At 43.2% G+C, this 121,896-nt stretch overlaps 2 protein-coding genes across 2 annotated transcripts in view; both read right to left on the minus strand.

The window, feature by feature from the left end:
• The window catches only part of LOC116834824 (cilia- and flagella-associated protein 337-like), a 52,417-nt gene extending 3,585 nt beyond the window's left edge, over window positions 1-48,832 (minus strand). Inside the window, exons 1-18 of the mRNA XM_032797156.1 lie at window positions 48,711-48,832; window positions 46,143-46,410; window positions 45,425-45,571; window positions 44,730-44,852; window positions 43,396-43,567; window positions 41,898-41,944; window positions 40,604-40,741; window positions 38,704-38,892; window positions 35,808-35,999; window positions 33,775-34,035; window positions 29,292-29,456; window positions 27,642-27,791; window positions 27,205-27,389; window positions 25,151-25,290; window positions 21,016-21,161; window positions 16,935-17,152; window positions 8,347-8,531; window positions 631-764 (exon numbers count right to left, since the gene is read on the minus strand). Of these exons, the coding sequence (XP_032653047.1) occupies window positions 631-764; window positions 8,347-8,531; window positions 16,935-17,152; window positions 21,016-21,161; window positions 25,151-25,290; window positions 27,205-27,389; window positions 27,642-27,791; window positions 29,292-29,456; window positions 33,775-34,035; window positions 35,808-35,999; window positions 38,704-38,892; window positions 40,604-40,741; window positions 41,898-41,944; window positions 43,396-43,567; window positions 44,730-44,852; window positions 45,425-45,571; window positions 46,143-46,410; window positions 48,711-48,832 (2,982 nt within the window). The remainder of the gene's footprint in view (window positions 1-630; window positions 765-8,346; window positions 8,532-16,934; window positions 17,153-21,015; window positions 21,162-25,150; window positions 25,291-27,204; window positions 27,390-27,641; window positions 27,792-29,291; window positions 29,457-33,774; window positions 34,036-35,807; window positions 36,000-38,703; window positions 38,893-40,603; window positions 40,742-41,897; window positions 41,945-43,395; window positions 43,568-44,729; window positions 44,853-45,424; window positions 45,572-46,142; window positions 46,411-48,710) is intronic.
• Window positions 48,833-64,815: 15,983 nt separating this feature from the next.
• LOC116834876 (ABC-type organic anion transporter ABCA8-like) lies at window positions 64,816-121,118 on the minus strand. Its single transcript, XM_032797275.2, has 39 exons — window positions 120,988-121,118; window positions 118,319-118,425; window positions 117,055-117,259; window positions 116,260-116,424; window positions 114,770-114,879; window positions 112,027-112,253; window positions 108,656-108,797; window positions 107,375-107,560; window positions 106,799-106,946; window positions 105,858-106,032; window positions 105,381-105,439; window positions 104,595-104,705; window positions 102,386-102,561; window positions 96,321-96,440; window positions 94,722-94,860; window positions 93,778-93,868; window positions 92,731-92,870; window positions 91,641-91,760; window positions 89,198-89,399; window positions 86,472-86,641; window positions 85,184-85,311; window positions 84,413-84,550; window positions 83,185-83,295; window positions 82,553-82,726; window positions 81,754-81,867; window positions 80,419-80,535; window positions 78,803-78,886; window positions 77,861-77,952; window positions 77,596-77,716; window positions 75,814-75,931; window positions 75,006-75,097; window positions 72,484-72,662; window positions 71,327-71,402; window positions 70,111-70,205; window positions 68,944-69,063; window positions 68,412-68,552; window positions 66,399-66,478; window positions 65,879-65,934; window positions 64,816-65,066 (listed from the first exon to the last, which is right to left on the minus strand). The coding sequence occupies exons 2-39, from the start codon at window positions 118,421-118,423 to the stop codon at window positions 64,968-64,970; spliced, it is 4,926 nt and encodes a 1,641-aa protein (XP_032653166.1). The 5' UTR covers window positions 118,424-118,425; window positions 120,988-121,118; the 3' UTR covers window positions 64,816-64,967.
• Between the last annotated feature and the right edge of the window lie 778 nt (window positions 121,119-121,896).

A 121,896-nucleotide genomic window follows, 5' to 3' on the forward strand; every position in this document is an offset into this window, starting at 1 on the left:
ATATGAAGACTGGCTGCCTTTCTGCAAAATATGTGTTAGTCAAATGGAAGTTATTGACCTGGGATATACGGGACATCAAATCAAATGATTAAATGGTCCCTTCTGGCCTTAAAACCTATGAATCACCAACCCTTTGTGCCACCCAAACACCCTGAAAAGTCACATTTTACAATGGTATTAAACACCTGAAGAAGAGGTACTGAAGAATACATAAGAATGGAGCATTTGTTATCAGACCTTGGAGATTATTGTTATCTGCATTTCCTTATTAAATATAGTTCAGCTTTGCTGCCTCACACTGGAATAAAACCCACTGGCTATTACTTTAAGAAACCATCCATTATTATTATTATTATTATTATAATAAAAAAGACAGACAGTTCAACAGTCTGTTTGCTCTTGTGTATGCAATAGATTGGATTGCTCTGCATAATCCGCAAACTGTTCCCCGTGCATGACTTTTTTTGGCTTGCCTATCTGAAGCAATCCCCAATGCTTTATCACTTTGTGTGTCTTTTAATTAATCTGAGCTCATGGCAGATTCTCTTATCTTAAGCTGCAGGGTTTTACCCTTCAGTGGAATGGCAGAGTGTCAAGGTCAGAGATAGACGAAAGATCTCACAGACTCACTTCGTGTTTTCTTTGATTTGAAGTACCGGTGAACGCTTGCGGAGTAGTCAGGCGGCTTTGCACTGCATCCTCGGCAGAAATCTGGCTGGGGGATGTGAATGGATGGACACCATCCGCTCTTGGTAACTGGAACTCTGTAGAGAGAGAATAGGGTCAGCAGGGGGCACTGTATGGTAGAACACGACATGAACAGTATTTCTTAAAGGCATGGGCAGTTCTGTCAGATTCTTCTTAAGTGGAATCCCAGCAAAGCAAGGCAAGGGCCTAAAACTGAGCAGGGACCACACACACCCAGTGCTAAATACCACATGACTCAGGAGAAGAATCACACCTCTTTATTATGTGGATTTCGCTTCCTAACACTGTCATGGCCTGATAAGTATCACCAGACCTTCCTTTTCCCATTGGACTCATTGGCTTCTGGGACACCTGTGTAATTGCCATAGGTGCGAAGACTCTGCATGTGTTAATATTGCTTGAAGCATTTATCAACCTAACTGAAAAAAGAACCAGACTGTCCACCGTGGAGTCACACTCGACCTGGCTTGGGCCTGTTAGTTCTTTGCGTTCGAGCCAAATTGTAGCTTCATTATCAACAGCTGCCCCCTCCCAGCTCCGCATCCTTCCTGGAGTTGAAAAGTTTGCTGGTTTGAAAGCCTTTGTGGGCATTTACAAATGGAAAGGTTTGTTTCTGCAGTCAGGCTGCTGTGTGATGAGACCTCTGTGAGTCTGATCTTTCTGAGGTGATGCTGACCGAACACTCCAGCGTGGTGTTGGATCACTGTGCTGACAGAGGTCAGCAACAATTCCATTTCAGTCTTTGAAAGAGGAGGGTTTTTTTAGCCCCTGTAGTCTGACAATTGCTTTCTGTCTATTTAAATGGCTGTTGCAGCTGGGAAGCATGCTGCTTCATTTCCTGTCCCAAACCATGCAAGGTGCTGTTTGCTGTGAAACAGATACTACCTTTCAACCCAGAGCTCGTTGCACTTCAGTAATGCTTGAAGTGATCCCTGTGCAATTTGTCTGTCAGCTTTCGAAAGGGATAGTTAAGGTCCAGTCCAAAAGAAATGTTTCCATAAATTATGAAAATTCCAGTTTGAATTCCTGCCCCCAACCCGCTCCCAGGGATGCACTTAAAACAACCCCCATCCCCTGTTTACAGCCGGGTAGACCATGGCAAATACAGTTGGCGCAAGTATTTTTGACAAAAATGTCAAAGCCAAATCGTTTCATGGAGATACATTGATTTCGACTACGTTTTTGACAGGAAGGCTTCAGAGGTCCAGGGCTCTCTGGTTCCATCTGACTAAATAGAGGGAGCGAGCAACTGGACTGGACAAACTGGACCCTTTCTATCCACAACCCTATTTCACAAAAACACATTTTAAAACCTTGAAAGTACTCATGAAACTGAATCGGCCTCCTCAAGCCAGCTCTTGTGAGATGGTTAGAAACACAAATGAAAGTCACACCAGTCTGTATTCATTAGACGCTCCCCTCGGCCTGGGCTAATGGCCAACTGCCCAGCCCACAAACCGTGACCCTCAGCTCAAGGGTCTACAGAGCCAGGATCCTGGGTCAGCACATTACAGAAACAGGTCTAGAGGTTTTAAATTTAAACCTGAACTGCCTTAAAGTTCATGAGGGGATTGGAGGGCGGGCGGGGGAGGGGGAGAAAGAATCAGACCCATGTCTAATAAATTGGAAAAGTGCATGAAATTGTTAACATTCCTTCACCTTTAACAATCAACGGTTTATTATAACATAGGGAAGGGCATTTATTTTCCCCAAGCACCCACTATTTTGCCTGGCAGTGCTCCTTTAAGCTTCTGAAGTCCTTTGGGATGAAACGTGCCAAATAAGTGCAAGACATTAATTTGTTTTATTAAAGATGATGATACAAAGACAAATACTTTTGGACTCTGCCAAGCCCCCTTTGGGAGGCCCCAAACTGAAAGAGACTAAACGAGGTATCGAACAGTCACTAAAGTTCAAACATTTGGAATGTGGCAGGGAGAGAGCTGCTCATAAAAAGACCGTCTCTGCATCGACATTCACCTGCCCTTTCCATATAGGGTGAGGTCCCTGTAGGGAGAGAGCTTCTCTTCTCCCCTCCCCTGACTGCTTCTCCACCCCTAGGCCCCCTCACCTTGCCTCATGAGACCTTAGGTCCAATCCTCTGGTGTGGCTTTTTCCCTCCGCCCCACTCTGCTTGCTGGATATGGTTCTAGATCTGTCCCCTTCCTTCCAGGGGATGGGGATTGGTTCGCTTCCTCCCCTCCTTCCTGGCCTGCAGCTTTATGTTCTTGGCTTAAACCCCTTTCTTTTGGAACCCTACTCTACACAGCCTGCCTCCCTCGCTAGGCTTCAGCCCGCTTGTAACGTAGTTTGTAACAGGGCTAAGCATGGATGCAAACCCTGCACCGTTGCACTAGGTAAGGTGACCAGATAGGAAGTGTGAAAAATCAGGATGGGGGTGGGGGGTAATAGGTGCCTATATAAGAAAAAAACCTCAAATATTGGGACTGTCCCTATAAAATCGGGGCTTTAGTCACCCTAGCATTAGGCTGCAAGTGCATTTGAAGGTGGCTCCCAAACACAGGCCTGATCCAAAGCCCACAGATGCCAACGGGAGCCTGTCCACTTCAGTGACTCAGAGTCCTGGTTAACAGCTCCAGGGTAGACAGAGCTTGAGACCCATGAAAGAGACAGGGAGTCCACTGCTGTCACTGGGAGGTCTGCAGCAGCAGGTTTCTAGCATGGGATCCTAGCATGGGTAGCTTTTGCTTTTGTTTCCCTCTACGACCTCTACGGGCTGAGAAGCAGACTAAGAGGCAGACACAGTAAGGTGACTTCAGAGGATGCCCAGGAGGTCAGAGATAATTCATATAGTGGAGCCTGTAAAACACTGGCAGCCTCTGATCAGCCAGGCAAGGCTTGGAAGGTAGGATCTGGAAAGAGAATTATGCAGCCATATCTGTTCGAACGAGGGAATTCGCTATTTCCCCATTTCGTTCCTCGTCTCCAGTACCTATGAGTTTTAAACAATATGCTGGGCCGGGAAAAGGCATACTTCAGCATTGCTGGGGCTCAGCACTGTCTAGACTTCAAAACACAACACTGCACACCCTTCCTTGAACTCCTGCCACTGCCTTTCTCAACATTTCCTACACATGGAAGCTGAGAGCCCTTCGCGTTGCCAAAGTCTCAATCATACTAACGAGCCCCTAGTTCCTGTAGCATCTGGCAATTGGACCTGCTGAACTTACAGCAGGTGTTAGCAAAGTTCATTTCCAAAACCACATCCATCTGAAAAATTCACCTTCACTTCCCATTATGGAATGACAGCATCTCCCTTCAGGCTGACGGAGAGAGAGAGAGAAGCTTGGAGCTTCCTGGAGGGACTGCTTCCTAATAATTATGCTACAGGGGTAAGCTTTCTACTGGCGTATTACTGTCAGGCCAAATTTCTGCCTAAATCCTGTCAGAAAGGAGATACCTCTTGTAGCTTGGAAGCACGTCCTCTTTTCTATAAAACCAGCTATGTCCAGAGACCCGAGGTCACAGCTGCCCTAAATAACCTGCTCTTTCTCGCTTATGTCCTTTCCAACTTCTTATCTGTATCTTAAGGGATCTGTGGTTCTACAAATCTGGTTACCCTTAAATGAGTTTAGATTTCTCATATACTGAGGTGTTTATTTAATATAGTGTAGAGTTTCTCACTCTGTGGGTTTTCATTGCAAAGAATGGGACCTGGCTGTCTCTGAGTGCAGTCCAAGTGAAGAGAGTTTATAAGGAGAAGGCACAGGGTTTGCCTAACCCCACGATCTAAGTAACTCCTTAAAACCTTGTTTCTACCCCAGTCATGCCTCCTCTGCATCCCTCATGATGTGGCTCAGCCTGAACCCTTCAGTGCTGACAGGAGTGAATTTCCAGTTGCCTCTTGTTACCCTTACAGCGTGCATCAGGTCCATGACACATCCAACCCCTGCAGGCTTTGGTTATGTGCTGGCGAATGGGTTTGCCTCACCGCTGTTCTCTACTGGATGGACTGTCAGACCTGCTCCATTATCAGCTCATTTCACCCTCTGGCTATCTTAGGTACTTTATAGCCCTCATAGGATTTCACAGTTATTAATGTCCTTTATCTCACCACACTCTATGAGGCAGGGAAATAATATCCTCAGTTTTAGAAATGGGGAACTGAGGCACATGGTAGATTGAGTGACTTGCCCCATGTGACACACCATGACCCTGCAGCTGAGCCAGGAATTAAACCTATGTCTTTTGAGTCTTAGTCCAGAATGCTAATTGCTATGCCCTTCTTCTATCGAGTGGCATGCCCCTAGGAGTGATAGAACCAAAACTAACCCTAGAGGTCATTTAGCTCATGTAACAGAGGCCTATGTTTTTGGAGCTCAAGGTGTCAATTGCCATGGGATGTCCTGTGATTGTTTTCAGAAGTGACTAGAGATTTTGAGTTTCTCAATTTTTGGGTGCCTAACCTGACATCCCTTAAAGGGGTCTGATTTCCAGAAGGTGGGTGTTCTGTACTTTCTAGAAACCAGGTCCCTTTAAGGCACATGAACCCGGGCAGCTCCAAATGGAGGCAACCAGAATCACCACTCACTTTAGACACTTGAAACCCCAACCCAAAATTTTGACCCAGAGAAAAACACACTCAGCAAAAACAATTTTTCAGGTGTTTGATCACGATGGGGCTGATTCCAGCCCCACAGCTCTGACCCGGCAGCTCTAATCTGATAGGCTAGAAAATTAAAACAAATCAATGAAAAGCTCCACGTTAGGACTCCGACTGTCTGATGTAGATATGACCGTGTGTGATAGATAATGTATTAGCTTGAGCTGTAGCTTTAAAAAAACAAAACCAAATGTCATGCGTGAATATGAAGGGTGCGCTCATCTAATGGCAGGACACCTAACGGTAATTAAAACATTCAGCAAATGGGAACAGATCCGCAAACACTTAAGTGCCCTAAGCCCACCTAATACAAGAACGCGGAAGGTGCACCTGCTAAGCAGAAAGGCAATAATCCTACTGCCTTACATTCCACAGCACCTTCCATCAAAGGATCTGAAACCAGTCTCATTAATTCAGTTTCCTCCACAAGGCGGGTTTTACACATGGGGATGCAGAGGCACAGAGTGTACGTCATGCAGGAAATCTGTGGCAGAACCCAGGAATCCTGGCTCCATGTTTCCTGCTCTAACGCCTACCCAGCATGGCACCTGGTACTTAAGGGCTTGATCTCAAGCATTGGAGTCAAAGGAAAGAGTCTCTAATTGCTCACTGTTCGAGCTGCTTGTGGATTTGGATAGTGAAACACATCCAGATATATAATACTGCAGTGTATTGTGAGCTCTCCAAAGCAGTAAGATGGCAGATTTCTTTGTCTTCCCAGACAGCTGGAACAGATTTTACATTTGACAAAAAAGTCTGATATATGGGCTTTCAAACAGCACTCTGAACAACGCGCTTATGTGTGTTTTAACAAACATGTTCATGAAGGCAGGGTTTGCAGCCAGCCCACTAAGAGTTGGCTGCAAGCTGCTCCTAACTTGGAAGGAAAAGTGCAGAAAATCTGTGTCCAGGCTAAACAAATCTGAGCACATGCACCCATTCAGCCTTGAATCTCGGAAGTCTTTGACTGGCCAGTAGCTCCAGGTGGTCAGAATTTGCAGTCTTGCTGGTTGATTTCTATAGGGCCATTTCAATTCAGACCCCAAATGATGATGTGGGTGCTGTTCTGCACGCTCCTCCCAATTAGATAACCACACAGTTATTACCATCTCCAAACTTCAGAGCAAGGCAAATTGACCCTTTTAGATCCTCACTCAGCAAAACACTTAAGCACTTGCTTCATGCTAAGCATGTTCTTAAGTCCATCTCTATTCTGCACTGAAACATGTGCTTAACTTTAAGAACAGACTTCAGTTCCCCTGACTTCAGTGGGTTTTAAACACCTGCTTACGTGCTTTGCTGAGCTGGCACCTTCATGCATCTGACCTATTATGTAATACTATCCATAGATGTGGGATTTCCTTCCTGAGCTCCATTGTGATCAGGTGGCATGAAGAATGAGATTTAACTTCCCTGATCTGATTATGCATATGGCAATAGTGGTAATCCAATTATCTAGCCTTTTAAAAATGCAGCCACACTATTTGACTCTCTGCTCCAGAAACGCAGAGTTCACAGTGAATATATTTCTGCTTATTTTAGAAGATCTGAAAGTATTTCCATTATGGGCATTTGTTCAGTTTAATGTGTACCGGGGTCACTTTGTGTCCTCCCTCCACTCTTGGGCTAGGAATTTTCTGGGCAGTGCTGATTTTTTTCCTTTGTTTTTAGTTAGCTTCTTTTGTTGGTACCCAAAGACCTTTGGGTGTTCGCACCGCATCATGAGAATATTTTATTATTATTTATCACAGTTATGAATGCAACTCAGTTTACTGCATGGCCCCTAATGATTTACACAATTTCCTGGAACCCATATTGTGCAAAGTGAATGGAAACCTCACAGCTGTGCATTCCTTCAGTGAGAAGTGCAGTCCGGTTCCAGTCTGTTTCTTAGCAATAAGTCAGGCCTGTGCAATCTATGAAACAGCTTGGCAGCCGCGTAAAACTGTCTGACTGTTAGAACAATTTGTTGCTCACTTATTCTGGGTCCTGCCCTGAAGTCCTGACTCCAGTAAACCCATCCCTCCATTTCCAATATTTACCAATTGGCTTCACTGAGTTTTGGCTGTGCGAAGCCTTCAAGATTGGAGCTTTAGGAGCACTTCTGACACTCTGAAAATGACATGTTTTGTTTTTTTTCACTCAGCAATTGCAGAACATTCAGTTCATTTTAAAGAGGAGGCAAACAAGCAGCAGACTGGGATTTGGCTGCAGTAATGAATTCAGCTCTTCCCAGCCTCACTAGGTATACATTTCTCCCTGAAACCTAATTAAAATACTTTAATATCCATCTTTCAGCACCTTTTGTGAAGCTGGATGACAAACAATGAGTCACTCTATTTTATAATTACATAAATGTTAACTTGTTTTAAAAGGAGACACATTTGGGGCCAGATCCTAAACTTTCCCTCTGGCTACTTTGGGCTGTGCACACTGCACAGGAACCTGGTCTAGACGGGCAGCAGGGGATTCCCAAGGTTTACAGCAGCATCTCCCAAAGTGCAGGTTGTGCTGGACTAGCTGGGGGTGGAGAGCCATGAAGGTGTATGGACTGAGCTGGGTAGGTTGTAACAACACATGGCGTGGGTACAAGGGGATCAGTGGATTACATTTTCCTGAAAGGAGAGGGAATTAGACTTCAAAAGTCTGAGATATGCTGGCATGGGGAAAGGGAAGCATAGTGGGAGTGGGGAACAGATGGGAGGAGGCCAAGAGTGGAGTGTACTGTGTTCCAGCTGATCCTCACCTGTGCAATGGCTGTAAGGGCTCAGAACGAACCAGCCTGTCCAAGAGTGGCCCTTAGGCTGTTTTAACTTGCACGGGGAGCTGGTTTCACCCCTGGCTGCCCCCAGGAATGGGGAAGGTGTATTGCAGCCATCTTTGCCCCCTGTTCTGTCAGTTACATAGAGAGCGTGAGGTCTCACTGTCCTCCCAGAAGAGCTGAAGTTAAGGGCTAACTCTTGAGAATATGCTCCTGATTCTTAAGGCGGATCCCACTGTGGGAAAACACTTACCCCGCAGTTGCTCTCTCTCCTCCATTGTGCTTCCCCCACTGATCTCCTGGTTTACCTTCTCTTCTGTCTCTCCCTCCACATTTCTGACAAGCTCCCCTGAACTGAAGAGCTGCCCATCAGTATATGCCGGCTGCTTGGTTGGCATTGGTTTTTTCCTGATTTCTTGTCTCTCACTCCAGGGGTCTCTGATAAAAAAAACAAAAAAAACAAACTTAAAATAAAAAGGTGCTACTGCTAGACTGGGTTAAATATCTGTAACCAAACCTGGGACTGATCATCACAGGCAGCCAGAGAAAATGTGAAACCCAAACCCTAATGGATCAGACTCATCTTACCTACAAAAGGTGTGGGGAGCTCCATTACAGGAGGCATTGGAAACAGGAAGCTACTATTGAGAATAATCTTGGATTGGGAGGCAGCTGGATTACACCACTTTCCCTGATGGCCTTTTCCATCTGTGATTTCTCTGATTTACACCACAGTCACAGATAGTCATATTAACCCTGTTTCTATAAAAGGAAAAGACAATGCTCCAATTGACGTAAGTGGTGCTAGATGCCATAAAGAACATAGAAAGAACTGCCTCATGTGTTAGTCCATATGGTATTAAGATATCTGGCCATACTGGCAACTCAGAGTATGGCAGTGATTCCTAAAGACAGAGCAATGGGGAAAGGGGAAAGGAGAAAGTATCACCCCACCTGCGTTAACATTCTCTTGCCATATCAGCCCAGGTCATTTCACAGCCTGAAAAGTTCACTTTTCATTAAACGCATCGAAACTTGGAAAATTCAGCATAGTTTGACATAAAAATTCATCTTCACTAGAATGAAACGTCACATGTCCAAAACCAGTGAGTTTGCTCAAAGATACTATTGTGCAGAAATCCATGACATTCCCCTCGCTCCCCATCTGGACCAGTTCCGTGAAATCAAAACCGAATGTGAAAATCTCAAATACTGCGCATGTCACTACAAATATTTCACATGGCTGTACATAGCCCTGTGGCCAACATAGGAACACCATAGAAGTAGAAATTCAACAGTTTAAGATTGGAAGAGGTTAAAACCACAACAGAAGACAGTCCCAGGTCAATAATAAATTGAATTTATTGGTTGAATTTTATGGACACTAGTCAGATACCAATGCCTTCGAATAACAATAGCAATGGTTGAGCTGCAGAGTCCAACCTTGACCTAGCAGTAGTTTTAAAACCGGCTTATTAACTGGAATGGCGTGATACTTGGTTTATACCTAAGTTTACCAAATCCCTTCTCTTTATATTGTACTTTGGTTTCAGCTTGTGGCTGCAAAGCCAGTAGAGGTGACTTACTTGCAGTCCCCCACGCCACCCAGTCGCAGCAAGTGGCAAGGCGAGAACCAAACAGACGTGCTTTCCCACAGGAAGTAGGCCAATTCAAGGGGAGCTGAACAAGCTAGACTTTCTGGAGTTTGTTCTGTTGAGAAGATGGTTAACTTCTACTAAGAAAGTCTTTGTGAGAGAATAAGCTTCAACCAGACTGTTCTCTCTATGTAATATTCATGTCTGTCCGAAGCTGTTTACTGCGACTATAGGTAGCAAATAAAATAGACTAAGGTAATGTATGGCCACTCATTTCTCTTCTGAAAAGAAAATTCCTTGGGCCAGATTCCTTACGGTGGCATAAGCAGGCACAGCTCCACTGCAGACCATTGAGTTGAGCCAACTTAATTCAGCCCAGAGTCCAAAGCTTCCTGACAGCCTGGAAGCTATGACAGAATCAGACACTTTATCCATTCCCATGTCCCTGAAAGAATTCAGATTCTCCATCTAATAGTCACACACAGCCAGCTAAATGACTATGCTTGCTGGGAGAGGCAAGCTGGTGTAATGCTTCTGAGCCCAACATGACTCCACTGGTGGTTAGCTTGGTTCCTGGCCAAAGCAATGAAATTGGAAGGAAGTATGTGGCTTCTCTTTGGTAATTTGTGGTTTGACCATCTGCAGGGAGCTTGAGTAGGCGAGCATCTCTCTCTTTCTGCCTACCCCTCTTCCACAGCAGACCAACAGTCCAAGAGCAGTGATAGTCTCTATCGCTATAATAAATGACACTTCTATAGAGCTTGCAAGGCTGCACTGAAACTCTGCATTCAGCTCCGGCACCTCAGTAACAGAAAGATGGAGAGGAAAGAACAGCAGCAAAATGATTGCTGGATTAGCGGGGCTGGTTTATGATGAAAGAGCTTGGCTAGGGGGGATGAGATAATCACCTACAGCAGGGGTAGGCAACCTATGGCACGGGTGCCGAAGGTGGCACACAAGCTGATTTTCAGTGGCACTGTCACTGCTCAGGTCCTGGCCACCGGTCTGGGAGGCTCTGCATTTTAATTTAAATTTTAAATGAAACTTCTTAAACATTTAAAAAACCTGTTTACTTTATATACAACAATAGTTTAATTATATATCATAGACTTATAGAAAAAGACCTTCTAAGAACATTAAAATGTATTACCGGCACGCGAAACTTTAAATTCAAGTGAATAAATGAAGACTTGGCACAGCACTTCTGAAAGGTTGCCGACCTCTGACCTATAGTATCAGAGGTGTGCAAAGGGTGGAGATGAATGGAGGCCATACCTATGGGTCATGGGATGAAGGCAAGAAAAGGAGCATTGACGATATCAGGGGAGCCTTTCTGGCAGTGAGACATTAAATAGTGAAGGAGTCGTTCACTGGATATGACAGAGGCCTCATCACGTGGCAGGCAATTTTAATCTAGGAAATAGCTCTACACCAACGGGAGGTGCACTGGACAAATGAGATGAGTGTTGAATCTCTAATTTCTGTGATTAATGTGGAGATCATCATTAGGGGTTACGATCAGGGAAACCGTTTTTAAATCAGTTTTTCCATTAGATGCCTATTTTTCTAGGGTATCCCATACCTTCCCTCTCATCTGCCCCAACTTTCGCTTTGGCCTGAAACATACTTGTACATGGCCAGAGAGAAATGTTTGCTGAATACAGCTGAGGAGGGTGAGGAGGGAAAAGTACATTCATGTCATTTTTAAGATGCAAGATTACAAAAAGCTAAAAAATAGATGTTTGAGGTTTCTGAAGCCATTTGGCATTCCTGGGTGGGAGTTGATGAGGCTCTGGGTTTTTGTTATTATTTAGACACCCTTACATTTTGCAGGGCTATTTCTCTTCAGTGTGGGTCTGTGTGGGTAGTAAAGCAGAGTAAAGCAGAGAGTATTTTGGGGAAAAAAAACAAAGTTAAAAATGGCCTGGTTATCGAGTTTAGAAAAGTGCTCATTGCATGTGCAACCACTTGTGTATGTTTTTTTTTTTTTTTTAAAGAGCTCAAATTTGCAGTAGATTTTGAGGATGTGGACATGCACAAAACACAATGAAATATATATGGGAAAACAACTGAAGCAGGCTCCTCTTGAGCTGAGATCCTGAAGAATAGATATATTTCATACTTTATTATGCATTTCCTGATTTATGTTATCTTGTATCTAGTACTGTGTGAACACTGGGAGTGTGGGTTTGTACAGGAGTCAGCTAAACCTTCTGGTGGGCTCAGGTTGGATTGTTTCAAGGTTGAGATAAAGGTCCACACAAATGAAGAACTCTCTGCTGAATTCATTGAACGCTCAAACTCAGAGAACAGTGTTGATCCGATACGCTGTGCTCTGATGGTCATCATATAAGTTTTAGTAACTGTTGCACCAAATTCAATTCTTGTGGGTATCTAGTTATACTTCGAACCTCATCTTCAGCGCTGAAAGATTCCCACTAAATCCTGCATGCTCAGAAGAGAATCCTATTCACTAGCATCAAGGGTTAAACAGCTTTTGACCTCTCTGTGTCTGTCTCTATTAGGGGCCAGCATACACCTAATCTGTCCTAGGACAATTGCTGTGGATCTTATTCTTCCTGATTCAGGCTTTGTCTACACTACCACAGGATCGACACTGCTGTGATCGATGCACCGGGGGTCGATTTAGTGGGTTTAGTGAAGATCTGCTAAATCGACGGCAGACTCCAGTACTCCAACAGGAATGAGAGGAATGAGGTAAATTGATGGAAGAGCATCTCCTGTCGACCCAGCATGGTGTAGACACCACAATAAGTCGACCTAAGCTACGTCGGCTCCAGCTACATTATTCACGTAGTTGGAGTAGCGTAACTTAGGTTGACTTACCGCAGTAGTGTAGACATAGCCTCAGTATTGACTCAATGTCAATCCAGTTAGTCAAGAATTATTTCACTTCTTTCTGTTTCTTTCTCCCAGCATTGGACAATTGGACTATCTTCTCAAACAGTAACAGTCAATGGCTCAAGTCGTGGGCTCAGTTACACAGGTGTGTAAATCCAGAGCGACTCTGCTAATTTCAGTAGGATTACTCTGGATTTACACCAGAGTAACTAGTGTTTGGACCACAGTTTTGATGTCACAGACACCACTTAGAGAAAAACAGTCACTCCATCAGATTTTGTAAGAGAAATAAATAACCATGCTTCATTCTCCCAGTAGCACTGCCATGCTGTGTGAGAGTTTCTTGAAGGAGATATTCTTATGGCTGCAGAGGTTTGCACTCAGATGCTGGACAAATCTCTCTTGATCAGAGCTGACAGAGTTATAAGAGATCCACATTCTTTACTTGCCAGGTTCAAGCACTTATTAACTATTAACTCTCAGGTATTCTCCGATCTGAACATCTAAAAACACACAAACATTACAGTTTCCTTTTTCCTGGTCCCAAAGCACATACTGACTTGTCTAGTAAGTGCATCCCATTTGATATTTTCTTTACTCATTACTTCTTTCAAATGGAAGAAAAAGAACTTCTGTTAAAACTCCAGTTAACTCTCTTTGTTCAACTAATGCTTCCTTGTAAAACCTTAATATCGCTAGTTTTTCTCTCGGGTTAATTAATACTTGATTAGTCATCTGGAAAGGTCATGGATGTTTATCAATAATATCAGTGAGATGATTGTCTTCCAAAAATTCTAGTATCTGTAAAATAATTCGGCATTCTTGATAACAGCTAGACACAGATCTTTATTTACTCTTTTGCAGTGAGTGGAAATTAATTTTGTTTGGCTATGAAAGAATTAATCCCAACTCACAGGGTAGGTTTGTCCAAAGCTTCTTTGGTATCATTTTTCCTATCTGACTTTTTCTTTGTGAATATAATGCTTTTTTTCCTGGGTGAAACAGCTGGATTTGTGGAAAGAAACTGGAAAAACTTAGTATAATAGGCCTGACTTTGGTGAAAGTTGTTGATCTGAGTACTCTGCTGTTTTTGTGGACTGAAGGGAAATTGAAAAATCTGGCACTTTACAAAACACTGTTTATAACTTCAGCTATTAAGAAAAGCTGGACTAAAGACATTTACAAATCATCTGATAACCTTTTCAGAGCTTCTGTCTACTTCAAATTAACAGTGTTTATTCTCTTCACTTCTAGTTCTAGCTCAGTGTAATCAGTTGGCAAATCTTCAGTGACTTTAGTTAGGAGCTTGGACTGTTGCTTGCACATGCAAAATTTTCAAAAAAGATTTACTTTTACTACTTCCTTGCTTGTTCCTCCCAGTTGCTGGTTTACTGAACCTACCCTGTGCAAGGACTAGATTTATAGAGCGTCTGCCTCTCCTTTGGAGAAGACTCTGAATGTAGATTATTCCAGGAATCAGCAACAGAAATACTGTAGGGGGCCATAGTTTCTTGGGCAAGGCCGGCAGGGGGCATGTAATTGAAACAAGAATTACTGAGGTGACTCGGTATGGGAGTATGGGAATTCCAGAGAGAAATTTAAATCAAAGCACAAATCGGTAAAGCTTGATAATGATGGCTTTTTCCCCCATCCTTGACTCAGGTACCTTTCAGCCAGCATGAAGCCCATGTCTGTGTCTGTACTGAGCTTCTCTGGCAAACATTTCCCTCTGCAGCTAACACAGCTGCAGCTCCTTTCTTGTAGAGAGCCTTACTGTGTGCATGGCCGCCACAACCATTGGCGTTTTGAATGCAGTGCCATTTTGACTTGCTCAGAGAGCAGACTTGTTAAAAATACCACCTTGCCAGTGCTTCCACTTCAGTTAACGTGAGGGAAATGGCACAGATGTGAGCAATAGTGGGAAATTTCCCTCCCCACAACCCTTTGTGTAGACGACTCTTGAGTATCAGCGGTAGCAGGAGAAGAGTAAAGGGTGTTGGGGAGACTGCTTTCCAGGGGACAAGTGTTGCCAATGCTTATGATTGATTTCATGATTTTTCTTTATTTCCCCCTAAAGCTCCAGCTCCTGGAGTCATACGATTACATCATAATCTCAGCTTTCATTAAAAAACAGTAAGTTTCTAGTCCTTGTGGTTGAGGAGAAAAGGTTGAAAATGCGAACCTTTAAAGGCGCCAGTACAAAAAGGTAAATTGAAAGACCCCCGAATGTATCATTTTAATAATCTCAAGGTTTTTATGTCAAACTCATGATTGGAGAGAGAGGGGAGAGTAAGATTAACTCAGCTGAGTTTAACTGACACTGTGGGATCAAGCTGATGAAAGAGGATTTTCTCTCCTACCCGTTTAGAGCTCTCCTCAGCCGGTCATCACATCTGCACAGCAACCTCTCATTTTCCAGCTTATTTAAATAGGAGATTTTCTGTATTAATCTCCTCATAGCTCTCCCACACCCCACAGGATGCTCTGTGGCTACATTCTAGAACTTTAGTTAGGCATGCTAACACCTTTGATATGTAGGCTAATTAACAAAGTTTGTTAACCTCCCTCCTACCGCACATCCCTAATTATCATCTACCACCCCACATGGGGTATCTTTAAACAATTACAACCCTTTCTCAATAGGGACTCCATCCGTAAAGAAATATTTCATGAACACTTTCTTCTGGTCTTCAAACAATCCCCCAACCTCACCAAACTCATCACCAAAAGCAAGCTCCCCACAGACCCACCAACGCAAAGGGGCAGCAGACTCTGCCAGAACAACAGATGCAAAACCCGCAGCCATAGCTCCACTGCTACAATGATCAACACTCCCCCACAACACACCTTTCCGGATTCCTGGGACCTACACGTGCCTATATGTGGCGTACTCATCCAGTGCAAAAAAAATGCCCCTGTAATAACTATGTGGGTGAACCCAGACAATCACAACGCTCTCGAATGAACTCACACAGAAAAATGATAAAAGACAAAAACATCCTGTCACCTATGGGCCAATGCTTTTCCCAAAATGAGCACTCTCTCTCTGACCTCAGTCCTTGTCCTCAAAGGAAACCTGCACAACACCTTCAAAAGACGAGCTGGGGAGCTTAAATTCAATCTTTGTTAGACGCTAAAAATCATGGTTGTAATAAAGACACTGGGTTTATGGCTTATTCTGACACTTCTTTTGGTCACATGACTGCTGGGTGTTAATGGGCCATGTCACCTTGAAAGATCCTTTAGAATATGTGTTAACCACTTATGCGAAACAATCTGTTTCATCTTGTATTCAGCTCTGACACTGAGTCCTTTCCCAGGACCTGAGGTAGAGCTGAGTGTAGCGTGAAAGCTTGTCTCTTTCACCAACAGAAATTAGTCCAATTAAAAAATATTACCTCACCCACCTTGTCTCTCTAATACCAAAAGTATCCCACATTTGCCAAGCCTACCTTAGCTGTTATGCAAACTTCCTATGTGCATCACAGCTCAAATAGCCTTAACATTAAAATTAAAGCATTTTCATATGCCTTAGCACATGATATATAATTTAATCTTGCACCAGGCCAGCAGTTACAAGTCAACAGTGATGAAGAAGGGAGGAGAGAACTTTATCATTTTGAATCTATGGGTACATCCACACCACCTGCCAGGTCTCATCTAGATGTGATAAATCGATCCCCGAACACTTTGCTGTCGAGTCTGGAACTCCACCAGGGTGAGAGGTGGAAGTAGAGTCTACAGGGGAGCCGCGGCCGTTGATCCGGCGCCGTGAGGATGGGAGGCAAGTCGAACGAAGATACATAGACTTCAGCTACGCTATTCTCATAGCTGAAGTTGCGTATCTTAGCTCGATCCCCCCCAGTGTAAACCAGGTCTATGATACAGGAAGGGTGCTGGGGAGAAGATCCCAAGAGATGTGAAGGATCATCTGGAGCGAAAGAGGATGAGCCCTAATGTCACCCAAGGCACCCACGGGGGTGAGATTACATAAGAACTTACATAGTATAGAAACAAAAAGGCTCTTAGCAACCTGCACCTTCATCCCCCGTAGTTGCCCAAACTCTCCTTCAATCTCTTAATGGGAAGCACCCCATCCAGACCTGCCCAGCTGACAAATCAGCCCCTCTCACAATCGGTATTGTGCCTGTTAGTCAAGGCTAACTGAATTCCCCACACACATGACTTAGCATAGACTCTACAAATCCCAGGGCCAGCCTGGCCATTCAGACTGTCCAGGTCAGTATCGATTTGAATTTCTTGCTAGGTAAACTCTGGTCATGACAATGAGATGCCCTGGGAGCAGAGGAGGGATAATTTTCTCAGAAATTCATCACAAAAGTAGCCTTAGAAACAAATGATCAATTTTGGGCTGGAAACTTACTTGGGGTGGGCAAATGTTGATGGATTTTTCAAGTCCCATCTCTTTTCCTGCCCGAAGGTTCCCACAAATTTCCCATCTGGGGTCCACAGTCTGGCGCTTCTGTCCGAGGAGCCGCTCAGAATGAATGAATCTGAACTGAACATGAAGTGCTCGACACTCACCACAGTGCTGTTATGGGCTCTCCAGCTACACAATAAGGGAGGCTTTTCCAGAGAGCCCTGGAACAATGGACACAAGAGAAAGAGACTCAGGTAGCTGATCACTAATCGCAACCTTAAAAAAATCCCAACAGAGAAAGCAGAATCCATGTCACATGAATGGAACCTAGGCTGTGGGATTGATCCGGGTCAATAAAGCTTCAGGTAAGAAGTGGGGTTATCCATGTGAGTGATGCATTTCGTTGGGGCTGACCAACCTTAGGTAAAGGGGGAGGAGTTGTATAACAGATTTTTTTTCCTGTATTTTATCATCCTAAAACCACCAGCATTAATTCCTGGCTAATTATCCTGAAGAGATTCAGCCTTTGACCTTGTGTCCAATATACTTAGCATGGATTAACGAACCATTTCACACCCAATCTCATCATTTAATTAGAAAAGGAAGACAGGAAAAACTGAATGCTCCCAGCAGCTAATATGAATTTCCAAAGCAGTGACCAGTCCCTGCTTCCAGAAAGAAGCTCCTCATTACCTTTAAAAATGGAGAATAATGAGCCCAATCTTTTGTCCTTACTCAGGCGAGACTGCCTTGGGCTTAATTAGGATGAGTGAGGGAGACAAGGGTGAAGTTAAAAAGCGAACACATGGACAGCCGCACCATTGGGACATGTACACAGTGAACCTGAAGTAACTATGATCTCAGCATGGTAACCCTCCAACTGCCCTTCCCACCTTTCTCCTCTCTGCTATTAGTTGACTTCACGTATGGGATCAGGAATTTGTTCTGTAAAACACCTAGCACATTGTATGTATTGTATGTACTGTATACATCATTGTTAATAACACTGTGTGACTGGCTCCAGGGACTACTCCAGCTGTGGTGTTAGTAAGATGCTTATCGCTCCAAGTAACTTGTTTACTTAGCAAGCTTGATAATTGTATCGCTTGCTTTCTGCATGAGCTGTGTCTATAAGCCCCAGCATTGGAGATTTGTAAGGGAAGCAATCCTGGTGCTCAGCTCTGTTATTAGCTGAGTCAGCAAGAAAGGAGCACGCTAGAGGCTGAGCTGAACTAATGTAATTTTTTTGCATGCAACATGGCCTTTTGTCTCCTATTTTCTCCATAAAAGTTTTTTTCATCATGGAGTCCCTTCAAAGTAATAAACAGTCTTTGCTTTCCTGCCAGAGATATATAGTGAATGTGGGAGACATATTTGAGGGGAATGCCTGAAGGCCATAGTTAAGATGGTGATGCTACAAACTACCATAGCCAAAGTTCATGCTTACAAACTGGAAGTTCAGGGAAACCCCAAGAGTTCCTGTTCAGGAAGAATGGACCAGTGGGTAGAGCAGCGGTCCCCAACCTTTTCTGGGTGGCGGGCGTCGGACGACGATCCACCGAAGATTATGGCCAGTGGATAAGCATCCGCCGAAATGTCGCCGAGAAGCAGCAACGTCAAGAGGCATAGCCGTCAAAGTAGTGTCATCAAGAAGCGTTGCCGCCAAAAATCAGCGGCATTTCGGCAGCAACGCCTCTTGGTGACACTGCTTTTTGGCAGCATTTCAGCGGATGTTTGTCCGCTGGCCAGTACGCGGGCGCACATAGATGCCCTGACGGGCACCATGGTGCCTGCGGGCACTGCATTGGGGACCACTGTGTTAGAGCATTAGCTTGGGAATCTCAGGACCGATTCCCTGCTTCAACAATGTCTTCCTGTGGGAGCCTTGGCAAGTCTCTCTCTGTCTCAATTCCCCCTCTGTAAAATGGTTCTCTGGTAATGGAAGCCATATGGCTTAGATGTTCTGAGCGTTCCCCACCAACCCCTTTGGCCAGTGGAGCCACCCTGATCTCACATATTTCCATACATACATATAGAGAGGCCTCTAATCTGCAGTTCTGTATCAATAGTCAGTAGGACTGACAAGCTAATTGGGGAAAGAACAGCAACCACAGAGCTCTGAGGCCTCAAAATGTGAGGGCTAGTATAGTAATGTGTTCCTTACATTATTCATTGGTGATGAAGGGTTAGAACATGCTGAGAACATCCTGGTGGTTTGGGAACATTTACCACTTGGTGAAATGTTTTAGTAGATTCATAGAGTCCCAGGCCAGAAGGAACCATTGTGATCATCTAGTCTGACCTCCAGTCTAATGGAAGCCAGAGAACTTCCTCACAGTAATTCCCAGAGCAGATCTCGAAGGAAAAACACCTAATCTTGATTTAAACATTATCAGTGATGGAGAATTCACCACCATCCTTGGTAAATTGTGAATGACTCTCACCACTAACAAAGTCATGTGGGTTGAGAACAGTGCTGTAGAAATAGTTCCTACCAGGCTTTCTGGGTGATGGCTAGATGGTCCAGAGGCTCGCTGAGCAGAAGCACTGATAAATGACAGGGGGTAACTATAACTAAATCCTTCCCATGAAGCTCCTGGCAGCAGCTTACTTGACTTCAGAGTCTGGTCTAGTGATTCCAAACCAATGGATAATTCTCAAGCTACTGTAGCTACTATTGGTTGTCACTGAAACTTCTGGAACTTTTCTTCCAGACCTCTGTGAAGTCACCAACTCACTGTCAGGCTTCTCTTATTCAGACACCACAGCACAAAAATGTCTGTGTCCTCACCTGTGGGAGGGGCTTAGCCACATGAAATGGTGGTAGTAGCCAGATGCGCTGGGCAGGTGTGTGCTTGCAAGTGTGCACGTATTAGATCTGAGGGATCTTAAACACAAAGTAGATGACCTCCTGAGGTCCCTTCCAACCCTAATCTTTTATGATCACATTTTCTCAAAAGGAATCTCTGGTAGCTCAGTGAATCACATCTAGTAGTAGGCAGGCTCTTTACGTAAATATTATTATTTATTGTGAATTGACAATGTCTTGTTGGGATGATGAGGCTGTGCAAAACCAGAGGAAAAAGTGTTCCCTGCCCTAAGTATCTGACAACCTTAATCAGACAGAAAATACAGCGCACACCTGTCCGACAGAAGGCTAAACTTCCAGTGATGCGGATATTTTAGCAAATATATTGTAACAATTCCACGAGCACCAAAAACATTTGTCATTCTGTTGCGCACCAAGGCTATTCAGAACTTCGTGGCATCTATGCTAGTGGCAACAGAATATCTGTTTTCCTGGAATTAAAAGCTCGGGTCTTTGCCAGCTGAGGTACAGGTGAATCTCTGCAAACTGTGAGCAGTGTAGTTCCTATGACAAATAGCTGGGAAGTTCTGATCCCATCCAACAGTGCGCGCGTGCTCACACACACACACACGCACACACACACACGCAGACTAGTTTATAAAAACCTAAACTATGCTTATTGAGTTATCACTGAATGACTTGGGCAGAAAACATGAAAACAGAGATTGAACCAAGTCATACAATTTGGATCTGGATCCTGCTGGGGTGCTGGAACAATTTGTATAGTGAGGGTGCTGAGAGCCATTGAACCAAACTGTAAACCCTGTATATAATGGAAGCCACTATAATCTGGGGGTGTGGTGGCACCCCCAGCACCCCTTGTTCCAGCATCTATGGATTCTGCCCCAGTCTAGGGCACTGGGGTTTGTATTCACTCATTTCAGGCCCATTACTAGTTTTGAAGACACATTTGAAGGTCATTTGGCTCACCATGAGAGAATGATAGCTCCAGGTATAAAGGGTGGCATGGAAGAAAGCCCTAAGATGGATAATAGAGACTTTAGAAGTACCTATTCAAGTTTGCCTAATGCCTGTCAGAAACATTAAAAAGATGCCCGATGTTCTCTTGCTTAAGGAAGTGAGCAATGCCCTTGACAAGTGAACTCACTAGGGATAATTAGGAAAGAATTAGCAACACAAATGAACTGGTGAACTGCTTTGTCCCTACATGCCAAGGCCATTTCCTTATACTAAGAATGAAGCGTCAAGATTTACCTGAGTTCTAGGGGACAGCCCGTAATCTGAAATGTCCCAAACCTGAATGAATCCACATGTGTCTCCAGATACAAGAACACTGTTCATCTGATTGGCTGACAATCCAGTCACAGAAACATCCTCTTTTGCTGGGGCATAATAAAAACCTGCAACAACAGGAGAGGATGGAGAGTAACATTTTCAAAAGTGCTGAAGTGACTTAGGAGCTGACATCCCATTTTTAAAAGTGACATCGGCACTTAGGAACCTAAGATCCATTGACTTCAATGAGACTCAAACGTCTACTTAGTCCTTGCCTATGCTGGGGGAGGAGAATAGACCTAATAGCAGGAGAATAGCGTAGCTGAAGTTGACGTATTTAGGTCTACTTACTGCGGCGTCTTCACGGCACTGAGTCAACTGCTGCCACTTCCCCGTTGTCTCCGCTTGCGCCTCTCACAGCGGTGGAGTACCAGAATCGACAGGAGAGTGCTCGGGGATCAATTTATCGTGTCTAGACTAGATGCGATAAATCGACCCCCGATAGATTAATCACTACCCGCCGTATCGGCGGGTAGTGTGAACCTGCCCTTAGATTGTAAACCCCCTGGGTCAGGGAGCATCTTTTGGTTCTGTGTTTGCACAGTACCTGGCACAGTGGGGTCCTGGACCGTGACTTGGGCTCCTGGGCACTAAGGTAATACAAATAAATAATAAGTGCCTAAGGCCCATATCCCCAAAGGTATTTTAGGTACCTAACTCCCATTGAGATCTTAAGTCCTCTGTCATACATGAAAATAGGACATAGGCATTTTTTAAAATCTTACCCTAACCCTTCCAGGAACTCTGTCAGGTCAGGGCATATGCTACCGTATTTTTTTTTTTAAAAGTTCCTCCTCTGTGTTATTAGTATCACTTAAAATGATTAAAACAGCAAGAGTTATTGAAATCTGCTTCCATTATCAGCAACAATGCTGTTGATTTTAATTCTTGAGCTTCATTCAGCTTGAAATGTGAAGCAGACTAGTAAGTTTCACTTACCTTTCTGGTGATTGCTGTTAGCTTCACTTTTTGGGTCTCGTGTACAGGTAAAATGCTACAATGCTTGGCTTGCAAAGACTGCTGGGGAATGTTATATACAATGCTCCCTAACAGTGCCCATTCAATTTCATGGACTGAATTAAAAACCACGGCCACATTTCTACTGATCTTTATTTTTTGTGTGAAAAAAGCCTCCTAAATTTTGGGCCTTAATGGACCTGACTTCCCTTAGCTAAATAAAGAAACAGAGAAGTAACACAGTCCTTAGAGCAGCCTATTACACTGACACTGTGGAAAGTGGCTTCATTAGGTAGCCATTCAGCAGCACTTGACTGAAGAGAGGATGAAAATTCTTTGTTCCCCTTCTAACTCTGTCACATGGCACCTATTTTTAACACAGGAAAAGGCTTCTCTTCTGCACCATTAGAGTTACATTGGCAGCACAAGCCTCCTCACACTGTATCACACCTGTTATATTAAACAGATGCTATATTTAATACCTTATATCTATATAAGCACCTGTTAGCTAGAAGAATACCAACGTGCTTGCATATATAAAATTAGTCATCCACTACTGAAATGCAGCCACTTCTGGGTTGGAATCTGGCAGCCATTCTGTGCCAACAACACTGAGTAACAGTTCTTGTTGTTGTTTCCCCTTAAAGAGAGAAATATTTCCTTCAGTTGAAATGTTGGAGTGTTTTTGGACAGTTATTCATGTTGGCATTTGGCAGAGAGCATGGGACTCACTCCACAATGGCCAAAACAGTGGGATACTCACCTGGGATGTGAGACAAGTGGCTTTGGAGCAGGGACTTGGATTGGTCTCGAACATGCCAGGTGAGCATCCGAACCACTGGGCTATAGATTCTCTCTCTCTTTGTCCCAATGAATATTTAGTTATTTATACAAAGGGGAACAGCTCTAGCAGGAGTTATCTATAGACAGACAGACTCTCTAATGTAGTTGGGACACACATGCGTGGGATGTAGGAGATCCAGGTGAGTGTCTGAACTGCTGGGCTGTTGGCTATTCTGGGGATTCTCTCTCTCATTTTTGTGTGGGAAATATTGAAAGCTCTCAGTTTTGCTCTGATGTGGAACAAAAACAAATTGTGAAACCTCAACGTGTTTCATGGAATGGAAGCTCAGCATCTTGTAAGGTGTCTCATGGATGTACCCCAAAATCAAGGGCTACTTTAGAAAATATTGGCCTGAAGGTGTGTCCACCCAGCAGCTGGGAGGTGCAATTCCCAGGGCAGGTGAACATTACATGCACCAGCTCTGCTTGAGATAGTGCCTAAAAATCACACAGCAGAAGTTGGGTTGAGCCTGAAGATGTACCCAGGAGACTGGGCAGGACTGTCCTTGGGCAGCTAGCCTGAGTGGTTCACTGTGCTTCTGTAGCCACACTCCTGTTAGGTGCTAGATTGAGCAAAGCTAGTTGTGGTGTTTTGATGTGCTTGTAATTATTAGAACTGGGAGCACTGGATGTTGGGAGCCTGAAAGGACAGGAAACAGGAAGGAGGCAGGAAGAGTTGAGGAGGCTGAGTGAGAGTTACAGAGGGTGCAGCAGCAGCTTGGTAAAGAGGATTCCACTGTAAAAATAAAGTCCTGTTGAAGCTTGTTAGTACCTTGCCTGTCTGATACAACACTAGCATGTGTATGTCTACTCGCCCTAGGTATCATGCCTCCTAGAAGTTATGTAGAGGTATCCTTAGTGCCTCTATGCAAAACCTGAGCCTACTGAAATTAACGGGAGTTTAGCCATTGACTTCAATGGGGCCAGGATTTTGCTCTCTGTGTGTCTGTTTGACTCACTGTTACTGGTAGCCAGCACAGATGGAAATTCCTCAGCTGCAGTGGGTTTCATTTTCAGTAACAGTGCCCCATGTACAATTGCTGCTGCCTGGATTGCCATTTCCCATCCATGAACTCTGTGCTCCCTTTGATGCTTAGCTAAAATGATCTTTTCTAGTGAGTGTGGCTGGGCATTGAATAGCACTTCTTGGTCTTTCTGCATGGTAATTTCTTGTACTTTTCCTGGAGTTAGCTTAAGGCTTGCTCTTTGGTTTTCAGTTTGTATTTTTTTTCCCCCCACAGGGATACTGAAGTGGGACAGTGAAAAAAACAAAAAAAACAAAACAAAACCCAACCCTAGTCACTGCGAAAATACATTTCCCAAGAGAAAGGGTTTGAATATCCTGTTTTTTTAAGCTTTTCTCATGTCATGTTTGGAAGCTTTTCTATCCAGCTAGCACTTTGGTTTTTGTAAATAACATACATTTTCCAATTGTTCTTAGTGCCAGTATCTGAAGTTCCAATAACTGGAATATTGGCAGGATAGGGAGGAGAGAGAATAAATAAGCATCAGATACATCCCTGCTGTTAGACCAGGGAAGAGTTTGGCTCTTTTGGGTCAAATCCTTATTCCAATGAAGTTGATGGATGTGCTTTTAATTCCAAAGGGATCATGATTTGGTTCAATAACATCTTATGTCTCTCAGTAGGATTGTGGTTACAGCATATATTGCCAGAATCCTTTTGAGAGTGAATTTCTGGAACAGATCGGTTAAAGATCAGCACACACCAATGAACATGGATCAGTTTAATTACAATCCAGATTTCACAGTCAAATGCCAACTGCAAGGCCTTTAACACTAAGCTGTGTCTACACTAGCACTTTTGTCGGTATAACTTATGTCACTCAGGGATGTGAAAAAACACACCCCTCAGTGACACAAGTGACATCGACAGATGTGCTGGTGTGGACAGCCCTATGTCAGCGGGAGAGAGCTCTCCTCTCAGCACAGAGCGGCTACATGGCAGATCTTACAGCAGAATAGTGTAAACTTGGCCTCAGCTCTGGTCTACACAACAAACTTATGTCAGTATAACTACGTTGCTCCAGGTTGTGGAAAATCGACACCCCTGAGCAATGCAGTTATACTGAGCGAATTCCTGGTGTAGACAGTGCTCTTTTGACAAGAGGACTTCTCTCGCTGATATAACTACTGCCTCTCGGGGAGGTGGAGTACCTACACCGAGGGGAGAAGCTGTAGAAATTAGCATCAGCTTTAGCTGAAGTTACCATGACTTTCACAGGTAAGTCTTACCAAATTCCCGTTGTTCTGCAAGGACACTCCACCAGCGAAGGTTCCCGGCATCAGAACTCACAAGGATTGCACTGTCTTTTGTAACGCCATCCAGGGATCGATGCTGGAGAAAGAGTAGTTTATCCACTGGAGGATGTGACCTAAAATTCAGTGAAGATGATGTTCAGACTATCCCTAACCCAGTATTTTCTTTAAAGTCCACCTGGCAGGTCAGAACACCCAACTTTTTTTAAAAGGGCTGGTTATTCCCACTGGAAAGGAGGGGAAAGGCCTGGAACTATAAATAAGGTTGTATTTGGGAATACTAAGCTTTTCCTGTGGTTGCTTTCTTCACACAGACATAAACCAGAAAGAACCCCACACATTTAATTGTTTTTATTTAACTATTCATGCCAATTTCTATAGAAGAACCCCCAAATAAATAACTGTCTGTATGTATTGGTTGTTAAATAGCCAACAAAACTCAGCATTGTCTTCAAAGCTTGAGCTACAGGCATCAGAGCGTTGGGAGGAAGAAGTCAAAAGTTGATATGAACTAAGGTCCTGGACTTGCAATGAGTGACATGTGGGTGAACTGCTGTGCCCGTGAAGAGCCTGACTGAAGTCAGTGAGACTCTGTTCCATCACAGGGACCTGCACACAGGTAGCTCATGCAGGACTGAGGTCTAGCTAGTGTATATTTCAAAAAAGTTTGCAATTTTTTGTTCAGTGGCAAAATGTCTCCACAGCTGGTGGCTCGTAGTGGGGCGTTTCATATCACGTGACTGATATTCCTAAACCCGGGGGTAGAATTGCATTTGGCTTCTGTTCAAAACCTTTGCAAAGGGTGTAATTCTCCTCAGTGTCCCTGTCAGCCTAGTAATATTTCATTATCCCACACCACAGGAAACACCATGGAAGCAGGCACACATCTTCCCATTGACATCAGGGAGCTTTGGATGAGGCCCTTCGGTAGATTTTTACACTTAGCCAGGGCAGGAATGGAAGATGAAGTCACACTGCTGTAACTGCGTGGAGAGGCAGACCTCATGTGTTTATTGAGGGTCAGATTCTGCATTCCCTGTTGAGGCTGGGTCCTGCTGATCTTAGCACAGTACCAGTCTATATCTGCAGCAAATTGCAACACGTGCCCCCCGCTGGCTCAGCTGCTACACTGAGGATGGAGCTATGGCTTTAGCCATTCTCCACCCCTTCTCAATCAGGTGCTGCTCAGGTGGCAGGAAGTGGGTGCACGAGGTCTGGGTATAGTCAATGGAGGGGTGTAAGAGAAGTTGTTACTCTCATGGATGCACGGTGCCTTTTAACCATACAGTGTAGACCAAACCCATAAAGCCTGGCTTAAATTTAATGGACCCAATCCTGCAAACCATCCACTCTCAAAATTCTTGTCAACATCCATGTCGTGCAGGATTGGGCCCAATTTCCCCTCAGTGGGGCAGATCCTCTGGTGATGTGAACGGTCATAGCTCCATTGAAGTCAGTGGTGCTAAGACACTCTAAGCCTGCTGAGCAGCTGCTCCAAGGGATTTAAATATGCCAGCTGCCCATGTGCATTCCCAGATTTCACCATTCAAACCTGCAGGCCTATGCAGTCATGATAACACTCTTCACAGCTATAGCCGCTTGTCATCTTCAAAGCACCTTGGAAACATTAATAGCGCTTAGGATGGTGCTTACATTTTGTGAGAAACCTTCACAGTTTGCCCAGCATGCTGAGAATATCTCAGGTAGAGAGAGCAATGCAGATTCTTTAGTGTCAAGCACCTGGTTTTTAAATGTTTTAATAAATAATAATAACAACACCACCACCCAAACCCAGCAGCTTAATCGTGATAAGGAAGATAATCAAGCAGCATGTTGCAGGGAAATGAGACACCAACATCTTCAGCAGTAAGGCTCTAATAAAAACGCCCTCTCCTTTTCATGCTGTTTGTTAAAAGAAAAAAAGAAGGTGTAACTTGGAAATGAAGCAACTCTGTAATGCCCAAGCAAAGCACATTACTTCCCCTGGTCTAATGAATAACTCACCATACGTCATTAAAAGAAAATTGTACCTTTCAGGCTGAGTCTGTCTGAGGTATAGATACACACTCTGGGATTCCACATCCCACACGATAATTTCTCCATCGAAACTGGCTGAAGCAAGGAGCCCAAGAGAAGGACAATAGTCCACAGTCAGGATGTCCTCTTTGTGTAGCTGCCCGCCCTTCCAAGAAGGATGTGCAGTAACACGTAGGGCCTACAAACAGTGGAGAACAGAATAAAGATCAGGTTTTACTAATTTGTTTAATAAGACATACTGGGGCAAATTCAGTGTTGATGTAAGCAGATGTGAAATCCTCTGACTTCAATGAGGTTTTTACCCACTTACTCCAATGTCACTTCTATGGGTGTAACAGAAGGAACCATCTTGTTCATTTAGACACAATCAACGAATACCCTGCTTTTTAACAGGTGGCTATTCCCATTCCATTCCTCCTCCTTTACGCACCCCAGGTGCACAGAAATCATAAAGGACGATTTTCTGATTCCATCCCACTGTGAGCAATGTTTGATCCCGCAACGCTACAAGTCCCATGACTTCAGCTTCTTCCACTGCCTCCAGTTGGTGCAAGTGGTGGCCAGTCTGAATATGCCAGACCTGCTCAAAAGAAAATATATTTAGTTTTATCCACTCACAATGTTAGCCTTATCTTGTCCGGCCCCTCAGCTATGGTGTCTGGTGCCAGAAGGGGAAGGAAATGCAGGAAAGATGATAAATGAAGTGTCTGTCTCAGAGAGCAGACAATCTAAAGGTGAGCTGAACCAAAACTAGGGTCTGATCACAACTGAAAACTTCAGAGAAGTTCCTATCTGATTCCAGAGCAGAATATTGCAGCTTGGGCTATACAGGTCTGTCTCATCTTATGCGCATTTAACATGCGCAATTTCAGCTTTACGTGATTGGCAAAAAAAAAAAAAAAAGAGAGAAAAATAGCAATTGAAATACTGTTTTTGTAGTGCAGGTGATTCTGCCCGCCATTCAACTCAATGTAATTGTAACTATATGCGGTTTTCCCTTTACGCGCTAACAGCGGAACGGAACCCCTATGTAAGATGAAACAGACCTGGATGCTAATTGTCACACTCTGTAGAGTCATCGGAGCTTTGCAAAGATTGTTATTAAGGCTTTTAATAGACACAGTGCAAGCAACATGGTACTTTCTGTCTATCCATATTGAAGGCCATTGTAGTGAACTGACAGTATCTGACTGAAAATCCAACTATGTTAGCAAATGGTGAGCCTGTAAAGTGTGTTCTGATGACTCATTGGGGCAGATGGGAGGTAAGGAAGGTAGGAATGGCACTCTAGGGCAGAGGTGGGCAAACTATGGCCCGTGGGACCCTCCTGCCCAGCCCTTCCCCTGCTGTTCCTCCTCCTCCACAGCCTCAGTTCACTGTGCCACCGATGCAACACTCTGGGCAGTTGGGCTGCGAGATCCTGGGGCTGCAGAGTCCGACCTGACCCAGTGCTCTGTGCTGCACCATGGCATGGCTGGCTCCAGCTGGGCAGTATGGTTGCCTGTCCTGGTGCTCTGGGCGGCATGGCTGTAGCACCGCCAGCCACCGGTGCTCCAGGCAGCGTGATAAGGGGGCAGGGAGCAGGGGGGTTGGAGAGAGGGCTGGGGAGTTTGAGGTGGTGGTCAGGGGGCAGGGGGTGTGGATAGGGGTCGGGGCGGTCAGAAGGCAGGGAATGGGGGGTTGAATAGAGGCAGAGGTCCCAGGGGCATGCCTGGCTGTTTGAGGAGGCATAGCCTCCCCTAACCAGCCCTCCATACAATTTTGGAAACCCGATGTGGCACTCAGGCCAAAACGTTTGCCCACCCTTGACCTAGAGAGAGGACCTCAGCTGTGAGCTGAGCAGACCTAGGAGAGGAACCCTGTGAACAGCCAAACCTCAGAGATTTTGTGCTGAGTTGTTTTTGTGAATACAGCCAGACACCAAAAAAGGGGCTACATTTTGATCTGCTACAGCTTGTATGGGCTATGCTTCAGGCAAGGTGGGGGAATCACCCGCTCCCAGCTCTGTATTCTGGAAATGAAGGAAGGGTCAAAGGAATTTTGTCAGAAGAGCAGCTCTATTTTGTTTCAGTGAACAAACCTTTATGGTCCCATTCCTTGCTGCCGTAATGAGCCTGTGCTGGGAGTTGTCAAGGGCCATGCATGTAATCTCTTCCTTCCCATGGGCATTGTTTATAAGGAGGCGTTTGGCCCCCGTCTCCACATCCCACACAGCAACTGTGGCGTCATCACCTCCTGTCACCACCTGTCAGCAGAGAGAGCATGGTTTGAAATGGTCTGGTTTTGAGTTGCTTTACCTTTGGCTAAGAAGGAAAGCCCCGAGGAGCGGTAGGGAGCAGTGTCTCCATTCGGAGCAGGACTGCACCTTCCCTGGATAGTGCAGCCGTCCAACAGTTTGTGCAGAAAAGCCAATTTCCCCACTTCAACCCATCTATAACATAGGCAGTGGCTGATTCAAGGCAGCTATAGACTGATGCATGTAGATCCATTGACTGAATAACTGAAATCACAGCGGATAAACACTTGCGAGGTCAACAGGGGCCGATGTTGGATTGTTCTCTAAAATATATCCTCTCCAGTGCTATGTCCAGTCTTATCTGAAGTGACTTCATGCTGAAGGATGTTGAGAAATTTGAAGAGGGTTTAGAGAAGAGCCATGAGAATGATTGAAGGATTGGAAAACAGGCTTTAGTGAAAGAGTTAAGGAGCTTAGTCTGTTTACTTATCAAAGAAGAAGTTAAAGGGTGACTTGTGCACAGTTTATATACGCACATGGGGAGCAGAGAGACAAGGTGGGTGAGGTGATGTCTTTTATTAGACCAACTTCTGTTGGTGAAAGAGATTCGCTTTGGAGCTAGACAGAGACCTTCTTCAGGTCAGAGCTCTGGGTAGCTCGAAAGCATGTCTCTTTCACCAACAGATGCTGGGCCAATAAAAATATTACCTCACCCACCTTGTCTCTCTAATATCTTTGGATGGACATGGCTACAACAACACCGCAAACTGCATGAAAGACATTTGACGATAGAGGGTTTTTTAGTCTAGCTGACAAAGGTGTAACAAGAACCAATGTCTGGAAGTTGAAGCTAGGCAAATTCAGAGTAGAAATATGGTCCAATTTTTAAACAGTGAGGATAGTTGATCATTGAAACAGCTTCCCATGGGGTGTGGTGCATTCTCCATCACTAGACATTTTAAAATGAAGATTGGATATTATTCTTAAAGATCTGCTGTAGTTCAACTACAACTATTGGACTTGAAGCAGGAATTAATACAGTGAAGTCCTAGGGCCTGTGTTGACTAGACGATCACATGGTCACATGATCACATGGTCCCTTTTAACCTTAAAATCTATGAAACTATGAAAAAAGGAAGGTGCGTCCATCACATCCTTTGAAAGACTACTCCATAGTCTTTATAGATCTCAATGTCAATTCTCCTTTGCTCATTTCCATTTGATTTTGTCTTGCTGTACTGCTGTGGAGCATCCTAAACAATTCTCCTTGCTTGGTGTTTATGTCCTAGACCTAGGCATTCTGTAGGACATAAAAGACCTATTACTGAAGAACAAAAATCAGTAATGAGGAGGTAAAACATGGGACAATGCCGAGTGTGAAAGAGGTAAGCATTCCAAAAACATGCAGAAAAGACTTGTGTTGGCTGGTTCCATCCTGATGTGATTTAGAAAGTTTTCCAAGGGCAGGCATGTGTCAGGCTGCTAGTGAGGAACTAGCACTGCTTGGAATGGGTGTGAAATTTGGAAACCAAAGGGAGCAGAGGACAGAGCTGAACAGGGGCAGCTTTGGGGCTGGGGAATATTAAGAAGTGAATCTTGACAAATTGAAAGAAGTCAGGCTGACCAGCAAAACAAGAGGAAGAAGAAGCAAGGGATTGTGGCAGAGGATGGGTATGGAAGAGAATTTACAGAAGAAGGCACTTGGGCGCCACACAACTATCTGTGTGGTACAATGGCTGACAATTAAACACATACAGTGATGGCAATTTGCTCCTAGCCTCATGCACGACAGTAAAGATGTCAAAGCTGCTTAGCTGCAAATCCCAATGCTGAGCTCAGCTTGGGAGGTGCTGGACATGTCACTGACGTCGTGCTTTCTGGAGCCAATATGATTTCTCTTTGAAACTTTTGATTAAGGCAAAGCTACAAGAAGTGGTTATCGTACTACACTATACGTTAGTTAGCTCTTATTCAGGATTGGTTTAATATTCAAAGACCCTGGCTAAAAAGAGTTTAATATACTTGATTTCCCCATCCTTTCCTGCATTTCCTGGTAGCTGCTCTCCTCCCCTCCGAGCTCCCAAAATATGACACGGAAACAGATTCTGGAGCCAGACAGGACACAACCCAAGCCAAACCACAACATGAACTCAGGGTTCTGTGACGGTGGAGGAGATTTAAAAGGCTCCTGGACTTGTTTTCTGAGTGGGTTAAGGGCTGGAGTTTGTTGTTCTAACCTTGTTCTCCCTGTTTATTGCAGAAGGAATGCATCTCTGAAACAAAGTAACTCTTTTCTTGTGGCTTGACAGCAATTCAGCCCCACACGTTCCAGGGCACACAACCCTTGACTGCTTTTCCAGTTGGTTTGGGAGGCAGTCAAAACAAGCGAGTGACTAATGTGCACGAGCTGCCCTGGATCAAGAGCTCTGCTTTGCCTTATTTGCACTTAGTGATTAATACCAAGGGTTGGACGGACGGGAGACAAGTGCATTAGCCCATCACCTGCCTGCTCTGGTTCGAGGAAACAGATAAAGAAACCGGCGAATGGCGCACAGCTGCTTCAGCCCACCCTTTGCTTCTCCAGCAATAAAATAGAGAGATTTTATTGTAGAACAAGAGCAAGCCCAAGTTCTTGCTTTTTCCTTCCATAGCAACTCACTGGAGAAATTGCTAGAGCTAGAGGAGCTTCGTATTGCTCTTCTGCTGGTCTCAGAGCAAGGAGGAGAAGAATGCGACTCCTTCAATGTGGTTTCATTTTAATTTGAGACCTTGTAGCACATCTCAATCAAGCTCTGAAGAGTCTGGTATCATAAATACACCTTTCCAGAGGGTAATGGGGTGGAGGAGGAATCCCTGCCTGGTGCAGGGATTGGATGCGTTGACCTATATTAAAGCACCTTCCACACCTAATTCCTCTATTGTCTCCGTAAAGCACAGCCCTGCCTTATGGGCGTTTCAGAGCAGCGCCATTCCAGCATGAACGGTCTAGTCCCATCTGTGCACTGGATCTGCTCTGGTGCCTGGTCCCCAGTTCTTCCCACTTTGGGACAATGCCTGTGGCCAGCGGGAGAGGCCCCAGGTTGCCACTAAGCCCTTAGGTAAAAGTTCTAAAGAATTTCTTAGGCATTTAATCTATCCTAAGCTCTCAATTGAGGCTGAGACCCAGTCACTGAGCTTTGCCTGAGCGAAAACCAAATAAGGATTTCAGCATTCAGTCCATAGCGAGCACTTTAAAATCCTGAGATCAGCATGCAGCCTGAGAGGGTGGAGATCTGTGTGGGGATTAATGGAAAGGAATCCTCCCATTAGGCTGGGGAGTGGCCAGAGCTGCTTGTGTAACGTTGACAGACCCCGGTTGTCGGCAGCCAGGATCAAACCGGGGACCTCTGAAGCTTAGTGCATGAGCCTCTACAGTATGAGCTAAAAGCCTTTGCTACAGCTACAGCTAAGGCTGTAGAACAGACTCATTTGATCTCTCTCTCTCTAAGTCGTCTCAGTGTCACTAGATGGGACAGAACACCATACCCAGGAGGTGTGTGAGTTACACACACTCCTCAGCTACTGTTGTAGCAACAGGGCTGCCCGCACCCCTCTGGCCAGTGCATTTGAAAGGGGAAGCTGGGTTCTTTTCTGTCTTGCACACTGTAACTGCAGATCTGAAGTCATTGGCGATGATGCGTGAGGCAATGGATCAGATTTGCAAAAGTACCTGTGTACTTTTTCCCACATCCTTTTGCACCTGCAGACTCTTAACTGACTCCCAGAGACATAAATGCATGTGCAGCACGCACGCACATACACACACACACACACACTTCTCTATGGATGTGCAAATCAGAGTTTGAGTGCTTGCATTAGGATTTGTGCAGCACAAATAGAAAGCGTGAAAAGGTGCATGAGCACATCTAAAAATGTGTCCCAACTGGATTTTCAAATGGCCGGTGGAGCATGTGCCTCTGGTAAGTGGGAAAGCCAGCTTTTTACTCGTAATTTCATAAACTGGACTGGGAAAGTCACATGGAGAGAAGAAATACAGAGGTCCATATTGATGTTTTTACAATCACTTTCCTGGAACTAGTTTCTCTTGCAAATCTAGCATAGAAACTAGAGATGGGTCTGAACCAAACTCCCAGATCCAAACACCCCAAAACTATTCAAAATCTATATCTGATTTTCTCAGTTGCCCCCATTTCTACAATGGGCCAAACAAGTATCTTATGTGCAAACACACAAAGGTTTTTAAACGCTGCTTTCATATCCAAATGTTGTGGTTTAAGTTCAACCTGACCAGAAAGCTCTGATCAATAAATTTATCAGAAGTGCTGACCTGGTGGAAGAAGGTGTTGTACAGAGCACCACATAATGGTGCATCATGGGTAGCCAGCATTTCTTCCTCAGGACTGACATGCTGGAGCTTCAACAATCCAATGTAATCAGCACAGGAGACTAAGAGGAGGTGGGGAGACTGCTGGATGAGCAAGAAGGGAAAAGTCCCCTGTTCTAGTGTTTGTTCTGCCTGGACACATGGGAGCTTGAGTGCCAGTGTCTGCAGACAAACCTGTGAGAAAATATCCCATACTTTCAGGACCTGAGAAAGAGAAAGAGAGAAGCTGGGATTTATTTACATGTTTGCTAGAGGAGGCTACTAGTGGCTCTGCATACTCCCAAATTTTATGGCTCAGGAAGATCTTTTCTATTTACCATGGAGTGACGTGCTCATGCTTTGTGATGTCTTAGCTCATCACCTTATGTACTTCCTTTCACACACCATTTTCTGGCAGAGTTCAGGGCATTGCTGAAGTGAAGCCAGTTACAATATATTGCACAAACTTTGAGACTTTCATCTGAGCTTTTCAAAGTGCTTCATAATCATTAGTACAGCAGGGCGAATAATGGCTTTTGGTTTGCTAGCAATTTCAAAAGTAAAAAGAAATTGTTCCAGGTCGAACTGAAAACTAAAAGTTTTGCAATTTTCAACAAATCAAAATGTAAAAAAAAGAAAAAGAAAAAGATTTTGGGTCAAAAAAAACTTTTTGACATTTTGTTTGTCTTATGACCATTTAAAAATGTTTGGGAATTTTTTTAAAAACAAAATGAAAAAGCATTTTGAAACACAAAAGTATTTTAAACCCAAAACACTAAAACGTTTCATTTTGAAAATGTCAAAGTGAAGCATTTTAATTTTTTTCTGATTTTTTTTTCAAAACAAGCAAGTCCATGAAACCAGCATCATGTCGCAAAATGTTTCAGAGTCACTGAATTTGCATTAAAAAGAAAATTAGGCCAAAAAACGTCTACAGCTCTAATGCTGGATTAATGTTTTTATCCGCATGATGCCTTTAGAAGGGGAGACAAGTATTATATGCTCTGTTTCATAGTCCCATACACTTACCACTAAAAAAGAACTTTCTTGCTAGCACTGATTCTTAGGGAAATGGCAGAATATAATCATATTTACTTTTACCTAGTCCAAGTACCAACCAGCAGGGAAGGCACATGTATTTTTTAAGCACTTATTTGGCTTAAAATTATTAATTGCTATAATTGCTGAGAAATTTATCTCCCTCTTTTAATTGCCTGGAAAACTCTAAAAAAAAAAATTTCTAAATACTGTAATAACCTCTTCAAAAGGAAAGAGGTGATAAAAGAAATGCCTATTGCCTCAAAAACAGCTGCACATTCGTTCCTTCCCAAAGCTACACATAGGCTTTCCATAGGCTTTGTCACTGGCATCAGAATACTGTGAATGCCCATCATGTCTTTCAGCCCAGAATCTCAAATCACTTTACAAAGAACGATTAGTTAATGGAGCCTCACAATGCCCTGATAAGGTAGGTGAGGAATATATGGAAATTGCTTTATCCACCTATGGAGTGAAACCTGGCAGCTTTGTAGCATAGGAAATAAAGAATGGTATACTGGAGCAGTACACTTCAGTATCCAATTAAAACTTCTGGAGGAATTTTGGGAGGCAGAATGAGTTGAAATGCGACAGGAACACTGGTGTCAAAATGCCTGTTCTTATTAAAAGTGTCTTAGAATCTCTCAGGACCACAAAATGGATGGGAGTGCCTTTGTTTTACAACCCACTCAAAGCTGGCCCCTCTGGCAGTGCCATTAACTTTGTGCTGAGTCAGGTGTTTTGAGAGTCATGACTCAGATGGAAGAGCGCCCCCTACTGAATCCTCACACCACCTGCTGCAACACCTCAATACTTTTTGGAGGTCTTCTACCCAAACACTGATCCAGTAACATATCAAACGTCCCTCTGGCATGGTGCATATTGCACAAGAGAAGGAGGAGTGAACATTGCTATTAAAGGAGGGGTGTTGGCTAAAGCCTAGCACAAATCTGACAAACCGAGTCCTTGGAATAGCTGAATATGTGTCCTCGGGGCTCATAGATGGCAACTGCCAGAATGGCAGTACGATGTCCCTGAAAGGTAGTAACTGGCCAGCTCGTGACATATCGGTTCCAGAGCTGCACAGCGTGATCCATCCCTCCGGTAACCAACAGAGTCAGGGATTTGCAGTAGTCGAAGCATTTTACCCCCTAGAAAAAATAGGAAAAAAAAACAAGAAATGTTTTGAAAACGTTTGTACAGTCTGTGCAGAGTGTCTGTGGAATGAGGCTGTGCAGGGCAGAGCCCCAACTAGGAAAAGACTCAGGGCTCATCTACACTTCAAACTCTGCACCGGCTCATCTGTAGTGCTTAGGTGAGGATGCCCTATGCTAATGGGAGAGAGCTCTCCCATTGACGTAGTTAATCCACCTCCCTGAGAGATGGCAGCTATGCCAGCAGGAGAAGTTCTCCCGCCAATACAGAGCTGTCTACATGGGGGCAGGGTGGTGCTGGGTGGTGGTTAGGTCAGTGTAACTATGCTGCTCAGTGGTGTGGATTTTTCACACTCCTGAAGGACATAGTTATAGCAAAGTAATTCTGTAGATCTGGCCTCAGGACAATGTTAAAACACACTAGGGAACCTTTAGTGCACACCAGCAGGGTCTACCAGGACCAATTAACATGCAGCCTGCGAGTGTACTTTAGAAATCACACCCCTGTAGAGCACATCACCACACTTTGTAGACAAGCTGTCAGGAATAGTAGATTTTTTTCCCCTTTCCATATTTCAGCTTTGTGAGTCAGATATCAGACGTTGTTACTTTTGTATCCCGGATTGATAAAGAAAGGGTTCTGAGAATAATTTACGGTCACAAAGACGCTCTTAAATATTATGATTAAAAAAATGCACTTTCCCCCTCGTCTTGCAGAATCTACTCAGACACACAGAGGAAACCTTTGCACTTTGCAATTAGAATTTCTGTCCGGATGGGAGGGCTCCAATTCTTCCTTTCCATGCCTACATTTTTCTGTGATTGTAGACCAGAGAGGGGAAAAGGTCTGTTTTGATTTCAGCGCTGCTAAGTTTTGTTTAACTATCCAATTGCAAAACCACAATGAACTGAAGGGAACTAATTTAGATGCTTCCAAAGATTTGGTTTCAAATTCTATTTTTCCTGAATTTCATTAAGCTTTGTGGAGTCTATTTATGCTCTTGCTTTTATTGTAAAAATAGAATTGTTAGCTAGTAAAATATAATTGCTATTTTTTTTTCATATTGAATTAAAACAGCATAACTCCCATTGAAATCAATGAGAGCAGGTTAGACACCTAAACCCACTTAGGTGCTTTTGAAAATCCAACTAGATGCCTATCTGCATCTTTAGGAAATACCCCACAAAGACTTAGGGTTGACGTATATTAGGTTGACTTATAACCACTGCAGTAATTATCGTGGTGATGCACATCCACACTGCCTTCCTTGCACGTGCTCACCAGCTACGCTTTCACTTACTTAAAAAGGACAGTGTGTGCTGAGTGCCTGATCAGACTCCTGGGCACCTGGCAGGCTGCTCCTCCTGCCTCGCTGCTTCCCATTCCCTGCTGGGAGCAGGGGTAGCTGCCTGGGACTTCTCGCCTCCTCGTTCCCCCCTCTAGGGTGACCAGAGAGCAAGGGTGAAAAATTGGGACAGAGGGTGGGGGGTAATTGGCACCTACATAAGACAAAGCCCCAAATATCGGGACTGTCCTTATAAAATAGGGACATCAGGTCACCCTATTCCCCTCTGGGAGTAAACGCAGAGAGAATACATATCTTTTGCCTAGTGAAAAAGAACAGGAAAAGACTGACAAATTTGCAACCCTGTAGAAAGGAAGGAGGATCCTGTGGTGAGGATACTAGCAAGGGGCTGGAGAGACCCAGATTCAATCCCCTGTTCTGTCATAGACTTCCTGTGTGGCCTTGGGTGGGATCCACAAAGTTGCCTGGCTCCAGTGTGATCCACACAACTCCTGCTGACCCCTGCAGATGTCTAAAGTCACTTGGCACCTATGTTTTTGGGTAAAGGTTTCCTTGGCTCCTGTGTTTCTGCCTCAGAGCATGCACACTGCTGCCCCACTCTAGGCATATAAACGCCGATCTCCTGCCTAAATCCAGATTGATCCATGAACCGAGGCATTTGCTCGCCTATTTCATGGGGCCCAATCCGGTAGGTCACTTCTGAGCATGCTACTGGATTGGGTCCCATTCAAACTCTGGTGGTGTTAGTGGTTTCCCTCTTCTAAGTTTTATCCCAGTGGTTAAAGCACTCACCTAGGATGCGGGAGACCCAGGTTCAATTCCCCCCTCTGCTTGAGGGGGAGAAAGGAATTGAACCAGGATTTCCCACCTCTCTCAGAAACATGCTCCAGCCACTGAGCTACGGGCTATTTTGACACGTGTCTCCTTCAGACTCTCCTGTTGAAGCTGTTCCACTGTGGACAAATAATTAAAGTGAGTGGGCCAGAAAGAGATAGTAGAAATGACTCTGTAGCCTGGTGGGTCAGGCACCAACATGGGCAGTGGGAGACAGAGTCCAGGCCCTCTGCTCCAATCCCGCTTTCCTTGCTACTCCATGTTCCTTTGTGAAACTAGGCCTTAGTCTTTCTGTACCTCAGTTCCCCATCTGCACATTGGAGTTAATAGGCCTGACCTACCTCACAGGGGTGTTGTGAGGATAAATACATTAAAGATTGTGAGGTGCTCAGATACTAGGATAAAGGGGGGGCAGGTAAATACCTGAAAGAGATAAGAAGAGTGATAAACCCTGGTGAGTGTAAAAACAGGAATATAATGTTATGAAGTAGACATGACTGTGTTCCTTTTGCCTGATGCTGGAGTAAAAACATTGGCCAGAGGGCGGGGAGTGGGGCTACCTTCTTGATTTTCCAGGTGTAAACTTTTCTCTTTCTGAGAACATCCATGATCATCACAGAGGTCTGGGGACTGCCAGAGGATGTGATGATGAGTTCTCCCTCTGCTACATACTGGATTTGGGAAACAGCTTCCTCATGCACCTCTGGAATGGTTTGATATTGCAGGAGCTTACTGTGCTCTTTAATTTCCTAGGGGAAAACAAGGGACAGAAATGTCACAAGGGCTGGTTCACCTGCCAATCACCCATCATAATACAAATGGAGGTAGCATGCACACAGAGAGGGAGAAGCACAGAGGGGCTGGAATATGAAGAGATGTGGGGTTCTAGCAGTGAAGTTTGGTGAACCCTGGGCTTAATGCAATGATGTTTATGATGCCATGCCAACCCAGCAGACTATTTTGTCCCCTGGCAGTGTGACTAATGACTTGATGATGGGATTAAAATTGAGCCTGAGATGCACAGTTCAGATGCAGAACCAAATATCCCCCAGCTTAGGGCATTAAGGGGTTGGTTTGGGACAATTCTGAATGGCAACACACAGCTATTACATTCTTGTCCCCCAGACACAAACCCATGATGTTTGCCTCCACTTGAAAACAGTTTCTTTGGAAGAATTTCTCTAGTTCCCTCCACCCCCACTTACCAAGCTCTAAAAATAACCCACTATGTTTCTATTTATAACTGAAAACAGCAGCAAGAAACTCTGCTCACATGCTTGGGAAGCTACTACAGCCTCAAATTCTTTGATATGAACCTAGGGCGGTGAAGGTGTTTTATAGTCTGAATACTGCTTCTTTGTGGACTCTCACAGCCTTGACCTTTTATCTCATCCCAGAGCAGCATCCAAGGCTATTTCCTTTGACTATATGTGAATTTACCTTGGGCAGCTCTCTCATTTCAAAGGGAAACATTTTCTTTTTTCTTTTTTAAAAAGAACTTTCTTATAGCAACTCCTACTCACCTCTGTAGAAATGAATATTTCACAAGCACTGAATTTCCCCATCCTTCCATTATTTGTAGAAGTTGATATCTGAGATTAATGCTGAGCGTTCAGTGGGGCCCAGGGATTTAGAGGGCCCTTGGGAAGCCTGCTTAACTGAGAAGATTCCCTGTTTATCCTCCTCATCCTGCCTACAAACATCCTGCTACAGGATGATTTCTCCATCTGGCTGAGAACAGCTGGACTTGGCTTCTGGCTCAGTTGGGACTTTCCAAGGTTTGTCTTGACCTGAAGTGGTGAAGTTTCTATAGGGTTTGGCCTAGTCATCATCTGAGAGCTGAGCCAATCTGAGAACAATGGTGTGTGTGTGTGTGTGCACGCGCGTGTGTGGGAAGGTCATTAGTAGAGGAGTTAAAAACAACCTGGTAGACTTGAGGGCTGATCGAGGCAGTACCCAGAATTGTGTCGGCTGTGCAGGTTGAGTCCCAATCCCTGTATCACCTGGGATACAGGTCAGTGCTATTCCAGCTTTATCAACTAGTGAAGCCCTGCATTAGAATAATGCTTGGTCCAGTCCTTTATGGACCTAGAGGGAGAGCCTGGGGAGAAGGGGAAGCGTTTGGTACCCCCATAGCAGCTATAAAGCCTATGCTCCATACATGTCACTATCAGCTAACTGCTCTAAACTGGGATTCTTCCAGATAAAGAGAACGGGGCAGCATGAAGTGAAAGTTTGTGACTTCTTGCCTGACATAGCTGGGCTGATAGGGAGAAGATAGTGGCATCTACTGGGCGGGCTGTGGTAGCTAAACCTGACCTAAACTGGACCATCTTTCCTAGCCTAGGTTCTGTTTTCTAGGACCTCTGAAAGGAGGCCAGGAAAAACAGCGACAAAGGAGGGCTGCTTAGCACCATTAGAAGGTTAGCAGCATTCAGGAAGACACCTTTCTGCTCCCACCTGCAGGAAGATCCTTTGCGGCCCCGACTGATCCGTGAAGGGCTTTTCAAAGATGCCCAAATGAGGGTGCAGCAGCCAGAGCAGGTGAACCCCACCGTGATCATCTCCCCAGAGCAGCAAGGAGCGACTCCCTAAGGACTGGAAGGGAAACAAAAACACAGAGGAGGAGGGAGGAGCTGGGATTTGCCTGTAGGGGGTGGGTGGGAAGCTGATAATGTTCCCTTTATGCTCTATCTTTGCATGGTTAACAGCTGATTAAACATACAATGAATGTAATTGTGCTTGAGTCACTGCTGAAAACCCTGCTACATTCCGTTGGCCCAAAGCCAGGGAATCGGCCCATGGCTTGAGTAGGGTGCCGTGTGTGCCTTGGGGATCTCCACAGGGAGCTCTGATACAGCATCCCTTATGCTGCCTGTGCATCCACCTCTTGGATCCATCCCAAACACACCTGTGCCATGCCCCAAACTCACCACATGTGGCCACACAGTGCCCTTCCCCCCAAGAGCTGGGCTCTATGCAATATAGTAGGTTCAAACCTGTGCCCTCTCCCCAAATCCTGACCCTGGACTAGGGTAGCAGCACAACTTAAGGTCACTGTGTCAAGGTCTGGATCTCACACACTGCAGAGAAGCAAGATTTGCCCCATCCAGCACAGACAGCTGATAACAATCAAACGTCCTGACACAGGGTATGAATTGGAACCATCTCTATCTCCTGTACAGGCAGTATTGGTTCTGTTCCCTTTATAAACACATTGATTCTGTTACCCTTCTATACAACATTGTATATCTCTCTACAAACCCCACTGCACCACTGGCTAAGTACATAATTGGTGGAGTGGGGCAGGTTTGCCTTTCCCTGAAACATCAGGTGCCCACCTCTGCTACAAGCAGGAGATTGAATTTGATGGGGAAGGTTCTTATCTGCTCTGCAAATCCTCTGTTCCCAAGTAGATTAGAGCTAGAAAAGCTTCCTAAATAAATCCCAGTTTCCAATCTGAGAGCACCCTTGTTATTCCTTCAAGTAATAATTAACTTTTCCTTCTCAGCCATGAATCCTGACTGGCTTCTTAGTCACTCACAAGAGAATGGTAGCAAACAATCCTTGTGTCCTAAGTCAGGATGGGTTCTTGTGTCTGAAATATAAGACAATCCTAAATTGTGACCTTACCTCAAGAGTTATAGCTTGCACAAATGGGCATAAACACTTTTACTTGTTGGGGATAAACAATAAAGGTTACAGGTAACTTTATGAGCACATATTGGGAACATGAAATGCTGTGCCACTGTACCTTTGCATTATACCAGTAGAACAATGATGTTGGAACATTTTTCAGAGCTGGAGGGATAGAAAGAGAAATGGAGTATTAGAATTATTCATATTTTTTTTTCGATGCCACTTCCTCAATATCTATTTTCCATGTGATACATAGAAAGGGATCCTATTCTCTCAAAGCAGTGGGAGGGGACAGAGGTGCATAGAACTCATCACTGTTAATGGCAGGAAACAGTGTAAATTCCTTGGGTATGCTTGAAAATATTGAGGCCAGAATGATGTCTAGTTGCCACTACCTATATCTATTTTCATGATCTCCTACACACTCTTATAACCATAAACCTAATCAACACTAGAGACAAACATGAACCAAAACTCTGAGCCCAAATACTCACTGAAGTGCTTTGAAATTCAGAAATGGATCTGAATATAGCAGCTTGGCCTATTTCTAATCACTTCTTGCATTCACTTACCTCCAGCAGTTGCTGTACTGTCATTTATTTAAATAAAAAGCAACAGAGTCTTGTGGCACTTTACGGACTAACAGACATATTGAAGCTTAAGCTATCATGGGGGGAATACCCACTTTGTGGGTATTTACATGCATCTGATGAAGTGGGTATTCACTCATGAAAGCTTATGCTCCAATATGTCTGTTAGTCTATAAGATGCCACAGGACTCGTTGTTGCTTTTTACAGACCCAGACTAACATGGCTACCCCTCTGATTTATTTAAATAAGGTTCATTGGGCCTGTTTCTCCACTGCAGGAGGTAATTGCTACCAGATAAGAATGGGAGCACATCACTTCCACTAGCCGCACAAGCTGCAAGACAACGTAGAGTCAGATCCACTATGCATAAAAGGCCCGCTCCTCACATGATGTTAAATTTGAATAGCTCGTTGATCTCATTGAAGCTATGCTAATTAATGCCAAGTGAGGATCTGACCAAAACCACGTTCTGCTGATGTATCTCTCAGGTAATCCCATGGGCCACAAGCTGCTTTCACTAGTGTAAATTCAGTTTGACCTTCCTGCACCCAATGGAGCCAATCTGGATTTATGCCAGTACCACTATGAACAGAATTTTGTCCACTGACTTCAGTAAGGGTGATACTTCCAGCCTTTAATTTAAGCTTTGATACCTATACATCTATAGGAATCCATCCCCTCCACACCTGACCTACTAATGAGTGTTGGGGTCTGGTTCTGAAATTCCAACTCCCCATCTGCTGCACCATTCCCAAACTGCATGGCGTTAGCTACCTGCCTTTGGCCGACTTCTTTAAGCAGCAGGAGAGAACAAGAACAAGAACAGAGACCTCAGAGACTGTACGTTTATTTGATTTGGTGCTCTCCAAAATACCCAGGCTTCTGTGTGAACAGCCTAGTGTTTTCTCCCCAGGAAGCAATGCTGGAAATCAGAAGCCTGATTTAGACTGTACCCCAACCTCAGAATAGAATCTGGGAACATGAACAGGGGCCCCTCCTATTAGTAAAACCCTAACTTATACCAAATAAATGAAACTCTTCAAAAAGGTTTGCCGTGGACACATCAAAAAAGTGAATATCCCTGCAGGTGGTGGCTACTGCGATTTTGTGGACATTTGCCATGTACGCAGCATCTGTGGTCCAGGATTTCAATCTTCTTTTTTCTGCTTGAGAGCCTTTGGAATCTGCTGCAATCTGTCAGAAAACAAGCAGCAAAGGAGAACTCAAACGACTGGAAGCTCTCTCAGAAGAAATGCACTGGTGCCACCTTCAGCATGAAACAGCCATTCCCAGATGAAGTTAATGTGCCCAGATTCTGCAAGGAGCTGCGTATTTTCATCTCCCACTGAAGGCACTCAGCACTTGGCAGGAATTTCTCAGCAGCACCTGGCAGTGCCAGGACCATACTGCTTGGAAAATGAAAGTACCCTGCTAATCCTAGCTTCCCACACATGTGCATTATTATTGATCTGCACTGCAGTAGCATTAGGAGTCATGGACCCGGGCCCTATTGTGCTAGGTGCTGCATACACTCCCAAAGAGCTTACAGTCTAAGTAGTCACTAACAGACGACAGGAAGAGATGAACAGACAGGCACTCTGACCACATATAATGCTAGTTGATGCAATGCATCTAACGATACACAACAATGCAAACCCCTTATTTTCCCCAGGGCAGGTGGAAGGAGTACTAGGAGCCACAAGAAGTGGTTTATGAAGGTAGGTACTGGATTCTCATTAGGGAGGGTTTAAACTCAAAATTTTCTGCAAAAGGGAAATTCTGACACTTTGGAAAATATTTGTTTCAGATTCAGAATGAAACGCAGGAATTTTGGAATTTCCCATTATGAGAAAAAACAAAGTGTTTCATTTCAAAACGGCTCCCAGGCTCTTTGGCTCCTCAGCAGGGCCCATGGACTTCCAGGACCCCTAGATCCGAAGGCAGCTGGCTGGGCTGCCTGACTCTCCGGTTGGCTATCATGGGGAGTCAGGGAGCTGGCTGCCCAGGGAGTCATGCAGCCAGGCAGCTACCATGGAACCTAGAAGCCCCAGATCTGCAGCATCCCTCCAGGTGGGCAGCCAAGGAGCTAAAGCTTTTATTTCCATTTTCCCTATAGAAAAATCAAAATTTGGGGGCAACACTGAAATTTTCTTGCAGAAAATTTGACTGTTGCGGAATCTGCATTTTCCATTGGAAAACATTCCTCTGTAAAATTCCAACCAGCGCTAATCCTCATTGCAAAGAAGCTAAACTCTCCTAGAGATAGCAATTTATGGAATGAAATCTGGATGCTAAATTACACCCAAGTGTTCAGCTGTCACTCCATTAACCCCCATGCTATTACTAATCTCTTTACCTCATATGTTTTCTGAATATGCAGAGCGCTGTTCCAGGTAGTAAGAACTCCTCCTTTGCTGACACTTACAAACCAGAGTGGCTGTGGAGAATAGATGGCCAATATTCTGGTAGTTGGTGCCAGCTGAAAAACCAAGACAAATATTGCTCCAGTGGTCAGATCTCACTCTCTTCTCCATTTCACATTATGTTCAATGGTGGCTAAAAACAAGGCTAGAATCTGACCATGCACCTTCAAAGTTGAAGAGAAATGCTCAACCCAACTGATCCTGAAATAGACAAATTACGACCCTGCCCCTTTATTTGATAAAGTGACCTCTTGCTAGATTTAAGTGCCTGGCCAAAATTGTTTTATTGTCATGTCAGTGGAACAAATCTGGAATTCTTTATTTTATTTTTACTAGAAATTCAACAAGAAAAGCTGCCCTGAAGACAATTCCAGCTAGACAGAAAACTCTGCCAACCGCTGTCTGCCTGTGTCATCAAGAAAACTGCAATAAAGCTGGGGGGAAAAAGAGTAAAGCACAAGTTTTTAATTCCTTTTATGTTTTGTTTGTGAAGGAAAAATATGGCTGAAGAAGAGACCAATATTGGCGAACTATGTGCAGCACCAGAGAACAGTTACACCACTAGCCTGTCCAGTTACAGTTCAGCTCCTCCACCTCCTTCGGCCAATGCCCCTCCCTCTCCACTCACCTTGTTCTGCACACAGTGTCGGAGGAGGGGCTCCCTGCCAAGGAAGATCTCCTTCTTGGCTTTCATGGGGTCCCTTTCTTTGTAATAGAGCAGCAGGTATTCACAGAACTTGTTCCAGTCAATAAGGCCATCGCAGCTGGTGTCAACCTCAAAAACCATGAAAACAATCATGGAGGGGGAAAAAGCCAACGTGACATCACAGGTAGCGTGACCAGGTTCCATAGTTCTTGTGAACAAATTCCACTTTGATTATTAAAATTACTCATCGCTTGTATTGCAGTAGCACCCAGAGACTCCACCTTGGAATGCATTGTGCTTGGCACTGTACATACATATGATGAGACAGTCCCTGAATGTGATGAGCTCACAATCTAAGTGGATAAGACATAGGGTGTGACTCTCCAGGTCCCTGCATGTATACACCTCTGCAAAGTGACTGTAAAATGCTATGAAATTGGGGAACTTCACTCAGTCTGGTGGTAGCGTTTTACCTCCACAAGATGCAAGGCCATGGAGAAGCAGTTAATGCTGAAGTCCCAGGTAGCCAGTGACAAGACTAGCTGACATAAGGCAAGAGTCCTAATGGGAAGGGGAGTAGTGGAATGACATGCAAGGAAAAGTATGTGTGTTTCAAAATGTTGTGGATGCTAGAAATGCCAACTGGCTGGGATGGGAATTATTTGCACTCATAACGCATCTAACCCCAAATCCTCGTTACCTTGTTGAAAAGCAGCTCTGATTGGTTGTTCCAGATTTCGGAGCCAGTCAGTTCCGACAGGGCTCTATGAAACTCTTGTTGAGTCAGACTTCCTGGTGGCTCCACTTTCTGCTTTCTGCAGGGTCTCACCCACTGGTCTTTATTCTCTGCTTCCCTGCCTTGGTCTTCCCTTTGGGGAGAGCTGTGATTAGCGAACAATGCTTGCAGGAGCTGCAAGTGACTCAGGTCCAGCTCTTCTTCTGGACGGGGGCTTTTACTCTGATCAAAGCTGGTGGAAAAGGAAAGCAAAGCAAATGCTCATCAGGGACAGGATAGGCACTGATTATTGCGGGGGTATATGCCGGCTTCTCAGGTCCAGGGGTCTTAATTTGCTGTATGTTCTCTTTCAAGGAGCAGTAAGAATAAGCGGACTGCAGAGGGGTCGGTACTTCTGAAAATCAGGCTTAACGAGCCTCGTGAGAGATGCCCAACATTATTGGACCCTTGAAAATGTAGACACTAGCCTCTCTGGATGTGTCTACCCTTCACTTAAAAACCCGTGGCTGGCCTGTGACAGCTGATGCAGGGCTTGGGCTAAGGGGCTATTTAACCATGGTATAGCTATTCGGGCTCGAGCTGGAGCCCAGCATCTAGGACCCTGAGAGGGGGGTGGGTCCCAGAGCCCGAGTCCAAATGTCTATATTTCAGTTAAACAGCCCCTGAGCCTGAGCCCCATGAACCTGAATCAGCTGGTTTGGGCCAGCCGTGGGTGTCCAATGGCAGGGTAGACAGAGCCGCTGTGGCTCAGTTTCAGCCATCTGTCAAGAATTACAGTGTTCTGCATCACGGTGTTTTTGGGAGGCTTCGAGATCCTTGGCTGGAAGGCACCATTGCTTATTAATTATTATTATTACTATTAGCATCAATAAACACAAGAATGGCACCAGGGAAAGCATGACGTGAAGATGAAGCGAGTGCACTAGGCTGCTTTCCCCACCCTCACAGGTGATAGTATTTCACCAGGAGATCCTTTGTGGCTTCTGCAACACATTTGCTTTCCCTTCGTGTTTCTCAAAGTCCCAAAGAGACATTTTCCCACCCCCTTCTCCTTCCACATGCCCATTTCCAAGGCCCTGAGTCTTCACAACTTTCCTCCTAGCTGAAGAGGAATGGAGGTGACTCTTTGTACTGCTCCTGAACCAGCAAGGGGACTAGCACAGAGCTACGTGGGGCACTTTCTTCCCAGCCTGGGGGCTGGATATAGGTCTTAAACTCAGAACCAGATCATCAGCTGGCACAAATCACTGCAGCTCCACTGACTTACCCTAGCTGAGGATTTGGCCTTCTGAGCCTCTAGCTGGTCATAGGCTGTTCCACTCTTTCACTTTTTTCTAAGGTATTTAATTCCCAAACCAAGTGCATGCAGATCTCAATAGCACATGATGCCATGACAACATTTTGTCTATGGCAAGCATGTGATCAGATGAAATCTCCAATGCGGGTAGCTGCATAGCTTGGAGGAAATAATAATGACTAACACATGTTAATGCCATGATTACAGGTGGGAATTCACTGTCAACTGATAAGCCACTATTTTTTTTCTATTCGAGGTGTTGCTATATTGAGGTACAATCTGAATCCTTATTTATATAGAAAAGAATTAAATAAGTACAACACCATATAACTTTATATTTGATTATATTTAGTTTCTTTTTGTACTGGCTTTTCAGAGGAAAAGTTAAAAAATTTTCAGTAGCTGCCGTAACTGGGTAATATGAACAGCAGCACCTGTGGAGCACAAGAGCATTGTTTATGGTGTGACACATCTATGACATTATTTCCTTCTCGTCAGGTGCTGGATAAGTTTTCAGCATGGCATATGTGGATGTAGCCCATGAGCTATGTTAGTTCAACTGACAGCCAATGGACTTGCATGGCTAAAACATAGGTTGAAAAACGTGTAACATAGCATCGTGGCTTAGGGTTTGTCGCCACTGGGAAATTTGTGCAGTGCACGCGAAAGTGTGAATTTACAGCACTGTTTGCTCTGCACCAATTCCCTGTGTGGACACTGAGGGTACGTCCAGACTACCTGCCGGATCGGCGGGTAGAAATCGATTTATCGGGGATCGATACATTGGGTCTCATCTAGATGCTATATATCGATCCTCGAACATGCTCCCGTCGACTCTGGAACTCCACCACGGCGAGCGGCAGTAGCAGAGTTGACGGGGGAGCCGCGGCCATCGATCCTGCACCGGGAGGACGGGAGGTAAGTTGAAATAAGATATGTCGACTTCAGTTATGCTATTCCCGTAGCTGAAGTTGTGTATCTTACATCGACCCCCCCACGACCCCTGCAGTTTAGACCAGACCTAAAAATGCCTTTGTAAACTTTAGCTTCATACACTTTAAAGCATATTACACTAACCAGCCTGAGGGCACTTTTAGTGCACAGTAAAAGTGTCCACCCAGAAAGTTAGTGCAGAGCAGCTAGTGTGCTGTAAATTCACACCCTAGCTTACTGCACACTAACTTTCCATTTAGAGAAGCCCTTAACAAATGTACCATTGTCAGAATGGAACATACCATGTTATACTTGCTGGTACTTCTTGCTTGTATGCATGCCAGGAAGAATCCTGCTTTTGCTTTTTCATCACTGACATTTCAACTTTTTCTTCCTCTTTCCTGAAACGATGATGGTTTTTCATGGCCTTTCCCCAGTATGCCAAGCCTAATTAACTTGCAACACTGGCAGAACCAGAGTCAATTCAATATCTTCTTCTTACCAAAAATAATAATAATAAAAAAAAATCAGGATCTGAATGATCTTCAATTGGAGCAAGGTGGAAGTTCTTCTCTGAGTTCTCCTAAGGCCCTTGTTGTCCAATAATCCTTGAGAAGTTGCTTGGCACCAAAAAATAAATGTTTTCAAGAAGCCACGCTGACAATTTTGGTGGTAACTGCAATACGCTATGGCTGAATCAAATACTGCTCTTCAGATGCAAGCTAAATCAATGTTTCGAGTTCTCCCAAGCCTGGACATGCCATACCACGCAAGCAGACTAGTTAGTGCATTCTCAGACAGCTGCACTGCTTAGAGGTCCCCAAATCCATGAGCAGTGAATACATTACACAGACAGAAAACTAGGTGCTTCGTTTTGAAAGGCCAATACTAGGTACATTGGGAAGAGTATTCAGCATAGTTACCAGCCTGGACTTGCACAACACTATCCATCCTGCTTATAATTATTTATCAGCAGTGCCCAAGAAATGTTTCGACGCAAAGGAATTTCACTTGGGGGGTAGGTCCATGCAAAGAAAAGCATTTGGTCAATTTATGATTAACCTGATAATTTGCAGTTGATACCTACAGAGAGAAGAGACCATCAGAGATTTCTTCCCTGTGCTCTGTTGGACATTAAGGTTTTGTACCAGGAGCTCAATGTGTGACTATACATATCAGATGAACCGCTAGAAGGGAATTAATTTAGGGAATTGCAAATAGCCTGTTGTGCAACTCCAAGACCATAATCAGCTATGGTTGATTGATAACACACACTGCACAGAAACAGAAGTGAATAGCTAAAGAGACTCCTTCACCCTTGATCTCACAAGCGGAATGCCCTTCCTCTTTCATAAATGCAGACTGAAGCAGGATGAATTTTTGCCTTGCTATTTTCATTAATATGTAATTTATTGTGCTGTCAATATTTTCTTGTCACCATAACTACAGGTGATGCTGATGTTCCCCTCCCTATTCCATTCGGTAGTTAAACTGTAACAATTCCATGAAGCCTCCAGTCACGTGCAAAGCAAGAATTCTATAGAGTAAATGGCCCGTTCTTTCAGAGAGTTTGAGAAAGGGTGAAATCCAGGATGCCTGTTGCTTTTTCACAATAGTATCACTTCTCTCCTTGTTTTTAATTGCTGCTTTCAGGCCTGCGACTAGTCTTTGCTAGCCTTAAAATCAGAGTGAGACCACTATACATATGTACATGCATATTCTCCTTCAGACCTGGGTGCGGAAATAGGTCCTCAAATTTCTTGATACAGCCCTGAGAAACAGCTTATTTCCCTTGCTGTAAATCTTCTTCTTTAGAACTAGCATTCCAGGCAGCAAGGGCAACGAGGTAGGCCCTCTTTAACCATCCAATGTGTCTTAATCCAGCATTTCCACAAGTGTGCAGCTTGTACACAAGCCTCTTAGTTATTTTAGAATCTCAACTTCAATATTAATCATCGACATCCCCATTCACTTGGGTGGAGCTAGGAGAAGTTACATCATGCTGCAGATTTGACCACCAGGGTGTGCTTAGATTGGATTGATAGACAATATTCGGAGCTGTGGAGACCAAATTTGGATTGTCTATATTCTAACATCTATATTCTTGATTTAGTTGAGGATTGGTCCTGCTCTGAGCAGGGGATTGGACTAGATGACCTCCTGAGGTCCCTTCCAACCCGGATATTTTATGATTCTATGATAATAGCTAATGTATTTCACATTTTACTGCAGTTAGAAAGGAAACAGTGTTTGCTTCATCTTCAGCAAAGATCCCTACATCCTTTGAGAGGTGGAAGCAGGTCAGATAGCTTGTAGAGAGAATATTTTCTTGTCTCCTGTTTCACACGAGACGAAGAGCAGGTGACATTCACACCTCTGACACATGCCCACTGCCAAAGAATGCTATCTGGAACAAGCCCCATGCAATTCTGAAGTCTAACCAGCAGATGGTAGACTATGAAAAGAGATGGAGAGCAACAGATATAATTTCTTTTCACTGGGGTGAAATCCAGCGCAACATTGGAAAACAACCAGTGACTCCAAAGAAACCTATGTCATATGCTGGAAATGTGTGCAAGACATTCCAGGAAAGAAGAAAGCCTTGTGTATCCTTTCTTAGAAATTCTGATTGATTGTGCAATGTTCTTTTAAATCAAACCAACTAAATAACTGATTTTATTGTCAAGAGTGAAACAATGAGAACAAACAACTCCCCCTCTACCCCCATCATCCTGCAGTGCCCCCCTGATTATTCTATCTGAGAACATTTTAAGAAAAGAGCATAAAACTGTCTTCTGTCTCCAGGGTCTTTCCTATGTAACTCAAGACTCCAGTGATGTCCTCTGCATGCCCCCCAAAATAGTTTCCCTTTCATTCTTGTGCCCGCATTCACTGCTCCAGGATCTCATCATGACTACATCTCATTCAGAAGAATTAATTTATGGCTCATATTAAGTAATATTTATTTTTGGCCATTAGATTCATAGAGGGACCAATTTTAAGCCTAAAAGGAGACTAGATTATGTTGTGAAACTTGGTTTGTAAGGAGAGGGTTTTTATGGTGAGTGATGGAAAGCTGTGTTCTGTGGGCTCATCTGATGTGCAGATCTGGCTTAATACTTTTGCTCACACAGATGCATGTTCTGTGTGCATCTACTTTGCAGGAGCAATTTAAGGCTCCAATATCTGAAACGTGGAAAAGAAACAATGGGCTACATTTTCCATTCACTGTCAACACTGCTCTACAGCCAAAATGCTTCTGAAATAAATGTAGTCAAACTTTACTAATTCTGGGTCACTGAGAACAAAAATGATGCTTAAAACTGTTGATTGGTCATTAGTTAGACTGTTGGGGCTCAGTATACGCAGTGAATCTGCCCTGGCAGGTGATTGTTAATGGTTCCATGCTTCCGTGACGTCAAAAGGATCGTAGTCCCCTTTTCTCATGGAAGTAGTGATCTGTGTAGCCGCCAACAACTCTATGGTGTGATGGCCTCCCTCAACACTCGGTTCACGATCCAGAATAGTGGAGAGTGTTATTATATCATCGCAACGAGTCAAAGCTGTTTTTGCTGCAATAATGGCACTGTTTTCGCCAGCAATTCCAGTTGGTCTGAACCATTATTGAACGGAAAGCCTATGACATATCATTGAAACAACTTTTAGGTGCATAACTTGACCAACAATCGTGGAGCTTAGGTGGACAGATCTTCAAAGGTTGTTTGCTCTCTTGCTTGATCTGCAGATGGATACACAAAGTCTGCTGTTTTTCTGCGAATGGGTAGTCGTGCAAAAGATTCCCAACTACATTCAATGTATAAAGATCGAGGCTCACCCGACAGTCATTGGGACCTGGGAGGAAAAGACAAATGAGTTCAGCATCCACCACTTGTTGAATCAGCGAAGTAAAAGATATTTGTTCACACCCTTACGACATCCAAGAACTGGGTCTGGATGTGAGAACTTTTCTTAAGGCCATGACAAAAACATTATGCCCAGCTTTCATCAGCACCTGTATGGAAAATTATTAAGGGTTTAACGTTTGGAACTAAGATAAAGGAAAGGTTGTCTTTGTGGTTTCCCTTTACAGATTATCGTTGAAAAATATTTTCGGATGATGCTATCTGGAACCATAAAATAGATTCTACTGCGTGCAAGAAAGAAAAAAAAAAAAACGATGGATGGGAGGGAAAGCACCTTTCCATTGGGGAGTACGGCCAAAACATACCTTTTTCCGGAAACAAACATACAAAATGTGTGGAGACACACAGGTTGTGGTTGGAAAAACCTTCCTCAGGCATCCCCAAGCCTTTGGGTTGCCAAAAAAAAAAAAACTCAATCCACTATATATGTTTCCTCGCTCTACATAAAAAGAATAATCAATAGTATAAAAAATCTTTTTGCATCTAATCTAGAGGGGATATTTTTTTTTTCGTCCAAGATTCAAAGCGAGTAAAGCACGTACTCTTGATGCTCGATTGAGCTACGATGCTTGCGAAAGCCTGATGTATTAATTTATTTTCACCCAGAGATCCATATGCGGAGGTTAACATCAACATGGGAAAAAGTCGTTATACAGAGGCCAAATGAGGATGTCTCAAAAAGCAATCCAATGTCTTCCTGCAGAACATGCTGCGACAAGTGATCGAAAGAATGCTCCTCATTTAATGAACATCAACGAGGACGAAGCCAATGAGAAGCGCTGCCAGACGGAATTAAGTAGTGGAGAGTTAAGACTAAATCTCATTGAATACTATTTAGGATACTTACACTTAGTATTAATCTTAAATAGTTTTTATTGGCCTTTTGTGTTCAATTGAATTCTAATTTAATATCATAATTAATACACCTTGTTGCTGAATTTAACTTTATGTTCGGTTTTCATAAACAGATCAGCAGTGAATTATCTTAATAGCAACCAAGAAACACATGAAAGACGACCATAGGTGTTTTACAATTGTATGGAAAGGATCTAAAAACTCACTATCTCTACACTAATAGACATTTTTTTCTTTAACAATGCTAAAAACTTAAATATCTTAGAAACAGTAGCCAATCAGTTGTTTTAATTGTCATATTTGAATTCAGCACATCAAAATACATAATAAATACCACATTTTATCTCTGAAGCAGACGACTTCTCAAAGATTGTAGACCAGTGCAATGTACGCTCTGGGAAAAGTGGAATAGCCCGTAGGCTTTAGCATGTACATTCCAGAGACACTAAAAGAAGGATTTTTCGACAAAGCACTGACAGTGGGAACCTCTAACACAGCTGCTTCAGAACTAAACATCCCAGTGCTAGTCCTTCATGTACTCAGACTCCTTTGAAGCAAATCAGTACTTCTGAAAGTCTTGTAGAGGCATGATGTTCCATACATCCTGCATCTAGTGTGGTAGAAACTGTGCATAAGCTGTAACCGAAGCTGAGGTTTGCTTCCACAGAAATATTTATCCCCCTCCATCAAATTCTCTATTCTCAGACATGCCTGTCAAAGTGTTGAAGGAAACACTCGGTCAACAAGGACATAACAGGGCCTGTAGGGAGAACTGCACGAAGCAACCTCAACAGTTTGTGTGATACAGGTATGATTTACTGAGGGAATGGCCAATGGACATGTTTAATTTATAAAGGGCTTCACTCCTACCTGAGCAAAAAGCAAGCCAGAGGATCTGTCCAAACAGCAAAGCATAGCATGTTCCTTTTCCAAAATCCTGCCATTAATTTGTTCTGCAGGAGAAGTGGCCATAATGGCACATGCTAGGGGAGCTTGAGGTGAAGCATCCCGTGGTGCAGCAGGGCTCATATGATGGCAGTCAGGGTGTGTACACTATCTGGTACAGAATTAACCAGCCACCAGCCAGTCTCACTGAGTTTGTGCACCCTGCAGATTTCCACAGCAAAGACGTGGTCAGTAAGCTAGAATAGCCAACACAATCTCACTGCCTCCTTGTGCTCCGCCATCTATCTCTACCCATCTGCTGTTTGAAACAGGGGTATGTCAAAGCTCATTCCGGACCTTTTAGTGTATGGGGGAAGAGTCCACAGGGCTGTAGATTGGCACCCCAGCATGCTTTGCACTGAGTCTCCATGTAGACAAGCCCTTGGATTGTAAACTCATTGTGGCAGGGACCATTGTTTGTCCTGCATTTGTACAGTGCCTAGAACTAGGGGGTTCTGGTCCATGACTGGGATTCCTAAATGCGATCACAATACGAATAAGAAACAAACAACAACAACAACAAGCTCTGCAAATTATTCTGGGTGGAAATTGCTCTCTGGAGGTCTGGGATGACTATGGGCACCCAATAGCATGAAACATTTCAATTTCTGCATCAAGGAGCTGAAAGTTTAAAGAAACCAACAAACAAAGAACCTTGCAGATATAACTGAATGGGAAGGATGATTGGTTACTAATGGGAAGCCAGGGAAGGGCAGTATTTCCTGTCTGTCCAAAGATACCAGGCCAAGAACTGGATGCTGAAAACAAACTCTCATTGAATTAAATGAAGAGAGGAAAAGCATCTATAGATAGACATGAAAGCTAAGAAAGTAGAGCAAAGAACTGAGGTCCATGAATGCCAAAGGCACTTTTGCATTTGTAGAAATTTGAGTACGTGGGATATGTATCGCTGATCCAACCGATGATCCCTTTATGCTGCTGGGGAAAGAACCACCCCCTACTCTGCCAGTCATTCCTTCCAGAGCTCAATGGGGGCAGTCAGTTTAATTTTGAGCACATAGCAATAGCTAATATGACTTCTCTCCTCAGATGCTACAGGGATCCAAGTTACCTTTGTCTAATTCTCAAGCACGGTACTTATTCCATAGCTTGGTAGGTTCCGTCTACTGTGTGTGGTGGGAGGGAAAAGCAGCAGCAACGTGAAACTGCATTGTCTTCATGTGCACCAAGTATAAAGAAAAATGCACTGAGAAGCAAGTTGTTTTATACCATCTCACAGTGGGGAGCATTTTAGGGTCACATTGTTGTTCAGACGCAGCCCTGAATTTCAGCCAATGGAACACAGCCAGAGTTTAGAGAAACACACGTCTATTACTATTACAATTGAAACACTAATTACACTGAAGGGAATACACAAAAGTTCTCTAAGAGTTCACGTGGCTCTGCTAATATGATTGACAAGAAATGAGAGATTTCCTGGCAATTAACAAGGATCCTAAATGTTCCCATTAGAGTTCTCCTAGCATTCAGCCTGTATAATTCTCGGTGGGCGCATGTATAATACAACAGTTGCAATCCATGCCTTTCTTTTTACGTATAAAGGCCCAAATCCACTCCACTGAAATGGGTAAACCATGTCCGAATTTGGCCCAAGGTTTCTGCCGGTATACATATAGGACCTGATGCTACAAGCTCTACATGTATTTATCTTTGCGCTTTGGTTAGGTTCTTAGGCTTTTGTTTTCTGCACACTGCCTCTTTCAATCTGTAAGGATTGTGCTGTCAGCAAACAGGCAGCCAGTTTTCATTCAGAGCAGATGGTTCTATAGGAGGCATAAACACTGCTCAGTATTGAGACTTTTCTTTTGTTCTTTCTTCTTGCTTTTGATTCATCTTCAGTTAAAAAAAATGCAGGTGGAAGGTTTTGATCTGTTTCCCTGGAGAAGAAAGATAACCATTTCTAGGGACAGATCTTCTCTAGCTTCTGTTGTACTGTTCTCAGAACCCAGCCTGCAAGTCAGAACAGAGTGTTCTATAATGAACAAGATGTTCGCCCCTTGAGAATTCTGCACATTTTACGTATAGTTAACTTGGGAAGGGTAGAAAGGTTGTGGAGAGAACTCAGTCTTACTGAAAAAGAGACTGCCCGTTTATTAGGATTTAATAATACCCTCTTTATTTTACGCTGCCATTTCACATTTTGTTCAGATTCCTTGTAGGCAGAGAAATGTGAAAAGCTGAGTGACTGTGGTGGATACAATGGGCCTTTGAGCAACATGGATTTCTCCTTAAAGCACAAAGTGTATGCAAACCAATCATAAGGAGAGGGTTGGCAGAGAGCAGAACAAAGTGTTTCAAGTGAGCAAAGAAAAACCTTGCCAGCTGGTCATTTTCCCAGTCCTAAAGGCTAGGGTGAAGATGGCTATTTGGCAGTACAACAAGAACAGCCAGGCAGCCACATCAGAGAGCGAATGGGCCAAAGGAAAAGCAGGTTCATCCTGCAAGGGGATCCCATTGGGTCAGGGTGGAGCAGGGCTGGATTAATGCAGGGGCTCTAGAGGCTGCAGCCCAGGGCCTTGGATTTTGAGTCCTCTACCCCCCAATATGGATAATTTACTGCATTATTCTTCAGTTGGCAGCTGTACACCAGATCTGGCAGCAAGGGTTCCCCCTGGTAGGCATCAGTTGTCTCTTCAGGTCTCCCAGGAAGCAGCAGAGTGCTCTGGAGCCTAGGCTATCCTTACAGGAGGGACAGGGAGAGAAGCGGAGGAAACATCCCTGCTCACAGGAGGGATTGGAGGAGCAGGAAATGCCCCACAGCTCAAGGTGGCTCCACTTCCCCTCCCAGCTTCTCCTTTCCTCCCTCCTCCCTTCCTGTAACAGCTGGCCTGGGATGGGGTGAGTGGGGAGGAGTCCTGGAGCTGCCCCTTCCTGCCTAGAAGGGGAAAGGGGAGGGGGATGAAGAACTACAGAGCAGAGGGAAGGCTGGTGAAGGGTGGGAGGTGGCTGGGAGCTAGAGGCAGAACTGATGAGGGCTGGGCACATGGGGGCTAGAAGGCAGAACTGATGGGGGACTGGCAGATGGGGTAGAGGGCAGAACTAATGGGGGCTGGGCACATGGGAGCTAGAGGCAGAGCTATTGGAGTCTGGGCGGTTGAACTGATGAGGCTGGGCAGATAGACTTCAGTTTATTTTCCCTGTTTACTAGCATGTCATGTATTTAATTTAGGCACTTTTCATTTACATTTAAAACACGCTGGACTGTGTTGATAGATGCAGACTTACAGTGGTACACCTGTAATCAGACACTTAAACAGATACTGTAAAACAATCAGGAAATGCTCTGGGTTGTGTACGGTACAGCACTTTTCCACTAAAAAAGGCCATGCGAGGTGAGTATCAAAATTTCAGGCCGTAAGAAAGGGAAATTAGATGTTCGTTCATTGCTTGTGAGTTTAACTTCTAATTTTAGTTCCACAGTTTTAATTGAATTAATATTAATAGCAGACTGCTTTAACAGCAGTGCATGTAATTATTCATTTGCAAGATTTTGTTGGAATCTGGCACGCTCAATCTTTTATTGTGAGATTAATAAATATGAACTGGCACACCACTCTGGACAGTTTGCCATCCCTAACCTATGGCAGGCTCGCTTGAGAGCAAACATTTGAAGTGCCCTTCGTCCCTTAAAAACACCCTTTGGCTCCAACATCTGTCCCTTGCCTTAGTTGGTCTGCCGGAAAATGTAACTGAAACCGACTGCTCTGGGTAAGTAAAGCCATAGTATCACTATATGTATTACGACCAGTTACGTGCTGAAATAAAAATGGTTTTGTTCATTTTAACTTTCATTCTGTTTTACAATTGGACCGTATATCACACTGAAAAACCAGACCTGAAATAATCAAGGTCATTTTAACAACAGAGTGTTTGGCATCCCGCAGGGATGGTGGTAAACCAGTACACAGAAGAAATTGAATATGCAAAGAGGCCAAAGAGGGGCCTCAAAACCATAACAGCCCCAGGCCCCCATCAAACGTACTCCAGCCCTCGTTGGAGGTATATTAGTAGAGGTGTGTAGGACAAGTTTGGCTACTGCAGCTGTTATGGATTTAGGTCTGACGAGTGGCCTATTTAGCATTAAATTCATCCTTAAAAAAATAAAAGCCCAGCTGCAGACATTTGCTAATTAACAACCTTCATTTTCCATTGCATTACAGAACATGACACCAAACAAGTATAATTTTAAGAGAAACAGCAACATGTAAATTCCACCAAACAAGCAGGACAGGGATCCTGCTCAGAGGGCCCATAGAGGTACATCAGGGTAAACCTGGTACGAAATGAGAAGAGAATCAGGTGGATTTACCTTAAGATTTTCTTCCCTGGAGTGAAGCTGAAAGGTGGAGTGTCACTTTTTGGACTGTCTGAAAAACAAAATCCAAACACATATTCAGAGTAGGTTGGGCAGGTGACTTGATAAAAGAACATTTACAACATTAGGAGATACCAGCCAATTCAGTTCTGCAGCTTAGGGTTTGTCTACACCAGGGGTTCTCAACCTTTTTCCTTCTGAGCCCACTCCCACCCAACATGCTCTAAAAACACCATGGCCCACCTGTGCCACAATAGCTGTTTTTCTGCATCTAAAATCCAGGGCAAACATTAGGGGGGAGCACGGAGGGCAGTGGCCCAGAGTGCCACGCCACAAGGGGCCTGCAAAGCTACGTGGCTCAGGCTTCGGCTTCAGCCTTGGGTGGCAGGACTCAGGGCCCTGGGCTTCAGAGCCATGTGGTGGAGCTTTGGTTTTCTACCCCGGGCCTCAGCAAGTCTAATGCTGGCCCTGTTTGGCAGACCCTCTGAAACCTGCTTGTGGCCCCCAGATTCCTGGTCGAGAACCACTGGTCTACATCACTCCGCAGTTCAGACAACAGTGACATGAACAGCAATGCACACCGTAATGCTGCTCTATAACTCACCCCCTGTGGGTGCTCCGGATGCAAACTAAAAGGGTTCTAGTTCACATGAATGTAATCCTCTACAGATAGGATGCCCTAAGATTTTGGGGCTGTTAGACGGGGTGGTGGATGAAAAGGGAAAGTTCTATTATGGAGTATTGCCAGGAGGCTGACAGATGCTCAGGCCAGGCTAACCCCAGTTGAAAACCCATACCCTTAATCTCACAATACCTTATGAGCGGCCGAAATCTTATTTGGATGGTACAGAGAAGGAAGGCGAGATTACAGGAGTGGGTGGGTGACCTTTTGCAATGTGCAGGAGGTCAAACTAGATGATCATGATGGTCCCTTCTGACCTTCAAGTCTATGAGGCACAGGGAGATTGAGTGATTTGTTCAAGGTCCCACAGGAAGTTTGTGGCAGAGCTGGAGATAGACCCTGGGCCTCTCTTTAATCCACATAGGATGACCAGACAGCAAATGTAAAAAATCGGGACACGGGGTGGGGGGTAATAGGAGCCTATATAAGAAAAAGCCCCCAAAATCGTGACTGTCCCTTTAAAATCGGGACATCTGGTCACCCTAAATCCACAAGACCATCCTGCCTATCAAAAACCATACTGCATGAGAGTAGCTCCAGGTTACGCAAGTACAGCCCAGTTCACCACATTTTGTCACAAGCCCTTTGGTGAGCTCATACTAGGGACTATAGTGCCATGTTCTCTTTGTTCAAGGAAAACAATGGCCAAGGTCAAAGTGAAAATAAACTCATGATCTGCTTTCTGTAGGACAGCACTGGAACCCATATAAAGCTGCTCAGGAATCAGGTCGCATTTTATACAGGTGTGCCCTGAAAAAGAATAGCCAATTATCTGTTCACATACGTTTACCGCACAAGTTGTGTACAACCCCCCAGTGGCATAGGGCTGGTAGGGAGCATTTCTCTCCAGCCAGTTTGTGAAGATTAAATAAGAATGAAAACAGCTGCCACAAATCTATAGATTTGTCAAAATACCCATTGAGCCAAACGCTGCTGGGGGGTAGGGGGAAGGTCCCACTACACAGCAGATAAATAAGCGTAGGATAAATAAGGCAAAGCAGATGCTGGGCAGCCATTCACTCATTATCATTCAATTCTGCTTCTTCAACCACTTAAGACTGACAAAGGAAATCAGTTCTGGAAGCAGAGCATCAGATCCTCAGCTGGGGTGCCTTGGCATAGCGACACTCATTTACATCCAATGAGCCTGTCCCATTATATTGTAGCTGTGTGTTGGCAGGTGCCTTTGATCATATTTTAAATGGGAAAAAAGTCAGTCATTTCAGGACCTGAATTAGTTTACCAATCAAAGTGGCAAAAGGTATATTTTCTTCTTTGCATTGTTCCCCCTAAAGTTCTGTAGCGAGCATTCCTAAAGCATTCCTAAAACAGCTCAGCAGATGAAAAAAGCGTCTAGCCAGAAGAATCTTGGAGATTGAGAGAACAGCCAAAAACAACAACATCTTTTCTTCAAATAGGGAAGGAGGATAGTTTTCCCAGATGGAGGCAGAGAGAAAGCTTAAGGAGAAGGGAATAGAGAGATCATATAAGTTATTGCATTATAATTAAATCATACTTGAATGATAGAGGTTCATGAATTTATATTCTAGGCAAAACGGGAGCAATTGTGGGTCTGATTTTTAAAAGGTGGCCTCCACTTATGATTGTGCAGCTTTGTCCTCACAAACATCAACTCATTTGCCCCTGGGCCGAGGTTGAATGGTAAGAGAATCTATCATGCATGAACACAGGTTCTAAAAAACCAACAGGTGGGAACCTCTTTATCCAAAAGGATTGTGTGCCTATAAACTCTATTTACTGCACACCACAGTGTATGCAGGCAATGCACTTCAGTGATCCCTGCTTTGCCTCTTTTCTCTGCCTAATATTTTTAAACTGACTGGATTGGAATACCCGAGTGCTGCCCGCTGGGCCTTCTTGTTAGGTTCCCTTCTCAGGACACTGTGCAAGGACATGTAAGTATACAAGTGGAGGCCTTGAATTGAGGCCTTGCTGAAAACCAGGTCCTGTACGGTTAACATAGGTGCTGTGAAAGGGTACAGGCTACCATGGCACTGCAAGAGTGTTGGGATTTATCTACTGAGATTCATGAATGTATTGACTCCATCACTGTAGTATCTGAATGCTTCCAACTCGACTTGACTCAACCCCCATTGAACTCAGTGGGCATCTTTCGTAACTGAACATCAATTGGAAGCAGAGGGTGCTTTGCGGGTGGATGAAACAATGGCGCAAGTGCTAAGCTATGTCATGCTAAATCCAAGTTGAACCTTTATGTCTCTGAGCTGCAGCCTTTGTTGCAGTAGTTGTTACCAACCCCGACCGAACATGTGACTTGTGCATTGTCTGGCAGTCTCTGAATGAATAGTTGGCTATTGGTCTATAATGGAAGGGGAAGGTGATCCAGTGGTAAGTCATAGAGCTCGCCTGGGGCTCAGGAGATCAGAGAATTGTCTGCTTTGCCACAGACTCCCTGTGCGACCCTGGATAAGTCTCTTAGCCCAAGTCTACACTGGGGCAGGGGGATCGATTGAAGTTACATGAATAACGTAGCTGAAGTTGACGTACTTAGATTAACTTACTGTGGTGTCTTCACTGCGGTGACCCGACTGCTGCCGCTCCCCCGTTGACTCTGCCTGCATTGGAGTACAGGAGTCAATGGGAGAGCGCCCGGGGGTCAATTTATTGCATCTAGACTAGACACAATAAATCGATCCCTGCTGGATCGATCGCTGCCCGCCAATCTGGAGGGTAATGTAGCCATCCCGTAGACTATTTCTTCTCTCTGGGCAAGCAAAGGCTCTGTGATGGCGTTATTTTTCCACCTTTACTTATTATTGAGCGCTTGCTGAGAGAACAATGGATAGAAATTTGGAGGAAGGTGAAACGGACAGATTTTCATAGTTCTTTTATAAGAATATTTCAACTCTTTCCAAATATGTCAGCCCAGACAGTGGGTAACCTGACCACCTACCAGCAAAAAGAGACAGGAAACACACAACTCTTTGTAACATAGGCTCTCAGTACAGAGTAACACAGCTGTGCCTGCCTTATTCCCCAGCAGGTGGAAGCGTCTGTCCTGATTAGCCAAGGTTTTAAAGTTTGCTTTTCCTTTTTGATCTGCCCAAATCTTTTAATCTGGCTGGATTAGACCAGCTGAGTGCTCCCTGCTGGGATTTCTTGTTATTTTTCCTTCTCTCCCCTGACTCCATCCCAGGAAACCATGTGTGGAGGCAGCTGGTTGCTTTTTGTATCTCCTATCCCGCTTTCCATATGAGATTCAATAGGATTTATTTGTATGAATTCCATTTGGCTTGACAGTTCTTTTTTCCTTTCAGAATACAAGACTCTTCCATAGCCAAAGGCGTGCTTCCCTTCAGATATCTGTATAGCCCTCCTGTTTGTTATGTACTGGCTAGTTTGTATGGCCCCATTACACAGAATCAAAACAGCTCAGTGTACAGCACAGGTTCTTGTGCCCACTGAAGTCAGTGGGAGCCTTTCCTTCTACTTCAGTAGGTGGAAGGATAACTTCATCACAAGTATAAGGATCAGACCCTTTTACTTCATTATTACGGTAGCTGGCAATAAAATATTATAGTGTTAAGACACTGAAGAGCTGATTGCTACTATCCCTGAGTGTGTATAACCATCCCAGACAAACAATCCCAAACAGTGGTGAACCCTGAGTATATGTATATATCAAACCATGTGCAGATCTGTAGCCATGTTCGTCCCAGGATATTAGAGAGACAAAGTGGATGAGGTAATAGCTTTTATTAGATCAGCTTCCGCTGGTGAGAGAAACAAGCTTTCGAGCTTACACAGACTCTCCTCACCCACCTTGTTTCTCTGTTGAGGGAGTTAGTCATTGCAGAATGAGAAGTAATATATTGTGAAGCAGTTTTAAAAACCAATACCAGGTCCTTGTGTATGATTCAATGGGTAGCTAGCGTGTGACACACTTGGACGATGACACAATGTCATTCTGAGTTGCTTAGAGGGTACAGTCCATTGCAACAGTCAAGCTTAGAGGCCACAAATGCGTGGCTCAGCAAGGCCAAGTCATGAGTCAAAGGATCTTAAGCGCTGTTGCTAGGTACCGATGGAAGATGGTGTTTCTGGCAGTTGCAGGTATTTAAGGTTCCAGTAGCAGTGAGAAATCTAGAAAGTCCCTGGCATGTAACAATTCCAGCTGATGCATCCAGCTATTAGGATTTTATTCACTAAAACTGTAAACAATGTAATCCTTATAAAGCTGGAGTTTGAAATTTATCAATGACTCATACATAAGAACTACCAGTAGTACCAGGAGTATTTCATTGCTTTTTAATTTTTTGTCATTGTCTTTGTCTCCTACAAATAATGCTGAAGAAACAGAATCGCCCTTTAACGGCAGCTCTGCTCTTCTATTGATGTCCTATTGGCAGGTACAGGAACAGCAAAACAGTACTACCATTAACATCCAAGAGGAGAACATTTTTGTTCTTCTTATATTTAACATATCTTGTAGCAAGTAACCTGAAGATCCAATACTATAAAGAATACTCAAATAATGATATCATTCTGGTAAATTGCTGATAACAGTGTAAAAGCATCAGACTCAGTTAATAGCAATCATATCTCCTGGGTAGAAGACTGTTGACTCTTGTCCCATATAAGCACTTGGGCTCACCGACAGAGATGACATGATTGCTGTACTGTTAAGAGTGTTGCTCCATTGATGAGAGATCCCTCTATCCATAAGGTGAGGGGAAGCCGAAAAAACTCAGGACACTTACAGAAAGACAGAGATTATCGGTCTCTTACTTACACTGCTGCAAATCTAAATAACTCAGCTGCAGCCAGAGGACTAAAACCATAATCAATCTGCTAAAGAAAGCAAAATCAGGCCCAGTATAGCCAACCACCTGAGCATTGTTCATCCCTGTAATACATGAATCCCTGCTGACAGGTTTATACATGTAATCCAGGGGTAGCTAACCTGTGGCTCCAGAACCACATGCGGCTCTTCAGACTTTAATATGTGGCTCCTTGGATAGGCACCAACTCTGGGGCTGGAGCTACAGGCACCAACTTTCCAATGTGCTTGGGGGTGCTCACTGCTCAACCCCTGGTTCTGCCACTGGCTCTGTCCCCACTCCACCCCTTCCTGTCCCCTCCCCTGAGCCTGCCGTGCCCTCACTCCCCCCACACTTCCCCCCAAAGCCTCCTGCATGCCATGAAACAGCTGATCAGGAGGTGTGGGGAAGGAGGGGGAGGTGCTGATTGGCAGGGCTGCCGGTGGCTGGGAGCGGTGTGGGGAGGCGTAGCTGATGGGGGGCTGCTGACATATTACTGTGGCTCTTTGACAATGTACATTGATAAATTCTGGCTCCTTCTCAGGCTCAGGTTGGCCACCCCGGCATAGTCACTTCACCACCAGTATTTAATTGAAAACTCTGTAATGTGTTTTGGGTGATTTGTGTGTTAAATGTGATATCAGTTCAAATTTCTGAGCAGGTGGCTTTTTAAGATTCAGTTCTGTTTTTATCATATTTACAACTAGAGATGTATTGAAATTGGACTGATTTTGCCCGTGAGCTCTCTCATCTTCTGTTATTGGCGGCCAACCCCATTTCTGGTCCTTGGCCAATTTTCTAATGCAGCCCCATGTCTCAGAACATTTTCTCTACTCTAAAAGGAAATGTGGCCATAGCCAAATGGAAGTAATCACAAAACAGTTTTCATGATGACTGGCTGAACTTTCCTCTTTTGACATTAGCATAATACAATGTTAGTACTGAGTATAACTTCGTTTCTAGTTGTACACGCATATATTGTTTGTAGCAGAGATATAGAACTGTTGTGCCGAGCTTTAATGATCATCCTGTTGAAGGAGTTTCCATTCTGCTGTACTGTCCAGATTCATCTCAAAATCCTCTTTCTCCTGCTCTCTTGAAAGCTCTAAGAACACCTGAAAGGTGAAAGTTAAAGGAAGGGTCTAATTAATTCCCAGGATTGGAAACAAAGAGCTCAAATAATTTTGTTTTAGACTGAGATCTATTCATCCAACAATCCAAAAGGCAGATTTGACACAAAAAGATGTTGCAATGAAGAGAGAGACATGGCATGAGAAATTGTTTCTGTACTCTAATGCAAGAAGATGCGAGCTATCAGAGGATAACAGAATTATTTCAAGTGGGGAAGAAAAACCATCATAGGACCAAATTCTAACATCAGTTACAACTGAGCAAACTCACTGATAACCATTGTTTTGAATACTTGTATATTGGTGTCATTTGCACCTGAACAGAAATTCCATATCAAACCATAAGGCCTTGCAATAATTATTGTTCTGTGTTTCTGACAGGTACACAGCATACACGTCAGGACTGAAATGACGACCTTTATACAACTTACTGACAACTCTCATTTAGGAGGCAGTGTTCCTAGTGCACAGGGCACTGGATGGGGACTCAAAAGACCTGGGTACAATTTGTGGCCCTGCTACTGGTTTGCTGGGTGATCTTGGGCAAATCACCTCATTCTCTGTTCCTCAGTTTCCCCATCTGTAAATTGAGAATAATGATGCTGGCCTGCTTTGTAAAACACCTTGGAATGTCCTGATGAAAAGTGCGGTGTCAGCTCTAGGGATCATTATTACTTGGACTGATCCTCACATTGACATTCTTTAGAATACATTAGTTACCAGGTTAAATATGTTCATTTTTACACATTGTATTTTCTTGCTACTGTCTCTGAAATATTATAAAGAGCACACTGTACCTGTTCCAAAGTGGACTGGGAAAAGCTGTATTCCTCCAGGTCAAAGGTACGTTTAGCTGGACAGAAATGAACACACATTAGAAATCTCCCCCAAACATATTTAATGACTTTAAACAATGATTCTTCATGTGTGTGGTGAGTCCTTTTTGGTTAGTTCTCCTCAGGCCTAACCCTAGAGAGGTACAGAGAATACCGCTGTGAAAGCAACTATCTAGAAGTGCTCCCAATAGCCTGAAGACACCATCTATGACTGTAGGGAACAATAGATGGGGACAGCTGCTTCCCTTTTTGGCCAGTCATGACATTTTAGAGCATCCCCTGCTCAACAGGCCCCAAAATTGTAGTTCACAGGGCCAGAACCTCAGCTCAGTATAAACTGCCTTAGCTCCACAGACTTTCATGCAGCGAGGCCTATTTACACCCACAGAGGATCTGGCACAAGCTTTTTTGACTGAAAAATATATAGATTAAAATATGGTTGTATTACAGAGATTCCAACATTTGACAACACCCCTCTTACCTGCCTCCAAATTGAAAAAGGCCTGGGACAGAGACTGTACATTTTCCATTGGTATCTTATAGACCATCAAAGATGAATACCTGAAAGAAGGAACGTGCAGAAGGTGACCAGAATATTTAAGCAATGATTGGATCACATTCTACACGTAAATGCACAGAGAGAAGATTTTGGATGGCAAACGGCTCTTTAATCTAGCAGACAAAAGCATAACAGTGGCGCTGGAACAATACGTATAGCGAGGGTGCTGAGAATCATTGAATCAAGCTGTGAACCCTGTATATAACAGAAACCACTTCAAGCCACGGTGTGCGGCAGCATCCCCTGCACCCCTTATTCCAGCACCTATTATTACACATTCCGGAGGCTGAAAGGTGAAGCTAGACACATTCAAAGTAGAAATAAGGTGCATACTTATGGTGAAGAGGGTAATTAACCACTGGAAAAACTTACCTCTTGATGCCATGGATTCGTCCTCTCTTGAAATCGTTAAATCAAGACTGGATGTTTTTCTAAAAAAGTTATGCTCTAGCTCAGCCAGAAGTTACAAGACTGAAGTAGGAATCAGTGGCTGGAATTCTATTTCCTGAGTTATGCAAGAGATCAGACTAAGGGCTTGTCAACAGTACCCACCAAATCGGCGGGCTGTGATTGATCCAGCAGGGGTTGATTTATTGCATCTAGTATAGATGTGATAAATTGACCGCTGAGCTCTCTCCCGTCGACTCCAGTACTCCACCGGAACAAGAAGCACAAGCAGAGTTGACAGGACAGCATCAGCTGTCAACTTACCTCAGTGAAGACACCGCGATAAGTAGACCTAAGTACATAGCTGAAGTTGCATATTTTAGATCAACCCTGCGGGGTAGTGTAGACAAGTCCTAAGTCAATGGGCGTTTTGCTAATGACTTCAGAGGATCCAGGATTCCACTCTAGATGATCATAATGGTTCTTTCTGATCTTAAAATATATAACTATGGGAAATGGGGTTCTCTCTTGTGAACACACATAACAGTCATCAGCCTTCCTATTCAGCTTGTATGGCACATCCCTTTCCTTTACCCTTCATCTGCTTTTGCCATTCAGATTGTTAGCTCTCTGGAGCTGGGACTGTATGTTGCAATATAGCACCCAATACATTAGGATGTTAATGCAAAATAATACAAATAATTTGTGGGTGATTATGCATACAAGATAAGCGGGAGTATTGAAAGCAGGTGTCTGCTCATAGTAAAATTACTTTGTCATGGAACTTGTATTCTTATTCAAATTAATATCAGTGGATTCAGAAGAGAAATATTAGGAAGCCAGGTTTTTTTTTTGCATTGGAGTCACAGAGGAAGACTCTAAATCATGAATGATTTTAAAGGGTCTCACTAAGAGAAAGAAGGTTGGTTCCCTGGAAAGTTCATCTTTTTTATTTTACTAGTATGGAATGTCCAACCCCCAAATGGGATATTTAGAAAAAAGTTAAAATAATGGACATCAGCCTGGAAAATATTCCCAATCAAACTGATCAAAATTGTTTGTAGAACAATTTCTAAATGTCCCTTTTCAAAACGTTAACAATCTTCTTTGAAAGTTCATGTGTTGTCCAGCTTTCAGTGTAGTGACCCTAGACGTATGTTCCATCATAAAGTGTGTATACTGAATTGGACATACTAACTTCATTACTGTTTCCTTTGGCCCTGATGATAATTAATACTCATCCTTTTTAATAATCTTCCTGGGCCTATTGCTATAACCAATTGCCACTCTTCGAAGCCATATTCTGGACTGGTGAGCAGGAGGTGTTGTAGATGGGCTCGGCTGGTGTCCTACCCTCTCCAGCTTATCATCCCCTGGCTTTGTGGATGCCAAGATTCATACATCTCACACACAAACTCAGATCTCTAAGTTAGCCCACTCTTGTGCCGATTACATTCAAATTCAAATAGCATCCAAGCCCACTAAGTAACCCCTGCAGCACAGAAGCATTTGCATTGTCAATAAGGCTCCGGCATTCTTTTAAATTACCTTTCCTGACGTGCTGCAAGTGGGAAGATTCGTGTAATCTCTGCATGGATGAGATCAACTTGTTCTGGGTCCTTCACTTTAATTTCCAGCAAGTAACCTTTGCCAAACTTGCTTTTCAGGTACTGAATGGAGCCAATACAGCTGCAGAGGAGAGAAGCACAAAGTGGATCACTCATCAATGGTTCTCACAACTCTCTTTTAGTAATTGCAACCACATGATGTGAAGAAAGTGGTTGAATTCATTAGTTTTTCTATTAGCTCTCTAGGGGAAGGATTGATATTGGCTCAGATTCTTCCTAAGTCTATCCATCTTCCAAGGTAGGACATTTACTTTGTGTTTAAGCAATAGTATTCCGTGGAAGGAGCAGTATCTCTTGGCAAAATAAACTGGCAATGTGCAAGTACTTAACAGAGGCTTTGCAACCGAATTTTGCCAATATATATTTAATGTCGGTCCCTGTATTTTGTTTTTATCCAAAGCTGTATTAATTTTTGACACTTATATTCCTCTAACGTATCAGCTGCTTCTTACTGGAGCTTCCCAGACACCATGATGGCCACTCGGTCACACAATGCCTCAGCCTCCTTCATGTAATGTGTTGTCAAGATGACTCCTTGTTTCTTATTTTTCAAAGCAGTACGAACAGCTCTCCTGCAACCAAAAAATACATTTGATTTGCAACATACAAACTCCTGTGAGTATTTTCCTGCATTGCTGCTCTGGCTTCCAGAAAAGGCAAAGACATGTAACTTTCCTCCTACAGCTGCCCTTTTACAATAATGAAAGGAGAAACGAATAAGCTAACCAAAATAGCAGAACTTGCATGATTACTGAACCTTCAGCGTTCAAGGCCATTGGGGTGGAGAGCTATGGATGACTGGCAGAGAGGAAAGATTGGTGGGGGAGTGAGGAGGAAGGACACAATCAAAGAAGAGAAGGAAGGTTAGAAACATAATTGTGGCTTGAGGGTAGCTGAGAAAGCAAAGAGACCGAGGCTGGTCTGGTCTATTTTGTGCTTAGAAAATGATCACTGGTATTTTCAGAGTGATCACAGGTAAATCAGGTGGGAGTCCATGTGGGGCAAGGGTAGGAGGTCACACTAACAAGGAACCTAAACCTTTAGAATTGAAGTACCCCTTGTTGGGTTTGCTCATCCGCCTACAAGTAATGATCTGCTACAGTGCAAGGATTCAAACAACAACCAAAAGGTCCCTACGATTAGTTCTGAAAGCAAGGGCCTTTTGGATTTCAGACTATTTTATGAGTGTGAATCAGAGAGAGGGGTCTAGGAGTAGCTAAGTCTGGACTGAAAATTCTGTCCAAAGAGTTTCGCTCACTTGCATGGCTCACTAAGAGGTCAGACAGCACAGCAAAACCTGACTGCCGGGAATACAAAGGCTGCCCTGCTCCAAATCCTCCCAGGACACAAAACACACCCAACATGCTCCCAAAACTACATGTCACTTGCTGTGCAGGCAGCACCCTGTAACTAGTGTAGTAGGCGGTCCTCTCCTCTGCTGTGCTGGGAACCTCCATGAGACCTTCTCCTTCCCAGAGCCTCAAAAGCTTTTCCCTCTCACCAACAGCAGTTGGCCCAATCAAAGATATTACCTCACCCACCTTGTCTCTCTAACAAGCCCAAGAAGCACTCAAACAGCAGGTTTCCATGCTGCCTTCCAGACAGTTAGGTGCACTCACCACACATGATGTTGCCCCATGGGGTCCATTCCAGTCGACAATTCATCCAAAAGCATCAGCGTTGGCTTGCCCAGCATACTCAGTGCAAAACACACCTAATGGGGGAGACCACAGAGTCAGTGGCTTTTACCTTCACAGCTTGTGCTGGTCTCATTGGTAGTAACTGCCTTTCACTCAGCATGGTCAGAGCTAGAATGGTTCAGATGGTTTAGTGGGGGCAGCCCCTTTTGTATAATGTGTCATACACTTTGAGGTACTGTCAACATGTGGTGAGTGTAACTGGTATGAAGAAAGCAAGCTTTGACTGAATTTGCAGGGAATGGGCAGGTCAGCCATGTCACCCATGACATCTTCACCATCTACTCAGGCTTCTCCAGTGATTCTGACACTGCACATTGACCCACTCTCTGCTAAAGAAACAATGTGTAACATATCTTTCTCCTTTTCCAAGATGCTCCAGAGATCATTGTGAATTCACTCCTCTTCATACCCCTGATCTTTGGAGAACTTCAGATCCAGATCCAAACTGCATGAATGGTCCCTCTCTCTCTCTACTGGGCTGACCCAAAACCTCAACCTCAAACACCCCTGAACTGTAGAGAAGTTCAGATCCAGAGTTTTAGGCTCAGGTCCATTTTTAATTAGGAATCCAGAGCAGGGATGAACCAACTGTAGAGCAATGCACACAAATACAACTGGAGGCAGCTCAGTCCTTTTCACTTGCCATTCCAAAATAAAGAATGATTGAGAAGGATCTTCCTGGAATGGTTCATCCCCGTCTCTAGACATTACTGAGCCATCCTTGCCAGGGCTGATTTATCCCTGCCTTATTGATAGAGTTGCTACCTGTCCAGGTTTTCCCAGGATTGTCTCTTTTTTGAGATAGCTGTGCTGGGAAATCTGTACACACCACCAGCTGTCCCTTTTTATAGGCTCAGGATCATTCCAGATGCCACAGTTTTTTGTACTTCTGAGATGGCAACTCTTACAGAAAGTGCAAAATATTTGCCTTTTGTGTACTCTAAACAGCACCCAATAGCACTGGCTTAATACCCACAAAGCCAAAAGCATTTGCAGGGAAAAAGATCCCCAAACTTCCTGAAAAGACAACTTGAATTCTTCCTTCTGAACCCTTCAGGGAGGGTCCAGATGAAAACTCTAACTAAGGAATGATGGGTTTTAGAACATAAAACACAGGAGAGAACTAAATCCATACCTTTCTGCTTATTCCTGCTGGTAGTTTCTTGGCTGGTTTTTGAAGATGCTCCTGAAGTTTCAGAGCATTCACTATGCTGGTGGCGAGAAAAAGTGAAAAGAAACTATCAGTCATATCTCTCCCTATGGAGCCACTTGAGGGGAGACCAGCTCATTCCTGGCCTTGAACCCCTCTGTCTGTTACATCATAATCATTTCTACAGCCACCCTTGTGATCTCACAAAGCATCACTCCATCCTCCCGCTTCCTGCCCAATCTTCTCCAGCAACAATGCCATTCTTGGTCACCCATTTAGCCACTTCTCTCACACGTGCCTTTCTACAAAGCTCTCTATGTATGGAACTCCCCCCACAAAACTAGTCAGTAAAAGCCATCAGTCCTCCTTCAAATCCCTTCTTGAGACCTCAGCCATGATGCTTGTGTGAAATTGTCAGCTGATAATAAATGGCCTCTCATTTACTTTTTAGCATGTTTATTTATTAAAATGTAATTGGCTCAAAACCATCCACCCAGCTATCCTTCCTCCTGTGTCCCCTATTTGTCACAGAGGCTGGGTATGTCTTAGAAATTAAAATACACGTTGTGTGTACCCTTCAACACTAGCAAGCCCTGGTCCTGGGGCTCCTGGACTCTCCTACAGTACAAATAACAACAACTTATAACAACAATAACAAACTAATACTAATTACAAACAAAAACAACCACCTTCCCAATTTTTCACTATGAAATTTCCAAACCTTAACATTCTAAAATGTGAACCCCTCTGAAGTTCCTATTTTCCTGTATAGTCATTAGAAAACCTCTCCGTTTTTTGCTAAGTACAAACATATTTTTGCCATTTTCCACACTAGTCTTTTGGCCACTGGAATGGGAACGACAAGTGACCAGGCAAACTCCAGCTTTCACAGCTGGGCCCTATGTACCCAATGAAATGCCTTACAAGGATTTTTTAAATATTCCCTGCTCTCATCTCATTTAACTTGAGCAAGGAGGGAAAGATCCACATTCTCTTCTATTTCATAGGTACACAAATGTGATAAAGAAGCTGGACCAGAAATAGCTTTAGACAGCATGTGAGCAGAGGTCACTAAAAGTGATTAAACACAATGTACATCCCTCCACACCCCCATGGAGGCTGGAATCATTTTATTTCTATACCGTTGGATAGTAACAGCAGCATCTTCTTTCCTCATCCCTTTCACAGCAGCATAAACCTCCAGATGTTCCTGAACAGTAAGATTTTGCCAGAGAGGGTTCTCCTGAGGGCAGTACCCTAGAAAGTCGGTTGTGTCCTCTTCTGGTTGAGAAGCAGCTGCATCTGCCCCCTTCATCACCACCTGCACAAACAATTGGTTTATTCTGGGCTCAGAGATACAAGTGTTTCTTCACACTGTTTACAAACTCTTCTTCATAATGGAATCTGCAGACCTCACCAAGGGCCCAGCTGAGGGCTTTGCAGGTTTCAGCTCTGATATGGCCCCACTACTTCAGCACAGTCACAAACAAGGGAAGGGAGACAGGGAAAAGAGGTAAAATGCAGTCTCCTTTTCGTAATGCTGTGGGGAAGGAGTGAAAGGAATGGAGCTATAAGATTAGGGGTAAGCTAATAGGAAGAAATTATTTACAATGTTCATGAAAGGGACCTTGAGAGGGCATCTAAATCCAGTTCCCTGCACTCATGGCAGTATTAAATATTATCTAGACCATCCCTGACAGGTGTTTGTCCAACCTGCTCTTAAAAATCTCCAATGATGGAGATTCCACAACCTCCCTAGACAATGTATTCCAGTGCTTAGCCATACTGACAGTTAGGAAGTTTTTCCTAATGTCCAACCTAAACCTCCCTTGTTGCAATTTCAACCCATTGCTTCTTGTCCTGTCCTCAGAGGTTAAGGAGAACAAATTTTCTCCCTCCTCCTTGTAACAACCTTTTATGTACTTGAAAACTGTTACGTCCCTTCTCAGTCTTCTCTTCTCCAGACTAAACGAATCCAAATTTTTCACTTTTCCTTCATAGGTCATGTTTTCTAGACCTTTAATAATTTTTGTTGGTCTTCTCTGGACTTCCTCCAATTCGTCCACATCTTTCCTGAAATGTGGTGCCCAGAACTGCATACAATACTCCAGTTGAGGCCTAACCAGTGCGGAGTAGAGCGGAAAAATTACTTCTCATGTCTTGCTTACAACATTCTTGCTAATACATCCCTGAAAGATATTTGCTTTTTTTGCAACAGTGTGTAGCGAGGCAGTGGGATACCCTACAGCCCTGCTGAGGGACAAACCTCTCCCAACCCCGCTGTGGGCTGAGCCACTGGGTCCTCCACCCACCCCTCAGAGGTCACGGGGCGGACCCGGAAGTATAAAAGCTGACCTGCAGAGCTCAGTAAGAGCCCAGCCACCGCCAGGACCAGACGTCTGAGGCCGCTGCCAGCCGGAGCTCACACCCGGCCAGCAGAGCCTGCCCCACGCTCGCTACCCTGAGAACAACTGGCTGAGCCTGCCTCGTGCCCGCTACCCCGAGGATGATTGGTCAAGCCTGTCCCGTGCCCGCTACCCTGAGGAGGACTGGCTGAGCCTGCCCTGTGCCAGCTACCCCGAGGAGCTGCTGAGCCCACCCTCGAACACTTACCCAGAGGAGCTGATGGTGGTTGAGACCGCCAGTGATGCTATGACGACTCAGGTACCCGACGAGGGGGAGAGGGGAAGTAGCCCGGGGGCAGCAGACCCCAGTCTGGCTGCAGCACTGCCAGAGCCAATGTCAATGTGTTGTGGCCAGGATCCCCACTGACAGCAGTGAGTCTCTGCTGCTGCAAGGGCCCCGGGCTGGGACGCAGTGGAGTGGGAGGGCCTGTGTGCCCCTTGCCACCCCTCCAGGGGTGGCAGACTCCCCCTTTCCCTGGCCTGAGGAGGCCGAAACCTACTATTGAGGCTCAGCCCTGCCTGAAGGCCTGAGCATACTGACTCAGTGTTTGTTGCCCAGCCCCGACCTAGAGCTGGGCTTCAGACTTTGGTAGCGAGGTGGTGGGATACCCCACAGCCCTGCTGAGGGACAAACCGCGGCTGAGCCGCACTACACAGTGTTACATTGTTGACTCAGATTGTACTGTATTAGTAAGTCCAAGAGGTGGACAAATTGGAGAAAGTCCAGAGAAGAGCAACAAAAATGTTTAAACAGGAATGAACACATCTCAGAACTGTAGCAATTAGGCTGCAGCACCCAAATCCAACAAGTCAAGCTTTTCCCTCTGTGTAAGACAATGTTTGGAAACTAAGGCTGCACGACTTTGATGTCATTATTCCAAATGTATTGTAGTTTATTGTAAGTTTTGAACTCTTAGGGTAAAATCCTAGCCAGTTGGGTATGTGTACATTGCATCTGGGAGCGAGCTTCCCAATTTAACAATAGCCATGTAGATGTTATTCTGATGTTGCGACTCAGGCTGAAACTCGGGCAACCTCCCGGCTTCTTTTAGTGCTCTAGCTTGAGTCCCGCGAGCATGAGTTTGTGGGCATGGGCTGGGAGGCTCGCTTCTAGATGCAGTGTAGATATACCCATTGAAGTCAATAGATATCCTCCCATTGATTTCAATAGGACCGGGATATAATCCTGGAGTTTTCAGCTTTCGGTTAGCATTCGGAATAGACAATGCTCCTCCTCCTCTTTCCCAGGTTTCTCCTACCTGTCCAGCAGTTAGGGACGTGTCTCCAATGATCACCTTTAGAGTTGTGCTTTTGCCAGCCCCATTGGGTCCAAGTAGCCCAAAAACCTCACCTAGAATAAAATGGACAGATGAGTACCATCTACTGGAACTGCTAGCAACTGTGCATCACTACAAGAGAGAGGGAACAGAACCAGGGAAATCTGACATTTTTGCAAAGAATTGCAGCTGTTTTTCTCTACAGGACTAGTGTCTCATTCAAATGTTTTGGATTACAGTGCAGAAGGCTTTTATGTTTCCTGAAACTCATACACTTGATGGTCTCTCATTTGTGCTGGTGATACAAATATGTACTCAAATCTCTGAACTGGTGATGAGATAGAGAAGCATTCCTGGGTCACTGATTTAAATTCCACCTCAGTTAGTAGTAGTCTGGAGAAGTCTACAAAATTTAAAAGATTCACCAGCATAAATGAAATCAGAATATGGCCTCCAGTATTGAGGTGTCTATATTACAAAATCAGCCATTACTATTTACATAAATATTGGCAATCTTAACAGAGAGATGGAGAGAAAGACCCAGAGATTACACACCCATCTAATTCCATAGATTAGGTTTGAGAAAAATTAGCCAGGTAACGTGAAGTCACCTGCAACTAGCCTCTACCCAAAATTTTTTGATTTGTCATGCTTGGTGCCTCTGATAAATAGAAGGCTCCAGTTACCAGTGATGTTAATCCAGTAACTTTCCCAAGCTCTAAATATTCTATTAACCAAAATGCATAACATTGTTTTTAAAACCTCTAGTGAAATACTTGTTTGTTCTGACCTTTTTTAACGCAAAAGGAGAGATTTCTTGTGGCAACTTTCTTCCTTTTCTTAAAAATAGAGCTGACCTTCTTGTCTTTGTATTCCTTGCGTAGACTGTTGACACTAAGGATTGGTCGCTATGGAACAAAAGTCAAAAATATGGATATAGCAGATATGGCTCAAGCTGAGAACTGAATGAAAGATGATCAAGAAAATTGATCCTTGGAACTCATTTAATATCACAAACTCTCCTCATTTCCTTCCTCTGCTGACATTTTAAAATTTACAGTTGATTATTATTATCTATGTGGACTTGTGGATTTATTAAGCACAATTTGAGAACCAGCTATCTATTGCTCAACACCCAGCTCTGAAAATGGACATGGTAAGAAAAAGTTGGGTGTTTCTGAGGCTTCTATAGTTGGTGCCTTGTTACTGAAAAATCACTTATGGACATCACTTGTGACTACAGCCATTTGGGAATTTTCTGCTGGAATGATTTTCTGGCAGAAATGCAATTTTTTTCTTGGGAAGGGATCCCCTTTTCCAGACAGCACTGCTTGTGACTATGGCTGGTTGAAAATTTTCCATCTAAACTTCTTTTTGATGGCAAATTGGGCTTTCCAATTAATTAAAACTTTCATAGAAAGTGTCTGATTTTCTTGAATATTTTCACTTTTTCATTGGAAAACTGGAAACCAAATAATTTTTGGTTTTTGGATGAAAACTGTTGTTTGACAAAAAAAATCTGCAAATAATCCCATTTCCTGACTAGCTCTGCTTGTGACACCAAGAGCCTGTTAAGTGTTTCCCAGGATCCAGGGCCAGCTTTAAGCACAAAGCAGCTTGAGGCGCTGCCAAGGCTCTGCCAATTCACAGGCTGACCTGCTCTTCCTATCTGCCAGTAGGATGGAGCCACCATCTCTTCTTCCTGCCAGTGATGTCAGCCAGAGGAAAATAGCTAATACGTGAGAAACTCTCTTTTGCTTGTGTTTTCTTTATGATCAGGAGGTATCTTTGAATAAAAAGTCTTGAGTAAGATTAAGCAGCTCCCTTGTACTCTGGCTCTAGGGTGAAGACAAGGAAGACTTGCATAGCATAAGCACAAAGCAGAAATGGATGATTTTACTGCAAAATGAAATATATAAAGAGCTAGCATTTAACTGCACTGTGCCTTTGGTGGATCAGAATGAAGGCCTGGTGAAGATTAATTAGATTTAAAGTGAGGCTAATTGCTGGGCATTGCGCTGTAGTTAGAGCGACATCAGCAAATGACTTATTACAGAAGTCTGCAAAATTTAAAACAGCCACCAGCATAAATGAAATCAGAATGTGACCCCCCAGTATTCAAGTGTCTATATCACAAAGCCAATCATTACTATTTGCTTTAATATTGGCAATCTTAATAGAGAGATGGAGACGCACCAGAGATTAAACACCCATCTCATTCCATAGGTCGAGTTTGATAGAAATTGGCAGGCTAATGTAAGGAGATGTGCAGTATGCCTCTACCCAATTAATGTATTGTCATTATTTAGGTTGGACATTAGGAAAAACTTCCTACGTGTCAGGGCAGTTAAACACTGGAACAAACTGCCTAGGGAGGCTGTGGAATCTCTGTCATTGGAGGTTTTAAAGAACAGGTTAGACAAACACCTGTCAGGAATAGTCTAGTTATTACACAGTCCTGCCTTGGGCACAGGGGATTGGACTAGATGACCAATTGAGGTCCCTACTAGTCCTACATTTCGATGATTCTATGATTTCATGTTGGATGCACATTCTCCTTATTCATTTTTACCTCTTCCTGGTTCTGACAGGTCATCATGCTCCCAGCTTTCATTCTTTCAGCTTGAACATCTTCATCTTCCCCTTCACACTCTTCAGGGTTTAGTCGGAAGATCTCTTTCCTTGGAGAAATTCTACAGAGAAAAGAAACCAAGCTCAGAGTCCTTTAAGCATATGATACAGAGGCAGATTTCCACATGTAGCTCCTGTGTCATGAACACCTGATCTATTCAGCCTGAAGCTCAATTCAATTTGTATAGATTCTGTTTTGCACAGACCTGAAGATTGGATCCTCTCTCGTAGTTTTTCTTCCGTATTTCCACTCCAGACATCGCAGAATGAAAATCAAAATAATACAGTGCAGGTATGGCTGGAAAACAAGCAAAAGACAATGGGTGAAATGCCTGAATCCATTGACGTCAATGGCGAAACTCTGATTTACTTCAGTGGAGCCAGGAATTTCACCCAAATACTTCTTTTAAAATTTCAGATTTCAGCATCCTGTGTGAAGATAAATGGAGTGCAAGAAGACAGAGGCATGGCCTAGTGATCGGCACACAGAACAGAGCAGGAACAACCCAGATCTAATACTGGCTCTGACATTGACTCTGTTGTCTTGCAATGGCCTCAAGATGAAGGGGTGGTGGTGGGGGAAGTCTAGGTTGGATATTAGGAAATACTATTTCACTAGGAGGGTGGTGAAGCACTGGAGTGGGTTACCTAGGGAGGTGGTGGAATCTCCAGCCTTGGAGATCTTTAAGGCCAGGCTGGGATGATTTATTTGGTCTTGGTCCTGTTTTGAGCAGGGGGTTGGACTAGATGTTCTCCTGAGGTCTCTTCCAACCCTGATATTCTATGATTCTATGATGCAGGAGTGAGGGGAGAGCCTTCAGAGAGTGGTGGATGCACAAGGGTACTCGCACGCCCAATGCTGTGAAGGACGGTAACCCTTGTACTGTCCCCCCTAAGGTAGCTGGAATGGATGGCCCCTCCTTACCAGTGAGATGTTGAGCCCTCAATTCCCCCTGAAGTCAATGCAGGGGGTTGAAGGGCTCAGCACATCACAGCACTGGGCAGAACATCTTTTCTTTTCTTTTCTTTTTTAAAATCTCAGAGCAGCAGTGTGAGAAATTTTCTGCAACGAAACTCCATTCAGCAAGAGGTGGGGGTTGAAAACAGGAAAACTTCACATCATTTTAGAAATGGAAATTGGTTCTTACTGCCAGGCTAGCTAGCAAGTGTAATCTGCTCAGCATCCTTTCTTCATCTTCTTCCCAGAGGGCAAATGCATGGTCTGTCGACACCTGCGTAAGGATAAAACAATGTATAGATTAGGAAGAGCGACATTTTCCAGTGTAGAGTAAAAGTGAAAACCTACATCCTTTGAATGTAAGATAAGATTGAATGTATCCCTCTGTGTTTAAACACATATAAGCTCACCGCAATGCTTATGGCATTGTTAGGGAGAGTATATGGGACCTTCCTAGACCTCTGTTTCAAAGGGGCTTTACAGTTTATCATTTGGCTGCACAATTACTTGGCACTTCATTGGTTTGGCATGATTGGACTCAGTCCTATACTTCAATGAGAGATCGAGGTGATGCATCCCTGAACCTCCCACTTCCACCACATCTTCCATCTTCCATCTTCTCTTCCATCTTAACCCCTTTGCTTCCTGTTTTCCTCCCACCACTGTTATGTTCTCACTCCCACATCCGTCTCCTACCTTTTCTTAGACCCTCATCCTACCTTCCACTGCTCCTTTGCCTTCTTTTTCTTGCATCCAGCAACCCTTCCCCAAGCCTTGCTTTTCCCTTCATCCCCACCATTTGCTGCCATCACCTCCATCCACTCTGCCAGTCTCTTCACCTTTAACTTCCCCCCATCCTCAGTTTACCCTCTCTCCCCTGATCTCTCTGGAATGCCCACCATCCACAGGCCCTTTACCTCCCTCCATCTCTATCTGCAGCTGCCCTCTCTGATAGTGGCACTCTTCCCACAGCCCTTGCCCAGTGTCCTCTTCAAAGGACCATCACAGAGCCACTAGATTTCTCCTCTCCTGCCATTTTCAGCCCTTCTCCAATCTCACTTCTCCTTCTGCCTCATTCTTCTCCAGGCAGACGTGACATACTGCTTCCTTGACTCCTCCCCTTCCACCTTCCTCTTCCACACTGATTTCTGGCTCTGTCCCTTCCTCTCATTAGTGTCCCTCATGTACTCCACTTCCATATTAACCCCTTGGAAAACAACCTGTGCAGCTCCTTAGCCAGCTGCCTCCTTGCCTTCATCTCCTTGTTTCCTCTGCACCAGAGCTTCACCAGTCCACTACAGTCACTGGCATAGGGCTTACATTTGGGGAGAGTGCTCATAGATACAAAATACCACCACAGAGCCAATTCCAAAGACAGGCTGAGCACCTGCAAAATTCCCACTGCAGTCCAGGAGAATTAAAGATGCTCAGCACAGCTTAGGATTTGGCCTGCATATTTGGTTCCATCTTCCCAGTGAATAGCTGCAGTGCTGCATCTATCATATGCTGTTTGGATCAATATTTTGTCATGCGAGTAGTTTTCTGTAGATGCAAAGTGGCATTTCATCATGCAGTAGAGTTGGGAATTTTGGTAACTATTACTGGTAGGAATCATGGCACTGGTGTGAAATTTTAACCCAAGGTATCAGGTCATGATACATATTTAGCAAGACTGCACCTGGCAGTGTGTTACAAACAACTCATCTGTCCTCCTTGGGTATTTTTTTAGGTTTGGTTTCAACTTTTTCAAATTAAAACTAGAAAAAAAGTTTATTATGGCAGGAGTTTGTTATGTTCTGCACGCACCTGCACAATTATTCTTATACAGCCAGCTAACGTATAGAAAGGAATCAAGGCAGTGAGGATGGTCGTGATGAAGTTCGTACCGCTTAGATAACTAATTGTATTAAGTATGAAAGAAACCTAGAAAGTCACACAAAAAAAAGCAACACACCCATTAGTCCAGTTTAAGGGAAAAATTATATATATGTAATTTTGCTTCTCTGAAGATATCAGCTTGAGAGCATTGCCCCAGTGAGCATGCTCCAACTGCAGGTGTCTTAGCCGTTATGGAACGTCCTGCTCAGATGCTAGACAAGTGGGAAGCAGGAGCTCCTCATAGACTCATAGACTCATAGGTCAGAAGGGACCAATATGATCATCTAGTCTGACCTCCTGCACAAGGCAGGCCACAAAACCCTACCCATACACATTTATAACAACCCCTAACCCATGACTGAGTTATTGAAATCCTCAAAATTGTGATTTGAAGACCTCAAGCTGCAGAGAATCCACCAGCAAGCGACCCATGCCCCACGCTGCAGAGGAAGGCGAAAAACCTCCAGGGCCTCTGCCAATCCGCCCTGGAGGAAAATTCCTTCCCGACCCCAAATATGGCGATCAGCTAAACCCTGAGCATGTGGGCAAGACTCACCAGCCAGCACCCAAGAAAGAATTCTCTGCAGTAACTCAGTTCCCATCCCATCCAACATCCCCTCACAGACCATTGAGCAGACTTATCTGCTGATAATCCAAGATCAATTGCCCAAATTAAACTATCCCATCATACCATCCCCTCCATATACTTATCAAGCTTAGTCTTAAAGCCAGATAAGTCTTTTGCCCCCACTACTTCCCTCGGAAGGCTGTTCCAGAACTTCACTCCCCTAATGGTTAGAAACCTTCGTCTAATTTCAAGTCTAAACTTCCTAATATCCAGTTTGTACCCATTCGTCCTCGTGCCTACATTAGTACTAAACTTAAATAATTCCTCTCCCTCCCTAACGTTAATCCCCCTGATATATTTATATAGAGCAAGCATATCCCCCCGGAGCCTTCTTTTGGCCAGGCTAAACAAGCCAAGCTCTTTGAGTCTCCTTTCATAAGGCAGATTTTCCATTCCTCGGATCATCCTAGTAGCCCTCCTCTTAACCTCTGATTCCGAAATCCAAAGCGAGACCCAGGTCCAAATTTTGAAACTGGCACCTATCCTTATAACAAGCTGAACAAAAGTGGGGATTTCATCCCGGAATTATGTTCTCTGATTTTTTTCTGTTTGATCCATCTGTAATTGTAACTACGATAAAATCTGATCTTCAATGACACTATGACACCCCTCCCCCCAACCATTCATGTACTTACAAATATAAAGATAAAAGACCAAAGGTCACTGTAGCTTTTCCTTTTGCGAAAAGCAAAAGAGATCACGTAAGTGAGGACGACAATGGATGCTGCATAGCCAAGTATAGACACAACCTGAATGGAGAAAATCAGAATGAGCATCATGCCAACGCACACAATAAGTAACACAAAATTAGACAATAAAAATGGTATCATAGACATTTTTGATGGAACATTTGTGCTATCTAACCCTAACTAAAGTAAAATTGGAGCTGGGAAAGGATGCTACCTTAGTGAACACAGCTTCCTTGCAAACTGAAAACCCAATAACATGCTAAGACTGGACAGCTATTTATCCCTTCTGAACATGTATGTTGAAATTTGTCCTGAAAAAAAGTGGCAAACTTATGGTAATGTGCAGTGGAAAATCAGGCTTCTATAGCCAGGTGATGGGCACATTTCTCCCTCTATCTTTCTTGATACAGCACTGTGCTCCTGTACAACACCCTTGCTGTAATTCTAGGATTAAGATTCTCCAGAAAAAGACAGTCAATTTGACAACTGACAAAATGAGGTGGCACGGATTTCTTAGGGTGTTAAACCTCTCTCTAAGGTCAGCACTTGCCATGTCCATTAATGAAGATTTCAAGCCTCCCAAAGTTCAGAATAGAAAACAGGTGCACCGATACCAGGATGGTGAAGGACATGCAAGAACCTAGAGTATTTGGATAACATTTTTAAAAAGTCAGACTTCAATTTTTCCCAGTTATTTTATTGTTGAAGATGAATTTTCCACATAGTTTATTAACAGGAAATTTACCAAAGGTAAGGCTAATATTTCAGGAGTCAGACTATCTTCATAGCTAATTAAAAACATAATCCCAGTCATTGTGAAGAGAAGAACACAGCAGAGAGGAATGTCCACCAGAGCCTGGCCACACCAATATGCTGAAGGGAGCATGCCTGAAGTCCACAGCTGGGAGTGAGCTTTTATCTGGGAAAGGAAAGAGAAGACAGTCACTCAATTGTCAAATAGTTACACTGAATGAGATGGAATGGGAAATACATTTCAGAAAAATAGATATTAAAAAATAAAAATACTTGTTTAGAATTCTGTTACGGGAGGGGATATGAGTTTGGATAATTCAAATTATGGCCCTGATGCTGCAAACACTTCCTTAGCTTTGACTGCGTATGTAGTCTCACTGAAATCAGTCTTACAACTCACATGCTCACATGAAGTATGTGTATAAGTGTTTGTAGGATTAGAACTAATGGGAGAAGTCAGAGGAATAGCGCGTGCGCGTACACACACACACACACACAGTTTTTCCAGTTGGGAAACAACACTGACATGGTTGGATTTCTCCCTAGATCTTTACAAGATGTGAAAAAGCAATGATCTACTGTTAAAAACAAGAAACCCAGCCTACCCAAAGTATCCATTCTTACCTTGTAATCACCTATGCTGCTCATTGCAAAATGAGGTGCAAAACCAGAAGCTAAAATAGACATGAAAATAATGGAATGCCAAAGTAATCTCATTTCATGCTCAGATGACATCTAAAAAACAGTAAGCAAAAATGGCAACATGCTTTCATATAATGGCCATGGGTGCTTATGTAATGCCTATAAATAATAATAATAGAACAGATTTTAAATAATGTCAACATACAGCAGAAGAAACAAAAGCATCCTAGTGGCTTTACAAACATCTGGATTGAAATTGCATCTGCAGAGGCATCATGTCTATGCAACCTCAAAGACCCCCTTTCTGTAAGGCACTCACAGAGGTGACAGGCAATGCCACTTCTCTACAGACTGATCCTGCAATATTGCATTCAGTTCTGGAAGCCACAAGAGAGGGGGATGGACACAAATTGAAACAAATGCAGAGACGAATAAAAATGATTAGGGGACTGGAAGAACTCATCTCTTGGGAAATAATTACCCGCCCCCCCCGACCCTAGAATCCACACACCCTCCAGCAGAAATTTCCCAAGCACAGAGGCTAACGTACATAGAGATGGAATGGCCATTTATCTCTCCAGACTTGACAAATCATTAGAAAATGTACAGGTGGAAACAATTTGGCACTGGCTGTGGTAGAGATGGTAATGGCTTGACTTAAAGACTTGCCCCACACTGTCTGGATAACATAACCTAGCGGTTCTTTTCTAGCTCTAATTTCTATGAAACCGTAATGATATCACCACCTGTAAAACACAGGTTTGCATTTGTAAGGAATGAGATGTACAGTCTGGTTCCCCTCATCTCAAGGAATATATAACAGCACAGACTGAAAATTCAGCAAAAAGGCAAGATGATGACAAGAATGTCGGGAAGGGACTGATTGTATGCATGACTAGAGAATGAAAGAGTGAGTACCATTTAGTTTGGAAAAGAGAACAGGTAAAAGGGACCTCAAATTGTATAAAAAAGAGAATACGGGGACACGTAGTGGCAAGATTTTCAGACGTGACTGGTGGCTCTGAGTGCCTCCATTTTTGGGTGCTCACCTTGAGACCCTTTAAAGAAGCCTTATTTTCAGAGGGCGAGTGCTCAGCACTCTCTCAGAATCAGGCTTCTTCAAGGGTTCTCAAGTTGGGCATCCAAAAATTGAGGTTTCCAAAATAACAAATCACTTTTGAAAATCTTGGGCAGAATATCAAATACATACCATAGGGCGCATCCTAGTTGTGACTTGAATATGCTCAGTGGAATTTAAGTTTCTTAGTAATGCATTGCTAATGATGTTCATAAGCACTGGAAAACAATTGATTCTCTTGGCATGGCACATCATTGAAAATCTGAAATGCTGAAGAAATGAAAGATTAGTCAGTCTTCATGCTAAAAATTAGATTTTAGCTAGCTGAGGAAATTGGATTGAAAAAAGCAGAGGGTTAAATTTTTCCCTCAGTTTATTCCATCAGTGTAAGTGAGCATAGAATTTGGCCCAGATTTTACAGTTAAAAACTTCCATATCCCTAGTATTGTTGTATGTTGACCTTGCTCCATGAAACTTTCATGAAACCAGCTACATTTGCTAGCTTAAAACCCAAACAAGGATTTTTTAAATTTATTATTTTTCAAATTGCTCTTCTAACAAAATCCTCTTTAATCTATTTTTTGAGGCAGAGACCTTTTTCTTTGTACTATTGTAGAAAATATCATGTACATTCATGGTACCATATAAATTAGAGATGAGCATAAACCAACCCCTTGACCTGGATGTTGCCAAAGTTTGGATGTAAGCTCTAGATCTGGATTTCATTGCAGACACATTTCTGTATAATGAACCAAAGTAAAAACAAGTCTCCCAACTACAGGAAAGGCTAGATCTTCCTTGAATCCACTTCTAATAATATAAAAGAGAACCATAACATTTTCCATCAGTGGTTTTTGAGTTGTGAAGTTTTACAGAATGTCCTGTATACTTAGTTTCATTTACCTTGTCTACAAGTGATACTTTAATAGCCCCATTGTATTCTTGACCATCTGAGATGTTTTTCCCATTAGTTACTTCTAACATTATATCCTGACTTTTCACAGCATGGATGAAGTCCTCAATGTCTGAACCTAATAAATTAGAGAAAGCAGAACTTATATGGTTCTTTTATAGTAAAAGCACAAAAATGAAAAAATCAAAATGAAGATCCCATCCAAAGATCCTAGTCTGTGAGAAATTCTGTGTCCATATCTGAATTATGTAGCTTAGGACCATTCCTAATAAAATTCTAATGTCACTTTAATAAGGTCTACTGGAATAAATTGCCTAGGGAGGTTGTGGAATCTCCATCTCTGGAGATATTTAAGAGTAGGTTAGATAAATGTCTATCAGGGATGGTCTAGACAGTATTTGGTCCTGCCATGAGAGGAGGGGACTGGACTCGATGACCTCTCGAGGCCCCTTCCAGTCCTAGAATCTATGAATGAATCTAAGCTAAAAGTCTGAAGAGAAGCTCTTTGAAATTCTTCCATATCACTAGGCTTACACGTCTAATGTTTTTTCAAGTGATGGATTTCTGAAAGGGGGGCTTGGTCTGATCTTTTAATAGGAAGGTATTTCTTAGCAAAAACTACTTTGCTGCACAAAGTAATCAGGAAGTTCGCATGGTGAGAAATAAAGCTGGTAAAAAAAATCTCATTTCCTAGAGGAGGGAAATTCTGAGATTTCGAAATTTGCTTTTTGTCTCAAATCACAATGAAAACTTGAAATCTCAGAATATTATGAAATGAAATATTCTGAAACATTCATTGAACCATTAATCAGCAGAGTTGTTGCCCATCTTGTTTCTTTTGATATTAAAGTCAGTCTGCTCTCCACAGCTTACACTTGATGCAGGTTTCCAAGGTTTACTCTAGAACCATGAGGGTTAGAAACATCATTTAAAAAAAATATGGAGATGATTCATGCAGCAAGGTATGGATATTATGGCAAATGCAACAGCCATTTAATAGTGGATTACAAGTGATTCTGATTATAACACTTTACATTTTCAAAGCGGTGTGCAAACAATCAATGTTGTTCTGGTCTAAACTAATTAATAAAATGATCTTGTATGAATTATTCAGGAAACCACTATTAAGATGCTCTGGGATTTAGTGCTGGAATATACTTTGCAACTCGTACTGGTTTTGTCTGTTTCTTTAAATGAAAAAAAAAAAATCAACAGGACATTTACAATGTACTCTATTGTAGATTCCAACACTGACATTCTTAATTCCATTTTTCTCACCTGTATCATTGAGGACCAATAAGCTGGTGTGAGGGGTTCGGTAGTGCTGCTGTCCAGGTTGGAGAAAATACATCTGAGGTGAAACCTTCATTGTATGGGCAACAGTTCCTTCATCAATTATTATCTTGGAGATCAGGCAAGGCAGTATAAGAAGACCACACATCAGTAATCTAAAATGGAAGAGTAGGCGATGAGTTAAAATATACATCCATTTATTAATCCATGGTGCCAAGTTGGCTAGAAAATCAAAATAAGATGCTTATACTCTCTTATCACCATGTTTTTGTCATCATACCAACTGATTTTCACAAACCTGCAGGCTTCTTAGAGCTAAAAGTCTAGCCATGCAACTCAGGGATGTGGAAGGATCACAAACCTTTAAGACAGTGCCCGGTCTCTGCCTATCATTTCTTCAACCCAGAGGTATGTCTGGCAGGGAGAAGCTTCAGGCAACCAAGTGCTCTGATGAGCATACCATACATAAACCATGCTTGCAGGGACAGTGAGCAAAACCAGAGCAGAAGATGGGGAGAGGTGCCATGTGGAAGGATGGCAGGAGGTGTGGGGGGGAAGAGGCTGAGGATGGCATACAGGTAAGAATTTTGGACTGTGTCCAGAGACAAACGACAAAGCCCTGGGGAAAGAGCAGAGCTTTGAAAATTTCTATGGTGAGTGACAAGAAATTCTTCTGATATGGCTACCCCCCATTCTTACTGAACCATGTGGCTGCCTAGGCAGATTATAGAAAAACACAGCACCAGGTAGAGCGACTTCTAGCTGCCACTTTGGCGACCGGCAGCCAGGACCCCAGAAGCTTCTGCCCTTCACCCTGCTGGGGCCACCACCCTTCATAGACTTGGTATTAGACTCATTTCTCTCTATATTAGCTCTGTCATTTAAGAACCTGTTATCTACTTATGTTATCCCATTGGTGTTGCTTCTTTCCCTCAAACAATTATGAGAATAAATGGAGCTGTGGGGGAAACCAGAATGTCTGTTTCACAGGAAGTTCAGTCATTTCAAATTTTGTTTTCATTCCAAATGGGAGCAAAATGTTCAATTTTGAAATTTCCCACAAAACATTTTCAAAGTTGTTTTGGAGTAAATGTTTCCTTGTGATTTCCTTATTATTCATAATATAATATAAAGTCAACTTTCAAAACAAAAGGGCATTCTGAAAGAGAAAAGTAAAATGTTCCGTTCCAAAAATGTCAAAGTGGAGCATTTTGAAATGCTTTATTTTGGTGGGGGGTTTTGGCCCTGCAAAACAAAATTTCATACAATTTGACACGTGCCCATGGAAAGTTTCGATTCTGATGAAATGGCATTTTCCAATGGAAAAATGTTCAGCAGGAAAATTTTCAACCAGCTCTAACAATACAGTCTTAAGAACTGCGATTGTGTCAAAGGACAAACCAGCTTCAGCCTTAATAAAGAATTGTATTATCAAAGATGTGCTCAGGCCTCAAAGTTCAGATCCAGACACATATCTGGGGTTTGTTGATTTATGATTTTGGTTTGGCCCATTTCTAATTAAAATGATGTCTAAGTCAAATGGGCCAAACCACATGCACAGTCTCTCCTCTGCCTAGACTGGTGAATCTACTGTAGCAATTTTAAAACATGTGTGAGTCCAATAGGGCCACTCTGCATTTGGTCAGTTGGTGTCTGGGAGGGAAGCAGAGCTCCCATCTGCCCAGCATCAGGGAGACATAGTCTGGGGACCCAGGGCAAAGGCTCAGGAAGGGCTTTCACTTCCCTTTATTATCTTCCCAAAGACCACTTCCCTTCCTGCACCTGAGGTCCCTCTCTCTTAGGCATGGTTCCTCAGTAAAGTAAAGCAAGATGCAGAACAGTACAGGATCTGGGGTGACTTCCTTCTCCTGGTGAGATACACATGGTCTCTGAAACTTCTTGGAGGACTGGTTTAGCTGCCCTACTAAAACAACAAGAAAGTCTTTGTGTTTTGAACTCTCTCTCCCTTCAGGGGAAACTGAAAAAATTTTTAATAGGTTGAACATAGTTTCTAAAACTCTTCTTCCTGGAGGGTGGTATGAAAAACACACATGCCCCTAAACACAAATCTTTAAGCAAAGCTTTTCAAGCCAAAGTGAGATTACAGTGAAGTTTGCAGGGTTTACATGATTCTGCTTCTCTCACATATTCAAAGTACCCCCTTTCTGTTGGCTCAGACCTCTGTTAAGTTGCTTCCGGACAGCTAACAGGCCCAAGCTGTTTCCTAACTGTGCTGATTAATGCTCACATTCCTGGTATGGAGAAAGCTAGAGCTTTCTCACTCAGTAAGTAACCCTCTTGCTTCCTTGGGATCCAGATGGCTGGTACATTTTGATACAGTGACCTTACTACAATACCTGAGCACAAGGGAATCCAAGAAACAAGTCTCCAAATTACATTTCATTTGCAAAGCTGTAAGAAAGTCTCCTGCGGAATAGCAAAGCCACAGAAAATAACAGGCAGACAGAAACAATATTACAGCCAGGGGTATCGCTTCGTGAAGGTGCCATGAGCTGAAAAGTTGTTTCAGCTGCTTCTTATTATTTACGGTGAATTCGCTGTTTAATCCGCAAGTTGTTTTGAGTGCTGACAGACAAAATAAATACCAGTGAGAAACTTTTTCAGGTTTTTTTTTTTTTTTTTTTTGGTGGGTTCAGTCTGAGTTTGCTTTTGCTTTTCCTATATAGGATCAGTTACACTCTGACACTTACATGGACCTAATAGCTTGACTCTCATGCTTTAGCTTTAAGAAGCGAATTCTTGCCAGGGCACAGACTTGCTGTCTCCAGAGGGCTCTACCTCTTACAGTCACCTTTCCAGTGTCTGAGAGTGACAGGAGACTTTGCTTCAACTCATGGGGAGAGAAGGTGTCTCTTTCCTCTTCTGTCTGCTCCTCACTGAAAACACCATAATCTAGGAGCAAAGAAAATCGGCCAGTTAAAGCCTACTCCTTGTCATGGGGTGTTTGGAACACAGAAGTTCTTTTCTTTTAGCTTCGCTGAAGAGCAAAATGGAATCAATCCCAGATTACAAATAAACGGGGTAGGAGGGGAATGATTTATCAAACAAATTGACTTAATCTGCATCTCATTGCCATATATTACAAATTCAGTCACCATTGATTAACTGTGGGACAATATATGTGTAAGTCCAGTTGCTGGAAGACCTAAAAAACTCATTACTGACACCTGTTGATGCAATGGGAGATGAGTGACCCAGAGCTGCTTGAGAACTCCAGATGGACAGAGGCTCCACAGGGCAGAGAGTAACTGCGAGTGAGCCAGGGGAAATGACAGGGTGGGCTAGGCCTCATTTGCATTTCAGTTATGTGACATCAACAGACATTTTGGTTAAATTATGGCTCAGTTTTGCGATTGAGGACAATGAAGTGCTATTGACCCTGTAGTTCTCAGACTTTTGTGCTGGTGACCCCTTTCACATAGCAAACCTCTGAGTGCGACCCCCATTGTAAATTAAAAACAGTTGTTTATATATTTAACACCATTATAAATGCTGAAGGCAAAGCGGGGTTTAGGGTGGAGGCTGACAGCTCGCGACGCCCCCAATGTAATAACCTCATGACCCCCCAGAGGGGTCACGACCCCCAGTTTGAGAACCCCTGGGTTAGACAGACCTTTCCTCTGTTAAATCTACCTAGCAAAATGCAGCATTTAATGAAGTTTAGGCATATGGGGAAATGTCTGGTTTGACTACGCCACTTCTGTGGGTGCTAAGTGCATCAGCTCCCATGGATGCCAATGGGAGCTGAGGATGCTCAGCATCTCACAGGCAGTGTCAGCAGCAAGTTGCAGGATCAGATGTGTCATTTTCACTGCAAATTGCAAAAAATAAAGAGTGAAAATATTAAGTAGTTACATCAATTGTATGTAATGCAGCTCAGAATCAGTGGGACACCAAGATTTATAATCTGTATTTCCTCCATGGCCAATAGATTCATATTTCAATTTTTTACCATATTTAAATTCGATTTCTGTCTCAGGACCTTCTGACAAGGAGCTAGCTTTGTTTTACCTTGTAAAGAATCCTAATATATTCCCAACCATGGAAAACTCTGAGGGTATGTCTACACTGCAGTAACACAAGCAGCTGACTTGGGGCTGTAACATTGCAGGGTAGATGTTCACTGAAGCCAGGTCTCTGGAACCCTCCCCCGTCACAGGATGGGTCTCAAAGCCTAGGTTCCAATCCAAGCCCGAATGGCTGCACTGCAATTCTATAGCCCCGCAACCTGAGCCCTGCAAGCCCAAGTCAGCTGACAGAGAAGCTGCTGGTGTCTTATTGCAGTGTAGACATACCTTGAGGAACTAGAGTCAAGTCTTAAAGTCACTTTGGAACCAAAAATCCCTTCCCTATGGTAGCAACAGCACCTGTGCAGGGGATGTACTTCACTGTGCAAAACTCTGTTTTCAAATGTAAGCATTTAAGTTAAGGCACTCGATCCTGGATCTGAGTCTGGGGAGTAATTTCAGAAAAATTCTTTGGGGGGGCATAGTTGCATCCACATGTAGAACATTATATGCAATTATATTCTATCCTGCAAAGTTGTGGGAAGGGGAAAAAGTTGAGCATATCAACCTATGAAAATTCGAGGGGGTGGGGGAGGCAAACCAAAGTTTGGGAAAGGTGCTACTGCCCTCTATTTCAAATTATGCTCCTGATCTGAGTTCTTAAGTCAGAGTAGAACCCTAAATGGATATTTGGATACTATGTCTGGAAATGGCTACTCAACTTAGAGGCAGAAGTTTCAAGCTTTTAGTCCTACAGGACATACCAAACAATTACTAAGTTGCAGCGCTGATGAGCTTAATTTTTTTTGGCAAGTTTGGGAGTGCTCTGTTTAATTTGAGATCTGCCATCTAATTGGCAATGACCAGAATGAGATTCAGGATTCCAGGCAGTTATTATAGAAATATGAAAAGAACTGTTTCAAAAATCAGGAAAGATGCCTTCAGGATGCTTTCAGTGGAACAGAAAATATCATAAGGTTACTTATCTGGATTTATCTGATCCGTGATACTGGGACAAATCCCACTGCTCTTATTAGACAAAACTTCCATTCATTTCAATGAGAATTTTGCCTCTGTAAAAGACTGGGTAATCCTTTTCACTTTGGACAGTATTGGACTTTTTTACCTGCTTGATCAATTGCTGCTTCTTCTTCCAGCGTCAGGAACACATCAGCTAGGGTTGTCATGGAAATGCCGTAACTTAGAATCTCCTGGCACACATGAGTGTCTAGATCACAGAACAGTTCTAGAACACAAAAATATCTAACATATGCATTCTTATAGTTGCATATTTTTAAGCTTTAAGAACAGAGTGGCTGCTAAATACTTCGGGCCAAATATGGATTCACCTAGGCCTCCATCATGACTGGATTTAGGCAGTTAAACAGTTAAGTGACAGAAAACAGTTCTCCAGGCTGTTTTATGGAGAGTGCATATCCAAGCAACCTGATACAGATGCTCGTTGGGAAGGTGTGCACAATACAATAATTATAGTTTCAACTTGTACACCACCTTTCATCGTAGGTTCTCCAAGTCCTTCACAAACACATGCTCTAGTCCAGACAAGAATTATTTCGGGGAAGTTTTCCTGCTGTGTTATACAGGAAGTCAGACTACTAGATAATCACTGGGGTAGCCATGTTAGTCTGGATCTGTAAAAGCAGCAGAGAATTACGCAGCAGAGAATACCTGCGTCTGACGAAGTGGGTATTCACCCACGAAAGCTCACGCTCCAAAACGTCTGTTAGTCTATAAGGTGCCACAGGATTCTCTGCTGCTTTTATAGATAATCACTGAATGTCTTAGAATCTATGAATCTGTGTATTAAGCCTCACAGCTCCCTTGTGAGGGAGTTGTTATATCTTGACTCTGCAGATGTGGAAATGGAGGAACATAGCATGTAACTATGTCTTGCCAAAGGTGACAGAGGTGTCAGAAAACCAGATCTTCTGTATTTTATTCACACCACCACCCGTCTCCTCCAGCCCTTTCTGTTAATTTTCTTTTTCCTTAAAAAGATATGGTAAAACGGGGTTGCTGGGCTTAAGAGACAATTGGCATAAAATAATGAAGGCAAAACATTAACAGAAAAAAAAGAGTTCAGACAGCTTCACTTATGGATATTTTCTTCCAGGAGTCTTTTAGATTTGTTCTGAAACTTCTCTGTTACAATGACATCCTAAAGAGTCACTCTTAAATTACAAAGTGATAGTTACCAGGGAACTTATCCACATTTTCAAAGGGCAGCATGTAAATCAGTTCTTCATGACTCTGCCCAGATAATTTAGCATTGGGAATATGCTGCTGGATTAGAGATGTCATTTTTGCAGAATCACAAGAGTCATTGATGTGCAGGCTGGAAAGGAAAGAAAAAGGAAATATTTGTAACTGTGTTTCTTCTGTTCATCTTGGAACAATCCAACAAATCCAGAAATGTACAGCCAACCACTTAATAAGTTGTTGGAAAAAGTTAAGTCTTTTGAAGAAAGTTCAGAAATGAATTGTCCACTAGGACATGTATAACAAGATTTCTAATCACACATCTATTCGGCATTTGGAATGTTAGCTGTTTAAACTATCAAGGGTTCTGTTTCTCTCAAACAAACTGAGAAGTCCAGAGTTTTTGCCAGGCCCCATAATGCTAAATGACAGAGATTTATTAATAGTAAAACATTTCTTCTTGGAAGTCTCAAAGCTCCCTTTCATTCTGTGACCCATGCTGACTTCTCTGGGTAGCACTCCTTCACATGAGGGAGGGTTTGCAGAACCACCATTCCAAATCCTGAGGCCCTGATGCAACTCTTATGCAGGCAAAGTTCCCATTCAAGTTATTGAGAGTTTCCTTTAGTAACAATTCATATGAATAATGGAGCAAAAGCTGGAAAAAGGACAATACCAACCAACCTTATGTCCTCTGGTTATCTATATACTTTATTGTTAATCAATGCCAATTTTAGACATGAATGAATAAACTGTTTTGCACATTTATTTTTTATTTTTTAACTCATGTGTGAAAATATCTTTTTCTTTTCGTACCAGTCAGAGAACTGAAATTAACAGATGTTCAGTACTCAGACAGATAAAATATATAGCTGAGAAAGTTCATTAACATACAAATGACAGAACTAATACACATCAGTACTGTGTACATTAATTTGGACAACATAGAGATTATTATTCCCCTTCACTGTCCCCCCACCAGAAATATAGAACCAAAATGTACTCAAAATGGATCCCTTTAACACAAGCTCAGTATACTGCACCTTAAGTGATAACCGATTCCCCATTTTCTCTTCAGAAAGAGAGAAGAGCCAACACACTTTAACCTCCCATGGGAGATAAAAGCTTTCCGGTCTAAAAAAATAGAAACGAAATAATTTGTACCATAGAGCTAAAATGGGAGATTGTTTCCCACTAGAGAGAAAAAATGAGTGAGGGGAGACATAAGTGTCTATAAATAAGTGCTTGTAATATTTTTTACTGGACCAACTTCTGTTGGTGGAAGAGTCACATTTTCAAGCTTCTCAGAGCTTTCCTTTAGGCCTGTGAAAGGCCTGAGGAAGAGCTCTGTGAAGCATGAAAGCTTGTTATTTCCACCAACAGAAATTGGTCCAGTAAAAGATATTACCTCACTGACCTGGTCTGTCTCATAAATAAATGGATGTACTAAAGACAGCAGAGACTAACCTTCTCAACAGTTAGGACAGAACAAGTCATGACATTGAGAGCAGGGCAGGAACTGGCTTTTCCATTTCATGGGAAATTCTTAGATTTTGAAATTTTTTGTTCCAAAATGGAATGAAAAGAAAAACCAAAATGCAATTCTGGAAAAAAAAAATTAGTGTAAACTGAAACATTTTATTTGGATAACATCAAAATGTTTCATTCCAATATTTACTTTTTACATTTTATATTACATAATGTAAAATTTTTAAATATTGAAATGAAAAATCCTTTCGAACTGGAAAATTGAAATGTTCCATTCCAAAAAGGTCATTATCAGAATGCTCTATTCCATATTTTTTTCCTAAATGAAATTTTGTCAAAGCGGACACACTTCTGCAACGCATTTTCCTTTTGGCCAATTGGCATTTGCTGACAGAACAATGTTCCACAGGAAAATTTTTGGCCCGGAAAATGATATCCGTGTTACTGTCATCATCATCACCATCATTATCTCTCGGGTAATGAGAAATCCAGTGCTCACCAGCAATAATATCAGCCTCATCCGTTAACTGGGTACTGAACAGGGTTACTCTGTTAGCTTTATGCTCCTTCAGTAGGCTCCATACATGGTATCTGGAACTGATATCCAATCCAGCAGTTGGCTCATCTAATATCAAAACCTGCCAGGAGGAAAAAATACAACATTCCATTCCAGCCACATGAAAGACTCTGTGACCGGGACACAGATTCTGACGTTTAGGATTGAACATTTAGCGGAGTGTTCAGGCTTTTAATGGGACTGAAGCATCTAAATCCAACACTTCCTGCAGAAAACATTATATTCAAATAAGGAAAGAGAATTAAATCGATAGATACAGCTCTATTAATACAGATGCTAAGTGTGCTCATCTAGGGTGACCGGACAGCAAATTGAAAAATTGGGACAGAGGGTGTGTGGGTGAAGGAGGGAGGAGGTAATAGGAGCCTATATAAGAAAAAGACTCCAAAATTGGGTCTGTCCCTATAAAATCGGGACATCTGGTCACCCTACTCTCATCTCCCATTGGGTGCGTTCTTGCCTGGGTAAGCAAGAGATCCTGGCCCATGCAATCAAGGTTCCCTCTGCAGGGCCTCGACATGAAATTGCCACCAGTATCTCTGGACCAGAAGAGGCAGCATGCATACCTTAATACCCATGACTGATCCCCTAGATTCGACTGAGGATCTGAACCCCACAACACGGCACTGGTGCGGGGTTCAGCTTGTACTGTTCATTGTCACCCTGCACTGAAACTGAAATTGCATTTGATGTCAGAGCCACAGCTACAGTGAGATTCACGGAGAAAGGCTTAACAAGCCTGACTTGTTCCTGAATGCTGTCCTACACTGCATGTATATAGGCTTGGCTAGCACAACGGGCTAGGCCAGGGCAAAGATGACTCTCAGTCACCTATGGCGTAGCACCCTCTGGAGAGACCAGAAGCCTCACTAATCTGTATGGGGCTGGGAAAGGGCAGTCACTCCCTGGGAAGAGGAAGGAGCATTTGGAGCTAGTACCCAAAGCAAGGAGGGGTAGGAAGCAGCCCAGGGAAGGAGTAGTGAGGACTGAGAGAAGAAAGCCCTGAACTGCTGGGTTGAGGGTCCCTGGACTGGAAGCCCGAGTAAAGGACAGGCCCAGGTTCCCCTCCCAGCCACTGAGGGTGTGGCATAGACCGGCGGTGCAGTGAATGTGAAGACTGTCTGGGTCACTGTGGGAGTGACAGAGAGTTGAAGGACTGTACCCCAAGAGGGAGGAACGTTCAGTAACCTAGCTGGAGGGCTGAGTCACAAAGAGGGTGCTGCAGGGTTCTGGGAATGAGAGAGGAGCTTCAGAGACAGTGTGACAGCATGCAAAGGGGTGGTGACCTCAAGAGCTAATCCCCGGAGCTACCAAGAGGTGGCACCAGACTAGCGGTGAGTGGTGCAACCCATGGCAGGCACACAGACAGTGATGGCTTGTGACCAGGTTCCAACAGATAATAAACAGCATAATGAAAAGCACAGTTCTTCAAAGTAAATCAGCAGCTTCTGGTGACTTTCACCAGCCTGTCTGCCTTCTTCTCAGCAGGGTGTCCTACCAACAGGTGGATGTTAATATTACCTGCGGGTCTCCTAAAATGGCAATTCCAAGTGTCAGCTTTCTTTTCTCGCCACCGCTTAAGCTGATAGCTTGACAGTCCTGGATGTCTTTTATTTTCAACATAGTCAAAACTTTTTGGACCTAGGGAACAGAGAAAATCCTGGTTTCAAGCTAGTCATTTAAGATTTTTCTCAGAGCTCTTTGTTGTCTCCCAAACAGCACATTGGACACAGCAGCAGCACAGGAACTGGTTACAAAAAATTACTGAGTGTCAGTAATTGACTATGAAACCAATGTTACACCCCAAAACACTTGCTGAGCTCCATGAAGTCATTCTGGGATACAATTTCCAGTGTGGCCAATTCTTGAGATTGTATTGCAGGTCTCACAATATGTGGTATTTGTCTTAAAGCCCCAGCTGGTGAAATCAAATTATTTCATGAGAATCTCAGCTTCCTTTCCCCCACCCCAAAAGTAAAGCAAAATTAAAGAACCCAATATTTATTATTATTTAAAAAATCTGATGACTTTTAAGCCAATCTCATCAGTTTGGGTGTGGGTAGGGTCTGACATGTTTTTGAAGACTTGAAGCTGGCAGTACTGGGTATAATCACTAAATAACGGCACATCCAGAAGTGGAATCTTAGGGAACTTTGTAAGAAAATCACCATTCCTATGTGAAAAGACACAGGACAGTGTAGAGTCATTCTGTGTCCCCTGGGTAGCCCCCTGCCATTGGAGCCCTGCTGAGCCTGACATTGGTTTGTTTTTTTGGGGGGGGGGGAGGAGGGGTTGGGCAGTGGGTTCAGTGGCAGCAGGGGTTTCATAGTCCCAGCTGGAAATGCCTCCCTGCACTGCAGCAACCATGGTGAGCTGAACTAAGCTCAGCTCAGTACATTTAAAAGGGGCTGGGGAACTCCCATGGGAGGCAGAGTGAGGGGTCTGCTGACAAGTGACCATGACTGAGGGCTCTGAGACATAAAAGTGGCCTTGTCTACAACGTTAGTTTGGATTTTTATTGTCGGTTTGAAGTTTACACATGGCTGAGCAGCAGGAATGGAACAGGGCCAAGAACTCTGGTGGCTGGTGTTACTTTGGTTTAAATATAACTTTGTGAATAAAAGTTTTATGTTCATTATCTTCATAAATGAGGGGTTTCCCAGGTGTCTGTTTTGGGACTGGCTCTGTTCAATATCTTCATCAATGACTTAGATATTGGAATAGAAGGATGGTTATTAAGTTTGCAGATGATACCAAACTGGGAGGGATTGCAACTGCTTTGGAGGATAGGGTCATAATTCAAAATGATTTGGAAAAATTGGAGGAATGGTCTGAGGTAAACAGGATGAAGTTTAATACAGACAAATGCAAAGTGCTCCACTTAGGAAGGAACAATCAGTTTCACACATACAGAATGGGAAGAGACTGTCTAGGAAGGAGTATGGCAGAAAGAGATCTAGGGGTCATAGTGGACCACAAGCTAAATATGAGTCAACAGTGTGATACTGTTGCAAAAAAAGCAAACGTGATTCTGGGATGCATTAACAGGTGTGTTGTAAACAAGACACGAGAAGTCATTCTTCCGCTCTACTCTGCGCTGGTTAGGCCTCAACTGGAGTATTGTGTCCAGTTCTGGGCACTGCATTTCAAGAAAGATGTGGAGAAATTGGAGAGGGTCCAGAGAAGAGCAACAAGAATGATTAAAGGTCTTGAGAACATGACCTATGAAGGAAGGCTGAAAGAATTGGGTTTGTATAGTTTGGAAAAGAGAAGCCTGAGAGGGGGACATGATAGCACTTTTCAGGTATCTAAAAGGGTGTCATAAGGAGGAGGGAGAAGACTTGTTCACCTTAGCCTCTAAGGATAGAACAAGAAGCAACGGGCTTAAATTGCAGCAAGGGAGGTTAAGGTTGGACATTAGGAAAAAGTTCCTAACTGTCACGGTGGTTAAAGACTGGAATAAATTGTCTAGTGAGGTTGTGGAATCTCAATCTCTGGAGATATTTAAGAGCAGGTTAGATAAATGTCTATCAGGGATGGTCTAGACAGTATTTGGTCCTGCCATGAGGGCAGGGGACTGGAATCGATGATCTCTCAAGGTCCCTTCCAGCCCCAGAGTCTATGAATGAATAAATGATGTGGATAATGGCATGGAGAGAACACTTATAAAGTTTGCAGCTGATACCAAGCTGAGACGGGTTGCAAGTGCTTTGAAGAGCAGGATTAGAATTCCAAATGATTTTGACAAACTGGAAATATGGCTGTGGAATCTCTCTCACTGGAGTTTTTTAAGAACAGGCTAGGCAAACACTTGTCCGCCATGGTCTAGAACAGGGGCTCTCAAACTGGGGGTCGGGACCTCTAAGAGGGTCATGAGGTTATTACATGCGGGGTTGCGAGCTGTCAACCTCCACCCCAAACCCCGCTTTGCCTTCAGCATTTATAATGGTGTTAAATATATAAAAAAGTGTTTTTAATTTATAAAGGGGGTTGCACTCAGAGACTCACTATGTGAAAGGGGTCCTCAGTAATGATTCTGTGCTTAGCAGGGACTTTTTGTGAACAACCTCACCAGCTGCTCAATCCCTGGCCCTACCTAATGCATGGATTCTTGCCTTACTCAGGGACCTGAATGTGGTTCCTGCTAAAGGCATGTTAACTGTAGGGTAGCATGTTCTAGTGTAGAGGCCATGTGGATCTGTAGTATGATGAGTGGAACTGGAGAAAGGAGGTCAGGTTTTAAGAGGAACCTAGTTTGGTAGGACACGAAGGACTCTGCAAAGTGCCACGCCAGGTGTTGTTAATGATACAGGGTCCTTGGTTAGAGTAAAAGGCTGGGAGACCTGGATTCTTCTATTCCTGGTTCTGCTATTGGTTTTCACAGGGCAACTCACAGCTCACTTCTCAGTTTCTTCAACTGCAAAATTGCTGGGTTTGGTAATACTCACTAAGCTCTGTAAAGTACTCACATGAAAGTGCTATAGAAATGCAGATTCATTATTATTGTTAATCTTTCTCAGGGCCATGAAACAACTAATTAATGACAAACTGAACAAGTGTGGCTATCGGAAACTTCCACAACCATTGAGGAATTTGTAGCTTGAGATTGTTTCAATTCGCGAACATGACACATGTTCATGTAACTCTCAATGCAATGTTTTCATTTGGTCTTATTTTACAAGCAGATACACAGCAACAACAAAGATTTATTTTAGAAACAAAACCAGTTACATAGAACACAGAAAACCCCCTCTGAAACTCATTGTAGAATTATCCTGGGGTTTAAATTTGCTGTGGGAAGTTCATGGACACATGAACAAAATGTTCAATGATTTCACTAACTAGTTTCCTGCTGGCTATTGTAGCTAAACCAAATATGCAAACAGTTACTGTTTGTTTACTGCTGAAAGCCAAACAATATAGTTTGAATCTTTGGACTCTGTGTGCCTGGCCAATGGCTGTAACAGAGTCAATAGAAAAGGGAACATCTGGTAGTGGAGTGATCAGTTTCAGAGCTGTTTCATAAGCTGGAAGTATGTGGATTGCACAATGAGAGAAATGTGGATTTCCAGGTCCCCCCCACATTCTCAAATAATCACCCAATTGTCTCTAAGATATGGGTGGTACAGATATTTGCTCTGAATGCCTAACCAACTTCCCTGCAACAATCATCTTTGATTTTGATCCATGAAAGCAGAATGTAAAAGACCCCCTGCTGGAAGACCTAAAACATAATGGCTGGATGGTGTTAGACATTTGTCCCTCACAGGCGTCACCATAAAGCACCAGACTTGGCTCAGCAGGGGATAGGGCACCCGAAAATTTGGGGCACCCTGGGATCTTAGTGTCCACCTCCCACCTCTTCCTATCCCTGTTCTGACCCTTCCTGCAGGCTCCCACCACAGCTGGGTGGGGATCTAGTACTTAAAAGTGAAAAAGCCTCCAGCCTGTCAGACCTCTTAGCACAACATTGAAACTGTTAAAGAGCCATTCAAGGGGTAATGAAGCCATTTAACAGGCATTTGCCAACCCCAGGTATATACCATCAGTTTCAGGATTTACTGACAAAAACAGTTGTGCATGACTGCAATATTACTCAGAACACGTTAGTCTACAGGACCGTAGTTTAAAATTTGCTTTAAGAATATTTCATTAGTGTGTTGCTGAAGATTATAAAATCATATCTCTAAAAATCCTTTCATAGATTTTTAGATGCACAATCTGAGTATTCATCTTTAGCCTTAAATGCTTGGATCTCCAGACATAAGGTTTTTTAAATAAATTCTTCAGAGATCCCCCTGATCTAAAATACACATGTGAGCCTGGACTGCCGTTGGGCATAGGGGTCCAAGTTTAATAATACTGCCTAGTGCCCCATAAATCCTAAGGTTCAGGAAAGAATGTAATGGAGGTGCATAACGCATTTGGTAGCCTCCATGCTCTCCAGATAACATGCAAACTAACCTAATAGAACTTTCCAGGATATGTCTACGCTGCAAAGGAAACCTCACAGCACCAAGTCGTAGATCCTGGGTCAACTGGCTCAGGCACGCAGTGTTTAGGCTGCAGGGCTCAAAATAGCAGTGTAGATGTTTCTGCTAAGGCTGGAGCCTGGGCTCCAAGATCCTCCTCCCTCATTGGGCCTCGCAGCCTGGGCTCCAACCCAAAATGGGAACATTCACACTGCTCTTTTTACCCCTGCAGCCCGAGCCCTGCAAGGCCAAATCAACTGAGCTGGGCTTTGAGGCTTGGCACCCCGGGTTTTTCTTTGAAGTGTAGACATACCCCATGTGTCTTTTGGTCCTTGAGAATAACCCTACCTTTACAAGAGATGTACTCCTGCCTTGAAAAAAAAGGCATTTTATCCCCACAATAGAAATAAAAGAGAACATTTGAAAGGTCACACTAATAAATTACTTTAATTAACAACGGGAAGGATGTAATATGGTGATTCATATCTTCTCAGTCAGGGGTGCCAGTACCAGGTGGGCAGGGCCCTCCTACTTTTTAACATGGGCGTAGTTTGGGAGGCAGGGGGCTGTGTTGCCCCCACCATCTCCAAACTGCAAGCCTCAGGTTGTATGGAGCAGCACCGGCAGGGGCTGTGCTTCGTAGAGTGGGAGCTGATGAGGTGACCAGCTCCTCCAAAGTGAAGTACAGCCCCTGTCCATCGTGTCAGACTCATTCCAGTGAGGGGGCTGAGGTGGGCCTTAGTCCCCCCATCAGCATGTGGCCCAGCCCCTTTCTGTGGTCCTGCCCTTGCTTCTCCTCTGGGTTAGGGTAAGACCTGCCCAGGGAGCTCAGGACCCTCCACTTGCCCTGGGTGGTGTGCCCCAGGGGGTGTGGATGTGGACCAGAGACTACCCTCAGGCACCCTAGCCACCTGTCCACAGCAGGTGGAGGGTCTGGGATGCCTCACAGCAGCCTCTGCTCCCTTAGTAGCTCTTACCACTGCTTGGCTCTGGCTTCCAGCCAGGCCAGGGGATAGGACCACAGGGGGAAGAGGAGGAGCAGGAGATGGGGCCATGCAGAGAGGCAAGGCCTAGAGTTCCCCCTCCCTGCTGCTCCTACCAGGCTTCCAGGACTCCTGCTCAGAGTTTCAGATCCTTTTGGATAAATGTACAAACCTGGCGTCTGACCTTGTGCTGACAGCCCTGGGGAGATAGGATGGACGAGTAGATACGGCACTGGACTAGAAGTGCCACCACCTACTATGTAAACTTAGGCAAGTCACTTCACCTCACTGTGTCCCCTCCCAACTTGTCTCCGTCTTGTCTATTTAGATGTAAGCTCTTTGGGACAAGGTCAGGATTGTCTCTTTCAATAGCACAGTGGGACACTGATCTCACTTACAGGATCACTTACAGGTTCAAATGCAAACAAATAATAATTTGCTAGAACAAATGGAGTGTGTGTGTACTGTGCCATGCTATTTGTATGTGTAAATGGGGTCATTTGGATACTTCTATAAGTGTCCTTATAAAATGGTGCATACAAAGTTAGAGACCAGTGTGAAAATTTGGCCCTTTAAGTCTAGTCAAAGGCCGGGTTTCTCACCGGTCATCTTCCATATGAAACATACTTACCTCTTGTTCAACCTCTTTTAGCCGAATCCCTTTGATTTTAGCAAAAATCCTTAGATTTTCTTTCACTGTTAAAACTTCAAACTGAATGTTAAATTGTGGGCAAACTCCAATTATTTTCCTAATTTCTTCCAAGTCCTCCATTTCAGTCACTTTGTATTTATATATCATGGCAGAGCCTGCAAAGGTAAACACGAGGAACAGAAAGCATAACATGCTGTTAGAATGCATGGTATGTCAGACATTGATAATGAAATCTGAGCAAAAGTATCTATCCTTATAACCTGGATGAAAGAAAACTGGATATTTCCAATGAGTTGCTTCCACAGTAGATGTAACTCACTAGTATGTATCCCACAAAAGCAATAACCCAATTTACCAGATGAAATTTTCTTACATGATCTTGTTTTAAGAAAATAAATAAATCGATTAAAATGTTACCAACAGAAGAAATCATTTGCCAGGTATTTTGTACAGTATGCCAGATTTGCAGACAGTGCAAATATTTTTCTTTCTTTTGATAATGTAAGGCTGTGCAAAAATAAAAGGAAAAATATACATACATGCAAATGCTAACCAAATGTTTTCAAACTTCAGGAAATAGATGAAATTTTGGGAGAAAGTTTTGGTCGACTTTTATTTTATTCTAACCAATTTACCCATTCCCTGTTCTTCATCTGCTTGAAATAAGGGGAGTCTCTGGGACGGGAGGAGAGGAAATTGGGCTTAGTACATGATATAGAAGCTTTTGTACTTGGAGAAGATAGAGGAGGACAAGTTTGCAGGGTGTGGAAACATAAGAATGCAAGACCGGTCCATACTGGGTCAGACCAAAGGTCCATCTAGCCGAGTATCCTGTCTTCCGACAGCGCCGAATGCCAGCTGCCCCAGAGGGAATGAGAAAAACAGGGATCATTAAGAGATCCATCCCGTCACCCATTCCCAGCTTCTGGCAAACTGAGGGTAGGGACACCAGCCCTGCCCATCCTGGCTAGTAGCCACTGATGGACCTATCCTCCATGAATTTATCTAGTTCTTTTTTTAACCCTTCACAACATCCCCTGGCAAACAGTTCCACAGGTTGACTGTATATTGTGTGAAGAAATGCTTCCTTTTGTTTCTTTTAAACCTGCTGTCTATTAATTTCATTTGGTGACACCTAGTTCTTACGTTATGAGAAGGAGTAAATAACGCTTCCTTATTTACTTTCTCCACATCAGTCATGATTTTATAGGTCCCAATTCCAACCCCTAGGGGACACCACTATTTACTTCTCTCCATTCTGAAAACTGAACATTTATTCCTACCCTTTGTTTCCTATCTTTTAACCAGTTGTTACCAATCCATGAGAGGACCTTCCCTCTTATCCCATAACAGCTTACTTTGGTGACATACCTTGTGAAAGGCTTTCTAAAAATCTAAGTATACTATATCCACTGGATCCCGCTTGTCCACATGCTTCTTGACCCCCTCTCAAAGAATTCTAGTAGATTGGTGAGGCATGATTTCCCTTTACAGAACCATGTTGACTCTTCCTCAACAAATTATGTTCATCTATGTGTTTGACAATTGTGTTCATTACTATAGTTTCATTCAGTTTGCCTGGTACTGAAGTCAGACTTACCAGCCTGTAGTTGTCGGGATCACCTTTGATCCCTTTTTAAAACTTGACATCACATTAGCTATCCTTCAGTCATTTGGTATGCTGATTTTAATGATAGGTTACAGACTACAGTTAGTAGTTCTGCAATTTCAGATTTGAGTTCCTTCAGAACTCTTGGGTGAATACCATCTTGTCCTGGTGACGTATTATTGTTTAGTTTATCAATTTGTTCCAAAACCACCCCTAATGACACCTCAGTCTGGGACATCACACCCCCTTCCGTGCTATGAATATGTAGGAGTATAGGAATTGTCCTACCATATTAGATCAGTGGTCTATCTACTGTAATGTTCAATCTTTGACAATAGCCAGTATCAGATGCTTCAGAGGAAGGTTCAAGGAGCTCCTTAGTGAAGTGACATGCATTTCCAGCTCATTGACAGCACATGGGTATTCCCATCTACTCATAATCACACATATCTATTGTACCTTTCCACATGTGACCATAAACTGTTCATTCCTTCCGAGAGCCAGAAGGTGTGTGTAGGTGGAGAAAAAAAAATCACACATTGATAACCTTACCTTCAGCTTGACATTAGATAATTTTACCTTCTGAAGGTGGACAAAGTCCACTCAGGATGTTCAGTAGCGTACTTTTCCCAGCTCCACTGTGACCAAGTAATGCAGTGATCTGGCCTTCATAGACATTAAGCAACAAACCTGATATAAAAAAAATGGTATTGGTGAAAAGGTAAAGCAAAGAAAGTTTAAACCAGAGAAGGGCTATGAATTAGGATTAAAAATCCCCCAAGCTTCAGGTACTACAGATAACTGGGTAATTGATCTAGCTAATATTACCACACAAGACATCGGCAAAGTTGCTTAAGCTGAAGCATGCCTAATGTAAATAGGAGTGAGCTGCTCGGGGATTTCTGCATGAGGGGTCTTGATTTGGAAACTTCCCCACCTTGGCATGCCAGAGCTAGGATTTGTTAACCTTTTCCATTATGCTGGAGAGCCCACCGGTTTTTTTCACCCTTCTAAAGAGAGCTAGGGGGTTTGGGGATGTTGACGGGCTTCCTGTATATTATATGGAGGGTTCAGATTTGTGGGACACGTGCCCAGCAAATGAAATGGGCTAAATAGTACCCACAACAAACTGGGTACCTGGGCCCCAAAAATTCCTTTTTCACACATAATCATTAATAGCTATCAAAATCCTGGTTGAATCTCATTTTTGTATTTATAAATAGTGTCCATCACCTTGGTATCTAGGTGCCTCATAGGGACTAAAAATACCCATGGGATGGCATGGGATTAATGGACACATGGGTAGCTTGGTGCTTGAATAAAATACCCACAGGTACCTTCATTTTCAGAGGCTTCCCTCCTTACCTCTTAAAGCATTCACTATCTTGTCCTTCCCTTTATACGTTTTTTTAACATTGTTGATACTGAAAAGAAAGCAGATAGGTTTGAATTAACATTGGAATTGAAACGCTAGGCTCTTCCTAAAACTCTGCTCCCAGGTTGGACTAATGGTAGGTACTGAAGAGGGTTCCTGTAGGGGGAGGGATAGCTCAGTGGTTTGAGCATTGATCTGCTAAACCCACAGTTGTGAGTTCAATCCTTGAGGGGGCCATTTAAGGAACTGGGGTAAAAATCTGTCTGAGGATTGGTCCTGAGGTCCCTTCCAACCCTGATAGTCTATGATTCTTCTACTTCTCAGCACAGACCTCCTGGAGAATCAGGTCCAGGTTACTTCATGGGGAAGATTAAACAGAAATCCAAGTCTTTACATTTCTCTAGTGATTGGACTCATATAAGCCTTAACACGATAGAAACCAAACACACACGCTTTAGTGCCCATACCTGATGGCTTCTTTCCCACGAAATTCTGGAGGCACTTGCTCAACTTGATCATTAAAGACCTGGTCACTGTATTCTTCATAGTCTAGGATATCATTGTTGACACAATTTTTTCTTTTTTTAAACCAATAAGATGGCTTCAGGAAGAACAAACGAGAATGGTGCATCCCATACTTATCTATTTATTAAACCAAATAAAATGGAACATTTTATTCAGTGAAATATTGTGATAAAGCTTCTGCGGGGACTAGGCGGGGGGTGGGGGAAAGCACATTTTCTAAGGTACCAATGGCAGTTTTGTATCACTGAACTCAAAGGAGAATTAGGCACCAAACTTTCATTTGTGCCATCACCATAGCAAATGGTACCCATTCTAGCAATGTCAGCAAGTCAGGAGGCCAGAGATAGAGATGGAACATGGAATGAATAATCTGTCTTCCCTACAGGTAGCCCTTCTGGAATATTATCAAAGCGCTTTGGCAAGGCAAGGAAGGGGATCTTGCATTAACACTGCCATGCCGTGTTAGTTTTGTGGGAGAGGACTTTGTCCTGAGATCTGTCATTCTGCCATATGTTAAATATGCTTAGAAAACAGTAAATAAATCAATCTGAGTTTGAGCAGAATGGGAACATAGATGCTGGATATAATAACTACACCTAAGTGTTATATAGCAGTTTCAATCAATAGATCGCTAAGCAATTTACAAAAGAGGCAAGTACAATTATCCTCATTTTACAGATGGGAGGCACAGATATGTACATGACTTGCCCCAGGTCACCTAGCCAGCCAAAGGCTGGGATGGAAACAGAACCCAAGTATCTCTCTGATTTCCAGTCCAGTAGGCCACAATACAGTCAAACCATGTTATTTACAGAAGATAACTCAAGAGAAGGGGAAAGCAATGAAACCATTTAAATTAAATTGCAATCAGACTCATACTTACCAGGCAAAACTTTGTCAAAGTAGATGGCTAGCATCAAATAGAGAAGAGCATCAAAAACCAACAGGAAAAAAAATGCCAACATTGGGAAGGAGTCTTCCAAAAAGTCAGAAAATTCCACCCCTTTCATAGCATCTTCTAAATGTAGAATCTGAAATAATGCAGTCATTTACAGGGGAAAGAATACGAGTGGACGGTAGAGCAGTTGGCTATGTGGAGGAAGCCCGTGGGGAAGTACAATAAGGGGTTGCTTAATTGTGTGGGTTGAATGGAATAGAGAGGATAAGGGCAAATAAGGATAAGAACCAAAGGGCAGGCACAATTAAATTATTCAGGGCCATGAAGGCCAGAAGATGTTGAAATTTTACGTGGCAGGTGAGGTGAAGCCAATGAGCTTGAGGTTCTGTTACTGGATTTGAAGGACTCAAACCCTTTCATCAGGAAAATGAGTGTCATCATCAACTTTCCTTCACTGACTGCATTTCTGAAGAGTCAATGAACCCAAAAGTCTTAACAGATAAAATTTTCATCCTTTCCTAAATGACTGATGCATGAGGAGGAAATGATTCTGTATCATACCTGCACAAATCCAGCTGTGAAAGCAAAAGGACTGAAGAGACTTAAAACCCATATCAAAGGTTCAGGAACATGGTTATACAACACCGCAAGGCCCAGACTTCCAAAGGACAGGGTGAAGAGGAACCCAACTATGCCAGTGAGCTTAGGTTTCTTCAACAAAGAACTTAGTAAGAAAGCAAGTGACATCTGAAAGAGACCAAGGGTTTGTTAGCAACAGCTTCTCAGAGAATCACAATATTGTCGTACAGCACTACAGTTGTAAGACTGCTGGTGTTTCATTACTCCTATAACCCCTCGTGATGAAGTGCTTAGAAGGATGGGCCAACGTAAAAGAGAGTTATTTAGACTAATGATGTTTTACATCCAGGAGAACTTTACTGAACAACTGTAGGAAAAGCTACAATGATGAGGTAACAACCAGCTCCGGGCGATGTTTTAAAGGCCTTATCTTATGTCAGGGTTACCCTGACTCTGAAAGCTTCCGAATTTGGAAGTATCCTGCCCTGTTCATTAATTGACCAGTATTTTTAGTCTGAAGAACCAATGAACTTTTTCAGGTGCAAACCACCAGTGATAGAAATGACTGAACCAACACTTGTTTTAAGGTGATAGGCTGGCTGCCTTCTCTAAAGCAGAGCTTTAATGATCTTGGTCATCAGTTGGCCCAGATATCCTTCAATGACTTGATAGCTTGAGTCTATCTAACATACAAAGGCCAAACCATGCCTCACAGCTTCCAGACATTACACTTGAATTAGCATGTGTGTATAGGTCTGAACTTGACTCAAGACCTTTAAAACACTTTTTGTTTAACTGGATCATAAAAATAAACCTAAAATCCAAGAGACCACAGCAAAGAAGTTAATACTGCAGTACAGAATTCTCCTTAGCATTACCTAGTGTAGGTAAATTAAGTCTATTTGAGTGAAGAGATCCCAAACCAGGGTCTCTCAATCATTCTCTGGACTGCAGAAGTAAATTCCTATCTGCTTTGGTCTTGGCTAAGCTTGCACTGAATGGTATGAGGAATGTAACCTGCAGTTGAAAATGAATTGAGAAAACGAACTGAGCCCAGCAAGTTTTGTCCCGGAGTGAACTGAAAATATGACTCTATTTAGGATCTGTATGAAGGCTGTTTGAATTCTCCAGGTCAATAATACACTTCTCTTCCCCGCAGTTCAAGAAGTTTCATTTGTGGCAATACCAAGGATCCTTAAATCCAGACTTATTATAAGTCCAGAGATGGAAACAACTATGCTTCTTCTGAAAGATAAAACTTACCAAAGAGATGCCATAGAGGTAAAAAAGGAAGAATATCACGGAATGGCTGGTGTGGTATATAAATTCTTCAGATTTAATGATAAGTGTCAGTAGAATTGCCATAATTAAAATATAGCCTGCATACAGCAAACCCCAGGAGAACCTAAAATCAAATGACATTGCATTACTTTTCTGGTTTATGTATGAATGTGAGGTCATGCAGTAATCTGTTAAAAAGGGGGGACGGGGAAGAGAAGCCTGTATTTTGTTATAATAATTGAAATTTCTTTGACAAAACATGTCACCATAATGTTTTTTAGAGATACTGCCAACTTACCATTTGCTTACAGTTTAAGTTTTAATAAAAAGGGGCGTTTAATGCCATGATAGAAATAGAAATATTTTTATGCAATTAAAAATAAATAAATGACTTATATTTCCCTTAGATGTTCCCATGCAGTGTTGGAAAAACAATCACCACACTGAGATAGCGCATGAGAATCAGAATACAAAACTCGTAAGACCACTGAAATATACTTGTCTCATTTAATTATGCAAGCTGAATAAAATGCAAAAAAGACTAAGAGAGAATAAAAAGAAATGTTGATTTTATACAAAATGCTTTCAGTCTTAATGATCTTCCTTGTTATATTAGTAACACAGACATCTTTTAAAACAAAAATCTGAACATGGATCTTTTTACCACAATTGGCACTCAAAAAAAAATCACATATACACCTAATCAACAGAAAAAGGAGATTTTCAAAATAAAAGCTGTACTGAGGAAAAGAATGAACCATACATGATGAAAGTTAATTATATTGCTTAATGCATGACTGGAAAGTGCTCAGATACTATAGGGATTAAGGTGATAAAAGAACCTAAATAGAAAGTGCAACACTGTTGACAGATGATACATACATAATAACTAACTGTTATATAACACTTTTCATTACTAGATCTTTAACCGCTTCACAATCTTTAATATATTTGTCCTCAAAACACCTATGTGAGGTAGAGCAGTGTGGTTATCCCCATTTCACAGATGGGGAACTGAGGCTACACAGCTTAAGCAAGGTCATACAAACAGTCTGTGGTGGAGTAGGAAATCGAACCTATGTTTCCCAAGTCCTAGGCTAGTGCCATGGCCATATACCAAGCTCAGATGGACAGCTCATAAACACAAAGAACTGATTTTTAAATGTGGTAGGAGACAATGCAGACTTCAATCTCCAAGAATATGGGCAATATATGATCTCTAGTTTGCCCATCAGATGGGGAGAATGTAAAACATACATCTTGAACAGATGTGACTCAGCATGCATCCATCGGCTTCCAACATCTTCTGTTTACCGACAAGAGTTTTAGCTGGGATAATGATAGCAAGATTTTAAAACAGGGAAGATATCCTGGGCAAAATGTTCATTCTGACTGTGGCTATTCTTCCCGAACAAGAAGTTTCCACATTTCTCCCATGATTTACAGAGTGAAAAACTGGCTCCATTGAAGTCAATGGATTTCAGATTTACCTTCATTTCTTTTAAAGCTGGATACTTTCCCATAAACATGCATTTATTTTAGACAGTAATTTAAAAATTGTTGCATAATGTTGCTCTAAGCAAACAGTATGAGGTTCATTTTCCTAATGGCTACTCTTGCAGTTCTGGGTTTTGTACAGTAAAGATTTACAAAACTGCTCATGCTTTCTAAACAAATGGCTATAAAAATAAAACCAGACACTCATGGCAGGGCCAGGGACAGAAGAGCGAGAGAGAAAATTTGCTGGAGGTTCAGACTTGAGCGCAAATCACTGACTTCGTGTTGGAATTTAGGGTTTGACACCAACTTGGCAGAAGTCTTTAGGTACTCCTTCCCAGGCTGCTTTACAAGTAGAAAGCTCCAAATTACATAAGGAGCAGCTTTATACTATATTTCCTCAGAACTCCTGTCCTGATCTGGGGTCACTGTGTGTACCTGTATTGCTTCCTCTTTTATGGGTAAGGTCCTATTTAAATTGCAAGATGGTCTTCAAATAATTGCAGCTGAGTTGCTGATAAGACTTGGAAAACTGCAGAAAAGTAATAATGTAATTTGGAAAATCCAGAGTAGTCCTATTTGTTCAAGAAAAATTTGCTGGAACAATATAAACACTCAAGTGCTATGTCATGCCTACTAAGTATTTTTGATAATCAGACATTTTGCTGCAACTATATTACGTTAACTATAAAAAAAAAGGTGGCCGGTACAATGTAAAATTCAGAAGACAAGAAGTCTTAACACTACTGCTATTAGAAATCGAGTCCGGCCACTTTAGTCTTTTACATTTTAAAGGCAATGAATGTTAGTGCAGTACTATTTGCATACGCAAAATGTATGCAAAATTGTGGAGTGTGCAAAGTTAGCGAATTAAAAACCAAATTGCGGTGGAAGCCTAGTATTTCAGGATCTGCAATTTCCGCAATATCACAGATGAAGTAGGATCTTACTCATGGGCATAACCCATCCTTCCTATAAGGTGCTGAGTCTAAATACTATGGTGAGTGTGCGTATAATTAGCTCTCAGCTGGGAGTGTCTACCTGAACAGGCACTGAACCCTGGCTGGAAATTACCAGGCCGTGGTCTAGCTCAGTAGGGTCTCCTCCATGGGATACTACTGGGTTAGGGAACAGAAATGCCTCAGGTATCCCACAAGAGGGCACTGAAAGATCCATACACCCCATCACAGAGTGGTACCACCATTCATTAGCAAAATGGAATCAGCCTGCACTGTGTTGACTATAATGGACACACATTGGCTTCAATGACCAAGTTAGAACATACTGAAATGTTTTGAATCCTGAACATTTGAATGTAGGAAAAATCAGGGAAAATACGAGGGGGTGGGGGGGTGGAAAAGGAGGAGGAAAGAGTCCCTGAATTTTCTTTTTGTACCCATTCTAATGGAATTCCTCTGAAAGACAGTTTGGCCCTTATCTTCGTATGTAAGGCTCAATTCTGCATTATGATCTGTGGAAGGACTGCTTTGCCTGCACCGAAGACAATGCAAGAGCTACACCTTTCACATAAAGCAGAGAAAAACAAACAGCCATTCAGCTATGTCCTGACAAACTAAAGGCTCTCAATTTGATTTGGCTACTTCCATTGACTCTCATACATCAGACTGGTAATTCTAAGGCACGGCCTATATTTAGCAGCTTCCTTTAGCAACACGAATTGCACTTGGGCTTCATTTACATTCTCAGGTTTTGCAAATGGAGAGGACACATCTTGCTCACCCAGGAGAATTTCCCAGCTTCTTACAGTTTACTTTAAACACATGGCTGCATCGGTGAGATATTCATTCACCAGTGGATTTATCTGCTATACATAGTTAAGTGGGCATTTCACACACCAGAAGGCGAAATCCTGGAGTGCCATCATCTTCATCATCTCCTTAAACTTCCTCCTTTCTTTTGCCACATTGAGTGACATAAAGTATATGAGAGGAGAGAGTGCCATTGCACAGCAGACAACAAAAAAGTCATAGTTAATGCCTTGCACAACCCGAAAGGGAGGTAGCCTCATCTGTTCAGCAGTGACTGACTGCAGCTCTTCCATCACTGAGTGGTTTGATGCAACCTAAAATACAAAACAAGTAACCAATTAGATTCATTTGGAAAGACCACAGATTTTTAGTGACATTTTGTCAATGATTCTTGGCTGTGAGAACTGGACGTGAGCTTTCTCACTGTAAACTTCTCTGTAGGAATTAAGGGAAGATGAGAAAAGGGCAACTTAATTCGTTCTCTACACACTCACTCACTGATGCCTGAGTTCACACCTGCACTCCAGATCCTGAAGCTGCAGCTGTAAAGGAAGATGATAGGAGCCATGTGAACAACATTTCAATCACCAGCAAGAAAACCCCATGTTTCTTGCCGTTTTCCAAAGCAGCAAACATTTTCACACTGGCCTCATGGGACAGGGTTGGCATGGTGTGTGTGTATTCATGCACACACAAATGGCAGGCATTTTTTCCAAGTGTTATACTCTCTGGAGCACTGGTGGTAGCCTTGGGATGTTTTTTCTTGGAAGGGCAGCATTCAGGGTGTCATTTCCAGCAGTGAGTTGGTTTAACGTGGAGACAGTGTGGCCTGGTGGACAGGCAGAACATTAGACTATGATTCAGCCTGCTTGGTGAACTTGGAGAAGTCACTTCACTTCTCAGTTTCCCCATCTGTAAAATGGGGCTAGCGATAGTGACCTCCTCTGTAAAACACTTTAAGATCTACTGGTGAAAAGTGCCGTATAAGAGCTAGGTATTATTCTGAACATGGTGCCACACACAAAGATAGCCCAGTTATGCCTCCCTCAGTGCAGCTACACTAGATTTGGAGAAGACGCCAGGGTGCTGTACTTTGGCTGCAAATGCTAGTGTGCAGGTATGCAGTGAAGGGTGGCTTGCTCTGTCATGTGCCTTTGTGGAGCTAAGGCAGATTCATGGCTTCACACGTTGCATACAGGCAAGGGAGTGCAGGGCTGATAGCAGGTGATATCCTTCCAACAGGTAGAGTAAGAGTCAATGTTGACTGTGCTCCACTGGAGACATGACGACTTGTACAGTCAAACTGTAACAGCTGGAAGGCAGTGGTAGGGTGACCAGACAGCAAATGTGAAAAATCAGGACGGGTGGGGGGGGTATCAGAGCTTATATAAGAAAAAGACCCAAAAATCGGCACTGTCCCTATAAAATCAGGACATCTGGTCACCCTAGGCAGTGGGTTCTGGAGGAATGTGCGCAGGTGTAGGAAACAGGCAGTTATGAGTTTAAAATCTGGCTATATCACCGAATCTCTGTCTCTCTCAGCAGTAAGGGGATAATGATTTTCATGGGGGTGTTATAAGAATTATTTAATGTCTTGTACACTGGGTTTACAACATAGAGTGCTAGATAAATACAATGAATATTTAACTACTGCAGCTGGTGTGCAAATGCAAGCACTTTCCACCAGCTCACCACAGTGCTCTAAGAAACAATCTGTTTATTTTAGGTACTTATAGGGAAGTGCTATTAATTCCATTTTACAGATGGAGAACTTAGTCATGGGGAGGCTAACTGACTTGTCCAATGTTACATAGGAAGCTTGTGGCAGAGATGGGAATCACAGCTGGTCTCCAGCACTCCAAACTAGTGCCTTAACCACTGGGCCCTCCTTCCTTTCTCAGCATTTGTGCAATTCAGCGCTTGAACCAAATTATGGTAGACTTACGGGTACCCTATTTGGTGTGCTCAGTATTTTCACATGAATAGAAACAGAGAAATATAGGGCAGGAAGGGAACTCAGTAGGTTATCTAGTACATCCCCCCATGTTGAGAATGGATTAAATATTTTTAGACCACCCCGACAAGTGTTTACCTAACCTTTTCTTAAAAACCTCCAGTGACATAGATTTCACAACCTCTGTTAGTAACCTATTACTTCACTATCCTTACAGTTAGAAAGTTTTCCCTCTTATTTAACTTAAACCTCTCTTGTTGCAGTTTTTTAACCAGTTATTTACACACTTTAGAGTAATTTTATCTAGACCATATTTCCCTAGTTTTCTTAGGTGAATGTCATGTGAGACTGTGTCAAAAGCCATGCTAAAATCAAAATACAGCACATCTACTGCTTCTCCCTATCCACTAGGCCTGTAATGCTGTCAATGAAGGAAAAGAGGTTGCTTTGCCATGATTTGTTCTTGATAGATCCATGTTGGTTATTACTTATCACCCTATGATCTTCTTGGTGCCTACATACTGATTGTTTAATAATTAGTTCCAGTATCTTTCCAGGTATCAAAATGAGGCAGACTGGTCTATAATTCACCATTTAAAGATAGGTACTACGTTTGCCCTTCTCCGGTCCTCCGGATCCTCACCTGCCCTCCATGAATTCTCAAAGATAATTGCTAGCGGTTCCGAGACTGCTTCAGTTAGTTCCTTAAGAACCTGAGAGTGAATTTCATCAAGGCCCACTGATGTGAATACATCTAATTTCTCTAAAAAGCTCCATGTACATGTAAAGTATTTGATCAGAGATTTTCTTTGGTTAGGTCTAATACTAATAATCTGGCTAAAATGAACTGACTTTCAAGTGCCCGACTCTACTTACTTGAATAATAGCAGCGTCAATGTTTGCTTGCAGGGGAACAAATCCTGAAGTCCACTGTTCAGTAACAGAACAAGTGATGGTCTGATAAAATATTGAGTCAGAGCACCCGCCTTTAGAAAAGATTTAAAAAAAAAAAGCAAATTAGTAACACGTGTGTGTGTGTGTGTGTGTGAGGCGTTACATGACACAGAGGATTAGCAATGGGAAGTGGAGCCTATCACCTGAAGGTCCCCCAGTTAGACTGTACTCTGTGGCTGAAATCCTGACCTGGCTGACGTTAATGGCAAAAACTCCTATCGACTTTGGTGGTTTCACTGGATATCACTAGTGGCTGAGAATTATTTCCATATCATGGGTGTTCAATGGTCATTATGCAATGATTCGGAGGAGTTGTAATGGGGGCTGGGTTGGGGGGGGTCACAGCTGCGCCATAGGAGATGCTGGCATGGGGACACCAGGCAGCCCCATGTTCCACTCCTTTTGCCGCTGCGGCTCCCAAGATATCAGGGCTGTCCTGTATCGCTGCTGAACAGATGCCAGGCAGGAGGACTCAGCAGACGCAGCTGAATGGAAGGGCAGGGGGCGGGACCATACCACCATGCTCGCACCACTGGGGCTTACAGAACACTGGACTTGTCAGGCTGCTCCTGGTCAAAAATTTTCCAGGCAAATGTTTTTCAGCCAGAAAACGTCAATTTGTCAACATCAACATTGTGGGGGGAAATGTGCCATTTCTGATGAAATTTCATTCAGGAAGAAAGTGCTTCAATAAGTCCTTACTGATGTTTTATTTTGAAATAACTTCTTGTTTCTAAATATTATATGCCATTTTATATTATTTTATTTCTATATATTTTATGTTATGCCAGTTACGATACTGATTTGCCAAACCCAGAAGCAAACCTGTTACTAGTTAGATCAATTACAAATGATCAAACCAATTACCAGTTAGAAGACCAATTTTCAATTATAAACCCAATTATTTTCTTCTCTATTATAAATTTTAAAAAATTAAACTAATTCTGAAATAAAATAAAAAAATAAAATATTCAAAAAAGTTTAAACAGAAATAAAACATTTCACATGAGCCAAAACAATTTTTCCCCCACAAATTCTGTTTTGTGTGAAATTTTGAAATTTCCGCTTTTAATTCCAATTGAGAATATTTAAAAAAAATCAGAATTTTCCTTGGAACAAAATTCTGAGTCCCAAACAGATCTATTCCTGAGTATACTGAGTGGGTGCCACTGGGTGCTGAAACGTTGACCAAGTTAGCTACTTCTGTGGATGACTGTGGCCAGAGTCACCCAACAATCCACTCCAAATAGACAGATATCCCATATTCGAGAATCAATATTAGAAAATAGTTGTTTGAACACTAATTTTATACCTACATACATTTTAATCTCATGTTGACCTTTATAAATTTGTGATTAAATTGAAAGATTAAAAAGATTATAATGCACAATGTGTTAAATTGGAAAAATCACCTGAATGATGATCCATATTGTCCCTTTGCAAATGGAATGAAGAATAAGCATGGGAAGCTAACTCATAAGAGAAAGCATCATTAAAGTTAACCTCTATTACATCATGGAATGTCATATTAGTTCTTTCCAGCTCTGTCTGTTCTCCAGCGTTGTTTCCAACAATATCTACACGTGATATATAAGAAAAATAAATGTGCATGTTTACATCTATTGTCTACCAAAACATTAGATGACTGTCACAAAATAAACCATTAAAACTAGGGAAGAACGGATTCATTTTGTCTAATGTTAAGTGCACGTCAAAATTGTGGGTTTGGAACTTTGACTTGAATGTTAAGACAGCATTTCATTCAAGAGAGGAGTGAAATCAAATATGGAGCAACTACTAAAAACAGATGCAGAGAGAGTCAGAGGAAAAAAATATAATGAAAAATGAATACAGAAATTCCTAGGTCAATGGAGTAAGTTAAAGCAGCCCCAAGGCTGCTCTTAAAAAAACACCACGCCAACAGCAGTGCAGACAGGCCATCAGAACTGGAAAGCCGTAACTGGTACCCTGGTGTCCCCCAAATACTCTTTTTTACACTGAGTGGCATATGGCCACAAGAGTGAATCTGCCCCATGATATTCATTAGCACCGCACAGGTGGACTGGCACTCCTATCCTCTGGTATTAGAGATTAGTATCTAACAAATATTCAGTACAAGCAAAATACACGTTTTAGTAAAAAGTCTTATGAAACACAGGAAATGTAAAAAACCAACAACTGTGTAATAAAGTTAGGAGGGAACGTACCCTTCAAAAAGGAAACAGAAGCCATATGCTGCATTATTTGTCTGGTAGTCTGCGTCACTGGTGTATACTGAACTGCATATGTGTTCCTATCAAACTCATCGACACGCCCAAGGTCAACCGAAGGTAGTTCAGGGTATCCCTTGTACCAACCACTAATAATATCCATATACAATATGAGAGGCATCAGTAGTGAGAGGAGCAATTCCTAAGTAGATAAAAATGTGAAGCAAATTAGAAGTTGGTAGCACATGTGCAAATCACCTGACCAGCAACTGTACTGACCCATAGAAGAAGCTTATCCCATTGTAGGGTTTTGGCATACGCTTTGGGAGAGCAGCTCCCGACTAAATGACCTTACACACTTGCATATTTGTTATGCAAACTCTGCCCCTTGGGTGTGCTGTGAAGCATGCAGTCAAAGCTCAAGTGCCTTCATCCTGTCAAGAAGTGAGAGCATTTAGAATGGCAATTTCTGACTTTGCTCAAGCAGTTTTGGAACAATTGATGAGCGAGCGTTGAACCATGCAGTTATACCTGATACCCTCCCAGTCACAACCCCAGTTAGCCAATTAGATTCCTTTTAATGGCACCAAGGATATAACTTTTTATAACACTATGCCATTTTTAAGCTTCTGTAGAGTAGAAATGACATACAGAGCCAATCCTACACAGAGGGATGGGAGGTCAAAGGTTTGGGGCCCCATCTCCACCAGGGACTGCATTTCAGGTTCTCTCAGTCTTGTACGCTTTCTTGAGTATTAAATTCACAGACTTTTTTTTTTAAAGCAGAGAACAGCCTGGTAATGAAACAAGCCAAGCGGTCAATGAAATGCAAAAAGCACCGAGAGTGTCAATAGCAACTGAAGAGTGAGATCCAGCTTTTGCCTTCATGGCACTGGACCACGTCACGGGTCATGCAGAGCTTCAGACCCAGATTGTCAAAGGTATTTAGGCACCTGACGCCCACTGAAACCAGTGGGAGCCAGATGCCTCAATACCATTGGGGATCTGGGCCTCAGTGTTTGAGCGGAGCACAAAGCTTCCTAGAAGTTCCCAGCATGCAGCTGTAGCTTAGCCATTGCACCACGCATAAGGATGCTCTCCCCTCATTGCTTGCTACAAATGGGAAGGTGGGGCTTTGTTCCGCCTCTGACCAGTCCTCTTTGGGTGGGGCAGTCTGGCTCCATGATGGCTGCCTGTTGTACAAGTTCTCTGGTGAAGCCTATCCCCAACCTCAGAACAAACCCCAGCTCTTCTGACTTGCCTGTAAACTCTGCTTTTTCTTCCTCCATTTCACCAGTATATGCTTTAATAGCAGGGCCCCGGTTTGTTGACACACACTGATCTCCCGCTGACGTCTAGGAAGCATTTCTGGAATGGGGTGAGAGAGAGTTTTTTTTCTATTGGTACAACTGAACGGAGCACTTTGTGTGGTATGTGGGAGGGGGCAGGTCATCTGTGATGGGTCTTTTGGAGCATCTGGATTCATTTAATGAGTCTGTCATCCATACGTCTCATAAAGGGAAACTCAGATCCCCTTTCCTTCTGCTGGTGGTCATTAGCTCATCTTATCTTCAGCTGTAATGCCAAACACTTGCATGAAACAAGACTATTTAGTGGATTGTCTTTTATTTTTTTAAATGTATGAATGGGAGAGTCAGTACATTGATCTTCTATTTGCAGTTAAGGGCTTGAGAGAGATTATTGGGAATGTGCCCATCATTTATAATTAACAGAGTAAAATTCCTGATAAGACAATAAAGGGAAAACACACCTTCCATCTCTTTACATGAACTGAATGCTTTAGAATTACTACCACCTTCCTTTAAGACAAACACCCAGAGCAGATGGAAGAGGCACACACTGGGCTGAAAGTCTACTATGATGTGGCTGTAAACTCCAATAAACCTCTGCATCATATAAGTGACTAAGACCCAGATCCTCAAAGGTATTTAGGTTTTTAATTTCCATTCATTTCCAAGGGAGCCTAAAGACCTTTCAAGATCTGTGTCTAGGGAACCCCCTAAACTCGTTTATCCAGAACAAAGGACATAAAAATGAATAACTGTAATACACACGAAACAGCAAGGATAGCTCTGTAAACATCTTCATTCAGGGTTTCTATCTACTCCGATGATCATCTAGTCATGCCAAAGAAATCAAAAGGCAGCTAAAGTGAACCTAGCTAAGTTGTGTGTTGTGAATTTTCAGACTAGCTATGACTTACAAACAACGTAGTTTGTTTATAATCTGAATCTCTCTCTCTCTCTAGCCTTAATAAAATCTTGCTTCAATTAGGCCAGTTGTGGCCTTGGAATGTTGTTCTGGAGAATTTCAACATAGATTGTCCTGGAAAGAGGAAACCATCCTCATAAAACAGGGTATCTAAAAACTCACTCGACTTGGGTTCTTGGTGAAAAAGGAACCTCTCACAGAAGAAGCTGTGGTTCTGGTGGACAGGAGGGAGGTACCTATCAGCCACAGATATGCAGGAGGTGTGGCCAACAAGGATTCTTGTCTCTATTTATTAGAACCAGACCATGAGCATAACTCCAAGCACCTTTCACTTCCACTGAATTCAGCATACCTCAGGAGGTACTCAGCACTAGAGCTGGGTGGAAATTTACACTGCTCCCCCCTCAAAAAAACAAGATTCAAGTTTGTAGTAAAAAATCAACATCAGCAGCATTTCAGCTGAAAACTGAACATTTCAGTTTGGAAATGCTATGGCAGTGCCTCAAGGGAGTTGTCATTTAGGTGCCCCATGGTCCCATTCTCCTCTGGAGCCAGGCTCCTTGCAAGGCTGCCTCTTCATGATGCACCAAAGCCCCCCCTTGTGGTGAGCTGTGATGGTGCTTTGTGGGAGTTTCTGGCCCAGGTGCATCATGGGAGATGTCAGTCCATTTGGGGAACCCACTCCTTAGAGGAAAACTGGGATATGAGGCACCCAAACTTCAATTCCCAGAAAGCACCACAGGGGCATATCCAAATTAAAAATTTTGGATATTTGACAGTTTAAAACAAAGTTGACCTTTTCACAGAAAGCTGTTTGTGAAGTTTTTGTGGAAAAATTATTTAGCTGAAAGTCTAATTTTCCATCAAAAAATAGCATTTATCGGCCTCACTCAAAACTTTGAAGTACATAGAGCTGATCAGGGAAACCCAGCTTCTAGAATCAGAACTGACTCCTGAGAGGAGCTGTCTGCTCATGTCAGGCTACCAGCAGAACTTCAAACTAGACTTGATCAGGTTAACAATTGTCTTGTCCTGCAAAACTTTTCAGAATTTTAATTTTTTTTCCTGTTTTGACTCAGATAGAAACCAAGACCTTTCAAAGATTTTCATGAAAAAAAGAGAGACCATCCACCCCCAAATAGCCAATCAGTTGGTGATTAGGGCAGTCCACAGGGACATGGGAGACCCAGATTCAAGTACCTACTTGACCATTCTCTGACATCCCAGCTGACTGTCCTGACCACCAGGACAGTGGCTATTCTGGGGTGAGTCTCTCTTAAACTTTCCTGTTGAAGCTATTCTACTTTGTATAACTCTTCATCAGGGATAGTACTGGAACCTGCGTCTCCCATGGCCCATGTGAATCCCTAACCACCAGACTATGGCCTGGTCTGGTGTGCAATTCTCTCTGGTTTTGCCCAAAAATTCCATCCTGGACCTGAGGAACCGTTCCTAACAAAAGTTTTAGTCAACACTAGTACACCCCCATGAAAAGTTCCAGTTTCAACAAACTGCCATTTTCTGATGAAAAATCCTTGGGTCAAAAATTTACCTGCCAGTTGTACATCAAACAAAACATGCCTAAGCAAAATCATTTGCAGTGTCAGTAAACACAAAAGACTGTACAGAGGGAAGAACACGAATAGAACGATAGGGGCTCAGACAGCATAGAATCAGAACAGGCAGAAATAAACTCACCTTCACAAAAGCCTGTGTGAAAGAAGGAACCTGGGACACTTGGAAAATGCTGCGAAGACAGTGAAACACTCTTCTTGTTTCTCTGCACAGTGGTTTTGATGCTAGCTGGATGAGCTAGTTATTCAGAATAGTCACTGAAAGGAAACAGTGTCCTTTTAACTGTCACGCTTCCAAAATGCTCTGTTCACGTGACAGTTTCCCCGTATTTCTCAATTGTTTTCTTCCTCCCCTTCCCTTACTACCAGTTCTCCTAGCTAGCAGTACTGCAGCTATGCTCATAATACTGGAAACAAGCTTAGCAAGGGAGAACACTCCCAGGAGAGTTACAATCAAAAGTTTCTTAGAAGTTTGCCTCTGCACCGTTCAGCTTCAATGAAAGATGATCAAACCCCAAAAAATCTGGTCTGAGACGGCAACAAGTCAAATATGAACTTGATCCTGTGGAAGGCTGAGCACTTCTTTGGGAATGCTTAGTGACTTCAGCTCAGTGGTGTTTGACAGAACTCAGAAGCTTGCAGGACTGAGCCCTATGCAAATAGGAAACCTTGTGGTGGGGGAGGGGACTACTGAGGGTTGAACTCATCCCCGGGCCAGAGCTGAGTTCAGTAAAGGAATTCAGAGGGGTGAGTGTGAAGCGGTGCCTTTATGCCGCCTTTGCTCCTGCTTCAAACTGAGTGCTTCTGGGGGCTGTACCTGTCCCTGGCATAGGTTAGAGCAGTCTGGAAAATTGTCCTAGCTCACACTTAGTTGGCAACTGCCCAGTAAGTTATTGTGGCCTCCAGGAATATCTTGGGCTATAGGAATGCCCCAGCCATGCCCCTTCCCTCCTCCAACGTGCCCTGCCAGGGATGTCCTCCTATTTCAGAGGCTATCCCTGCCCACTCTGATCCTTCTTATATCTTCTGTGGC

The sequence above is a fragment of the Chelonoidis abingdonii genome, chromosome 13, assembly GCF_003597395.2.
Source record: "Chelonoidis abingdonii isolate Lonesome George chromosome 13, CheloAbing_2.0, whole genome shotgun sequence".
Taxonomy (NCBI): domain Eukaryota; kingdom Metazoa; phylum Chordata; order Testudines; family Testudinidae; genus Chelonoidis; species Chelonoidis abingdonii.

Bases quoted from the DNA above. Each gene is read 5' to 3' on its own strand.
- LOC116834876 (XM_032797275.2), bottom strand. From the start codon at position 118,423: ATGCTTCCTAGACGTCAGCGGGAGATCAGTGTGTGTCAACAAACCGGG. The intron at 108,798-112,026 runs GTGTGTGAAATG...ATTTGATTTTAG, and splicing joins CTCCAGGATTTCGCCTTCTG to GTTCTCCTGGGGTTTGCTGT. The intron at 84,551-85,183 runs GTAAATGAAACT...TCATTTCTTCAG, and splicing joins AAGTATCACTTGTAGACAAG to CATTTCAGATTTTCAATGAT.